Source organism: Haliotis rufescens, unplaced genomic scaffold (assembly GCF_023055435.1).
Source record: "Haliotis rufescens isolate VD_foot unplaced genomic scaffold, xgHalRufe1.0.p SCAF_21, whole genome shotgun sequence".
NCBI lineage: Eukaryota > Metazoa > Mollusca > Gastropoda > Lepetellida > Haliotidae > Haliotis > Haliotis rufescens.
Window position 1 is genome coordinate 14,234,712 of NW_025963902.1, and position 103,797 is coordinate 14,338,508.

Consider the following 103,797-nt stretch of genomic DNA (forward strand, 5'->3'; position numbering starts at 1 on the left):
TAAATTGTAAAATAGCTGAAATATTTAGGAGTTTTGCAAATTGATATTTGAAAAGTTGAGTCATTTTACACAATGAGTGTGACATGCGCACGTTGCTCCACAATGAATGAGTGAATAAGTTGTGTTTAACGCCGCTTTTAACAGTATACCAGTTATATCACGGCTGTCAGCTTAATGTTGGAAGAAAGCACAGATTTCTGGCACACACAGGCGACAGCGAATCGTGGTGCCTAAGAAAACAGGGCCATCAATGACCCCTGCAATATGAAGATATTAATACTTTGATATAAACATATACACGTTACCACAAAATAGTGTATTTTGTACATAAGAATAAGACACAATTTACAAGGGACGCAACTCTGCACAGCGAATCGCGGCACCTTAGACGACTGGGCCATCCGTGCCCCCCCCCCCCCCCATGAAGAAAAAGTTATCCCCGTGTACAACATGAAGGGCCAAATGTGTTATGCATTCATTGCCATTCAAGTATCTATATCAAATGCTATTAATATAAGTTAATCATACATGACTACTTACCACGCAGTATGTTTCACAGTCCCTGAACTCCATTATTCCCAACTCTTACTTCAATGAAAAAGCTCTAAATGAAGCAAGTCTAGATTTCCCATATAGGTTCAGTGTATGAATCTCCGATCTCGTTGGGGCTCCTTTTCAGCTTATATGGAGTTATATAAAAAATACAAGTATATATATTTTTTTAAAGAGACAAAGTGTTGCCTCATTTACCACGCATTGTTGTAATTTTTTGTTGTTGATAAACCCATTACGTGTACGTACGAGCAACACCTCTGTTCTATATTCATAGATGTGGCTTTAATTTAGTGCCCGAATAAAGGTTGATACAACCACACATATCATCGCTTTTTCGAAGCAGATAAAGACTCACACTACGAAACGTAATTAATTAATTATGCTAGTACATAGATCGAGGTTGGAGACAAAGGTGGCCCCAAACAAATATTTGTTTGTAAACCACACCCCTTCTAATGCAGGGCATCTTATGAAACGGTCGGACCAACACAAGGAAACTTCTGTATAACGATAACCAAAGTTCTACTTGTCGAACAAACCTATTCTACACACACCGCCGCCCCTATCAAATTATTCTCTGGCGTCTGGAAGAATGATCATCTTTAAGACCTGTGAGTACATTTAATCAAAATCTGCAGCTTAAAACAGCACTCACTCTTCTTTGTAATTCGGCTGTTCTCACTCACTCACTCACTCACTCACTCACTCACTCGACTGTGCTCCATCAGGTACTATTGGTTGGTTGGTTGGTTTGTTGTTTAACGCCGCACCCGAACCCGTTAGTGGCCTTTTACGACAAGCATAGTAGCCTTTTACGGCAAGCATGGGTTGCTGAAGACCTATTCTACCCCGAAATCTTCACGGGTCGTCATGCTAAGGAAAAGTATTACAGTGGGTGAATCGCGATAAGCTGCACCCACTGACCTACGTTGGGTTCAAAACCCGGGTTTTCATCATAAAGATCGTTCTGCAACCACCCATCATGTACTAGAAGTTATTTAAACATAGCAAGTTTAGTGTAAAATTATATTTGTATTGAAGCTATTTGGGCCCAGAGTGACTACCTGATATTGATTCTGTGTTTATTACATTTCCTCATATGTCTAGAACACGTGACACGAGCACGGTATACGCAATGCTAGACACAAAGACAATGCTAGTGCAACAATGTCATGTGAACGCTTTGACACGTCCGTTGCATAACTGAAAATAATTTCCATTAACAATCAATACTTCCGGATAGAAAGCCAGTTGACAATTGCTAAAGAACTATATGCATTCGGAGGAAGTCCGTTATTAGGCTTTTGAAAGGAACGGTGTCATTGTGACGACCCATAACGGTCCTGTCCACACTACCATTAAGGCCTTTAATGTCGTAAGAGGCGACTAACGGGATCAGGTGGTCAGTGAGTGAGTGAGTGAGTCTGATTTTACGCCGCTTTTAGCAATATTCCAACAACATCACGGCGGGGGACACCAGATATGGGCTTCACACATTGTACCCATGTCGGGAATCGAAGCCGGGTCTTCGGCGTGACGAGCGAACGCTTTAACCACTAGGCTACCCGACCGCCCGATCAGGTGGTCAGGCTCGCTGACTTGGTTGATGCATGTCATCGTATCCCATTGTAGTGAGGACATGTAAGGGTTAGATAAAAATTTTAAAGATTTTGACCGAAAATATTAGGTTGCATTTTTCAATAGTAGGTTGAACTGTTGCACGTCCATAAGCATGCTTAGCAGACAAACGTTTACAAACAACTAGGCCCTTGAAGATCCGGGGTAGAATAGGTCTTCAGCAACCCATGCTTGCCGTAAAAGGCGACTATGCTTGTCATAAAAGGCGACTAACGGGATCGGGTGGTCAGGCTCGCTGACTTGGTTGATGCATGTCATCGTATCCCGTTGGCGTGGATCGATGCTCATGATGTCAATCACTGGATTGTCTGGTCCAGACTCGATTATGTACAGACCGCCGTCATATAGCTGGAATATTGATGAGTGCGGTGTTAAACAACAACCAAACAAATATAAATTACTATTTACATAATTAATTGGTTTATGGTATTTTTACAGGACCATAGGTCCGATAGTAGAAAATACAATAAATATTGAGATACACACGATTCTTTCAAGTGATACCTTAAATGTAGACAAACCAAAGGGTTTCTGAACAACGCTGTTTTTCCATTAATAAAGCTTGTTGAGGCACAAAGAAAAAAATAGGCTGTTATAAAAGATAATTTTTATGTACATTTATAAAATGTTTGTCCAACGGGTGTGTACTCCAATTAATTAGAGCTGAACCACATTACCTTTCCATTCAGTAAAAGCTGTTCTAAGTGTGGTGAATCAGATGCACTGCATTCATACCGTATTGTAATGCCCTATTATGGAAACGCCGGAGGGATTCCGAGCTTATTCGACGAACCGGCAGTAAAATCCATGTCTGGTCTAAGGGACATAACTCTTGATAGCATGTACGTCAGGTATATTCGGGCCAATAACTTCTCCACTAATATGAACATTAAAAATATAGTTGAGCCTGTTTGTGAGCAACTTTAAGTTTTGGGCTGGTAGAAAAGCTATTTTCATACAAATATCCATTCCTCTGACATGACTGACAAATACATCGTTATATTTTTATTTGATGATGACTTTTGCATATTTTGTAATAAAAAATCATAATGCGCCAAATCAACACCCTAGAATATGCCCAAGGGCTACATTATTACCCCGGTCAATGGTTCCTTGGGAGTATGGAACCCAAGCTGGGTGTGAGGCGCTAGAAGGTTAACAGTCCCGTTACCATCTTATTCCACCGGGTACCCATTCACTGCTGGGTAAACAGGAGCACAATAAGAACAGAAAGGGGGCACGGGTGGCCCAGTCGTCTAAGGCGCCGCGATTCGCTGTGCAGAGTTGCCTCCCTTGGGCATGCCAGAAACCTATGGTTTGGGGTTCGAATCCCGGTTCGCCCCGATTATGTTTCTAGTTTGGCAGCACCATACCCGTGCTCGTGGGTTTCACCGAAGTGGCAAACATCCGAGATCTGCAGGTGGGTTTCACTCACTCACTCACTCACTCGCTCACTCGAACAGAGACGCCCCAGAAACACCCAAGTCAAGTCGTCAAACACAGTCACCCATCCAACTACTCGCCATGACCAACGTTGCTTATCTTGGGCCTGTGCTCTGTGCGCTGTGCACATTGACATTGTTAGAACTCTTTCTAAGGATGTGTCTTAGAGACGGAACATTTACAATTCTTGGATGGGGTGGGAGCGGTATACTTTATTGGCCACATCATACATTTTTCTTCTCTGAAAAGGAGAGCCGGACACCTATCACAAAACATTTTTCGGGACATTTATATTTTTGCTACCAATTTTGCCAGAGCAATTTTGAAGCAAATCCCAAAGTATATCAGGTTGTAGGTTTAAAAAATACAGGGTATAGTGTGTATTCGAACCGTTCACAAAAAGCGATTTATAAAAGGCATTTATATAAAAAAAATTAAACACCTTGAATAGATAACAAACTGCAGATGGCAAGGTTAAACAACGCTGTTGGTATACACCAAGGTGTGACGTAGGTGACGTTGACGTTGACGTTGACGTTGACGAGGTGTCATGTTTATGTAGGAGAAGGGCTCCAATATAGTTTCCCACTCTGGTGAAACCCCATCTTCCCGAAGCAAGAGGTGAGGTGAAATTGGGTTTAACGTCGCGTCCAAGATTATTACACTTATATAGCGACGTGCATGCACGTGTGTGTATGTGTGTGTGTGGCTGCTTGTACTAGATCGGACTGATGCCGATTTTATAGTGCTAGCTCACTGAGATACCATGCCGCAGTTTAACATGAATACCCCACTCAGACACAGTATACTGACTCCGAGCCGACCAGTCCTTGTTTTAGCCCCTTAATGCCGAGCGCCAGACAGGGTAACAACAAGTACCATCTTTTATCGTCTTTTGGTATGACGCGGCCGGGGATCGAACCCCGCACCTTCCGCACCTTCCGCAAGGTCGTCCACGGGCCTTTTTATCAAAAGTCAATAGAAACTAGGCTATGATATAGGCTGGTGGCATGGTTGCCTCGGGAAGATGGTGAAACCCACGATCACGGTATAGGGTGTTGACCATCCAATGGCACTAATCAGGAAGAGGCTTGAATTCGATCCCATTAAAAACGGCGTGGTATGTTATTCATGATATCAATCACCGGCTTGTCAGGTGGGGAATCGATTATTGACAGGTCGATGTTAAATATACCTGGAATATTACTCAAACAATAAACAAACAATGCCGCCAGAAGTGACATTTCGTAATTTCTGTACAGCCCCATACAGATTGTAACAGTTTACTACCTTATCACTGAAAGGGGCGGTCAGGTAGCCTGGTGGTTAAAGCGTTCGCTCGTCACGCCGAAGACCAGGGTTCGATTCCCGACATGGGTACAATTTCTTGTGTCCCCCGCCGTGATATTGCTGGAATATTGCTAAAAGCGGCGTAAAACCATACTCACTCACTCACTCACTCACTCACTTATCACTGAAATATGTTGTCACTACAGTAGCATACCAGGACTTTTGGAAGTATATAAATAGTTGTTATAGCCACGCCCAAGACTCTCTCTCTGTCTCTCTGTCTCTCTCTCTCTCTCTGAGCTAACAGCTGACCCAAAGAAATCACCAACTGTGAGAAATAAACCACACCATTCTACATATACTAGTATATAAAGTATTCCAAAATAGTCCATTCACAGTGACTACATATACAAACCAACCGTGTAGCGTTCAACTGAATAACTCACACGCATTTGTAAAAGTAATATATACACCATGTTGTTACATCAGAACATCCGGCGCAGCAGATGCAGTCATATCCTGATAAGCACCTGCACATGCATGTTGTAAATACGTGTTAACACGTTTATCCTTCTTAAATACACAAAGAAGATAAAGCCGCACATTGTTTTATTTGACAGTTAACGGATCTTTGGTAAACCAATATGCATAGGTACAGGTCGCAATAAAAAAAATCCGTGCAGCTGAATTCTTTTTTATTTTGCGTAGTGGCTGTAGGTTTAATGGTAATAAAATACATGCTAATTTTGTTTCAAGTGCAAAATCGTTTACATTAATGTCAGCGAGTGAGTTCATTTTTAACGTCATTTTTAACGTCGCGTCGGCAATATTTCTGCCGGAAGGGTAAGAACTATATAGTCATATGCTTTCCTCAAAAACATAACGGGAAAACGGCAAGGTAACTTCACCGAGTCAGTATAAAACAGTTAACATTAAAAAACAGGAAACATTAAAAGACAATATTTAAACTTTGATATACATGATAAAAGCGTGTTATTTCAAAATATATGCACTGTTTGCAACGACAAAAACAGAGACGATACATAAAATGTATATAAACATTCATATTTAACTAGTTAACAGCTGCTATCTTCGTTTGATTTTTGTTTACCTGTATCTTTATATTTGAGTAAACTATCGATTTATTTGATGGAGCCGTACAGCAAATATAGTACTATAATTAAGCTTGTGTAATTAGTTTCTGAGTAATTGGACTCCATCGAATAGCTAAAACCGTAAAAAAAACATCGTCTAAACGGTTGGTTGGTTGGTTGGTTTGTTGTTTAACGCCGCACTCAGCAATATTCCAGCTATATGACGGCGGTCTGTAAATAATCGAGCCTGGACCAGACAATCCAGTGATTAATATCATGAGCATCGATCCACGCAATTGGGATCGATGACATGCATCAACCAAGTCAGCGAGCCTGACCACCCGATCCCGTTAGTCGCCTTTTTACGACAAGCATAGTCACCTTTTACGGCAAGCATGGGTTGCTGAAGACCTATTCTACCCCGGAATCTTCACGGGTCTCGTCTAAACGGATGTGGGGCTACCAACCCCTTTTGGTAAGCGGATTCGGGGTGTATTTAGAGGGTATTCGGAACTCATCAGTCAGAGTGTGGTACGCGGCACGCAAATAAAATCATATCTGGTATTCAGATTCAACATTTTATACAAATATATTGGTGTACGTGAAAGTGTTCATTATATATTATATATTTTCGATATTTTTCAGTAATTTAACTTCAAATTCAGAGGTAAGCAATGAGACTCGATGTGAAATGTGAGATGGTATACGGGATACAGGGAATGGGGAGATTGGCACCCTCGGATCATCAATTCCCTACCCCTCCTACCCACCTCTTGTTCAAGACCATGCACGTCGTCGGCTGACTGCTGTATACGGTGGAGCGCGAGTCATATTGGACGGGTGGCCACCTGGGAAGCCAGTCAGTTTGGACCTGACGGTAACGGGTAGATATGTCAGCTGTGTCCCAGTCACCATACGGTATCAACCCGAATTTCGTGGTGGAGGGTGGGGTGGGGTGGGTTTTGGGTGGTTAACGATTGTTTGGATTGACGAGATTTCTCAACATGTTAAAGAACTCGTTAAAACCTTCATTGTAAGGAATACACCTCCAATAATATGTTTGTTGTTTAACGCCGCGCTCGGCAATATTCCAGCTATATGACGGCGGTCTGTGATAATCGAATGTGGGACAGAAAATCCAGTGATCGATTTTGTTGGCAACAATCCAAGCCGTCGGGGTGCGATGACACGCTGTCAACCAAGTCACCGAGCCATTCGTGACCAACTCGTGTTATTCCGGGACAAGCCGAATGCAGGTTACGGAAAGGGGCGAGTGGTGACGAGTGTCACCGAGCCTGACCACCCGATCCGTCAAGTCCAGCATATAGGTTCCTGGGGACATTCTTACCCAGAAACCCGTGTGCGGATAATCGAGGGCGTTTTAAACAGCATTCATATTTGTGCCATGTTGTTTTCAGGACGAACTATTAGTTTCCTGATGTCTTAGGACTCAAGCATCCATTCATCACGTTCCTCCTATACACTGTTCATCGTGTTTTCTGCAAGACTTACACATATACGTACTTGACTGAACTTTGATGTTTATGCATGAGCATCCTTGTCATCACGTGATGAGTGATTGACGTGAGGCTTACCTCCACTCTGTAACACCATTGCCTGTCATCGCCTGAACGTGGCGGGAGCTGAACCTTGGCGTCGTGTTGAATTTATTAATAAGTGAGTCAGTAAGCTGGCTTAACGCCGCTTTTAACCATATTCCAGTTATATCACTACGTGTCAGCTTGATGTGGAGGAAAGCCCGAAGTGATGCAGGTCTCAGATGTTAACCACTTTGGTGAAACCCAGGTATGGTGCTGACAAACCTAGAAACGTAATCAGGGCGAACCGGGATTCAAACCCACAATCATAGGTCCCTGGCATACCTAAGGGACGCAACTCTGCACAGCGAATTGCGAGCCACCTGTGTTCCCAAATGTATTAATAAAGCTATGGAGACTATATTTCGGAAGGAAAATGTTCACCTGTCATGCTATGTTGGTTGGTTTGTTGTTTAACGCCGCACTCTGCAATATTCCAGCTACATGACGGCGGTCTTTAAATAATCGAGTCAGGACAAGACAATCCAGTGATTAATATCATGAGCATCAATCCACGCAATTTGGATTGAGGACATGCATCAACCAAGTCAGCGAGCCTGACCACCCGATCCCGTTAGTCGCCTTTTACGACAAGCATAGTCACCTTTTACGGCAAGCATGGGTTGCTGAAGACCTATTCTACCCCGAAATCTTCACGGGTCAAGGACAAGTATTACAGTGGGTGAATCGCGATAAGCTGCACCCACTGACCTATGTTGGGTTCAAAACCCGGGTTTTCATCATAAAGATCGTTCTGCAACCACTGGCCCACATGAAAACTATTACACACCATATACTGTAAACCTTTACCGTATTTCTTACGGTAAATTATCGTCATCTGTGCTGCCAGCTTTTTACAGTACTAATCACGGTTTGCAGTTAAACTAACATTATTACGTAACTACATAAACCGTTTATATCATAACGATTACCGCAAAAAGTCAAGCTGTTTTTTACCCAAAGTAGAAGATGGTTTGTCAAATACGCTTTGCACCTTAGAATATTTTAATTCATGTAGCCAAGTGTCTGACTCAAATATCATTTTTTATTCAGAAATGAATGTGATCATGTACGGCATCTATACTTGAATCGGAGTATGAATGGTAAAAAATATATGAAGTATTATTTTTAACGTACACCCCTCTCAATCCCACACGGGGCGGCCGGGTTGCCTAGTGGTTAAAGCGTTCGCTCGTCACGCCGAAGACCCGGGTTCGATTCCCGACATGGGTACAATATGTGAAGCCCATTTCTGGTGTTCCCCGCCGTGATATTGCTGGAATATTGCTAAATGCGGCGTAAAACCATACTCAATCACTCACTCAATCCCACACCAAACACACACGCGCGTATGTGGTGCCCTTGAACCTACAATGGGCACAACACGCGTACGCATGCACGGCGCGAATGCTCAGATAAGTCGTCGAGACCCATTTTCTCATCGACAAACAAAAAAGAAATAAGATTTTAATAGAAAAAAGAATATGTCTCAAACAGTGGTTCCTCACACATCAAACCCGCGTTAAACCAAACTCACTCACTCAAATAATGGCGGCAATCCACTACCGCAATGCATGCTTCTATTTCCGGTGAAAACCCTAATATTGCAGACCACGAAAGAACACAATTACAATTTACCGTTAGTCTGATAGTACGCTACAGTATAGATACAACCGAAGCGCTGTAAGTGTTAACAGTAAACTACAGCATGTCTTACGGTAAAGATTTACAGTGCATGTACACAAACTGTTGTTTACAAGAGGAAAGTAACATGCAGTTCGTTGGTTTCTTTAACGTCGCACACCCCACTCGAAATATTCGGCCTGTAAATAGTCGAGTCTTGACCAAACAATCCAATGATTGACACCGAGAGCCGATGATCGATCCACGGAATTAGGATACGATGATCTGTAATCAACCAAGTCATGCACCGTGTCTGACCATTTAGTTGCCACTTAAGACAAACATGGGTTCCCGGGGACCTATAAACTTACCCGGAATCCCACGGGTGACCGGCAGAGTGTATGAAGTGCAAAATGTGATATTTACACGTCTTTTTAGTAAGAAAGTGTAAATATCCCTTGTTTCGCTATATATCTAATGATGGGGAAAATATTCTGGAACATGTAACAACTCAGAGGGTTGAAAGGGTTTGGGTGAGGAGACATGACATATTTAATTACCATCAAACATTAAGGGGTGACAGCTGTAGGGTGATAACGCCCCACCCACCACACGTCTAGCCTCACATTAAATTTTGAGGAAGTGAAATAAAAAATAATTAAAGAAAAGTCTCCAATGAAAAAGCTCGCATGGTATACTAAATAAAAGGGTATGCAAAGGTCCAAGTATTGTTTGAATGGAAAAGCAATTAACACGGCCATCGGGTGCCCCCAAGGATACTGGATACCCGCTGGTCTAGTAGAATATCACAATATCACCACAACGAGCCACTGTTTGCACGCCGTCCTTTGAAACCGATCTCATTCCCCGCTCGAGCGCACGAGACCAATAATTAGATCACATGACCTCGCTTGAATATATTAGCAGCCGACATCAACTTCGGGCCAAGAAAATAGTCCCTGCAATTGGGTCGAAGACGTTGAAAGTTTCAATCACTCGGTATTAATATATTATGTTTTGATGAATATTGATCACACGGAACGTAGTTTGTTGCTTATGATAGAGAATCTTCGGACGTGACATATAGGTCTTCGCGGATGTGATTATATGACAGGGCGGATTAATACATCGACGGATCCGAGCGATTCAGCATGGAAGAACTGACCGCAAGCGAGGGTGAACTATGAATGTCAACCCTTCAACGGAATATCGGGTGTTTTTACGGGTGATATTGTGTCGGAGTGGCATTGCCTACCTCACTAAACTGATGTAGAAACACGCTGGATTTATACTTTGCCAAGACGATGGCGAAGACAGCCGACTTGTGGACATATTTCTGTGTTGTCACTGTGTTTGGTAAGACACTTTTCTTGTCTATTTCAGTCTTTATTTGACACTAGCTTCATCACATCGTGTCGTTTTCACGTAACCGGCACGAAATGCGCGTGCTTCACACCTCTTGTCTAACTTGATTCCTTAATCCTGTCAATCATTTGCGCAGAGCCCGTGCTACGGACGGTGCATTACCGTTGTTATTGCCTTGTGTATTGCAACTCAGTATCGCGATGTATTACAATGTATGTATATTGGAAGCCGCTACTTTCTCAATGGATGCTGCGATTCCTGAGTACCAAGTAACATTGACATACATTGTAGAACCCTATCGCAACGTTTTATGCTTATTCTATAAAATACATCATCATATCACACATCTATTTCACGCAAGTTCAATGAATGGGTATATTGTTTCGGGAACGGGCGTTAGTTAGGTACCATTTATGTTGAAAACATCTGTTTTTCACGTTACCATTTTGAAATTCCTGTAGCACGTTCGCTTAAGTTTCGGAACTCGATCGTTCATTCTCTGTGTGTGTCTTATGTCCCTGAAGCCAGAAAACTGTAACTTTTGGAGATCTGTTTGTTTGCAATATATCTCGACTTGTTTGTGGGTCAGGGCTCGTGTTGCCCGTCCAGCTAGGGGTGATGTTGGGGTCATCTAGCCAGTTTGGTGTGTAGGTATGTGTAGAGGTGGCTGTGCCAGGAAGTCGTGTTCATGAAGTGTTGTTCTGATTTAGGATACAATCAGCTGACTCACATACACTCATCATGTATATACACTCACCGAAGATGCCCAATGTCGTGCCAAGTGTAAGGTTCTAGAACTTAGGAAAGTGACACTGATGTGATGTTTTCGCATCTTCCTGCTATTCATAGTTTTGTTAATCATGTTGACTGAATGAGTCACAATGCCGAATGTTATTTTGTGTGATCAAATTTAGAAAAAAAGACAGTTTTACATACTGATACGTACCAAATATAAATATAACAATGATATCTCACCATATTGTTATTGTCTGTTCATGTTTATCATTTCGAAATAAGATTTTTGTTCTTTTTACGTTGACATATGAATTGATATTTACCATACTGTTGGCTATACATAGAAAAAAGGGAAATAGTAGAAAAACGAAAAAAAAATTTTAAAAAATATTTAAAACCAGATTAACCATTCTTGTTTCCTTTTCATTCCTGGTATTGTAGTGTAGTGAATGTATTTTTCACAAGAAAAGAAGATCTGATGCGTAATTTCCCTTCTCAGTAAGCCTGGTCATGAGACATGCCCTTGTTCTTGTCTGCTGTCAATACATGGATTTGTAAGTAGTTGGGTCTGTCACCACCCTCACAACCACAACTCTGGCGGAGACAAACATATTGAATAATTGATCAGTGTGGGGGGAAATACGACTTCATGCTCTGTTTATTCAGCAAGCGAGTCAATATTTTTTTTACCTCATCAGCAGCATTCAAGCTCTATCAGTGTGTGCTGTACTTTCTGTGGTGAGTTTAATGCTATCTTCCCCCGTTTCAAGTATATGATAGCTAACAGGTGTTGGTGCTAAGACCCAGACGGGAGCTTTGAGACAAGATTCCGTTCCAGAAAACGCTGGGTTCGGTTTCATCAAGCTTTAATTACTTTCATTCAGTTGTCTTCATTAAAGTTACAGGATGAAACCACATGTCAGAACCTGCCACTTGAGTTGTGAAGTCGTTATTGATTCGCATGTTCTGGTGAAATGAGAGTTCAGCTGCATCGATTTGGATACCACAGGAACTGTTGTGACTGTTGAAAATGTGGTATATTGTGTGTGTTAAAACTGTTGGCCTCAGTAAAGCTTCTCAAAAGCTTTTATGGTAGACATATGGAGGACATTTCCAAATTTGACGCATCAGTGACAAAAATTATGTCCGATGCAGTTCCCTATTCTGACTTGTACCATTTGGTCCCATTTTCTTTTTCAGGCGAAAAATTGACTTGGCTTTGCATGTGTTGGTGACGTGTCACCAATGGGGCAGGATAAGCTCACCTTTTCGCAAACACCTGGTGTCATCACTATTTGTTAGTGATTCATAAACACATGCTTATGATATAGTCGGAATCATACAATCGACTCTTGCTTTATGCAGATATTTCTACTGGATATGGAAAGGTTTTTGTCGCTTTATTATTAAAACTGTTGAAATGATTGTGTTTGTTAGTATTGTTGAAACTACTGTGTATGTTAATACTGTTGAACTGAGGAGGGTGTTAATACTGTTGAACTGAGACATGAAGACTTGAAATGTTTGTGGATAACAACTTCTTTATTGTTTTTATGAACATTTCAGGGCTACTTCTTGGTGAATGCTTCATCAGGGGAATGGTGTGTAGGCATAGACCCGTGAAGATCCGGGTTAGAATAGGTCTTCAGCAGCCCTGCTTGCTGTAAGAGGCGACTATGCTTGTCGTAAGAGGTGACAAACGGGATCGGGTGGTCAGGCTCACAGACTTGGTTGATACATGTCATCATATCCCAATTGTGTAGATCAATGCTCATGATGTCAATCACTGGATTGTCTGGTCCAGACTTGATAGTTTACAGACCGCCGTCATATAGCTAGAATATTGCTGAGTGCGGTGATTAACAAACAAGCTTGGTGAGCATAATGAGTAAATATATACTACTCAAAAGAAGTTAAGGATCACCTGATTCATTCATATTAAAATAGTTAACCTTTCATGCCATGACAGATTAACATTACCAATATGAAAGAATCGGGTGATCCTTAACTTCTTTTGAGTAGTATATATACATGCTGATATGTTTACACAATATAGGATTAATGTAAAAAGATAACAATTTAACAAGGAAAGTTTAATATTTTGAAAGCTCCATTTCACGATTAATCCCTTTTTGTTTAATTTGGATGCTGAACTTATATCATTTATTTGGTGATAAGTAGTTTCCACATGTTGGACCATGTGCTGTGTTGGTGAACACCTGGTGCATGCTGGGAGGGGAAGTTGGCCCAGCTGTTACTGCGGGTAATTAGATTAATCAGCAGTAATCATGAGTAATCCAATTATAGACTCCCACAGTAATAACTTGACCAAGCCTCTTACACTAATAACTCTATATTGCCAACACAGAGCACCAGATTACGCTTTGAGCCGTTGCGTTTTTCTCGTTATCATACATATTGGGCATTGATAGTTTTTCAGTGTTCAATATATTTTTACTCCCTTGAGTCTATTGGGTATTTTGATATTGCAATAAGTAGACATTTTTTAAAATATTAGTTCTGCTCAAACTGTTATTTCAGGCGATTTCTTATTAGTATCTGTTCGTGTGCTGACCCAAGTGTGTGCATGTCACGAAGACTCACAACAGTGATATACGTGTCTAACTAAAAATAGGCAAGATGTAGTGTTCTTATGCAATATCACTGCAGTAGAGTTCGTGTATCGGTGATTTCTGTTTTCAATCATTAAAATACAAGTAACCAAGTTGAAAAGGATGCTTTGGGTAATTACTCAGAGTGTTGTTATGCTATTGAATTTAAAAAAAAAATTCATGCATATTTGAATGCAAACAACATTAAAATTAATTGGGTAATGGCGATTTCTTTTTGCTTATTTGGAGCTCTGCCTACACAATAGCTATTGTTTGTTTGTTGTTCAACACTGCATCCAGCAATGTCCCATCTAAATCATGTATATGACGACAGACTGTAAATAATCAAGTCTGTACCAGACAATCCAGTGATTGACATCATGAGCATCTATCTTTCAGTTGGGATACAATGACATGAATCAACCAAGTCAGCAGGTCTGAAGAACAGATCCTCATTTGATGCCCTTTATGACATGCTTGGGTTGCTGAAAATCAATTCTAACCCAGATCTTCATGGGATATGTACGAGTACCTGTCTAAGTCAGGGATAAGAACATACATAATAGGGTAGCCACATGTTAAGTTGTTCTGTATTCATTTAAGGACCCGTGAAGATCCAGGGTAGAATAGGTCTTCAGCAACCCATGCTTGCCGTAAAAGGCGACTATGCTTGTCGTAAAAGGCGACTAATGGGATTGGGTGGTCAGGTTCGCTGACTTGGTTGATGCATGTCATTGGTCCCAATTGCGTGGATCGGTGCTTATGATGTCAATAACTGGATTGTCTGGTCCAGACTCGATTATTTACAGACCGCCGTCATATAGCTGGAATATTGCTGAGTGCGGAGTTTAACAACAAACCAACCAACCAATCATTTAAGTATTCCTTGAAAGTGTTTACTGAAGTAATGGTAGATATAACAAGTCACATGAAGTATATTGTCTTTGGTAGACACATGCTAGACATTGTATTCCACTTTTACCAATAGTTTAAAATATCACATTGAAAATGAATTAATGAAGTAACTGTGGACATGAGGGGTCAAAATAGACACTGGTTGATTTTTTGTGGACCAACATTTAATCTGTGATATGAATATATTTGGTTAAAATCTATTTAATATATACTACTCAAAAGAAGTTAAGGATCACCTGATTCTTTCATGATGGTAAAGTAAATCTGTCATGACATGAGAGATTAACTATAGTAATATGAAAGAATCAGGTGATCCTTAACTTCTTTTGAGTAGTATATAATAAAAAGACGCTTGAGATTCTAGACTTGCCAAAGTTATGTAAACTTGCTTGGGAGTTCTCAGATATACTACTCAAAAGATGTTTAGGATCACTGTATTCTTTCAAATTACAATAGTTAGTGGGTCGTGCTGTGAGAGATTAACTGTAGTAATATGAAAGAATTGGGTGGTCCTTAGCCTCTTTTGAGTAGATTTGTTTAGGGTCTGGAGTGAGTGAGTATGGTTTAACGCCGCTTTTAGCAATATTCCAGCAATATCACGGCGGGGGACACCAGAAATGGGCTTCACACATTGTTCCCATGTCGGGAATCGAACCAGGTCTGCGGCGTGAGGAGCGAACGCTTTAACCACTAGGCTACCCCACCACCCCTTTTAGGGTCTGGATGTGGGACCAGTTGATAACACATGTATTGGCGTAGACGTGTTATTGTTTTCACATTTAGACGTTATAAATGGTTATGAATGCAGGACATTGCATTAACTGAGGCCTTGTAATTCCTCTTGATATGAGACGAGAGGAAGAATAAGGGGTTTAATATGCTTCTCTGGGCACTCTGATTAATTCTGTGAGTTATGAGGACTGAATCTTTATGAGATATTACTATCATCAGTTAAGACTATTTCGGTAATCTTAAATCTGATTTTACAAGGTTTAAAATGAACTTTGCTGTCATTAATATTCCTACGAGAATGATTAATGGGAAGTTGGATCGTTTCATGTTCTTAGAGGAATCGCTGTTATAGAAATGTTTGATTAAGGTTCATTTCTGTGGGGTAGTTTAACGATCAGCATCATTACAAGTTTCAAATCAAACGTTTTCCCATGCGGCATACACATGTTACATGGATATTGCTGTCTTAAAAATCCTTTGAAGTTTTTTTTGTAATCAAAATTTGAACAATAAAATTGGTTTTGATCACATGGATTTGAAAATCAAAAGTCACTTGGTTGCAATCTGTGACTCAAAAGTGCCATACATCACTAGACTGAAGCTCAAGTCAAATAATAATCTGTATGGTCTATGTTAAAGTTAGATGCTTCAGTCCCTATTAATGATATGAAAGTGATAAAACCTCCCTGTTTGTGATATATAAGGGGCAAATTCTCGATATACATGATGGGACGTTTAGGTAGCCTAGTGGTTAAAGCATTCGCTTGTCATGCCGAAGACCTGGGTTGATTCCCAACATGGGTACAATGTATGAAGCCCATTTCTGGTCTCCCCACCCTGATATTGTGGGAATATTGCTAAAAGCGGCGTAAAACCATACTCACTCACTCACTGATATGTAAGTGGCAATATCTGCCGGAAGGCAGGTTCGATTTTGTTAATTGTGCATAGTCACTTATTGCTGTTTTGTGTTTATGGTATGTAAAATACAGAGAAAAGTTGTACTTATCATTCTTACCATAAAAACGGTTTCCTTAAATTTCCTATCACTTAATCTTTATTTATGTATCTGTAAATTAAATTATCACACAGCAGCATCCCATAACCATTGACCAATGGCAAACTCAACCAATGACTAGCTCTATATACCTTCGACCAATGGCAGCAGTGAGATCATTATCACATGCACATGCAGTGAGTGGTATATTTTGAAAGTAAATAGTTGAGCATGTGGCTATATCATCTGCCTGCCACTTTCATCTCTGGGCAAGGCGGATATCGGTATTCAAGACAAGTAGAGAACCAGCCTGTTGAGATAGGGGATGGGTTGGTTTCGGCAACGGGAGATGTGTATAGGGAACCTGCATTCTGAATAATAACTGATGAGAGAAAAGGTCATCCCCAGGGACTGGTCATGTGTTACAGGCTGGGAGGAAATGACATTTTCATTTTTAAGGAATATGAATTTGAACATTATTTAGGAACTGGTTGATTATTATAGGGTGGGGGGTCATGAAAAATGTTGAATATAATTGGGCCCAACTACCAAAAATTTCAGTCCCGCCCCTAACCTATAATAAATGACAGTCCCTCAGATTTTGGAACTTTGGGGTTGTATATATTTTGCCCCCGTTTTGTTTGGTCTTTGATTCATCAAGAGAATGTTAATTGTTGAAACTTCAGTGAACAGTTCAATGAATGATAATAAGAGCTTTTATGTTTTTATTTATTTTTTTGCTCTAAAAGTTCTGAATGAATGATCTGCTCACAGTGATATCAGTCTGTTTGATGCAATATGTGATAGTCTTCATATGCTATGTATGCATGATTCATGCGCACATGATGCAGTGTTTTACAGGTTTATTGCAATAAATGTGCATATATTAAGCTATAAACTGGTATTGAATGACATGAAGTCATTATTCTGCCTGAACATTGCTCTAGTACTCCTTCTTTAAGTCAATATTAGAGTGGCTGAAAATTGTATTTTCAGATATCTATACTGATCCAAAACAATTAGGGATCATGAATTTATATATATTTTGTAGTGAAGACTGAGCACTCAACATGCTCAATGTCATAAAATATCCCAAAATATATTCATGATGCTTAATTTTTGTTCAGAATTTAAGTACTGTAACATAAGGCTAAAAATATAATAGTCTTGGTTCTCAGGCACTGCCCACATCATCATAAATTTCATTGCACGTTTCGTTTTTGTTTCCATTTTCAATTTTTTTTGCGCATTGTGTTTAAGTATTATGAATTTTATATTTTGTTAAAACCGGAAATAAAAAGAAAACATGCGGCTGACTTTATGATGATGCAGGTGGTGCCTGAGAACCAAGACTATTATTTTTTTTAGCCTATGTGTCTAAAGGAAGATGTTGCTGGATAGATGGGGGTCCAGATTACCTAGGTTTCACTGTACCACATCCACACCAACAGACTTAGTTAAACATGCACACAGGCTTCCATAATGTTCCTGGTTTTTAAGAGCCCACCTAACATTTTTTGAATCCCACATCCAGAATAGGATACCACTGATAGAGCATTGGCCACCACACAGATGCATGTTCAAGGTGCATGGCATATTACCCTCTAGTCAAGAGACCAGTATACATTCATATTGCATGCTTCCCTCCCCGGGGGATATAGAGCCAGCGCTGGCTGTTATCATGGTCATAGACTGGGTGTGTATTCTCATTACCATCTCATCATGGGACTCGGCTTGTTGGAGCTATTTGAAGACCCATGGATCATGGGCTCATGATTGTTTTAAAGCAGCTAGAATTTTTATTTTTAATTCAGTGGATTTGACCTATGACATCTTCCAAGGGGGGGGAGAGTTAACTGACTTTAAAAGTCCTGTTTCCACCCTTGCCGAACTAGGCTGGAATTCCTGGGCTCGATCGTAGCGCCACCAGTGGTTATTAAGGGTTATATCCCTTCTAAGCTTGCATTTGTTTCAAACAAAATGGTGGCACCCAGTCAAGACGATCTGATAGATCATCAAGATCTATATTGTGATAAAATGGGTCTTACATCGCGAAGTACATCAAATCACGCGAGCACCTTGATTAAAAACATGAAAAGGTTTGGAAAATATCAGTTGACGGTGTACATGCTTTGCAAATCCTGCAATCGGCCGAAATCTGCACAACAGTTTACGAACCGGAATTCAATTTCGTTGCATGATTTTGATTTAACTATGCATAGACTCGTTAGTCCAGCCAAAATGTAACTCCATAATACCAGCCTAGTTTGGCAAGGGCGGAAACTGGACTTTGATAGTCGGTTAACTCCCTTGCCTTGGGAAGATGGGCCCATGAGAGCCAAAGGCCGCAATCAGAATGAAATTAAATAAGTATCAGGGCTTGATTTAGCTTTGTTAAACAGTGCAAACTATTATTTATGTCTACATGCACCAAGTGCTTGTCAAAATCTTGCAAATTTGTGGCAAACCCTTACATGTCCACACAACACCTTGATTTTTTTTAACACATTCAATACCTCAAAGCTTATTTACTAAATAATATCTACAATCCCTGTGTTGTGTGTAATTTGTCATGCTTTTTGGCATTTGTCATCAAACTGTGGCATCTTCAAGATTAAGAGCACATGTTTCAACTGTGATAAATTTATGGGACCCAAGTGCAACCTGGTTGTGTCGTGGACAGCTTGGTTTCCAGCCTGCACCTGGCGGAAGTTATATCCAATTCCTTACCATAGCCCTGAGTATGCTTATGTTTCCTGATGACCACTCTACCTTCGATCGATTAGATCTATTAAAAGATAAAACACGTAAAAAAAGTCACTGTTTTAATAACTGAAAATAAAAGATAAAATAAACAATGAACAAGAAGGAAATGGTAAGGCCTCAGGCAAGTGTAAACACTTAAATATCAATTAATTACCATAACTATAAATCCAGCCAAAAACGTAGTATTTATCACTTGAGTAATGTGAACTAAATGGTTTGATATCTGAGTAGATAGTGGTTTCTATTCATTACTTTACTGTATGATCTACTGTTAATGTATCCAGTAGAATGTAGCTTCCACAAGCGCTTTGGCACGGATGTTTCAAGTGGACACCAGCGCCATATTAATGTCTTGTTATTATTACATGGTTATCGTGTTCAGTACACATGAAGGGGCGGTCGGGTAGCCTAGTGGTTAAAGTGTTCGCTCGTCACGTCAAAGACCTGGGTTTGATTCCCAACATGGGTACAATGTGTGAAGCCCATTTCTGGTGTCCCCCGTCGTGATATTGCAGGAATATTGCTAAAAGTGGCTTAAAACTATACTCACAAAACACACAGTACACATGCAACATTTGTATCGATACATTAGCTTGGAGACCGTACTGGTATCCTTGCATAACATGTTGCAATGCACTGTTGCAAAAGGGTATTTTATACTAGAATCAGGCTTCACATGGTTGAACATGGAAAGTTGCTGTTTATGTGACGAATAAATACATTTTCTACCATGAACCAGTAATGAATTCCTTTTGTACGTTTTTGGACAATGCAGTGTATGTGATCACCATGTACAGAACTAAACCTGGAGGAACGAGTGTTGTCTAATACACATCATTTGCTGAGCAGAGTTGTGTCCCTTTGGGGTGCCAGAAACCTATGATTGTGGGTTCAAATACCGATCGACCTGATGGTTTGTAGGCATCATACCCGCGTTCGTGGGACTCGCCAAAGTGGTAAATGTCTAAGATTGGCATTTGTTCCACATCAAGCTGACGCTGTGATATAACTGAAATACTGCTCAAAGTGGCATTAAAGCTCGCTCACTCACTCACTCACTCACTCACTCACTGAAAATAGACCTTGACATGATATCTACACTGCAATGTCATCAATGGAGAGTGTGGTAGTAAAAGAATTCAGTATATACTCCTCAATATCTGTCACTGAGGAGAATATGATTTTTGTGTAATTAGAAGAGTCAAGCCGTGAGCTTCACGTTCTACCAAGTGATCACTTGACCTGATACAACTGACAGCAATGTGACCTGAAGACATTAGATACAGTCAATTATATGTGATTTCCTTGTCGTCACTGTCTCCTTCAACATGACTTGCGTTATTGTGGTTGTAAAGAAACGGTTGACATTGCCAGCTGCAATACCTGTGTTGTCAGCTCCACCTACATTCATACACTGCCCGATCTCACGTCCCCCAATCTCTGCTTGGCCTTTTATAGCGGGGCGTGCGATGTTTTTCTCAGATCACACGCGATAGTTTACGAGGCAATAAAAAGAAAATTACAAATTGATAGGAGTTTTTGTGATAGGTAGAGACTTCAGTGTATTGACTTATAAAATCTCAACAACTTTGTTCAGAATGTTGGGTGCTTTTGATGTCAATAATCTGAAGATTTTAATTATGTTGGTGGTTTCTATGGAAACAGGGTAGAAGAACAGTGGGGGTTTATTATCTGTGGAAATCCAGTGTGGTATGAATGTCTGATGTAGTACTTTTGATAGAAGTTGGATTAAAGATCTGTATCAGAGATAACTTAAGTAGAGAAAGGTTTTCAAATGTAGTCGATTTAAAAATATTTTTATTAAATGCTCGGCTGCAAACGTGTTTCAGGTACAAAAAATAGACATCACACAATTCTGTAGAACAGCATGAATGGCGTTTTTTGTTAATGCTGTAAATTGGGTACTTTGATGTTAATAGTTTTGTTCTTACTGAAAGGCTCTTAAGACTTTTAAGTGGGAAGCATATTAAATTGTCGAGAATCAAAGGATTTTTTTAGATCCAATGTAGGCATGGTGAGGGGCCCGGTTTTTGTTTGATAATCAAATAGTTTTTAGGGCTACTTTTCTGAAGGTGAGAGATTCTGTTCATTTTTAAAAACATGTAACATTTAAAGGCCTATTTTTCTGCAAACAAGAATACACCTGTAGGTGGCTAATATGTGAGTCTTCATGGAGACTATCCTCTACCACGTCTACAGGATGATGCCCTTTTCTTATAATTTTTAGACTTGTAATTTGTGTCATGTGTGAAATTGAGACTTTGTCTCCATGTATTATGTAAAGGATATGCATGTGGTAGGGGACGGTCAGGTAGCCTGGTGGTTAAAGCGTTCGCTCGTCACACCGAAGACCCGGGTTCGATTCCCGACATGGGTACAATGTGTGAAGCCCATTTCTGGTGTCCCCCGCCGTGATATTGCTGGAATATTGCTAAAAGCGGCGTAAAACCATACTCACTCACTCACTCACTCACTCACTCACTCACTCACTCACTCGCATGTGGTAGTTTTGTCTCACAGTGATTCCTTGAACCATATTATTTCCCCTTCTGCACAGCCCTTATGTAATGCTATGGCCTCAAAGAAGCAAGTCTAGATTTTCCACAGATTCAGGTTCTGAATCTGTCTCACTGGGGCTCCTGTCAATTTAAAATGGAGCTGTTCGTTTCTATCAAAACTATGTATTTTCAGAGACTGGGCGTTAGTCTAGGCATGTGGGAACACCAGGAATAGATTTTGTCATTCATGCCTTGCTGGTGGATGTATTTGAGTTGAATGTCCATTTTAATTCCATGGAGCAGTTGAACACCATGCTTGACTTGAGTTCATTTGTGTAATGAGTTTGTATATGTGGGATGCATTGTCTATGTGTGCGACCATTTTTGTCAATACAGAAGACTTTAGAAATCTTTTCGGATTTGAAGTCGAGCAAGTGTCCTGAGTGTATTCCTGTTGCAACTATAAGTGCTCTGAGGTTTTCAGGGATTTTCACCCCTTAATGATGGTGTCCATGTTTCTACTTTTGTGGCACCGAATCGTGGAGTTTTGTTTTTGTTTGTTTGTTGTTTAACGTCGCACTCAGCAATATTCCAACTATATGATGGCTGTCTGTAAATAATCGAGTCTGGACCAGACAATCCAGTGATTGACATCATGAGCATCCATCCACACAATTGTGATACGATGACATGCATCAACCAAGTCAGTGAGCCTGACCACCCGATCCCGTTAGTCGCCTTTTACGGCAAGCATGGGTTGCTGAAGACCTATTCTACCCCGGATCTTCACGGGTCACTTATTGGAGTGGGCTTGATTTGGACCACTGTTGATGTGCTGTCAATACTTGTGAACGAGGTAGATGGCGTAACTGAAGCCGATATCTTTGAAACTTTGCAGGCTTTGTGTCTACTTTGTCATCCGTCAACTTCTAAGTAATGCCTGTCAAACAATTTGCAGACTGATGGCAGAAATTTAAGGTTAAAATGGTGCTAAGTGTCATGAATAATTCCCTTCAGCCTTACAAAAGTTAGGGGGAGTTATTCCCGAAGCTTAGCCTCATTCTAACTTTAAATGTCTTGTGTATTAAGGTGAACCATGACAGTTTGGTTGATGTCCCCCATGAAACATCTCAATCTTGCCAATGTACTGATTATCAAATACAGGTTGACTTCCAGGTAGAAGAATGATGTCTTTGTTTGTTGTTTAACCCCCACTCAGCAGTATTCCGGCTATATGACATCATTCTGTAAATAATCCAGGCTGGACCAGGCAATTCAGTGATTGAAATCATGAGCATTGATCTATGCATTTGGGATTCGATGATATGCATCAACCAAGTCAGCGAGCCTGACCACTACCCCAGATCTTCATGTTCATGGGTCCAATTATTTACAGACCGCCGTCGTATAGTTGGAACATTGCTGAGTGCGGCGTTAAACAACAAACAAACAAACAAACATAAGGAAACAAGGAGTTGTGTTGAGAGGGGCATTGGGCAGTTGAAACAGCGGTTTCATGTATTACACGGGGAAATCAGATCCCCTTAGTCACCTTTTATGACAAGTATGGTTTGCTGAAGACCAAATCTACCTGGATGTTCACGTGTGAATAGGTTATATTATGTATTCCTGAAGACTTAAATGAATCAAACTTCTATGTGAGTGTTCAGTGATAAAACGTTCGAAGCACAACAAACTTGCTGTAAAAATGTAAATGCAGTCTGTATACAGGGATTAATTTGGACGGTTCTGTTCCCAGCAAAATGGTACTGACAATATATTTCTGTTTTTCATGCTCTCGGTGACTTAAATCAACTGAGCTGGGACTGCCAGTGAGCCCCGGCCTGGTCCCCCTTTAACAGGCCGTGAAATCAGCGAGTGGAATCAGTGTTGACATAAGCAATCACAGTGTTCCCGGCCACCTGGAAACCTTGAGGCTGTGTAGCCTTCATGATAAGAGATGGTTGTACGGGGACATGGTAGGAGACTGAGTGCTTAGAGTTAAACACAGCTTCAGTCACTTGCCATGTTGGGGGAGGAGGCGGGGGGGGGGGGGGCAACAAATACAGGTATTAGTTTTACCGTAGTTGTTGTACACTTCAAGGGGTAGCCTTGTGGTTAAAGTGTTCACTCATAACAGTGAAGGCTGGGTTTGATTCCCATATGGGTACAATTAGTCTAACACTTAGTATACAGTACATGAAAACATTTCTTTAAAACAGTTGTAATCGTTTTTCTTCAAAAGAGCCTTTGTGGAATCAAGGAAACTAGACTTGCCTAGGCTCTTAGTTAAAAAAAAAAATCTCTCTGTCTCTCTCCCTGTCTCTGTCTGTCTGTCAAATCACCCAGTCAGGGCACAGGACTAGGGTACAATGTGAAGCTCCATTCTTGTGATCCCCACTGATATTGCTGGAATACTGCTTAGCATGAGATACATTGTAAGACAAAACAACTGATTGTAGAACAATGTTCAGAAGAAACAGACCATAAAAAAAGAATATAGCAACCATAAAGGTTATCAAGTCTATCCAAGACCAAGAGTTTGTATATTTGAGAAGTATTTGATGTTGAGAGTATAAGGGCAATTAATCCCCTCAAGTAGGAGTGTGCTAATACTATAGCACTGCTGACTCTCAAGTCGGGCTGAAGGAGAAACTGAAGGAGGTCACAAGCGGGTGTCCCAGTATTTGTTTTTGAAAGCTCAGTCTCGGCTGCTGTCAGACCGCTAGGTCTACAGCCCCAACATTTCATGTGAATAAGAATGACTGAACAACTACCTTTGTATTAAAGTTACGTAAGAGAGTGTCGAATTGCCCCCCATTTCCTAGGTTAAGATGAATAATTGTATTAGTCTCATAACATGTTTAGTTTTCTTCTGTTTGCTCTGTTTTTTGTCAATTTTCATCAGGATTAAATTACATTGGTTTGAGTTATTGCCCTGTCCACAGTTTGGTAATATTTTTGAAGATGAATTAATATTTAGCACTTGTATTTTATTATGAAGTTCCCTGGTGGTTACTTCATGTTAAAGTCTTGTTACCATGGTTACCCTGCCTGGCATTCGGCATTAAGGGAATAAAGGGTCAGTTTGGAGTTGGTAACTGTGCCTGAGTTGGGTATTCAGTGGGCTGGCACTATAAGATCGGCATTAGTCTGGACTAGTACACACAGCGGCATGCACGCAATATTCGTAATACTCTCACCTCATGTTAAAGCTCTTGTTGACAACAGTTCAATTGGATACAGACCCCAGTTCTGATTCATCTTATGCTCAAGAAATAACGTACAATGTTTGACAAGGGAATTTGGCCCATTTCATGAATATGCAAAATGATAAAATGTGGCCAATTTACTGGTATGTAAAACATGAGAATTATACAGTCTGTGGTAATTTGTTATGTAAATGATCTTTTTTTTCTTATACATTTTTACCGTGGTTACTGGTTTTGTTAATCATTGAGAAATTGCTGTCTGTTGTTTTTCATTCCAACCTTGGTTAGGCCTGAATATGTGAAACATCCACTTTGGTGAAAACCAAAACATTTGTGCTGAATATTTCAAACATCCTCTTTAGTACTACCAAAGAAAACCATCCCATTTTCCTTTATTTTCCCCTGTTTGTAACAGGTTAATATCAACAAAATTTGTGAACTTGAGCCAAGAAAAGTAAATTGCAATATATTGACTACGTGTTTACATGTTGGGGCTGTGGACAGACCGTGTTGAATCAGATTGTAACAGATACCAAACCTGGGGCCTGGTGAAGGTCTGTGTGTGTCGAGACTGCAGATCGGCTCTAAGTCGGAGCCACTGGAGTCTCACGTCGGAGCCATGGTCCCTCTGTGTAATCACTTCCCAGTGTCGCATGCTGCTGTGCCTATTCACAGCTCTTTGATGGATAAGCCCGGTTTAATATTGATACATGCAAGGAGGTTTATTTATTAGCATAGACTTGTGAAAGTTTGATATTGCGATTGAAGGCTTGGTCATATTACTCGCCAGCAGTTGAGGGGCTTGTGTTGAGAGGGATATATTCTTATTTGAAAAGAAGGTTGTAAAAAGATTTATTTTTTTGACTGAGTGTAGGGTGCACAGGTCACGCTCATTGAATGACTGGTAGATTTCGTTTTGTGGGCTACAACAAAAGCTTCAGACTGTTGAACTGTGTAAATGGGAAAATTAATCAAGTTAGTTTATGTTCGTTCTCAAGAGTGCTTGTGGTGTGACTGTTTTGTTTCGGTGTCAACAAGTTGCGAAAAGGATGAAAAAATGAGGACGTAAAAGTGTGTAATATTTTTTCTCATCTTTTGGAAAAGCTGTTTCATGTTGTTTATGGCTCAAGCTGCAGATGTTAATTTATTAAAACTCTCACAGGTTGGTTAAGAGTTTCAAAACACAAAGTGAACAGCTATTTTTTTCATTTATAAAAGAGCAGACAGATTTTGTTAAACATTTTGCTTTAGATGTGGCCTGCTCAGCAAGCACCTGTTTAAACTTTGAATGGGTGTCTCCATGTAGGCTCACGTTGAGTGTGCTGGGGTGTAAGTTATTGCTCGGAACATAATAAATGTCCCGACTCCTTGGTCGGGTGTTATCTGTAATTTTGTAAATGGTCTCGGTTATTTTGTTATTGCTGTGTCTTCATTCAGTTTGTTTAAAAACACTGAAAGGATAAGTGATGGGGGAGAAGGTATTTATTTGTGTATTTTCTGCCTATCATGGTGATCATGGGGAACTGTGTGCTTGGAGGTGAGACCAAAGTTATAGTGTCCCAGTATGCTGTCGGGAAAACTTCTAAAGGTGTAGTAATAAAAATAACAATGATAGTTATGACAATGTTATAGAAGAAAATATAGTAGTAAGGGTGAAGATATGATAAGGGTGTGTACGGGTCATGAAATCATGGAAATATCATGGTATTTGTGTTTTACTTTCCCAGGCCTGGAATAGTTTTGGAAAATAGAAAATTGTTATATCATCATCATCATCATCATCATCATCATCACTTTTTTATTAGGAAATAACCCGAACTGATACAGATAGAACAGTGAACGTTGCAGACAATAGTTACTCAGTCTGAGTTTGAATCCAAACATGGGGCACAGGGAAGCCTTTTTGTAGTGTCCCTGTCTGCTTAAGTAATTGTTGCCTCCTTAGTATCTCCTACATAACGGGGCTCCCATGTGTGTTCCAGATTTCAATATAAACCTATGCTTATCTTGCAGGGTGGCTAATGAATCAGGATCAGGGACTTGGTTGATGGGATGGTGCTCATAATATCAATCACTGGTTTTGTCTGTCCCACACTCAATTATTTACAGGCCAACATCATATTACAGGAATATTGTACAGCATTAAAAAAACACAGTTTGGCAAAGGGTCATTGAAAGTATGATTTGACTATCTCCAGAGTTGAATTGAGCGGGTGTGTCTGTGGAGGTGGGTGTGTCTGTGAATTATTCCACCTGCTAACATGTATCAGTCTTCCTGACGGACTCCCTGTGTCAACTCAGTCATCCTTTCGTAGTTCGGCTGTTGTATCATGGGTTAATCAGCCTCTCTTTTATCTGCCATGGTTGCCAAGGAGGTTGCTAGGCCTGTGGAGAAGGGAGATAGTTAATCTGGCTGCAATACCTCTCTTTCCAAGGATATAACATATTTTCAAACATTAAATGACTCTTGTGTGTTGAAGGTAGAAAAAGTGATGGGTTGATGAGATAGTTGTCGTTATCAACAAGTTCATTAGATAAAGTTGCAGAAGATGATTCCAATTCCACTGCTGCCGAAGCGACTGGTGAGTGCAGTGTTTGACATAGCAAGCACCTGCCAGGGGCGGGGGCCTTCTCTCACAGCCCCTGAACTATGTTTTCTCCTCCACCCAACTCTTACTGTAATAGCCCAAAATGAAGCAAGTCTACATTTTCCACTGGTTCTGAAGCTCCCATCTCACTTGGGGCTCCTTTTCAATTTAAATGGAACTGGGTTTTTTTAATCAAAATTATATAGTTTCTGAGACTAAGTGTTAGTTAAGGGGGAACCTGTACCCTGACTGTAGAGGCATGTATGTGGAATGACTGTGGAATATATGAATTTATTTTGAACGAAACTAATACAGACAAAAATTAGGGAAGTATGAAATCCGTTTGAGAAAATTAGTTTTGAAGATGATGCTGTGTACTAAAGAATTTCATTGACTATGTTTTAGTGTAATAGGGGACCTGACTTTGCTTCCAATGGGGTAGGGGGAGGGGTGTGGGTGTGGCTTATGAGAATTGGGTTCAGTTACTGGAACCATGGTAGGTTATGTAAAAAAGTTGGTTGGTTGGTTGGTTTGTTGTTTAACGTCGCACTCAGGAATATTCCAGCTATATGACGGCGGTCTGTAAATAATCGAGTCTGGACCAGACAATCCAGTGATTAATATCATGAGCATCAATCCGCGCTATTGGGATTGATGACATGCATCAACCAAGTCAGCGAGCCTGACCACCCAATCCTGTTAGTCGCCTTTTATGACAAGCATTGGTTGCTGAAGACTTATTCTACCCCGGAACATTTTTGAGAGAATCATGATTTAATATAATATTATAAAATTTGTGTAATTTTCATGCTGAATAACCACTCTGATGTAAAGTTAATTGGTTTGATTATTGGCTAACAACATCTGGATAAAAAAGATAATTATTAAATAAATATATATTAAATATTTGACTAATTGAATATTTACATATATTATGCTGGATTATTGGGTTTAATGCACTTACATTTAACATGTTTAAGAGCATGTGTACATGTGCAGCATCGCTTATGTTAACGTGAATGGGATGTAAGTCATCTGTCATTAAGTCATCAAGTCATCAAGCTTCAGGTCACATGATTCAATCCAATTAAGCCAGTGCCATTAAATAACTGATTATTTCAAGTGTGTATTACAGCAGATTGTATCATGGCCCTGTGGAATTACTGGGAGTTATGGCCCCTGGGTGTATTAACCAGGTATTGTGTAATCAGCCAGGTAGACACAGGTGCGACCCAATCAGGACAGGTATTGTGCAGGTGAAATATAGTGTAATACATCAACACCTACTGTGAAAGCCGACATCAAAGACTGGCCAGTTTGAACAATATGCTTGGAATGATCTGTCTCATGTTGCCATTACTACCTTTGTGTGATGTAATAGAGGCCCAGTCTGGCTTGTAGAAAAGGAAATCTTTACTGTTTAATCCTTTATTATGCAAACTTTATGCTGAAATGTTTTTCGTTTTGTTCTAGTTTACGTTCATTCAGACTTGAAAGATCTTGATTTCTAGGCATCTCATGTCTTTGAATGACATTTAGAAGTGATACACATAAGGAATAGAGTTTATGGATGTCAACTTCTTTATTATGACGAAACACAACGTTTCGGAGTATATGCTTCCCCATCACCTGATGAAGGAGGAAGCATATACTCTGAAAAGTTGTGTTTCATCATAATAAAGAAGTTGACATCCATAAATTCTTTTACTTAGGCATCTCATGCTCTAAACTTTAGAAGTTACTTTGAAAATACCCTCTGCAGGGATTCTGGGACAGACTTTGACCCCAGCATCCACCCTGGTCCTAAGAAAGATTATATTCTGAATGGTTGTGATTGCACAGCAAGTGAGTTGGCTTGTAATCTGCCTTTAGCAATATTCCAGCCATCCATGGACGGTGCATCAATAGTGGGCTTCACACACCGTACCCACGTGGAGAATCAAACCAGGGTCTGTGGTGTGACAAGTTAACACTTTCACCTCGTGGCTATTGCCCCATTGACATTGATCATTGATACCGGGGAGCATGAGGATTTGAAGCTATTTAAGTATTAAATTCAAGAAGTTTTCTTATTGCAAAGAGATGTGAAAGATGAGATATTTTTCGTTTATCTTTCCAATTTTCACGTTTATTTCATATTAAGGTGTGTAAATAATCATTCTCAGAATTTTTAATTTTACCCCTGACCTAAAAGGGCAGGGGTATATAGTTATACCAAGGAATTCCGTCTGCCCTTTCGAGGACATTTTTGTACAACCTATAACTTTAAAAAAACTACTGCATAGATCTTTTCCAACTGTTCAAACACTTTCTTTACCAATAGAAGAGGTGCAGTGCAAAGTTTGATTTCAATATTTGTTTTTTCTGAAGAAGTACAGCTATTTTTCTTTTTTTGACTTAGAATGTTTTTTACTGCAACATTTGTTCGATCTCTAACTTGAGCAAATGTTGAGAACCACTCAACAATGATTCTTTTCAAATTTAAGGAACACTTAAAAACTTATACGAGAGGTGCAGTTCCTAGTTTGATTTTAATATTTGTATTTTCTGATGTGATATGATTTTTTCCCTGTTTTGTACTTCAATGTTTTTTTACTTCAACATTTGTGTGACCTATTGCTTGAAAACTTCTTTATGGATTCTCTTCCTATACCAATAGGAGAGGTGCAGTGCAGAGTTTGATTTTGACAAGTGTTTTTTGTGAGAAAATATTGCTGTTTTCATGTTTTTAACTTAGAAATATGTTCGAGTCGTGGTTGGGGATATTAGCATGTGATTAGTGAGCCCTGCTCAATTTTTTCCTTGTTCAGATTCATTGACATTGCATGTTTGAATTAACATCAGGATAAAGGGTTTCAGAGCTCATTCATTAGTACCTATGTAAATTTAAGTCTAACTTTCTCAAGTTTTTAGTGCTGTTGGAAAATAGTCTTCCAATTTTTGAGTACTATGGAACTTATAATACTATCAGGGATGTATGGAAATTACTAGAGAGCCAAGAATTCACATTTTTATACATAATATTAATCATCAGCTAATACAGGGGAAGGGGCGTCGGGTAGCCTAGTGGTTAAAGCTTGTCATGCCAAGACCCGGGTTGATATTCTCTAGCTCTTTTTTTTAAAAGTGGTCATTGAAATATTTTGTGAGCAGTTTGTATTGTTTTCCCTTTCTTACTGTGATATGTTGATTGGATGGGCAAGAAAACACCATTGTATGTTTTTGGTTGGCACTAGTGTGTAAAGCAGGGATATGACCACTTTAGAATGATGAAAGCGCCTCAAACCCCTTACCTCAGTTTAAACAGGACAAGGCTCACAAGCTTGTGTAACCTTTGGTTTGACACAGCTAAACCTGCACTGAAAAACCTTTGATCTCTACCGACCATCCTCATTATAGTGCATTGTCCCTGTATGTCCTTATAATGAAATTATATGTTCATCAGTAGCTGTATTAATTATGATATAAAAGGTTTTATCCAATTTTTTTTATGATAGGTGTTTTTGTTTGAAATTTTGTAGATATAATGTGTTTTTACAATGAGGGAATACTGTACTTGGGAACACCTCGTACCCTCTGCCAGGCAGTATTGATGCCATTGTGAGCTCTCTGGCCTCATTCAGTCCCCTTTGTCTAAATAAAACTTCTATTCTAACAAAGTTCTCAATAGGTTTGTTTAGACGCTCGTACCTCACAGAAGGTGTCGAGACGCCCATTTTGGAGGGGACATTCCTATGATAGAATCTCAGACATGTTAGAGTAACTATTGTTTTTAGGCGATATAAACATGAGTAAATTCATTTTCTAAAAGTGCAAGTGCACTAATGAAAAATTAGGTGAATTGAAGCTATTTCTTGGCAAGTAAGGTAGAAATTATGTTTTGAAATTGCGCTAATATATACTGCACAAGAGAATTTGCACAAAAGAATATATTACAAAAGATAATCTGTCATGGCATGAGTGTCAAAACATGACAGATTAACTATAGTAATATGAAAGAAATGGGGTGGTCCTTAACTTCTTTTGAGTAGTATAATACCAGTTACATGGTGAAAACTACAGTAGTAACAATAGTCAAATTGACATGGTAAAAATCTTGACTTGATATGAATTGGAACAAATATGTTAATAATTTTTTTTATCTCAGTACAATTTTTTTTTTTTAAATGCGTCCCCCTAAAGTGCTTCCAGTGGGTTAAAGGACATGGGGGACCCAGTTATCTAAATTGTTGCAATTTGCTGTGTAGAGGTGCATACCCCGAAACTATGATTGTGTGTTGGATTCCCAGATTTGAGGTGATTATGTTTCTTGGTTTGTCAGCACCATTGTAGGTTTCATCGAAGCGTCTAAGACCTGCATCATATCAGACGTTTCTCCCACTTAGATGACACACTGGTATTCAGCCATATTCAAGACCAGACCAGATCAGACAATCCAGTGACTGACATCATGATCATTGATCCATGCAATTAGGATACAATGATATGCATGAACCAAGTCACCAAGTCTGACCACCTGATCCATCTCGTCACCTCATACGACATGCCTAGGTTGCTGGGGACCTATATTTTTGCCTGTAATCCTCACAGGTCAATTCAATGGAGACCCATGAAGATCTGGGTTAGAATAGGTCTTCAGCAACCCATGCTTGCCGTAAAAGACACTATGCTTGTCGTAAAAGGCGACTAACAGGATCGGGTGGTCAGGCTCGCTGACTTGGTTGATGCATGTCATCGATCCAAATTGTGTGGATAGATACTCATGATGTCAACCACTGTGGTGATTCACTTGTGGTTATATAGAATGATTAGATTTTAGGATAAAACAACTAGTCCGCCTAGATTTTTACTAGTCTCACTATCCAACGCTGGATGGTCTGGTTCAGACTCGATTATTTACACGACATCATCCTATGACTCAAATATTGCGGAGTGTGGCATTAAACAACAAACAAGCGAACTTGTATGCATGTTTACAAAACAGCATTAACCGTAACCCTTGATTCGTTAATCTGGAAATTTTCAATCCATGTGATTTTAATGGGAAAGAATGAAATTGCTTTGATGATAAAGGTTCCATCAGACACCTGCATGCTTCATGACGACATGGAACAATATCTGATTGTGTAGCAGACACAAGGCCAGCTCGAGGGCCATCAAGTCAACACCATTAGATGTAGTTGTTGCAATACCCTGAATATCCACACATCAACTGCCCTCTCAGTATTGGCAAATCATTTCTGGATCAATGAACTCCGTGGCTCATGAGTCACTTAATTACAAAGCCATCTTGTTAATCCATATACAGTGTTCGTAAGTGTTGGTGTGTGGCATTACTGTCAGTTAATCTGTCCGTTGCATTCATCGTATCAGCATCCGATCACAGTGGTACGGTCACTGGACCCCCATCAATCAGTCTTCATCAGATGCTCCGAGCCAGACCGCCACTATTGGCCATAATGTAGTGATGGAACTGGCATGGGATACGGATCGATATTCACCAGCCACTATTCCAACAGTAACAAATTCCTCTGTTCAATATGGCCGCTGCTGCTATGGAGGCCATGTTGATTGTGTTGTGAGGTAGAAAGATGAATCATGGGACGGTTCCATCAGCACTGGGCTTAGTAACACTCTGTTGACTATCTGGCTGATCTGGCGGAGGCCACTTGTAGAATGTTCGATCACATGTAGGAAAACATAAAGGTCCCAGCTGACACCAGCATCCCTTTATTATTCGATCTTTGCAGAAGTGAATAGAGGGGTGATAACAGCGTGTAAAATGATATAGACTTCCCATTTATTCCATTGTCTAATTACATCCTGATGTACAGTTTTGTCATTTTTCCGCATTTGATATGAAAATGTTTATTGAGCTGTCAGATGGGGGTATTTTACTTTGAAATATCTCCTAGTTTATTTGTTGAAAGTAATGACACGTTTGATTAATTTTGCTTGTAATTAAGGGGCACGGGTGGCACAGTCATCTAAGACACTGCAATTCGCTGCACAGAGTGGTGTGCCTTGGGCATGCCAGAAATCTGTGATTGTGGGTTTGAATCCTTGTTTGCCTCAAATATGTTTCTAGGTTTGTCAGCACCATACTTGTGATAATTGGTTTTACCAAATTGGTAAACGTCTTAGACCTGCATTACTTCTGGCTTTCCTCCCACACACCATGACACAACTGGAGTGAGTGAGTATGGTTTTACGCCGTTTTTAACAATATTCCAGCAATATCACGGCGGGGGACACCAGAAATGGGCTTCACACATTGTACCCATGTCGGGAATCGCACCCGTGACGAGCGAACGCTTTAACCACACCGTGACACAACTGGAATACTGTTAAAAGCAGCATTCAACCAAACGCACTCACCCTGCTTGTAATTATGTTGATTGTCCATTAGTGATGTTAAACCACAATGAATAACTATAAATAAAGAAATTTTATTGTTTGGAAGAAAAATGTGAAATCTGTACATGATTTTATAACATGTACAATCAAAGCCAATGCAGATGCTAAAAACTACAATATTGACCATGGTATAATTTTTCAACACTGTATGTGCGTAATACATATTAATTAGTTTAAAAACCAAACACGTACAATATACCCCAATAAAAATAGTGGCCCAGAAAGTAGCATCTGGTGTCTCATTGTTTACACATCCCAGCACTCCCAAAACCTTTTCAATGCTGGCATTGTTTTGCAGAATAAAGGAGATGCTTCCTCCGAAAACCAGACCATTTCTGCCCAGGATTAAGGCCTGTTTTTAACAATGAAAGCGACTGAGCCATTATGAGTATTACTCAGGCTATGAGTTATGTCCCTTTATGATAGACGATTTTCAAACCATTTCCTGACCATCTGCCCTAAGGCTGTCTGAAACGTGCATTGTTCTTTGTCTATGGGTATTTCCTGTGTCAGTTGGATCAATAAGTATAGAGTTATGAGACCATGGATTAACATTTGTAGCCTGAAACATTATGATCCACATGGTCATGATCAATAATAGATGTTCCTCGCACCGGCAGACACGAGATAAGATGGTCATCTGAGCAGGAATTGAAGAGTGTGAGTGTAGGGATTTGTTTTTGCTGGGTGTCAGTGACCAAGTGAGTCATGGTGTAGGCTATGTTTATAAATTTCGCAACGCTTCAGTCATATCGGAAATCAAACCTAGAATTTCTGCATGATAAGCAAGCACACTAACCACTAGGCTACCCAACCATGGCTTTAGATAAGGAAATGAAAATGTGATATCCATACTTTCTATACAGATAATTTCTGTTTAACAAATTTGTGAAGGCATGGTATGGTATGGTATATGGTATGACATTGTGTATGGTATTTATAGTGTTTGGTACTTGTGGTATGATGAAGTATGTGCGTTAAGAAGATGTTTCCATTGTGTACCAATTAATGACAAAACTAACAATCAGTCAAGTGTTACCACAGAGTGACTTTATTCTTATCGCGATATGCTGCACATGATTTCCAAACTTTACCCGCTAATCCCGCACGAGACAAATAGTGCATCTCGAGTCATGGATCTATGACATCACATTCATGAGCCCCGGGTTCACTAAACATACCAGTATGTTCGTTTGTGCATAGAACCAATAATAACTCTTGAATATGAGTAAGTCTTCATATATTAACCAACATGTATGGTATTTGCGTTTCTTTTGGTGGTGAGTATATATTGTTAATGGTATGGTATGATATGATATATATTGTGTATGGTATGATATATATTGTGTATGATATGGTGTGGTATGTGTTTTATACGGAAGGTATTTGGAAGTAAGTTCCTCTCTGCGTGTACTTCACACATACACATTCTATGAATAAGACACATTATCACATGAGGTGTAGCCCTAATGTTCCTCCATTAAGCTATTATTTATCTAGATCAGGGAGGACTATATGGGTCATGACATTTTGGCAAGGTTCGTTACCATGGAATACCCAGAAACAGATAATATTGTATGTTAATTCAAGTGTTTGCCGGGGGCAGGCGGCAGGCTCGGCAATCTCTACATCAGCGTTGGTGGTGTTCATGAGCCCAGGGATTATTGGGGATTACGGTTAATATCTTACACATTATAGATGGTGATTATCTACAGGTATTTGCCAGCAACTCCATGGGCGGGCGGTGAACATTGACCAGCTGAACAGGAGGTTCATATTGTTTACCGATAATGTGGATGTGAATGAGGTGATGTGTTGTCATTCCAGTTGAACATCCCGGGTGCTCACAATCCCCTGCAACTTTTGCCCTGTGTTGTGGGGAGAAGTGCTGTCATGAAGGTGTTTAGGTAGAGCATTACATAGTTCTGCACAACATTTGATGATTTTATCTTTAGTAGTAACAAGATGGAAGAATTATTACATGAGGGTTCTGAGGGCAGGCGTTAGTATTTCTTGGTTGTTGAACATCAATATTTAGTGTGCACCTTTGATAATGTCTTTTGAGTCGTGTTAGGCCTGTCAGCAAAATCCATCAGGAGCTTTTTATATGTATGAGTTGAGTTGTTGGATGGTGTGTTTGTGCTCTATGGATGTGGGTGGTGTATTGTGTGGATGGTGTGTGAGGTGTGGATGTGTGTTTGTGTTGTATGGATGTGTGTGGTGGGTTGCGCATCCTCATGTGTTGTGATTGTTGTGTTGTGTGTGGTGTATTGTGTGGATGGTGTGTGAGGTGTGGATGTGCGTTTGTGTTGTATGGATGTGTGTTTGTGTTGTATGGATGTGTGTGGTGGGTTGCGCATCCTCATGTGTTGTGTGATTGTTGTGTTGTGTGTGGTGTATTGTGTGGATGGTGTGTGAGGTGTGGATGTGTGTTTGTGTTGTATGGATGTGTGTGGTGGGTTGCGCATCCTCATGTGTTGTGTGATTGTTGTGTTGTGTGTGGTGTATTGTGTGGATGGTGTGTGAGGTGTGGATGTGTGTTTGTGTTGTATGGATGTGTGTGGTGGGTTGCGCATCCTCATGTGTTGTGTGATTGTTGTGTTGTGTGTGGTGTATTGTGTGGATGGTGTGTGAGGTGTGGATGTGCGTTTGTGTTGTATGGATGTGTGTGGTGGGTTGTGCATCCTCATGTGTTGTGTGATTGTTGTGTTGTGTGTGGTGTATTGTGTGGATGGTGTGTGATGTGCGGATGTGCGTTTGGATGATGTGTGTGTGGTTTGGTGTGTTTGTGTGTTATGTAGTGTTTTTGTGTGGTGTGTTTGGATGTGTGTTGTGTGTTCCATTGTGTGTTGTGTGTTCCATTGTGTGGTGAAGGTGTGGATTTGTGTTGTGATATTGGTTGTGTGTGTGAATGTGTTAGGTAATTGGATGAGTCTTAGTGTGGTATGCAGCTAACAAGTTGAGCAGTTTGACAGCAAGGTAGAATAGCTTGTGTCTCCCCATGGTAAGATTATACCTGCCTTTGCATCTCTAAGTAGGCAATAGGCAACTCAACACAATGAATATTGCTCTGGAATAGTGAAAGCACAGTCGGTTTATTTTGAATTGAATTTACAATGAGATATCAGTGGTACATTTTTCAGAAACATCAAAGTTTACAGATCAAGAATTTTCACAGGGCAATCAACATTATGACAAATGATTTTGTGTGCGCACAAAACGTTAGATGAGGCACAGCTTGTCAATAGCCAATCAAGACTGTCACTGATGCAGCAATGTGGAACTGGGGCTATTAATCTGTGCTGGTCTGTAATTTAGACTGACAGCATGTCATCAACAGGGTTCGAGAATGTGAGGCATGTCTTGTGGGGGATAAGTGTCCCGTGTCCCAGTTACCTGCTACTTTGGGGGGGAGGGGGAGGGGGGGGGGGGGGGGGGGGGGGGAATTGAAGAGATAAAATCAGGAGGAATACCATGGAATAACCAAATGAGACAAAATCATGAAATGTCGATGGGGCAGATGGTAGCTGCAAGGGGGGTATGGAGAGATTGAGGGGTATGGAGGGATTTAGGGGCTCAAATGGTTGACAAGACAAAACAGTTTAAATTGACAAAGCAACATATGGAGTCTGTTAGAAAACTTGGATATTACAGAAGCAGATGTGATTCTGAACGAATCTGGTCCTACCAGTTCAGTCAGCTCATGAACTCAGTTCAGCGACTCGGTAACAGGAGGGCGACTTGGTATCAGTTCAGTGGCTCGGTTACAGGAGGGCGACTTGGTATCAGTTCAGCGACTCGGTAACAGGAGGGTGACTTGGTATCAGTTCAGTGACTTGGTTACAAGAGGGCGACTTGGTATCAGTTCAGCGACTAGGTTACATGAGGGCGACTTGGTATCAGTTCAGTGGCTCGGTTACAGGTCTCCGACTTGGTATCAGTTCAGTGACTTGGTATCAGCTCAATGACTGTATCAGTTCAGTGGCTCGGTTACAGGATGGTGACTTGGTATCAGTTCAGTGGCTGGGTAACAGGACGGCGACTTGGTATCAGTTCTGTGACTCGGTTACAGGAGGGCGACTTGTTATCAGTTCAGCGACTAGGTTACATGAGGGTGACTTGGTATCAGTTCAGTGACTCAGTAACAGGACGGCGACTTGGTACCAGTTCAGTGACTTGGTATCAGCTCAATGACTGTATCAGTTCAGTGGCTTGGTTACAGGAGGGCGACTTGGTATCAGTTCAGTGACTCGGTTACAGGAGGGTGACTTGGTATCAGTTCAGTGGCTCGGTAACAGGGCGGCGATTTGGTATCAGTTCAGCGACTCGGTAACAGGGCGGCGACTTGGTATCAGTTCAGTGGCTCGGTTACAGGAGGGCGACTTGGTATCAGTTCAGTGGCTCGGTAACAGGGCGGCGACTTGGTATCAGTTCAGCGACTCGGTAACAGGGCGGCGACTTGGTATCAGTTCAGTGACTCGGTTACAGGAGGGCGACTTGGTATCAGTTCAGTGACTCTGTTACAGGAGGGCGACTTGGTATCAGTTCAGTGGCTCGGTTACAGGAGGGCGACTTGGTATCAGTTCTGTGGCTCGGTTACAGGAGGGGGACTTGGTATCAGTTCAGTGGCTCGGTTACAGGAGGGCGACTTGGTATCAGTTCAGTGGCTCGGTAACAGGGCGGCGATTTGGTATCAGTTCAGCGACTCGGTAACAGGGCGGCGACTTGGTATCAGTTCAGTGGCTCGGTTACAGGAGGGCGACTTGGTATCAGTTCAGTGGCTCGGTAACAGGGCGGCGACTTGGTATCAGTTCAGCGACTCGGTAACAGGGCGGCGACTTGGTATCAGTTCAGTGACTCGGTTACAGGAGGGCGACTTGGTATCAGTTCAGTGACTCTGTTACAGGAGGGCGACTTGGTATCAGTTCAGTGGCTCGGTTACAGGAGGGCGACTTGGTATCAGTTCTGTGGCTCGGTTACAGGAGGGGGACTTGGTATCAGTTCAGTGGCTCGGTTACAGGAGGGCGACTTGGTATCAGTTCAGTGGCTCGGTTACAGGAGGGGGACTTGGTAAACATGTTGACTTCCGATGCCCTGGATACTAAACTACATGTCATCTCATCTGGTGTAGCCTCTAACATACATACTGCATTCCTCACAACTGGTTAGCTTAATTATATACTGACTGATGACAACTGCTGATAGTGCAGATGCAACTTTGATATTTGAAGATAAGGCTTGGTTGTAGCTTAAAGATGGCAAATTTAAGGGATTGGGCTTCTATTTGGGAACTTGTAAATACTTGTGAAATTCTTTATGTCCATGGGAAATGCCAAGTAAATAATGAAGAAATACTTGTGCCTTTTCTTATCAAAAGTGTTGATAAAATAATTACAGTATCTCGCTCACCACTGTATATCAGCAGGTATTTAAAGCTTCCTGAAGTTTGCCGTGTCTGATTTCAAATTGGCAGACATGTTAGTGCAGGTTGAGGAAATGTGGCATTCTTTCAAGGACTTTTGGCACTAGAGTTAATGATCTGTTTTGGAAGTTTGAAATAGCTGGTGTTTATTTATGTTATAGCGATACAACATCTGGTAAAAAACCCACAGAATTATCCTATAGTGTAGTGCAACTCCAGTATAGTATGGAGCAGAGTACAGCGCATTTGAAAATATTGTTCTGTTGTTAGTGTATGAGATATGGTCATGTTTTGACTCTATGGCTGTAGAAAAATACTTGTGAGAATACCTGAAGTTGCAAGGCAGCTTTGGTCGTTATCCCAAAGAAGAGCCAATCTTCTTGTAGTGTAGGGATTCCAAACTAGGCCCCCAATAAGCCATGCTTGTCTCCATGTAGGGATTAATTCTCAGAATAGGCCCCCAGTACCTCCTGTTGGGTTTCCAAGAAAGTACAGTTCCCAGTATCCCATGCTTGTCCCCATGTTGAGATTCAGGGCAGAATAGGCCCCGAATACCCCATGCTTGTCTCCATGTGGGGATTCCAGGGCAGAATAGGTCCCCAGTACCTTATGCTTGTCTCTATGTGGGGATTCCAGGGCAGAATAGGCCCCCAGTACCCCATGCTTGTCTCCATGATGCCATTCCAGGGCAGAATAGGCCCCCAGTGCCCCATGCTTGTCTCCATGTTGCCATTCCAGGGCAGAATAGGCCCCAAGTACCTCCTGTTGGGATTCCAAGACAGTACAGGTCACTTGTATCCAATGCTTCTCTTCAGAGTAATATCAGCAGTGTTAACTGCAATTATGTATTGTTTGTATCTGTGGAAGATAGTGAAGTCTTGAAGTTCTTGGGACCTCTAGGGACCAGTATATAACTGTATTGCTGATATGAAGGGCTCTAAAGGGTCATGTGGGCGATAGGGTAGCCCAGTGGGTAAAGTGTTCACTCATCATGCCAAATGTCTGTGTTTGGTTCCCCACTAGGGTACAATGAGTGAAGAGAAATTCTGGTGTTCTCCTCTGTGACATTGCTGGAATATTGCCCAAACTGTCATAGGACCATACTCCTTTACTTTCTAACTGAAGGGTATAACTGAAGGGTGTAACTGAAGGGTATAATGACTGAAGGGTATAACTGAAGGGTGTAACTGAAGGGTATAACTGAAGGGTGTAACTGAAGGGTATAACTGAAGGGTGTAACTGAAGGGTATAACTGAAGGGTGTAACTGAAGGGTATAACTGAAGGGTGTAACTGAAGGGTGTAACTGAAGGGTGTAACTGAAGGGTATAACTGAAGGGTATAACTGAAGGGTATAAAGTAACATCTTAGGATGATGCTGGTCTGGATTTATCTTTTTCAGAGTATTTAACTCTTCTTAAGATAGGTATTTGAAGATTTTACTTATTTTTCCTATTCAAATTTCAGGTATAGTCCGGGGCGTGGACATATCTTTCAATGACCCGAAAGATGGCTTCTTCCTCAAGTCAACGTATCAGAAGCTCCGGACGAAGGATCCGCGGGTGACGGAAAAGGAGGCGTTTATCGTGACTCATCCTTCAGAGCTATACAAGCTCCGGGTCCACCATGGACCATTCGAGGTGTACCAGTCTGTACCGGACGCACTGCTGGAAGAAGCCCGGAGCGAGGGCGAGAACCTCAACCTCATGCACAGACAGATCTTGTACAACACTGACATGAGTGCACATATTGTCACAGACAGACTCACACCCAAATGGTCACTTTTACAGGTACTGGTGCATGCACAGCCTTTTGGTAGTCGGAAAGCTGACGGAATGTACAATGTTTATGGGTATGATCAGCAATGGTGTGGTCAGATGTTTGTGGAGCATCAGCACCAACAGCTGTCAGCAGTGTGCGTTCTCAGTGAGAGGGACAGTGTGTGTGTGATGGGCATTGAGCTTCCGTCGGATTGGTGGCACCATAATGACACTGATGTGTCTGTGTATTACCACGTCTCCCGAGTCGGCGCCAACCATGAATGTGCCAGTGCATCCAACTCCATCGTACCAGGACGCTCCATGTCGGGCAATACCGATCAGAAAAAGACCTTCATTGCAACGATTCGTTTGGCAGAAAAGGAATACAACTACGAAATACGAAAGGATCAGAATCTTATATTTCACGTACCAACACAGGATTTCTTTCCAGCGGCCAAGTTTGATGTTCCCGTGTACCTGGATACCGGCTCAAAACTTCAAGTGATTGTCATCAAGTAAGTAAAACAAGGGTTCCCCTTCACAAGGCTGGCTATCAACGCCCTGAAGATCTGGGCTATGATTGGTCTGTAGCAACCAATGCTTGTCTTTTAAGAGGCGACTATGGGATCACAAGGCTATCAACGCCCTGAAGATCTGGGCTATGATTGGTCTGTAGCAACCAATGCTTGTCTTTTAAGAGGCGACTATGGGATCACAAGGCTATCAACGCCCTGAAGATCTGGGCTATGATTGGTCTGTAGCAACCAATGCTTGTCTTTTAAGAGGCGACTATGGGATCACAAGGCTATCAACGCCCTGAAGATCTGGGCTATGACTGGTCTGTAGCAACCAATGCTTGTCTTTTATGAGGCGACTATGGGATCAGTCAATCAGGCTCGCTGACTTGGTCGATGCATGTCATTGTGACCCAATTGCGGAGATCGATGCTCATGATGTCAATCACTGGATTGTCTGGTCCAGATTAAGTTATTTACAGACTGACGTCGTATAGCTGGAATATTGCTGCCATTATTTCCATATGACTATTTTAATGACTTTAGAACATATGACATATCTGCATAGATTAGAAAAAAATCTCTAAGAAGACTTATCAATGAATAAGTTTATTAAGGAAATTTGCTAATTTCAGTGGAATAGTTGCAGCAAAAGTGAAGCAATCGCCATGAAAATCAAATATGCTACTCAACATACTATGTTTTGCTCTGGTTTGGGTCTTTGCCTATGCTTTCAGTGTTAGATAGTGTTTTCTCATTCACACTTTTGTAAGTGATTGTAAGTAAGTGTGAGAGTCAAGGGGTAATCTTTAAAGGTAAGAATTTTGAGGATCTCTACATTCAAATACTATAGGAGCACACCTCAAAGATCCCACCTTAAGTTGGAACACTGCTTGTGAAGGAATTCATTGTTATGGCATGTGTGTGTCTTGGCATTACGGGGTAGACATCATTGGTCATATCCAACTAGTGGTTACCGTATTCGACGTAATAAGCGCCCAGGGCGCTCTCAAAATTAGCAATAGGGGGCTCTTATTAGAATATTATTTTGGTGGAAAAAACAGAGTTGAAAGATAAATTTTGTGGTTTAAGCTGACAACCTGAAATGTTTATGTACGACAGATATATTTTTCCAGAATTATATTGCCCATAATTAAGGGTGCATATAACACACGAGTGTGTATCATACGCGAATAAATAAGTCTTGTGTACATTGATCAGTTGGAAGGGGTGCTAATTGGGATTGTTCACTTGCCAATATATTAGCAAATATTGCCCTGGGAGCTTATTACGTTGAATACGGTATGTCAAATATCTAGAGTTCAGGATGAAACAACTAGTCTTGAACAAATGGGCTAGTGGCTGTGTCTATCTCTGTATCATTGCATCATTGTATCACGATGTCACTCTCGACCAAAGATGTGGCGAAAGAAGGTACATGATACTGACCGTTAATTCAAACATAATTCAAAGCCTTTAAGAAAGTCCCTGTGTCAGGAAATAAGAACCTTCTTAAAAAGTTAATTTGTATGTTATCGCGTGATGAAAACATGCTTTTGAAATTACATTTAAATGTCTATTTTCAGTGCAGTCATTAACTCCATGATGAGATCTTATCTTACAGAAGTGGCTCAATGTAATTGAAAAGTCAGCAGTTTGTGCTCAGTATTCAATAGCAGTGTTGTGAAAGTGGGCTTGTCAAGATGGTTGACATGAAAATTGAAGCAGTTATCTTTGATGGTTATGCTGTAAGATAAATGAGGGGCAAATTGACCATGTTCGTGTGGGATAATAATGATTGGTTGTAATTGAGCCAATTTCAGTATGTCTGCAGTGTATTGGCGGAGACCTTTTTGTTAGGCCATTCTTCTAGAAAGTGATCCAGTGTTGGAGATAAGCCTGGGAAAGGTTATGCAAACCAAGTTGTTCTGTGAATATGGAGGCATGTGTTTATCAAACGATTTCCCATCTCACTTCAAACACGGCCAGTGCTATCAACAACCGTCTCCCCGCAATACTGTCAAAAAAACAAACCAATTTACAAACCGTATAAAAAAATACCCAGTCTCGCAAACCTTAGAAATATAACTCCTAGTTGGACAATACCGGCTGTACCTGAGACTTGAGGTATATGAGGTCTTATACCCCGGGCTTTGAAGACAAACTACAATTACTGACGGCAAGCTTTTGGGCAAATCCTGTAGGTTTAGAGCACTGGGAAGAGTGGGGCCTACAATGGCTGGGGTTAGCTGTTGTTTACTGTATGTGATCTCCGTCTGATAGGTAAGACAAGCGAACCCTCGAAGCAGACGACTGGAGTTAGTTAATGGCTGTTCCATGCTGAAGTTCAGTTGGGTAGGATAAACCACGAGCGGAGTGTAAACAGCTATCTTTTGATTGGGACAGTTTCTTGTATGGTTCCATTTGAGCCAGTTATTCATGTTTGTCAGATGCTGGTGTTGAATAACACCGCAGTAGGACATACCGAAATATTGCTATCAATCAATAATTCATAACCATGTGTCACGGCACTGTGTGACATTCTTGTGGGTTTTCAAGCAGACAGATTTTATCTCTGTGGTGAAAAAACTCATTTATTATTGTGAGTGAGTGAGTGAGTGAGTATGATTCTACACACCCTTGACTACCTGAAACATCAACAGGGAAAATAAGTACATCTTGAAATGCCGATCTTTGAAAAACATAAATACAGTAAGCTACAGTCATATCAAACTCAAAGGGAACCGAGCCAAGTCTTATGTTAATGTGTGGGAGTTACAGTAATCTTGGCGCTATGATCGCTTTGTTGAATGGGGCCCAGGCCATCTCCATCTTCACTTTATTTTGGTAACTTTGTTAGCTAGTTTATTACTTAATATTATTCGTTATTAGCTAGTTTATTACTTAATATTATTCGTTATTAGCTAGTTTATTACTTAATATTATTCATTATTAGCTATGTTTATTACAGTGAATTAGATGCCGCTTTTCATCATCTACTGATGTGCATGTTGAGCAGAGTCTTAACATGACAATGTCATAGAGGTGAAATGAGATATCGGTGCAATGGAAGTTTTCATGCGATGATACGATACATGATAGGTTTTTTTCGGTATCAATACAAGACAAGACACTTGCTAAAATACATTACTACTCATTTAATGACCCCTAAGCGTTTTTGAACCTGTCCTGAAATATTTATGGTCAAGAAATATCCACGCGATTTGCATAACATGATACGTATCGTATCATGACCTATCTAAGTGATACGTATCGTATCATGACCTTGCTGTATCGTTTCACCCCCTAAAATGTATGGGTAGAGTGTGTGTGGTAGGCATACATCAGTAGGGTTACAATGAGCCACCAGTAGTTCAGTGTGTGGTATGGGGTACTGTCATATCCCCCAGTTTGACTAAATGCCATGTGACATTTTGGAGAGGGATATGAAACAGATATGTGTAAACCCCTCAACCCTCCTGTCACTACACCTCACAATCGAGTAGTACATTCAAAAAACAATTACCGCTTTATTGACTCATGTGAAAAAAGAAAGAAACCAAGAATGTTTGGTGAGGAAAAAAATTGAAAATGATGATATAATATTTCCTGCTTTAGTGCCAGTGGATTGCATGTATAGACAGGTATATGCGTCGGGGACGGTGTGAGGGTAGCATATCACTGGTGTAGTACCAGCTCTGCGGGACTACTTGATAGTGTTGAAGTAGCACCCGGACTGTCCTGGTAGTGAGGGCTTTGTTGACTCGTGAGTATAGGATGACAGTTTCGGAAAGTGCTGGGCAGGGCATGGTGTGAAGTGGAGTAGGAGGATTTGTGAGAGCTCTGGCGGGAGGGATCCAAGCTTATTGTGATGGTTCTTAAACCTTTCAGAATCTTAAAAAGAACATAGCTGTTCTGGGGTTTGTTTGTAGGACTGGGAGTTTGGGAACTTGTTATAATGGTTCTTAAATCTTTCAGAATCTTAAAAAGAATATGGTTGTTCTGGGGTATGTTTGTAGGACTCGAAGCTGTGGGAGCATGTTCTAATGGTTCCTTAAACCTTTCTGAATCCTAAAAAGAATATGGTCATTCTGGGGTATGTTTGTAGGACTCGGAGCTGTGGGAGCTTGTTATAATAGTTCCCTAAATCTTTCAGAATCTTAGAAAGATTATGGTCATTCTGGGGTATGTTTGTAGGACTCGGAGCTGTAGGAGCTTGTTATAATAGTTCCCTAAATCTTTCAGAACCTTAAAAAGAATATGGTTGGCCTGGGGTATGTTTGTAGGACTTGGAGTTGTGGGAGCATGTTCTAATGGTTCCTTAAACCTTTCAGAATCCTAAAAAGAATATGGTTGATCTGGAGTATGTTTGTAGGACTCAAAGCTATGGGAGCTTGTTGTAATAGTTCCTTAAATCTTTCAGAATCCTAAAAAGAATATGGTTGTTCTGGGGTATGTTTGTAGGACTGGGAGCTATGGGAGCTTGTTGTAATAGTTCCTTAAATCTTTCAGAATCCGAAAAAGAACATGGTTGTTCTGGGGTATGTTTCTGGGACTCAATGGGAAGCTTTTTGTTATGGTTCCTGCAGCCTTTCAGAATCTTAATAAGGCTTTTTGGCTTGTCAGCACCATACCTGTACCCATAGACCCTGCATCAACCACTGGTTCATAGCATGAGCAACAATTTGTCACAACATTAGACCAAGTCTCTCATTGTAACTGCCCTTTTCACGTTTTGGTTGGTTTTATCCTGAACTTTGGATTTGAGGGATATTCTTGAAGTACCTGAGAATAATAACAGAGTTTGTATGTGAGAATCATAAAGGAGTCTATTACCATATTCCCTTATACCACCCCGACTCTCCAAACTTGCCAGATCAGATCAGTCTTTAAGTAATCTTAATAAGCTCCCATGTATAAAACCAAACAATTAACTTGATAATACAACATTTTAAGCAGATATTACACTTATTTTCACACAAATCAGCAATGCAAAAGGGATGTATAATAGCCTTGTAACTGTTATTGACAAGGTTATAATCACCTGGACAGAGCCATAACATTAGTTATTACTACATGACATGAATGGGGAATTTGTAATTCCAATTGGGGAGGGGCGGTTGGGTAGCCTAGTGGTTTAAGCGTTTGCTCGTCACGCTGAAGACCCGGGTTCGATTCCCTACATGGGTACAATGTGTGAAGCCCATTTCTGGTGTCCCCCGCTGTAATATTGCAGGAATATTGCTAAAAGCGGCGTAAAACCATACTCACTCACTCACTCACTCCAATTTACTGACACTTGCTGCAGACTTGGTGCCGAAATATCCCGCCTTGGAGCCGTTTTAGATAACCCCTGAGGGTGGATGGCAAAGTTTTTATATATTATTACATACATTTTAGTTGGAAAAGACAGTTGAAGCTGTGCTTGTCATGTAAGTTATATTAATGACAATAAAATGTCAGGGTCACAACAAAGATAGAGTGTTGGTCAAACAAGTTTCCTTGTATGGGAGTATTAGCATGACAGGGGTTGTAATTTACACCGCACCCATGACCTGAGTGAAAGATACAGTAGTGTTTCGCCATTATTCAGGTTGCTAGAGGTAACCTCATCCACTCTTGAAGGATTGTCTGTCAAGGGAGCACGAAAAAATATGACAGGGTTAATGCAGCTACGTGTAACAATATAGCTGAACACCATCTTTTTTGAATCTAGGTCACCATACTCTTGAATTCACACTGAATCAACGTGAATTTAACGCTCAACATCTCCCATGAGGCAATCAAATTCTGAAACTTTAGAAAATTCTGTCATTTCATTTTGTACTTTATCAACACAAGTGCAAATTTGTAGTCTGTAGAGATACGTTTGGTGCGAACAACAGCCTATGTGCCACCTCACTGACCACTGTGTTCATCCATCTGTGAAAGCAAGACCGCTGGCAAAGTAGTTCCACAGCATGATTTATTCCAAACTCGTGGGTATTTTGTCCCGGAGGCAAATGGGAAGATTTTATCGCTGGCAAAAATTGTGGGCATAAAGAATGTTGTCCTATCACATGTTGTTTAGTGTTGGAAGTCTGGAGTGGTGAAATTGGAATGATAATATGTTCGACTTGACTTCCATTAGAGCTATACACCATCTGATGGTTATTAAACAGAGAAATCCTCTTAAGGACTCAAACTTAAACTGTTGCCATGGAAACTTCATATTTACACTTTCACAAATGACTTAATCAAATCATCCTCATGTTGCTTGATCCCTGGGCAGGCTGGAAAGTTGAGATGGTAACATTTGGGATGTTTGTAAACACTAAAGGGACTAGGCTGGGAGTATGCCGTCCAATTTCCATCTAGGTCCTCACATTACCTTGTGTGACAGGAGACATTGTCCTATTTCCATCTAGATCCTGACATTACCTTGTGTGACAGGAGACATCGTCCAATTTCCATCTAGGTCCTGACATTACCTTGTGTGACAGGAGACATCGTCCTATTTCCATCTAGATCCTGACATTACCTTGTGTGATAGGAGACATCGTCCTATTTCCATCTAGATCCTGACATTACCTTGTGTGATAGGAGACATCGTCCTTTTTCCATCTAGGTCCTCACATTACCTTGTGTGACAGGAGACATCGTCCTATTTCCATCTAGGTCCTGACATTACCTTGTGTGACAGGAGACATCGTCCAATTTCCATCTAGGTCCTGACATTACCTTGTGTGATAGGAGACATCGTCCTATTTCCATCTAGGTCCTGACATTACCTTGTGTGACAGTAGACATCGTCCAATTTCCATCTAGGTCCTGACATTACCTTGTGTGACAGGAGACATCGTCCTATTTCCATCTAGGTCCTGACATTACCTTGTGTGACAGGAGACATCGTCCAATTTCCATCTAGGTCCTGACATTACCTTGTGTGACAGGAGACATCGTCCGATTTCCATCTAGGTCCTGACATTACCTTGTGTGACAGGAGAGATCCTCCTATTTCCATCTAGGTCCTGACATTACCTTGTGTGACAGGAGACATCGTCCAATTTCCATCTAGATCCTGACATTACCTTGTGTGACAGGAGACATCGTCCAATTTCCATCTAGGTCTTGACATTACCTTGTGTGACTGGAGACATCATTTTTGTGTAATTTGGGTAAACAATTCTGTTGATTAGCATACAAATACTGTGGGACCCGTGAAGATCTGGGTTAGAATAGGTCCTCAGCAAGCCATGCTTGCCGTAAGAGGCATCTATGCTTGTCTTAAGAGGTGACTAACGGGATCTGGTGGTCAGGCTTGCTGACTTGGTTAATGCATGTCATCGTATTCCATTTGCATGGATCGATGCTCATTATGTCGATCACTGGATTGTCAGGTCAAAACTCAATTATTTACGGACCGCCATCATGGGCGTTAATCAACAGGCAAACAAATAAACAAAAAACAAATACAGTGGTGTTTGAACCACATGAATCAAACTTGCTGGGAGTTAAGCCACCCTTAGCAATAGTCCTTGATGAATGTTTAACCTTGGAGAACAACTATAGAGTGAGTGAGTGGGCTTATGTCACGGCGTGTCAGTTTGTTTTGGGAGGAAAGCCTGAAGTGATGCAGGTCTTAGATGTTTACCACTTTGGTGAAACCAACGGGCCTGGGTATAGTGCTGAGAAGCCTAGAAACATAATCAGGGTGAATAGTACATGACCCCCCCACAAGCTTCACCTCTATGTCTCTGGTGCCCGTTTCAGTCAAGGTCAAGTTGTAAGTGAGTGAGTGAGTGAGTTGGGGTTAATGCCGCTTTTAACATTATTCCAGTTATATCACGGTGTGTCAGCTTAATGTGGGAGGAAAGCTCGAAGTAATGCACGTCTCAGACGTTTACCACTTCGGTGAAACCCACGAACAGGGGTATGGTGCTGACAAACCTAGAAACATAATCAGGGCGAACCGGGATTCGAACCCACAATCATAGGTTTCTGGCGTGCCCAAGGGACGCAACTCTGCACAGCGAATTGCGGCGCCTTAGACGACTGGGCCACCCGTACCCTCGGTCAAGTTGTAATTTGTGCCATCTGTTACATGAGACTTGGTCAAGGCCAAACCAAACCTCCATGACTTCATTTCTTGTGTTGTTCCTGTTTCTCGAAGTAAGTGTTAACCTATTGTTTTCAGGGTGAAGGTGCGTAATGGGCTTCTGATTCGAGATGCAGTGGTGAGTGAGAACAGCCCATGGAGTATATATGTCGAGATCAGTGACAGACAGCGATCTGCCACAGTTACAGCCTTCGTCAAGGACACTGAAAAGCTCAGCCAGAGGTCAAGGTAAGACAAATATATTCATGCCACTTTGGTCACCTCTCTTCCAGTCCACGTTGCTGAAAGTTCAATGTTTCCTGCAGAGACATTGAGTAGTCTTGTGGTCCATGCAAAGGCTAGCCATGTAGAAGGGGTGGAGTAGCCTTGTGGTCCAAGCAAAGGCTAGCCATGTAGAAGGGGTGGAGTAGCCTTGTGGTCCGAGCAATGACTAGCCATGTAGAAAGGGTGGAGTAGCCTTGTGGTCCAAGCAATGACTAGCCATGTAGAAGGGGTGGAGTAGCCTTGTGGCCAAACAACAGCTAGCCATGTAGAAGGGGTGGAGTAGCCTTGTGGTCCGAGCAATGGCTAGCCATGTAGAAGGGGTGGAGTAGCCTTGTGGTCCGAGCAATGACTAGCCATGTAGAAGGGGTGGAGTAGCCTTGTGGTCCGAGCAATGACTAGCCATGTAGAAGGGGTGGAGTAGCCTTGTGGTCCGAGCAATGACTAGCCATGTAGAAGGGGTGGAGTAGCCTTGTGGTCCGAGCAATGACTAGCCATGTAGAAGGGGTGGAGTAGCCTTGTGGCCAAGCAATGGCTAGCCATGTGGAAGGGGTGGAGTAGCCTTGTGGCCAAGCAATGACTAGCCATGTAGAAGGGGTGGAGTAGCCTTGTGGCCAAGCAATGGCTAGCCATGTAGAAGGGATGGAGTAGCCTTGTGGCCAAGCAACGGCTAGCCATGTGGAAGGGGTGGAGTAGCCTTGTGGCCAAGCAACGGCTAGCCATGTGGAAGGGGTGGAGTAGCCTTGTGGCCAAGCAATGACTAGCCATGTGGAAGGGGTGGAGTAGCCTTGTGGCCAAGCAACGGCTAGCCATGTGGAAGGGGTGGAGTAGCCTTGTGGCCAAGCAACGGCTAGCCATGTAGAAGGGGTGGAGTAGCCTTGTGGCCAAGCAACGGCTAGCCATGTGGAAGGGGTGGAGTAGCCTTGTGGCCAAGCAACGGCTAGCCATGTGGAAGGGGTGGAGTAGCCTTGTGGTCCGAGCAACGGCTAGCCATGTAGAAGGGGTGGAGTAGCCTTGTGGTCCGAGCAATGACTAGCCATGTAGAAGGGGTGGAGTAGCCTTGTGGTCCGAGCAATGACTAGCCATGTAGAAGGGGTGGAGTAGCCTTGTGGCCAAGCAATGACTAGCCATGTAGAAGGGGTGGAGTAGCCTTGTGGTCCAAGCAACGGCTAGCCATGTAGAAGGTGGAGTAGCCTTGTGGCCAAGCAATGACTAGCCATGTAGAAGGGGTGGAGTAGCCTTGTGGTCCGAGCAATGGCTAGCCATGTAGAAGGGGTGGAGTAGCCTTGTGGTCCGAGCAATGACTAGCCATGTAGAAGGGGTGGAGTAGCCTTGTGGTCCAAGCAATGACTAGCCATGTAGAAGGGGTGGAGTAGCCTTGTGGTCCAAGCAACGGCTAGCCATGTAGAAGGTGGAGTAGCCTTGTGGCCAAGCAATGGCTAGTCATGTAGAAGGTGGAGTAGCCTTGTGGTCCAAGCAATGACTTGCCATGTAGAAGGGGTGGAGTAGCCTTGTGGTCCGAGCAATGACTAGCCATGTAGAAGGGGTGGAGTAGCTTTGTGGTCCGAGCAATGACTAGCCATGTAGAAGGGGTGGAGTAGCCTTGTGGCCAAGCAACGGCTAGCCATGTAGAAGGTGGAGTAGCCTTGTGGCCAAGCAATGGCTAGCCATGTAGAAGGGTTGGAATAGCCTTGTGGCCAAGCAACGGCTAGCCATGTAGAAGGTGGAGTAGCCTTGTGGCCAAGCAATGACTTGCCATGTAGAAGGGGTGGAGCAGCCTTGTGGTCCGAGCAACGGCTAGCCATGTAGAAGGGGTGGAGTAGCCTTGTGGTCCGAGCAACGGCTAGCCATGTAGAAGGTGGAGTAGCCTTGTGGCCAAGCAATGACTTGCCATGTAGAAGGGGTGGAGCAGCCTTGTGGCCAAGCAATGGCTAGCCATGTAGAAGGGGTGGAGTAGCCTTGTGGCCAAGCAATGACTTGCCATGTAGAAGGGGTGGAGTAGCCTTGTGGCCAAGCAATGGCTAGCCATGTAGAAGGTGTGGAGTAGCTTTGTGGCCAAGCAATGGCTAGCCATGTAGAAGGGGTGGAGTAGCCTTGTGGCCAAGCAATGGCTAGCCATGTAGAAGGGGTGGAGTAGCCTTGTGGCCAAGCAATGGCTAGCCATGTAGAAGGGGTGGAGTAGCCTTGTGGCCAAGCAATGACTAGCCATGTAGAAGGGGTGGAGTAGCCTTGTGGCCAAGCAATGGCTGTGCTAGGTTTGATACCCCAAATATAATGTATAAAGCCCATTCTTGGTGTTGCCGCTGTTACATGAAGGGAACAGCATCAGTGGATGTGGAAAATGCACTCATTTGTTTCTTGCAGACCAGACTGCATCCTGTTCATTGTTGCATTGTACGAGGCTGCGAAACAGGGAGTTGCATGGAAGCATAACACCCAACTCTCTCACTCATGAAAGTCTGTGACTAGAATAGGTTATGATACTGAGCCAGATGTTAGATTCTCCAGATGAGAAGCTCAAGAACAACACCGCATGTACAGCCTTTCAAGGAAGCAAAAACATGGATAATGACCAACACTCATTCTATACATGTAGAATTCCTTTATCAAATCTTAGCAAAATACAACTGATGCTTAACACATGGACAGACAATTCCTTCATTTCTGACCAAAACCTGTCTTGGATCTGCAAGGAAATGTAAACATGGCAGAATTTTCGTTTTCTGATGCTTTACTAATGTACACATTCCATCAGAACACTGGCAACCAGCTGTTTTACTGGCGGACATATTGGCTGCCATCTTTCTTACCATCTTCCTTACCATCTCAAAGACATGTTTTCAATCACAACCCGGGGGAACTCTCTGTGTGAAGGATAATATGATATCAGGTTAAACTTGATTATGTAGTAAACATGAAACCAATATTTGTCTGGGGCAGGCCTGTTTTGCTTAATGCCACTTTACAGTACAACCTCCATGTGCTGGAAACTGACAGGCCTCACTTTGAAACTTAGCACTTCCTGGTGTAATTTTATCGCCATGGCACACCCATAGTGTCATGCATTTGGTTTGATGAATAGGCCAACTGTTGTTACAATGTCTTATTTTTTGCCAGTATATATTCTTGTTGATTGTGGATGATCCTAATTTATACAATGGAAAATTTTCCATTTGGTTTGATGAATAGACCAACTGTTGTTACAATGTCTTTATTTTTGCCATTATATATTCTTGTTGATTGTGGATGATCCTAAATTATACAATGGAAAATGTGAGTAAAAAGTAAAAAAGTAAAATGGTGTAAATATTATAATTTGCTTGAACATCATTTTGTTTCGATTTATGATAATCCTCTTTTATCAAATACTCTCCTGTACAATTTGATCCTAGAAAGTCATGAATCTTTGAAAGTCACACATCTCATTAAGTATTGTCAAATATTCATTTTTGACGCAGATATGCATTCTTCTAATATATGAAATACTATCTATGCTCTTCAAATCATGATCCGTTGAGGCAATTCATGACACCCATAACAAAAAAATTACCAAACACTATCAAATATACTACTCAAAAGAAGTTAAGGACCACCCGATTCATTCATACTACTATAGTTAATCGGTCATGGCAAAATATTCTTACTCATCAGTGTTTTGTCCAAGTGGCTTCAAACTGGCTCAGTGTTACCTACAGTAATGTGAAAGTTTCGGGTTGTCCTTAACTTGTTTTGAGTAGCATATGTAACCTGTGATGCTGAACTTGCTGACAAGGTAAAATTCAATGTAGATGTCTGGCGATAACTGAGAACACTGACTGGCGCAGTGCAATCGACTGTATCATGTATCGATATAATGCTGCTGCCTTCGCATTCAGTCTTTGATTGATAACATGTTGATTGAATACCTGTGTTTGATTGAAATGCACTGGAGAACAAAGGGGTCCACCTGTACCGTAACGAGTTTTCAGGTGCAACAACAATGGGTTCCAGCAGGCAAGGATTCTTTTCTAGTCGTCCATGTTTCATTGGGGCCATTCAATATGGCCGAAAACGAGATCCATTGTTGCTGCCTAACTTGGGACATGTTGTGATCAGTCAGCGGAATTAGAGACGAAAAAATTAGTAACAGTGTGTGCATTGAGTGAAAATCATTTTTGTATCTTTTCTTTGCCTTTACGAAAAGAATTGTTATTGTCAACATGTATTATTTTCATCATTCAGTTATGAATCCAACAGATTAGTAGTTAAAAGGCAGTGGACCAATTAGCATGAATTACGTCATTATGCAGTGGGTTAACTCTGGTCTGTTTTGTTCGGAAGATGAAGGACCCATAACAGCGTAATATTTGAATCATCTTTGGAGTGAGTGAGTGAGTGAGTTGGATTTAACGCTTTTAACAGTATTACAGTTATATCGCGGCGTGTCAGCTTCATGTGGGAGGAAAGCCCGAAGTGATGCAGATCTCGGACATTTACCACTTCGGTGAAACCCACGAGAACGTGTATCGTGCTGACAAACCTAGAAACATAATCGGGGCGAACCGGGATTCGAACCCACAATGATAGGTTTCAGGCATGCCCAAGGGACGCAATTCTGCACAGCAAATCGCGGCGCCTTAGACGACTGGGCCACCCGTGCCCCCAATCATCTTTGGAGTTTCCTGATGTTGATAAATGAGTGTGTTTTCACACATTGATATTAACTAGTTTTAAAATTGCTTTTTCTTTCTAATAAGACATTTTAAAAATATTTTTGTTGGTGTGCCCGTCGCCTTTGATACTGAAGATATATCTGTTTGTGGTGAAATTACATGAGAACACAAAGTTTTTCTGATTTTGTGATCCGCTACTGTGTATTGCAATTAATCATGAGTTTCATTTAAATCCAAAATGAGAATTCGGGGAAGAAATATTTTATATTAAAAAATATGTAAAAAATTTGCGAGGAATGTACCAGACAATTTTCTGCCTTCCTCGGGCAGGTGATGGAATTTGTGAAGTGATTGTCCCTGATACCGCAAGCATTGCTGGGGCAAGCATAGCAAATATTCTGGCGTATTACTGTGCTGGGAAGCATAGCAAATATTCTGGTGTATTATTGTGCTGGGAAGCATACCCTCCGGACCACTGGCTTCACCAGTACCCCAGCCAGATGCTGTGGACAATGCACACTGCACATTCTTGAAAACAGTCAAGAATTTCTTTCATGTAAAGCATTTTTGTAAAATCTTATTGTCTATGTTGTTTTGTGTTTTAAATGCAAATTGTCAGTTTTCCAACTGAGGGTGGACTTTTGGCAGTTTGATAATGTTCTCCAAATAGAAATGTAGGCTTTTGGGTGAAAATAGATTAACACTTAGTGTCTGAAAATGTATAGTTTTTTAAAGAAACAAGCAGGTACATTTAAATTGAAAAGGAGACCCACTGAGATTTGGGTTGTTGAATCTGTGGAAAAGTCTTGCTTCATTACGAGCTATGGCATAACAGTAAGGTCTGTGCGGAAGGGAAAATAACATGGTTCAGGAACTAAGACAGACTAAGGTGAGAAGAACATGTAAAATTTGTGGTTGATAGAAATGTATATCCCAATGTGTCATCACCATTTTAGAATCTGTGTTATTGCATTAGGATTATGTTCTGATTAAAATTAATTACTCTATTGTTGGTCATGATTTTCTGGTCATGGGCAGATCCAGGATTTTGAAAGGGGTGCATGGGTGCACATAATACCCAAATGACAAAGTGACTTGGCCAAGGGCGCAATTAACATGTTAAGGTGTCTGAACAAAAGGTAGGGGGAGAGCACCCCCTGCAACCAACACCCCCCTCCCCCTTCTCCTCTGGTTCCACCAGTGCCTTGTGTCTTGTGGTAGAGCGTCCGCCCGGAGAGTGGAAGGTCCAGGGTTCGATCCCGGGCCGCGTCATACAAAAAGACGTTAAAAGATTGTACTTGTTGTTACCCTGTCTGGCGCTCGGCATTAAGGGGCTAAAACAAGGACTGGTCGGCTCGGAGTCAGTATACTGTGTCTGAGTGGGGTATTCATGTTAAACTGCGGCATGGTATCTCAGTGAGCTAGCACTATAAATCGGCATCAGTCCGGACTAGTACAAGCAGCCACACACACACATACACGTGCATGCACGTCGCTATATAAGTGCAATAATCTTGGACGCGACGTTAAACCCAATTTCACCTCACCTCACCAGTGCCTTGTACTTACTCAGCAATCCACCAATTCAGGTACAGTTTGTGTTTTTGCTTCTTTACTGTAACTATTTTAGAAAATTAATGTCGATGTAGGTTATCATTTGAGGTGTAAAATAATGGCAAGTTTTGATGAATTCTCTTGTCCATAGCTATTTCCTCATTACAAAGAGGATTATTCATGCGAGTGCACATGTGATTTGAAGCAGTTCATTTGTCTCAAGTATTGATATAGACTCATCAATTTTGCTGTTGCCATGGACACCAGCCTCGCAATCATGTCTCTGTAACCACGGCTACCGTTGCAGTTAAAGAACTATCAAATGTATTGATTGTCTCCGCTTGTGTCGGCCATGAATCGGAATGCAGGCCGGGATGGGGACCCAGGAATTCAAAACAAACCATTTCTCTTTTCAGTGAGAACCAGCAGTTGTGTATTGATATTTCTGGGTCCAGAGTGGAAAGTATGCATGCTTGTTGACTATATGCTGATAACTGTTCAATGGCGCTTGGTTTTGATGCCAGTGCATTTGTCCCACTGCATTCAGTGTCTCGTTTGATGATGCTTTTAACTATGGACAGATCAACGCTAAGTGTGCATGGGTCAGAGATGTGTTGGTTTTACCGAGTCCTTATTGTTACTGGGGTGCAGACTTGGAGATGCATGTTAGAGTTTTAGGAAATAATAACATTTAATTTGTCTGGAGAGGAAGTGGGTTTCGTGCAACTGGTGGTAAAGGCAGATAGATATCTTCACTGACATGATGAATTGATTTGAAGATAGAAACTGTGATGTAGAGGTCCTTTTCAATAATAATCTTGGAATTTTGATGCATAAATTAGAATAATTTGTTTTTCTCATATGTTTTTAGATGCAAGTGGCTTCAAAATGTCTCAGTGTTAACGAGGCAATGTTGAATCTTTAGTAAAAGTAAAACTGTTTTGTTTGTGTACTGAAAGTCTTCTTTCTTAACTGAGTGGTGTGCATGGTACAATATGTATTGGCAACATTTACATCAAGTTGTCTTGCTCAGGTCTGAAATAGGGTATGGTATGTGGGTAGACTAACGCTTAGTCGCTAAAAATGTATGATTTTGATAAAAACAGCTACATTTAAGTTGAAAAGGGGACCCACGGAGGTGGTAGATCCTGAGCCTATGGAAAATCTAGACTTGCTTCATTTAGAGGTATGGCATTACAGTAAGGGCTGGATGGATTGGAAAATTATATGGTTCAGGGAAATGTGAGATTAGTTTTTGAGTTGCATTAGGACTTCAGATAACCTGGTCATAAGGAACATGCAAGATGTTACAAAAGTTGTATTAGTGCTTTAACTGTCACATATGTCAAACTTATATGGTGATATTGCTGGAATATTGCTAAAAGCGGCGTAAAACCATACTCACTCACTCACTAACTAACTTAAAAATGGGAGTTCTGATTGTGTTAGCACCAGGATTCAGTTAGAGGTTGTGTCCCATTTAACATTGCCTTCCTCGTTGAGGAAGATGTCATGTTAGAGAGCTTGGACCCATAAACATGATAAACTCTAGTGGATATAAAGTACCCCTAAACTGCATCCCACATCACCCAGAGCCTAGTCACCCTCATGTCTACAGCCCACCCCACCCCAGTGCTAGACGCATGGTACCCCTTCCCCACCCCTACGTTAACAGCCCACAGGAATGGTGGTTTAGCCTTCAGGCGAAGGCATATGCTTGTCTTGCCAAAGGCCCGAGTTTGAGTCCCCATTTGGGTGGAATGTATAATACACCTTTCTGGTGTCTCCTGCCGTGATGTGGGAATATTGCTAAAAGCAGCATGACACCCAACTCCTTTCCTTGCTCACTCCAAAGCCATCTCAGTCTGTATCCCTAGACACAATGTTCCCCTCCCTGCTTCCATGTTCCATCAGGGGGGCCCAGTCGTCTAAGGCGCCGCAATTCACTGTGCAGAGTTGCGTCCCTTGGGCACGCCAGAAACCTATGATTGTGGGTTCGAATCCCGGTTCGCCCCGATTATGTTTCTAGGTTTGTCAGCACCAAACCCATGCTCGTGGGTTTCACGGAAGTGGTAAACGTCAGAGACCTGCATGACTTCGGGCTTCCCTCCCACATTAAGCTGACACGCTGTGATATAACTGGAATAATGTTAAAAGCGGCGTTAACCCCAACTCACTCACTCACTTACAACTTGACCTTGACTGAAACGGGCACCAGAGACATAGAGGTGAAGCTCACTCACTCACTCACTCACTCACTCACTCACTCACTCACTCCATCAGGACCCACAGCTCCAGACACGAGATGCCCCTCCCACAGCCCTCATCACTGGATCCCTCCCTCCTCTCCCCCCTCTCCCCACCTCCCCCCACCTCCCCCACCTCCCCCAGGTGACTTTCAGCAGAGTTGGCTGTGAGGTACAAGTATTTTCAGGGTTGTTTATTTACAGAGACTCTCATCACTGGCCATAGCCAGCAAAAGCAAGCCTGTCGAGGTAATTGCTGACACTTGCAAGGAAAGATACTGGCTTCTTGTGGGGTCACTGAAAATACGGGTTCCATATGGAATGTGGCTGTAGGTTACATGCAATAACTCTCGATAAAAGAAATCTGTAACATTGAGTTATCTCCCATGATTGGGCTGACCTTGAGGAAGTCCAGGTTCAGCCATCTTGTTGATCATGTGAAGTGCGGAGATTAATGGGATATTGTCGGGTCCAAGAGTCTGCTGATGCATGCTTAGATTTCTGACCACCTCCATGGCCTAGTGAATAGTGCATGTTCCTGGAGAGCGGAAGGTTGGTGGTTCAAACCCCTGGCCAAGTCATACCAAGGGATGTTAAAAGATGGCACATGTTGTTACCCTGCCTGAAACTCAGCATTAATGGGATAAAATAAGGACTGGTGGGCTCGGAGCCAGTATACAAGGTGTGGTATCACTGTTGGCTAACACATAAGACCCAGCACTAGTCCAGACAAGTACATACACATCACAATAATTTCAGTAATGTTGAACATAACGTTAAGCTTCCTTTCACCTGACCTCATCTTAGATTTCTACTTTAGTCACTGATAATAACTACAGCCAGATACGTACTCACAGCTTTAAGACAATTCCTTTTCTACTGTCTGTTACTCATGTCCAGTTTGGGATTAGACTCGCTGTGTCAGTGCAATAATCTTGAACAGGACGTTAAGCCCTATTTCACCTCAGCCAATCTGTGTCCAGAATGTTTCAGATCTCACCCATGCTTTGTTGAAGTGTAGAGTAACAAGACAGTTGCAGGAATTGAAGATGGACACTGAAAAACACATATATTAGTTACTCTTTGATTAATTGACGAAGGCAAGTTATCATTTAAGGTGATTTACATGAGACGCACCTGTGTGTTGGTTTAATTAAAATGATGTGGAACATGATATTTCTAGTTAACCTAGCAACAGTAATATCATATTGTAACCAAAGAAAAAATAAAATTCTGTTTTTCTCACAAAAATGGGATATTTTGTTACTTTGTTTAGCCTGGGGAATGAGCTCATTACAGTGGCCAAGTGAAGTTGATTCAGTGAGTGGTACAAGTAGATTCATGTTAGCGCCCAGAGGACAATTCCTTCATTCGCTGGTTTACATTTCTGCTGACCTTGAAATGTAAGAAAAAAATAAAAAATATATTTTCCAGAAACATCATAATTTTTTGTCACTGAACACAAATTTACTATTTGGAGTGAAAATGAAATAGTTTTGATTACATAGTTTTTTTTACACAGAACTCTTTCTAAAACATTGTTCCGTGTAAGCCCCCTGAATGTGAAATAATTAATCTCTTCAGTGAGTTGTGCATGAACTCGGTTAATTATCACTCAATGATCAAACAAAGATAGTGGCTAAATTTCCTTTGAGAAAGTAATCTGCATGAGTCTTTTCTCATCAAAATATGACTTGATATTATTGTCTTTTAAATGTATTTTTAGTTTTTATTATTTAATTAAGCAGACTTGAATAGTTGCTTAATATTTGTATTTTGGTTTGAAAAGTTTTAATAATTGTTTATTTATTCACAAGATCATCTTCATTAATTTTGTTATTTTTTTACGGTCTCCTCTTTGACTGTAAAAACATCTAATAGAGGCATGTTTTGTTTGAAGCCCATCTCATAATGTTTTGTCAACTTATCTTTAGATTTGGCCCTGAACTTCTTACAGAGGCCCTGAGGCCCTAAACTCTTACAGAGACCTCGTTTAGTTTTTCCCATTTCTTTTTTTTCAAATATCAACAAAGTTAAAGAGAGGTTAATTAGTGGCTTGTTCTTTGTCTCATGTTTTTCAATGGAAATTCCATTAAGTTGTTTGTACAAGTTTCAGTATAGATTGGTCAGTGTTTCGTCTTTTGTTCCGTGGGTGTAGTTAAATGGCTATATTTTCTCTAGAATAAATGTCAGCTAAAGATAGGGGGCGCTTTGATCTATGGTGATGCACTGGAAGCGAGGTGAGCAGGATGGTGTCAAGATTGCTCGGCTACCACGCATTCCCGGAGAGAGAGACGATCCTAGCAGCAATTAGTGTACCTCGACGTCTCACAAGACTCCTTGCCAAACATAGAGGAGTCAATGATAGCTTTTGGATTAGGAAAGTATCTTTGTGATAATGTCTTACCTTGGCACATGCTTTGGGTGGTGTGGCAGCATTGAAGTGAGAAGAGTTGTGTCCCTTAGTCTTGCCAGGAGCCAGTTATAGTGGGTTAGAATTCTATATTTACCCTGATTTTGATCCTTGGCATGTCAACAGCATAATTGTGTTGGTTGGATTTACCCTGTTCCACAATGTGAGCTTAGCGCTACGATGATCGTAAGCCTATGTTAAAGTATGGGAGTTACGATAACCTTAGCGCTAAGATCGCGACGTGGAAACTGGGTGGTAAGTGTCTAGGGTGTGGTCACTTTGGACTTTTCTCACACAATAACTCGATTCAGGCTGCATGCTGTGAGAGAATTAAAATGCTGTTTCAAGTAACATTAAGCCGAACAATCTCACCCATTTACTAGGGTGGTGGGGTAGCCTCACTCACTCACTCACTCACTCACTCACTCACTCACTCACTCACTCACTCACTCACTCACTCACAACATCTTTGAAGACTCTTTGCAAACGAAGAACCAATGACAGCAATTTGATCGTGAGGGTGTATTTGTGATTATATCATACCTTGTCAGTTCATAATGATAGGATAACATAGTATTGTACTGCCATGTTAAATTGTTATTTCACATTGTGCTCTAGATGTCTGCACTGAAATAATGGATACATATCGATCATAATAAGATCATTGCGGAAGGGTAGGTTTTCAAATTAGTTATTCAATCCATGTTTGATTTCTCATTTACCTCTTGATGTCCGTGTACCAAGATAGTTGCAACATGTCTTTGATAATAAGATAAGTGTGGACTGGTAGACACGGCTGAGGCCTGTTTTCATGAACATCTAAGGATACATCTAAGGACACAGAATACAAGCTGGTGGTGGTGATGTGATGAAGAGACTTGGCTGTTTCTCCCAGGTACACACGTGGGCTGGCTGTTCGCAGTCAGGTGCCTCCATCTGGTGGTCATTTCTTGTAAAGGTCAGAGTTCACGTCCACATCATCAAGTCACGGAATATGGGATTGAGGGAGGATGCAGCTGATGCCTGTGCTGAAATAAACTTGATCACAACATATAGGATAGTTTGTCTGTATCAGTGGAAGTAGCGTCATGGGTTTTCTCATTAGATTAGATCATTTATGTGTAGGGGGAATCAGATTGATGGGTGATATACATGTATCAGATGTACTGCAAGCTTTTCTCTGGAGAGGATGAGAGATGGGGTATTGTGTTTTTCTGTGTGGAACAGCTGGGTACATTTGTACTCATTCAGCCTTTTATTTTTTATTAATTGTTCACAAAATAGACTAAAATTCAATGTGGGTGGTCAAAATTATTTTTTTAATGATTTTGACTTCCAGATCTGTACTGCTACTGATGAATGAAGACCCATGAAGATCCGGGGTAGAATAGGTCTTCAGCAACCCATGCTTGTCGTAAGAAGCGACTAATGGGATTGGGTGATCTTGCTCACTGACTTGGTTGATGCATGTCATCGATCCCAATTGCGTGGACCGATGCTCATGATGGCAATCACTGGATTGTCTGGTCCAGACTCGATTATTAACAGACCGCTGTCATATAGCTGGAATATTGCTGAGTGTGCCGTTAAACAACAACAAACAAACTAATGAATGAAAACTTTTTGTATGTATTAGTCACCATTTCTCACGAATGGTGGTGATAAGATCTCATTGGTATTTTATTACACCCATTTGTATAACAGTTGGCCCAATTTGTTTTTTGTCAGTCATTTATTTTCTAATTTAAGTATTTTGTCAATTGGTCTTTAATATGTTGCACTAAGTCTGCAGTGGCCTTAAGGATATCTTTCTTGAACAAGTCCCAGAATTGATGAGTTCCCTGTATATATGGAATACAGTTTCCAATGTGTTGTTTCATGTTGATTAAAGGATCACCAGTTAGTGACTACCCTCATCCTGCTTGATTTTGTCTCAGAATGTTCAAGAGTCTTGGGAACTCTTTTCATGATTAATTCAAAACAATTCACATTTCCTGTGAATCATGTACATGAATTGAGGAGAACATGGTCATGTTTCATCTTGAAAATATCAAATTACGGGATCAAAGGTGTCCCAGATAAACAAGAAACCTTTATGGCTGCGTAAAGCTCCCCACTGCTTGAGGTACTTGTCATGTAAGGAGCTTTGCCTCCCAGCCTTAGCGGCCATCTTGTATGCTTATTTACCAGCTTCCTCCCAACTGGGTGCCACCTGATGTGTGGGACTGATGCAGAATACAGCTTAATTGCGCGTAATTACCCACATTGATTACTCAGGTGCTAGGCATAACACAGACCATCTGCACACTGACACAGGGGGATAGGAATGTCCACTAGTGGAAGTTCCTCTGGTTACTGGGTTATTCCATGTGCACACTGACGCAAGGGGGTAAGATCCGTAAAGATCCGGGTTAGAATAGGTCTTCAGCAACCCATGCTTGCCGTAACAGGCGGCTCTGCACGTCATAAAAGGTAAATCGGATGGTCAGACTCACTGACTTGTTTGATGCATGTCATCGTATCCCATTTGCGTAGATAGATGCTCTCAAAGTGTCTAAACTTTAAAATCTTTTTGGGATCTAGCTTTGCTTGACCAATGCTCCAGTGACATGTGACCGAAATGGTGTCTGATGCTCTTCCCCTTTAGACACATACCTGTTCCTGTGTTTTTTTATGTGAACAATTGACTTGCTGTTGCATGTGTTTCTGATGGTGCCACCAGTGATACCAGTTACACTCACCTATTTACGAACACCTGGTATCATCACTATTTGATAGTGATTCATAAACACATGCTTCTTGAATGGTCGAAATTGTACAATGGAATTTCGTTTTAGCAGATATTTAGTACAATAATGGAAAGGGTTCTGTGGGTTTTATTTCATTTCTTGATAAGGTATTAGGTGGTTGTGGTGTAGCTGCTGTTTGTGCGAGCTTTGCTGACACCTTCCTGGTTGTTTCGGTATTTAGGCGTCATGGTAATTCTTGTGCAGAATAGGCTCCCAGTGTGAGGAGTTGTGTAAGTGAATTGTGGTGGGATCGGAAGCCCCCAGTGGCTGCTGATTGTGGGGAAGAGTCACCATGGGGAATACAATAGTACATCGGAGAGTTTCTCATCTCATTGTGCCCAGTTGTGGATCAATGCTAACACCATCAGCCACTATTTGCCTCAGCCATGCCCGATGACACACACAGCCCCGCTCACCACCTCACCAATTAACTACCATTTATAAAACAAGTGGAAGCAACACATTTACTCTCCTCCAGACCTACTGACATAGTCTGCACGCCCACACACCCATCTCACTACACCCCAACCCCCATGAATATCCGGGTTAGAATTGGTCTTCATCAACCAATGCTTGTCCCCCATGAATATCCGGGTTAGAATTGGTCTTCAGAAAACCATGCTTATGCGCCATGAAGATCCGGGTTAGAATTGGTCTTCAGTAACCCATGCTTGTCCCCATGAAGATCCGGGTTAGAATTGGTCTTCAGCAAACCTTTTGTGTCCTCCATGAAGATCCAGGGTTAGAATTGGTCTTCAGTAACCCATACTTGTCCCCCATGAAGATCCGGGTTAGAATTGGTCTTCAGCAAACCATGCTTTTTGTAAGAGGTGACTGACAGGATCAGGCTTGCTGGCATAGTGGATGCATGTCATTGTATCTCAATTGTATAGATGAGTGCTTGTGAAGTCATATGTCTTGTCTTTTAAAATTGCATCTGTCCCGTACTGGAACGTTTCTGCAATAAATATGATCTTATCTTATCTTATCTAGACCAATGTCATATAGCTGGAATATTGCTGAATATGTCATTTAACAAACTCACACACACACACACACACACACACACACACACACACACACACACCACACCAAACCACACCACACCACACCACACCACACCACACACACAGAGCATGATGAAGTATTTCAGGCATGTATCTGTCTCCTCTGTTGTTAGCATCTCCAGGCCTGGAGGTCAGACCTTATGAAGGGACAGGGCAGGACAGGGCACGATGCCACTATTAGGCTGCGGCGGGGAAGATCCTCCTGAAGAATGTCATCAATACATGGGGGGATCTCAAGCCATTACATGTGTCTGGGTCACACTACACTGTCACGCCACACCTTGTGCTTGTTACATTCTTTTGTCCATATCTTTCTTGAAACTTATCTTGTCTATACTGAGGACTTTTATAAGGCCTTTTTTCATCACTTGGTTTACTGATTTTTTCTCTCAAAATTTGAAGTTGGTGGTCAAAAAAGAAAGGAAAAAAAAAGTACTTTCAATTTATTTTTGTCTTTTGTGTAAACATGGTCGGTAGGTATGAAAACATAATTATTATAATTCAGTGTAATTGTGGCCAAGATCCTGAACAATATTTAAAAATGGTTTTGTGGTGAGTTTAGCATGTTTAGTACCTTGTGTCGGGACATACATGAAACAATTTGTGATAAATTTTGTTGCAAAATGAGTTTTTCAGACTTGGCAGTAACAAAAAATCACCTAATGGAGTATTATGTTGTGTGTGTCCAGGGATGTATAAGGTAGGGTGCATGTTCAGGAGCGTGGTGGATGGGTTGTGTGTCCAGGGATGTATAAGGTAGGGTGCATGTTCAGGAGCGTGGTGGATGGGGTGTGTGTTCAGGGATGTATAAGGTAGGGTGCATGTTCAGGAGCATGGTGGATGGGGTGTGTGTTCAGGGATGTATAAGGTAGGGTGCATGTTCAGGAGCATGGTGGATGGGGTCTGTAGAATGGGGTATGTGTTCAAGGTGGGGTGGGTGTGTGCAAATATGTGTGCGGGTTGTGTGGTGTGGATACGTATGCAGGGGGGTGTGGAATGGGTTGTGTGTGTGGATCTACTTTATAGCTGTGTCAAACTTGATGGATAGAGTCCTCCAAGTCAGTCAATAAGCTAACTTTGATTGAGTTGAGTTCCATGTAACCTTGTTGCATCCTCTGTTATGTTATGCTTTTATGGCCCATGACAGAGAGTATTGGTTGCAGTTCAGGACAGTGCTGCACCTGATGCAGGCTACAAGCATACGCATGTGAACAGCACATCCTTGATAGCCCGTGGTGTCGGAATCCCCGACAATTAGCTGTCTGCATCTCCGACAAAGCCAGCTTGGAGGTAGGCTGGTCCGGTGTGCAGGATATTTCGGATAGCTTACTGTCAAGTATATGAACAAAGTCTGTCTAAAGATAGACCTGGCTGGAGAACACTCCTTCATGAGCATCATCAGCCTGAGGCCTACCAAAGAAAACAACAATGTGTTAAAAAACATTTTGCACACTAAAATATCAACTTGTCAAAATATGAGTCGATTTTGCACACTAAACCTAGTATGAGTTGACTTAGCTTTTGGAATATGGCGAGTAAGCAGCCTTTTCATTACATGTTGTCATGAATCGATTAAGGACTTGTACTCAAGATGGTGCTCAAATCCGCTCATATTTCTGCTAGTTGATATTTTAGTGTGCAAAGTTGACAAATGGCATTCACATTTCTATGTTTTTGAAAAGTGGTTAGTTTTTTTCGTGGGTAGACGTGGTCCAAGGGCAGCCTCCGTATCTAGGAGGATGGGCCGCTTGGAACACCTTGGACCAGACAATGGGATGGGTCATACCCAGTGTCAACAGCAGCAGCAATCAGAAACAATAAACTTAACATTTGTAAGAGCAAGTCCATGACCCCAGATGAAATTTGGACTGTACGTTCCCATTCTCAGTGTCTGGGGTCAAAGTGTCTCGGGTCAAAGACATTCTCATGTTCAAATATTTAAATTCTTCCTGAAAACCAATAAAATCAGCATTTTAGACACATTTCAGCCTTGTTTATGAATTTAATGTTATTGTTAAAAAATTATGTCTAAAACATGCATATATTGAAATGGTCAAAGTGTAGCATTATTTATATGAGTGTGATCGTTTACATTAGCATTTCTGTAAGTTATGCCCATATCTTAAATAATGCAGAACCTGAAGGCCCAAATGGCCCCTTGTCCTACTCTGTCCTTTACTGACAGGTGTTTGTGTTATGTTCAAGGAGATGAGAGTAGGGTTAGTATTAAGTGTGAGTGAGTGTGTGCGTGCATGTGTGTGTGTATGTGTGCGAGATGTGTGGAGGATGGGTGAAGGATGGGGGATGCCCCCCACCGCAATGTATCATCCTGGGAACTGTGATTAAAAGAACAATATGACCACAATTAAAATGTAATGAATTTTGTATTCAGCCATCACACATTTATTAGCATTTGTTAAAGTGGAAATAATAGATAGCTGACATGATTTACATAAAATCATTGTTAAAATTTTGTGTTTTATTGACTCAGATTCTGTTGAGGTGAAAAATCAAATTAGTCTAAATTGCCAGATAGCAATGATAATGAAATAAAGAAACAATAAAATATGTAGAGAGATTACGGTGTCCTTGTTGATAACCTTTCTTCAAGCCGTTTGTTGGCAATGAAGATGAAAATAAGGAAGCGAAAAAATATTATTGAGTTGGTGGATTGTCCTGGCTGGTGTGAGGAGCAAGTCGGTAGACAATCCCTGAGTAGCCCTGCCATGTATTGATTCTGCCTATGAAATATTCATAGACCTGAACACAGTCTTTGTAAGCAATAGAGAGCAGAGATGGAGATGTGTTGCTACTCTCTGAAAACCTCAGTGTGGGGGCAGTGTTCTGGGAGACTCCTGGAGGTAGAGGCCGACCTCTGTTGCATGTTTGTGTAATGGATTACAGCCTTGCGTCAGAGTCAGACGAGTAGCTTTTCACTGGCATGGGGATTTATTCGGAAAATCTACTTTTTGCGCATTGATTATATTCATGAAGAAGTTCTTCTCATGGCTGACTTTGGATGTGGTTGTAACACTAGTGTTAGGACTTGGTGAATTAATTATCAGATTTTCATCGAATTGTAATTTGTAAGTTTTACATAAAATTGACCTTATTTCCAGAGCAAACTATTTTGCGTGTTATCTGAAGAGGCATGTGGGAAGCAAGGATAATCATAGCAAATAAGATTGTGTGGTGGTGGGGTTTCCAGTTCGGCAGTTTGGGTTCAAAATCTTGAAAAAATCTATCCAGGTCTAATGTGTTTTAGGGACATTACTCTCCTCAATACAGACCAGTGTGCAGGACGTGGAATTAGGACCAGGGTCGTTATTTGGCAGGTTTATATGTCCACACGGCTTCACTAGTGGGAAGCTAGTCGGAAACTATTTCACTCTTGGGAATGGTCATCTATTTCCAAATTTATGAAGCTTCTGAGAACTAGGCTTAGGTGAAATTTTGAGTGGCTTTCTGACGTTGCCTTGAATGTTATCATTTTATTTTTCATTGGTGTTTTTAATGGATCAATGATTGTGATATGTTGGTGTTTTTTGTTTTCTTTGATAATCTTTCATGTGTTTCTGTTTTGGGGCTTGATTAGATAAGATGTTATTCCTTGCTGAATATATGGTGTTTTTTTCCAATAAAAATGTATGGTTATGGCTAGTGTTGTTAGGTAAGTATTTTCTACCTTGCCATGTGTAACTAGTTGGCAGGATAGTATTATCACCTTGAAGCAGATGGCCACTTTGAGCTTGTGGAAACTGAAGTAGAACACACAAGGTCCTTTGCCTGCAGAAGCCCTCAAAGAGATGAGGAAATTGGCAGAGATAGTTTTTGCAGAGTTCCTGATTTGATTTTGTTGAAGAGTTTTAGCAGACAAGGTGATAACTCAGTCTTTATTACTCTTACAGATCTTTGAAGACTCTCAATACACCCAATCAGAAAATGACTCATCAAATACAGAACTTTTTTCACCGTATTTTATTTATGGCCGCTGTTGAGTTTGTACCTAATTTACAACCCGGCTTTGTGTTCAGGGAAAAGGAAGTGGGGAAAAGCATAAAGAAAGATTTCTGTATCAAATGTTTCTGGTCGTGAATGTTTCATGCCTACACTTGGTGTCAAAGAAGCTAAGAGTTAGAGTGCAAAGGATGAAAAAATAAATTGCTTTCATGATTTTTGTGAACACACTTTGTTCGTTTGAAGAATTGAGATCTATAGCGTAGTGTGTTGATGTCCATGTGTTTAAATTAGGGGTTAACTCTTCATGGTTTGAAACAAACGTGACAATTTGTTATTGGCCATAAAGAAATGTTTCAGCGATCCATTTTCCATGTCAACAGGTTATCAGATCAAATTTTTGAACATTTTATATCCTTTGTCATCTGAAACATCAATGGAATTATCACAACCAATTCTAGGAAAAAATGGAGCTATGACTTTCTTGTAATGTGTCAGATGAAAGGTTAGAACTTGTTATATTTAAGATAAAGGGTTAGAACAACCGTAAATGATTTTGCTGTCTGTTTCTTTGATAAAGTGGATGAATCATGATTATGATCAATTCTTTGATTTGACACGAGGACGTATGTTAGAAGGCTTATGATATTATCCAGCGGTATTCTGGGAACTCACAACATCAGAGAATTTTGATCAGGAAATTACACCTAAAGTTATGCTTCCAACAATGTCTGGCTTCAAATCCGTCAAGATAGAACCCTAGTACTTTGTGAAATCACTTTGATTTGTCAGAAAGATGGAGGACGGGGAGTCTGGCAGACATCAAATTACATTTTGTGGCATTCCAAGAACGTCCCCCACATTGTGTGAAGGGTGTAGCTCTGAGCAGGGGGAATCATTACTTTGCCCTTACAACCAGATGGACAGCTCGCGGCTCCGATATACCATTTCTGTTTTGAGCCATTGAGTATTTACTCACAAGTTGTCATTCACAATTCACATTGGGTATTGACAGTTTTCTTTGGGTGTTTGGTTTGAAGCCCATTTCTGGTGTCCCCCGTCGTGATATTGCTTGAATATTGCTAAAAGCGGCGTAAAACCATACTCACTCACTCACTCACTCACTCACTCACTTTGGGTATTTGCTATAAATTTACTCCCTTGGATCTAGTCTATTGGATAATAAGTGGACATTAAGACATAATAATTCTGGGTTTCAGATAGTTTTTTGGCCTTTGAGTATTTACTCACACGTTATCATACACATTGGGTATTGACAGTATTTGGGTATTTGATATATATTTACTCCAGTATATTGTTTTTTTTCACACCAATGAGTAGACATTTAAAAAACAAAAACTCTGTTTAAAGTGTTTCAGGTGATTTCTAATTTGTACCTGTTTGTGCACTGCCACGACGTGTGTAACATGTTGCAACAGCAATGTGAACTATTTTTATAACCAGGCAGTGTAATTACATGATTAGTTAGCGTACTTCATTAAGGATTTGTTGACATGGTATTTCCGGTGCTCACAGTTATGTCTGTGTAAGGGGGAAAAACATCAAAACTCTTCAACCCTGTGTATAAGACCCCCCTTGAAAAACCCCTAATTTGAAGTACGAAAGACTTGCCTTTTTGCAGCGATATTCGGTGACAATAGGGCCTTTTGTTTGGTAGAGTTCCTGTGTGGATGATGCCTATATAGATCTGTAAAGAAATACAGTTATGCCAGTTGAATAGGGTACATTGGGTAGTCGCTCTGAGAGTAGTTCCACTATAAGGCATTTGAAGTAGTTCATGCTTATTTGGGGGCGGTCGGGTAGCCTTGTGGTTAAAGCATTCGCTCGTCACGCCGAAGACCCGGGTTTGAATCCCGACATGGGTACAATGTGTGAAGCCCATTTCTGGTGTCCCCCGCCGTGATATTGCTGGAATATTGCTAAAAGCGGCGTAAAACCAAACTCACTCACTCACTCATGCTTATTTGTACACAAACAAGTCAACATTAATTGGGTAATGGTTATGTATTTTGCATATTTTATGCAAATACACAGCTTATCTGGAACTCTGGTCATCTTAGTTTTCAGTGATGGTATTTTGAAACCACTTACTGTGTAATACATGGAATAAAAACACCATGGATTGTCTGGGTTGAGGGATTGGGCAGATGATCACTATTGATTGTGATAAATACAATTCTATGATGGTACCATGGTGTGGTTGCCAATGGTGATGAATTTGACCTGGAAGTAGTGTCCTATGTGGGAGTACCCCGGTCAATGGATCAGTGTGCACTCGATTTTTCGTTCTCAGCTCCCTGGGGAGTATACAACCCAAAGTTGCCTGTGAGGCACAAAAAGGTTAAGTCACATTACCATCTCATCCCACTGGGTACCCATTCACTGCTGGGTGAACAGAGGCATATTTCGAACAAAGTCACTTGCCCACATGGGCGACAGACCCGTGAAGATTCCGGGGTAGAATAGGTCTTCACTAACCCATGCTTGCCTTAAAAGGCAACTATGCTTGTCGTAAAAGGCGACTAACGGGATCGGGTGGTCAGGCTCGCTAATTTGGTTGATACATGTCATCGATCCCCAAATGCGTTGATTGATGCTCATGATATCAATCACTGGATTGTCTGGTCCAGACTCGATTATTTACAGACCGCCGCCATGTAGCTGGAATATTGCTGAGTGCGGCGTTAAACAACAAACAAACCAATATGTGCGACAGGTGCTTTGAAGTGGGGAAGGACTGAAGCTCTAAAAAACACTCAGTAGCCATGCTGCCGGGACAGTCACCCATCTAAGGACTCTCTGCGACCAACATTGCTTAACTTAGCCCGCTATGTAACCTGACCGCGTACCATCGTGGACACATGTTGATAAAAGATCAAACATTTCCTGGTCTCATAAACACCACCAGTCAGTACTGTGGCAAACCATAATCATGAAGATAAAAACCTATTTGTTGATTTGATATTTTATACTATGGAGACCTGTGGGCTAGGTATAGGGGCACTGCTAGGCAATGTTTATCGATTTTGTCCAGGACCAGATATGTACTGAACCCAAAGTGCATCTCTTTCATATTGTGTGCCTCCTTCGATCTTTTATCCTGACAATGCCAGTAGATGAAGAAGGAAAAAAATGAAGTAAAAAAGGAAACTTTTGCCAGACAACAAATCGCTAAACCTGATTGATGACTGTTGATTTGGTGACTTGTTTCTCTCCTTGGGCTGTAATTAATATTTACTCACCGCCAAAAGAAACGCGAACCATAGAAACATATGGAGTAGTATGTGCGTTAAGACGAAATGTTTCCAACGTGTACCAATTAATGACAAAACTAACAATCAGTCAAGTGTTACCACAGAGTGTCTTTACTCTTATAACGATATGCTGCACGTGATTTCCAAACTTTACACGCTAATCCTGCTCAAGGCAAATGGTGCGTCTCGAGTCATGGATGTATGACGTCACATGTGTTCCGTTCATGAGCATCGATTCACCCAACATACCAGAATGTGCATTTGTGCATCAAACCAATCTAATATCTCTTGAATGTGAGTAAGTCTTCATATATTAACCAACATTGGTATTTGTGTTCTTTTTGGCTGTGAGTATAGGTTAAGATTTCATTCCCCCCACCACATGACCAGACACCTCGCCTCACATCGTGTTAATGTCCGCCAGAACCTGCAGACGAAGAACATGGCAAAGTGCATTTCCTGCTGTCTCTACTTGATGAAACACTCCCCACACAAAGTCACACCGAACTATCATGCCCACAAGTAGTGTGCATAGATGCTAAGAAGAAGAAGAAGAATATTTATTGTACATAAACACCCACTATGTAGCTTAATGGCAAGGTCCCACTTAAGAATCCTTCGATCAAGGTAAAAAAAACAGCACTGTGAATATATTGGTCTTCAGCAACGAATGCTTGTCATAAGAGGTGGCTAACAGGGTCTAAGGGTCAGGCTCGCTGACTTGGTTGATGCATGTCATCGTATCCCAATTGCATAGATTGATGATCATGATGTTACTCATTAGATTGTCTGGTCCAGACTTGATTATTTACAGACCTGCGTCATCTAGCTAGAGTAATGCTGAGTGCGGCGTTACACATCAAACAAACATATAAAACTTATGTTGGCCTGAATAGGCTTAAGCCTTGCCACAAGCCAGCCATCCCCTATATATGTAGTGTAAGTATACAGCTTCTCAAGGGCATGGCTGCCCATGGAAAAATATTCCATGGCGACTTTATTACTTTCTGGGCCGAGGAAAGAACACGCATCAAAGGTGTTAAGTTGGGTGGCAAAGGGACAGCTTTATGTGTACATCTTATGAAGAACAAAAAAGGTATTAAAACAAGATTGTATGGGAAATTGATAGCCTAGAGGTTTCTACATATACCCATCACAGTCATGGCCCAGTGGCTTCTAGGGGCTGGAGGCTATTCTCGGTGTTAGGTTGTATACAATGCCATGAATTTGACTTGAACAAGGTGGTTGAATGTGGCTATGAGAGCTGTGAGGACAGAGCCATCACAGGAATAACCCTGGTACGAGCTGAGCTGAGGGTTGGTTGGATCTGTAAATTTCCACCGAAATGATTTGCAATTAAATTCCTCAACTCCCTTGATTCAGTGGCTGAATGGATGTGACAATGCATATGAAAGGGGGGTTAGGAGATTTATGAATGTTTTGACCAGAGTGTTTGGTGACACGAAACATTCATCAGATTGTTGGCTAATTTAAGGGCTTGACTAGAAATTAGTATTTGTCTCATCAGAATGGTTGTGACCGAGTGCCGCCATATTGAAATGCTTGTGAAAGTTAGGAGGCCGTGTTGCGATGGGCACTTAATGGCATTACTTCCCGAATTCTATGTCTCCTCATGCCCGCTAATTAAACATGTCTCCTGACGATGATTGAGACTGATGGACCAACATGGCGGGGAATGTTTTGAATAAGAATTCCAACATCAGCCATGCATAATTTCACCTCTTATGTCACACACTGATGGACGACATGTGAAAAACCTGAATATCATTCTTGCCACTTTTTCCATCCAGATTTTGAAAACAATATTCGAAAAATATTCCTCTTTCGCATGCTTAAATTATTTGCATATTTTTGTATCATGGAAGTGATTGTACATGGGAAAAATAATATGTTAGGATAGTTGCGTATTCAGGAGATAAACGTACTGTGTTTTTTCAGTGTAAAGCTAGGTTATTTGTAGATTTTATTAATTGAATTTGGAACTGAAAACACATCATGAGGTTTCGAATGTTAAGTTTAGGCGTGCTTTATCTACAGGTAACCTATCTCTACATTAAACCAGAGTACGTTTATCTTCATTCTACCATAACAGAATTACATGAGAACTCTTTGGTGTTAGCAAAGATATTGAGGAAGTGGTTGGTTGAGTCTTGCTCTGACTTCAGGAAACACAAAGTATGGTGCTGTATATGATCAAACATTAGGTTTTTACATCGTATACTTTACTCAACTTTGGGGGTTGGTTTTGATGCAGGCGTACACACCTCTCATTCCACACCTTCCATAACAACCTATTTTTGTTTGTTTACGTAACCAAGGTGTTGTGTGAACCCACCTTTCTAAAAATCCTGGCTATGCCTCTGTTTTTTAGAAATTTGTCAATATCATTGTGAGACGAGATCGTGCAGCATCTTTGCACAGGCAAATGGTTATGTCGTTAACTTGTTTACTATACATGAACTTGTAAGAGCCTGTTTAAGAGGATGACTGCCCAGGTCCTCCAGTGAGATATGCTCTGTAGTCATGTGAAAAAACAAAAGCTTGTCTTGAAGGATGTGTGAGAGACAGGTCAGCCATGTAGCTGGTAAGCTGAGGTATGCCAGGCCGGATCAGAACTTGCTAATGCTTGTGTAATGACACAAAGGCGATACAACAGTTGAGATAAATGGACTGCTTGCTTGACAAGGGCAAGTAAAGCAGACGATACGATTGATGTCTAACCAAGCCGACAAAACACTAATGCTAAGAGGGGACAGGCACCGGATTACTACAAAATTAATTTGTCCTTTGACAAAAACAACTGTCGTTCAGCTGTAGTGGGATTACCAAATGTCTATCGGTCCCAGCAGCGTGAACTCTGAGACTGATATGCTTGAGAACATGTTGGAAAATGTTGCCGTCTGCTTCAATGAAGGGAGGATCTTTTCTTGACATCCGCAGCATCCAGACACTTGGCAACCAAAATAGCTGTTTATAGCTTCTTCCATCTTACCTCTGTAGGCTCATAACAGTAGCCATTTTGGAACTGGCAGGGAGCCGTCTGCTTGTTGGAGAGTGAGTAGCAGACGTATGGAGAACACTTTAAAACTGGGAGGATTTTTCTTTGGAATGTTGTTGAATGAATTCTCATTGTTGTGATGGAATGTTGTCTATTTTGGGATGATGTATTGAAATAAACAAATCTGCTTGTTCTCCTGAAACAAGCTGGTCTGGTGTGGGGGTGGGGTTTAAGAAAGACAGAGGTAAACTGGCAGCAGACAAGACGGGTATTAATTTCAATGTAAACAATACCTTAAGATACACACAAAACATGTTCAGCTTAACATCTTCGCTGAAATATTTGAGAAAGAGAATGGGTGATTTTCCTTATGCTTTTCGGTGCAACGGACACTTTAGAATGTCCTCTCTGAATTAATATTTCAGAAGAACTAGTGGTGGGGTCTATTTTTATTCTATGGAGTCTGCTTGTTGTTTATATATCACATTGGGTTTTGGAGTTACTCAGACTTGGATGTAACTCCCCAGGATTCAATATGTCAGGCCTGTTCTAGGTGTCCCTCATCATAATTGTTGGTTGGTTGGTTGGTTTGTTGTTTAACGCCGCACTCAGCAATATTCCACCTATATGATGGCGGTCTGTAAATAATCGAGTCTGGACCAGACAATCCAATGATTAAGATCATGAGCATGGATCCACACAATTGGGATCGATGACATGTATCAACCAAGTTAGCAAGCCTGACCACCCGATCCCGTTAGTCGCCTTTTACAACAAGCATAGTCACCTTTTACGGCAAGTTATAGTTACCTTTTTCACCCCGGAGTCTCACGGGCCTCATCATAATGGTAAAGACACTCATTAAGCAGCCAGATAAAATGAGATTCGGTTTGACAAGGTTACCTTGACAACATCAGGTGCTGCTCGATGCAGTCGGGTAGCCTAGTGGTTAAAGCATTCGCTCGTCACGCCAAAAACCCGGGTTCAATTCCTGACATGGGTACAATGTGTGAAGCCCATTTCTGGTGTCCCAGATATAACTGGAATATTGCTAAAAGCGGCGTAAAACCATACTCACTCACTCAGGTGCTGCTCATGCGAACAACTACAAGTTTGGCTGGCCCATTGCTGAATTTCGCAGTCTTTAGAATTAAATAATCTTCACTCACTCACTAACCCGTTCGTACAGAGAACACTGGTGAACAATCTGTATGCACTAAATATGTTATCCACTCCTCTGAAGGTCACTTAACTCAAGGTATGGTTTATATCTCCATGGGTCATAACACCACAGTGTTTCAGCCTTGAATGTTACAAAATCATTGAATATTAATGCAGACTAATATACCCTGGACAAACCTGATTTACCGTGCGTCCATTACCCAGGGAGGAATTCCCCCATGGGAGGAACCCTTATTTACCTGGCTTCTTGTTTACGAGACCCAGGTTGTACCCTCTGAAAGCTCTCTACGGGGCTTTGTTTGTTGTCTGACACTCGGCTCTGATCTACAGGTAGGCAGCTTAAGGGGGAGATGAGCTCACTTCCATCCAAGCCAACTTTAAACGAAATGGGCTTTCTTAGTACCTATAATGCTGTCAAACTGTCCTGATTTATGGCTGCGGACTGCGATGACGGAATTTAGTTTTGGGAAAGCAAACACATTGTTCATTTAGTGTTCCTCTGTTGTGAAAGGTTAATTTAAGAGATGTGTGGCAGTTGTGATAATGGTGGCCGTCCATTGCTCAGTTGTTTTGCATGCAGACGGCCAATAAGCAGGTGTTGCGTAAAACAGTCTTGGTGATTCTGTGGTCTTTCTACAGTTGTGGTTTATGAGATCATTATATTAACTTGAGATAAGCTTTTGTTGGGGTCTACAAGAGTGGGTCTCCAATATGGCCGAAGTCTATGTGGGTCTTCAGGGAGGGTACTGGGGTCATATTAACTTGAAATGTGTTCAGGGTCCACAGGAGTGGGTCTCAAATACGACCAAATTATACAAGGCTCTAGATGGAGGGTACTTCATGTTGGATGAGGTTACAATATCAGTTTGGGACGAGCTTATGTTTAGGGTCCGAGGCTCTCCACAGCTTTCTTGTGTGATACTCCTCGGAATAGGTCTTATGAGTATGCTTGCCTTTCAGAAGAGCCAACTTATGAGCTTGTTGGCATGTCATTGTACCCTGACTGCGGTGGGAGGGGAGGGGTTTGTTGTGGGATGGGTTCATGATATCAACCTCAGGTTTACATCATTGTTTAAAGGCTGCCATGATATAGCTTGAATATTGCAGGCTGAGGCAACAAACAAAAAAGAAAGCAATGTGAAACATACTTCTCAAATCTTGGCCTGTTTTTAGATGTAATACAGATCACATTTGAAAATAATTTCTTCAAATTCTTCAAACATTATGGGGGGCGGTCGGGTAGCCTAGTGGTTAAAGCGTTTGCTCATCACGCCGAAGACCCGGGTTCGGCTCCCGACATGGGTACAATGTGTGAAGTCCATTTCTGGTGTCCCCCGCCGTGATATTGCTGGAATATTGCTAAATGCGGTGTAAAACCATACTCACTCTCTCACTCGCTCAAGCATTATGGGGGGCACGGGTGTCCCAGTTATCTAAGGCCCTGCAACCAGAAACCTATGGTTGTGGGTTTGAATCCCGGTACGCCCTGATTATGTTTCAAGGTTTGTCAGCACCATACCCGTGCTCGTTGGTTTCACCGACGTGGTAAACATCTGAGACCTCCATCACTTTGGGCTTTCCTCCCACATTAAGCTGACAGGGCGTGATATAACTGGAATAGTGTTAAGAAGGGTGTTAAACCAAACTCACTCACTCACTCATTGAATCATAATGAAGGAGAGTCCTTTCATTTCATACATTCAGTCATACCCTGCAAGCACAACCTGGTAGTGGAAAGAGGTAATATATTTTGTCATCATCATTACCTACAGGGGAGGGGCGGTCAGGTAGCCTATTGGTTAAAGCGTTCGTTCGTCATGCCGAAGACCCGGGTTCGATTCCCGACATAGGTACAATGTGTGAAGCCCATTTCTGGTGTCCCCTGCCATGATATTACTGGAATATTGCTAAAAGCGGCATAAAACCATACTCCCTGCCTCACTCACTCACTCACTCACTCACTCACTCACTCACTCACTCACTCACCTACAGGGGAACATCTTTAATCTTGATGGTTGGGGTTCCAAGGAAAATTGTCAGGATGAATGAAATTTCTGGATTAAGGAAACATGGGCCCAGACTTTTACATGGTGTAAGGACCACATTGTTGATTTCATCTCAGTGGTTTTGTCCTTGGCAAGGCAAATGATGCCAGTGAATCATGTTTGCAGTGATGCAGCTAGCAGGTCTTGTGTCAATATGATCGGAGTAAGGCTGTGATCAATTGTACGGGGGGATGAAACACTAACAAGTGATAGCTCCGAGGACAGACAGTTGTCTTAGCTTAGTTTGTCACAGCTTTTATGCCCTCAAATCCTAATGTTTTACATACAGGGATCACGATTGGTGACTCCGTTGGGAGCCTGGGTTAGAATTGGTCTCCAGCAACCTGTTTTGGCTGTAAGAGGCGCCTGGATCCAGTGGTCGAGCTTGGTCACCTGGATCCAGTGGTCAAGCTTGGTCACCTGGTTGATTGGGTGTCATCTTACCCAGACAGTGTGGATCATTGGCCATAATATCAATCACTGGATTGTCTTGTCCAGACTTGATTATTTACTGACCACCATTGCACAGCTGAAATATTTACAACAGACAACTTGTTAGCTTGTGATAAAAAAGCATCCTTATTTTAAGAACAGCTTTGCCTGTGCTTGCTTTATATGACAACGCAGTATTAATGTATTCTCACTGAGAAAGAGAAATCTTTTTTTATAGTTCATGTTCTTTGCAAATATTCCAAGATGTAGGAGACAAAATAAATAAAAATATTTGTATGGGATAAGTCAAAGTAAATACAAAAAATTAAAATAATCTTATAATTAAGAATGTTATCTGTGAAATATCTGTTCTGAGTAAGGATATTTGTGTTAGTTATTTGAAAAATCATTTTGAAATAAAAGTTAAAAGTGAAAATTTAAAGTTGTTCAAAGTAAGCATGTTATCAACCATAGCATTTTACAATCCTTATGTTATTTAGACAATTTAGGACACATTCAATAATATACAGCCAATTTGACAGGTGTAGAAATTAACATGCGTTTATTGTTGCAGCTCTCTGGAAATCTTCCACTGGCAGTTTGAGGTTGAGGACAGCATCATGAGTCCAGAGAATGGCCGCATCATCTGGACCATCGACTACGAGAAGAACGCTCCGGCCCTCAACTCCTACTACCCGCCTCGCAACTCCCGCGTCACGGCACGCATCAAGATCGCAGGACGCTACCACGAGAGAATTGTCCCTGTTTTCAAGGTCAGTATTTTCTTGACATGACAAGGTGGCAGTGCAGAATTGCATTCCTTTGCCGGAGAAGAAACCTATGATCATGGGTTGGAAAACCTGATTCACACTGATTGCTTCTTAGCTTATCAGCACCATACCCTTGTTACGGTTGATGTGTAATTTCTGTATAATTCTGCACGTTCAGAAAGGCCAGTGACCTCCTGATTCAGAATCAACTGAAATGGTGTGACGTCATCTTAATGGTTGAAATGCTGGAAAACTAATGCTGGTATTCCTAAGGTTTGGACGTTTAAGGCATCGTTAAAAGAAACAAGTAAAATTTGCAGTTTATGTTTAATGAGGGTGTGCCATGCGCTGGCTCCCATCAGTGACAACCTTAGGAGAATGTTACGATGTACTGTACGGAGCTGCCTGCTAAGTGTCTTCACAGCCCAGCTGAACGCCTTCTTCTGGAGCATATGGATCCGTTAATGAGTTCACAGTCTTCAATCCCCTGGCCACATGGTGTAGAGGTCTCGCAAGATATTTATCTGGGGATATTCTGAAGACACAAGTCAAGTTGTGAGAATCTGAGTAAGATCACTGGAAGGGAAGCCACAATCACCAGATCCTGGCAGTACACATAAGGAGTTGTGTCCCCTGAGGCCAATATGGCCGCTGCTGTGTTCCACATATTTTCCAATGGAACACAATGAAGTATACAGCGTTCACCTTCTCTTTGGTGCCCAGACACTTTTGGCACTCATTATTTTGTCACACAGCTCACAAGAGCCAGGACTAAGACAGCAATAACCCCTTGGGGATTCTGGGGTAGAATAGGTCCCCAGCTCACTGTGCGCAACGTTAGAGGCGACCAAATGGATCTGGTGGTCAGGCTTAGTGACTTGGTTTATTGCGTGTCATCGTACCCTGATGGCGTGGGTTGTTGCTCACAATATTTAATGACTTGATTGTCTGGACTTGATTATGTAGATGAGATTTTCCGAATAACTCTCCATTCCTTAAAAGTAATGGAACCAAAGCCCTGAGATACCCTTACAGTTTAAGAACATTCTAGAGATCCATGTACCATGCATTATAGATCATCTGTAACAGCAGAAGATAACACAGTCAAGCCGAATTTTAAGGACCAGAAAAAAGATTCTGTAGAAGTGGGTCGGCTTATGTATGGGTTACACTTTCATCAAACTATTTTTCTGTTGGTAAAATAACTACATCGTATCACTTCAGGTGAATGAACAACGCTTTGTCAATAGAAATGTGAAAATTGCGATTAAACATGACTAGATTGTATTTCTCGTTATACTAGGCATTGTTTTATATGCAGGGATAAAAATTACCATATGTATTGTCTCGTAAACTAAGCCGGAAATAGCAATCAGCTGTACTCACGTGGTCTCCCAAGCTACTGGTGATTACGTTAAAACATACCCAATGATATAACGGATAAGAATTTTCATGCAGTGATTGGAAAAAGTAGTATCTTAAATTACTAGTTTACTACAAATAATATATTCTGATATCGAGTTATTTTAGTTGCTTGTCTTACTATATATCTTCAAAGTTAGGATAACTATAACCAGGGTTATGCGGTGGCACTTTTGTGTATTGTCGGATACTTTTTTCAAATGTAACACTTTGACAATTCACCATTTAAGTTTCATGTGATCTCGCTAATTCCATTGCCACTTCCATATGCTTGTTAAAACAATTTGCTGATATTAGTTTGACACCTGTGTATTGTGTGTACATTCTGCTCCTGGAGGGTATGTAACTGTGTATCAGAACTGTGTGCCCTTCCTGAGAACGCTACAATGGCCCAGTTCTCTAAGGCGCAACGATTCGCTGTGCAGAGTTGCGTCCCTTGGGGACGCCAGAAACCTATGATTGTGGGTTCGAATCCCGGTTCGCCCCGATTATGTTTCTAGGTTTGTCAGCACCATACCCGTGCTCGTGTGTTTCACCGAAGTGGTAAACGTCTGAGACCTGCATCACTTCGGGTTTTCCTCCCTCATTAAGCTGACACGCCGTGATATAACTGGAATAATGTTAAAAGCGGCGTTAAAACCCAACTCACTCACTCACTACAATGGTGCCTTCTGCATGGCCTATTACACAGACTGAATCTTGGTAGTCCTTGCATTGCATCACATTTATGATGTCACAGTCTACTCTTCAATGTATATTTTGCCAACAGCAGTATAGAATTTATTGCCCTTATCACACAGAACTTGGAAGCACAAATTCTGGAAACTTCAGTAAGTTTCTGCTAGACTATAGAGTGAAACTAATTTGAGGTAATTTAAGTTTCTTGAATTATTTGGAAATTGACAGTAATGTTTCTGTGTGTTTTTAAAGTATGTTTTATTTATCGTCTCTTGAATACAAACTGATAGATTATTGAGCTTGGAGACCATGATGGACACTTTGGAAAGTCTCCAAGTTCTGAATATCTACTTTTCGTAATGGTGCATAGTTATGCTGCACAACAATGACATGTTCTGGCTACAAACCAGGCATGATTTCACGCAAATATTCGTTCACAGTCTGTCCTGTTGGTGCCTATCGATGATGAAGGAGTATATTTTCTGTACGGCAAGATGGAAATCTTTATTTTCTCAAAGCAAAATCCAATAATAACCTTTTCAGAAATTCAAAGTGTCAGACTTATTGTTTAAATTTGAATAAGCAGTCAATATAAATTCATGTGAAGAGGATGCTATTCGTCTCAGCCATGACCTTCTAAGACGTGGCTGTGCCGAGATGCTACAGTGACCTTCACTTGAATGTTTGTTATGGCTGGACTTGGCATCCTGGGATTGATTTTCCAGAAGGTTGAAGTGCCAGTATTATTGATGTCACAGGTCACCGTGCCTACTGATTCCGTGCCAGGATCCAAGATTGGTTTTCTGGACTGGCCGAGGTTTTTATCGGGAGAAATTATCCCTCAATTTGACATTGTCTTGATGAGTCTTGTACAACAATGAAACTGATGAGGCGTACTCTGTGATGGTTTAATGGCAAATTGACGTTCCTAAACGCCTGCCCAAAGACGGATATTGGATGAAAGTTGTTGCCGTATAAGAGGTGATGGTGATGTTGATGACGTCCATTGACATCCCTGATTGTCACCACCAACACATATACTGCTATGTCTAGAGGAGATCATTATGGCGGAAGCCCAAACTAGTCATTAACAATGGCTTCACGGGGCTAATAAAGAACTCTCGTCTTTGATGCCTTGATGATGGATGTGTCAGACGTACATTTCAGGACTACATTTCTGATTACTGTCTGACCCTAAATCGATCATGTTTCCTTCTTGGTTTACTCCAACATTGTGCAAGGAATTGGAGTGTGAGCTGCATTCTGATTGGTTGAGAAATGTTACACGGCATTGGATCCTGGAAATCTTTCAGACATTTCACTGTTGTGAACACCTTTGAGAATATTGTTTTGGGTTTTTTTTTTCAGTTAAAAATTGGAAAATAAATGTGTGATATTTTTTTAAAATGGATACCACTATAATTAAATATTAATATGGATCAATATTCATTTGATATCATGGATGTATTGGATGTCATCCATTGTAACATGGTGTCATTGCGTTCCAGAGTGACGTCATGTCTGTCTCACAACTGTCATAATTCAAGTACAGAGATAGTGTAATCTTGGAATGTACAGTGTCGACAAACATGTGTTTTTGAGATGTATGGGTGTTATGGAGTATTCAAAGCCCAGTAATGTTTATCTCCTTTTTGAATCGGGGACACTGGTGGCCCAGTCGTCTAAGGCGCCACGATTCGCTTTGCAGAGTTGTGTCCCTTGGGCACACCAGAAACCTATGATTGTGGGTTCGAATCCCGGTTCGCCCCGATTATGTTTCTAGGTTTGTCAGCACCATACCCGTGCTCGTGGGTTTCACTGAAGTGGTAAATGTCTGCGACCCACATCACTTCAGGCTTTCCTCCCACATTAAGCTGACACACTGTGATATAACTGGAGTACTGTTAAAAGCGGCGTTAAACCCAACTCACTCACTCACTCACTCACTCACTCACTCACTCACTCCCTCACTCACTCCATGTTCCATCAGGACCCACAGCTCCAGACATGAGTTGCACCTTATTGAATCAGGGTACACCAGTGGCTTGTCTGTTTGCTTGTCATGGATGAGGAAGTCTAAAATTAGTTCCAAACATGGGAACCCTGTTGTAGGTGTCCCCACAGTTGTTTATGAGGCAGTCTCCTGTAGGGGTTCCGGGTCAGAACTGGCCTCCAGTACCTCATGCTTGTTGTAGTGAGTTGGGTTTAACGTCTTTTTTAACAGTATTCCAGTTACATCACAGCGTGTCAGCTTAATGTGGGAGGAAAGCCTCAAATGATGCAAGCCTTAAACGTTTACCACTTCGGTGAAACCCAGGAGCACCGGTATGGTGCTGACAAACCTAGAAACATATTTTTGGGCGAACCGGGATTCGAACCCGCAATCATAGGTTTCTGATGTGTTCAAGGGACGCAACTTTGCACATCGCATTGCAGCGCCTTAGATGACTGGGCCACCCGTGCCCCCTGCTTGTTGTTAGCTGAGCCTGTATGATATTAGGTGAGGTGAGGTGAAATGGGGTTTAACGTCGCGTCCAAGATTATTGCACTTATATAGCGACATGGATGTATGTGTGTGTGTGTTTTTTTGGGGCTGCTTGTACTAGTCCGGACTGATGCCGATTTATAGTGCTAGCTCACTGAGATACCATGCCGCAGTTTAACATGAATACCCCACTCAGACACAGTAGACTGACTCCAAACCGACCAGTCCTTGTTTTAGCCCCTTAATGCCGAGCGCCAGACAGCGCAACAACAAGTACCATCTTTTATCGTCTTTTGGTATGACGCGGCCGGGGATCGAACTTCGGACCTTCCGCTCTCCGGGTGGACGCTCTACCACTAGACCACGGAGGCGGTCGTATGATATTAGGATTGAGCAGAAACAATGTAAGACCTGGTTGATTGTATGTAATCGTGTTCCGATGACATGGAGTGTTGGATGTCAACTGCTGGTTTGCCAAACACAGACTGAAATAAAGCTTTATTATAAGCCATATTGTAGCTGGAATATTATTGACTTGAGCATTAAACAATATTCATTTTCTCACTTGTTTGAGGATTTATGGACTTGATTGTTCTTTGGTTAGTATAAAGAAGTAAAAAAGACGACATGAATAAACATACCAGTCAGGTAAATACATATTTTAAAAAGAGGGGTCTGAATAATTAATTTTGAAGCAGATAATTGTTGAAGCAACATTAATTACAAGCAAAGAGTAACCAATATTTATTTTATCATTTTTAAAAAATTCTTTCTCATCTTTATTCACTTCAGTGGTCTTACTGACAGACATATGCCAACATCTTTCTTGTTAATATTTTTGAAAAAGTAACATACTATGAATGTAGATAAAACTTTGCCCACAGTTGACGTCATCTCAAGGTGTGTTTCTACAGTTACCTGAATAAGTTGTGTCCCATATAGCATCCTGGCTGTCCCTAGCCAGACAGAGGGCATACGGCAGACTGTTTGATGTGTGGTTGATCATGAGATGTCCCCTTTGGCAGGTGCTTGCATGCTGCCTCAGAGAATAAGTGACAAAGTCACAAGTGTAGGTGGCGCTAGTGAAATGATGTTATTGGCCACCATCTTGTCAAGATGATGGATGCAGGCCTTTGCAGACAGGAACAGGATTTACTGGTTATAAATTCAAGCACTCTGTCATTTTCAGTCTTGTTATTTGTGGAATGGTTAAGAAGCTGGGGTAATCAATTTATGTGCGTGGGCAGATTTGTCAAATTTAGTCAAAGCCTTGAAAATATCAATAATAAAATCCAGACCTAGTTAAAATCAGAATGCTACTTATTTCATTACAAAGTACTCCTTGTATAAGTAGAAAAGAGTTAATTTAGAAAACTGCAATTTTGTCTGGGAGTAAAAGGGAATGTTTTCCAATTTGCTGAAACGAATGTCAAGGTGGAACGGTATAGGAATGTAATGTACAGGAGTGGTTGAGGATGTAATGCCTGTAGTCAAAGGGGGAGGCAACATGGATGCTTCAATATGTTTCCACATAATAATGGTTATTTTGTTCAGTCTTGGAAAATGCAGATTTTTATTTTTTGTGTAGGTGTGTAATATAATTAAGAATTTACAATTTCATTTTGATTAGGTCCTGATTTAAGTTTAAAAAGACAGAAACTTGTGCATCTTATTCTCACTTCCACAAGGACTGTTGTGATAAATAAAATATATATAAAAAACATCTTCACAACCACCTGATTATATAAATACATATATATTTCCATGCTTATCTCAGTTTTGTGATAAAAGTACATAGGCTATCTTGAATCTTGGACTTTTAGTTTACTGTAGAATTTTGTACCTATTTCTTTAAGTTGACATTTGCCACATTAACAGTTTTGAGAAGCACATACGGTATTCGACGTAAAAAGCGCCCAGGGCGCTCTCAAAATTAGAAATAGGGGGCTCTTATTAGAATGTTATTTTGGTTAAAAAAAACAGAGTTGAAAGATAAATTTCGTGGTTTATGCTGACAGCATGAAATGTTGAGGTACGACAGATATATTTTTCCAGAATTAAATGCCCATAATTAAGGGTGCATATAACACACGAGTGCGTATAATACGCGAATAAATAAGTCTTGTGTACATTGATCAAACGGAAGGGGTGCTAATTGGGATTGTTCACTAGCCAATATCTTAGCAAATGTCGCCGTGGGCGCTTATTACGTGGAATACGGTATATATCTAGTACCTTTCCCCATACATCATAGCTGTAAGAGTACGGTGCCGTTGAAACCTATCTATGATGCTGTTACTTACCTGTCTGGAAGTTCATGCCTTGTTATTTCTGATGTCCAAGATAATGGGTTCCACTGTATTTGATAAAAAACGAACAGTGATGCGCCTTGAGAATCATCCTTTGTGAAGTGGGAGCAAGTTTCTACCACAGACATGAGCAGACAGATGCATTCTTAGACTTGCACAAGTGTCTAAGGGAATAATTATTAGTTTAAATCATCATCCCAAGATGTGATAAATTATATGAACAAGTTGTCCGTATAAAAGACTACAGTCGCTTATCTAGACTTGCTTATTATGAGGATAGAATTACTATACATCCATGACTTATCATTCAGTACAGACTTGGAGCAAGGCTAATGTATGGTGGATGCGGTGTTTCTTGTAGGGATATATATACTGACCAGACAGCCGTACTGACAAGGCCGCAGCCAAATCTGTGGGGTGGCAGTAAAAACTTGGGAATGAAGGGATCATATTGATGAAACTCCTCTATATAGCTTATAGTATTACTGTAGGTTATCTTTTTTGTCCTTGATGGTCGTCTTACAACAGAAATATAAATAATGGTTGGGTATAGTTATGTTTGTTGTCTGTATCAATGCTCTCACATACGCATGCATGCACACACATGCACAAACACGTACATGAGCATGCTCACGCAAATATTGGATGCACCCACACTGGTTGCCTGTATCTGTGTAAATGCACAAACACACACACACATGTACACACTCGCTAATATTGGATGCACGTACACTGCTTGCGTATATCGATGCACAAACTGGTTGCCTGTATATATGCACATGCATGCGCTCACACAAATCTTGGAAAGTGTATGTGCATGTACGCAGGTTGCTTGCATCTAAACACACTGGTTGCACAATTTCAAATCTTTTCTCAACCATGTATTCGTGAAGCAGAATGCTCAAAATGATTATCTTGTTTTTCAGGAGACTGAGATTCTGAACACAGCCATCTTAACAGGAGAGAGACTGTCGTTCCCGCTGAAAGTCTATGCTGTGTCGGACGTTGGGATATTCCGCGATGTGTCGGTTCTCACTGCCTGCCACTCAACAGACAAGGACGTCCTCAAGGTAACTGTTGTCTTGAACATTTCATACATGTTTTGCCTTGTGGGAATTCCAGGTTAGAATTGGTCCCCAACAACCTATGATGGTCGTAGGCGGTGACTTAATGTTGCGGGTGGTCAGGCTCAGTGACTTGGTTAATTGTGTTTCCTTGTACCCAATGACGTGGATTGTTGCTCACAGGATTGTTACTTGATTGTCTGGTCCAGATTTGATTATTTACATGATGGCGTCATATAGCTGGAATATTGCTGATTGGGGCATTAACCAACAAACAAATTATTCATAGGAATTCTAGGGGAGACTGAATTTGAAATTGGTTATAGTGTGTGACCTGGCTGATTGTGTCTTGTGCCCTGATGATGTGCTTTGCCTTGACCAACTTCATTCTTGCCATGATATGGCTGGAATATTGCTGAGTGTTGTAAAATAAGAATCACTCATTCATTTTGTTATTAACGATGTAGTATGAATACCAGTGATGTGTAGAAAGTAACTTCAGTGTGACCAGCAAAAGCTTTAATGACTATAGTGTTTTAGCATTTAAAAAATGGAAGTGTTTCAGTTCTATTTTCAATACTTGTTTCTTGTTCTTGCATTTTGTAATTCATTGCTTATTTTCTTTGTAGGTTGCACCAGATTGCTCAGAAATCTACTTTGAAGGTAATGAAACACGTGGCTCGCACAACGTCACTGTGATCGCCAAGACTGGCCTGTACACGGACAACATGTACATCCGCGTGTGGGTTCCCGAGAGTAGGCTGGACATCCAACTGTCGGACAACAAGCTCGGACAGATTCGGGGCTGGAAGGTGCAGACCAAGGCCCAACGAAGGTCAGCAAACATTTCTTATGTACTAATTGTAGTTCTGTGAGAGCACTTACATGTGTGCCCAGAGTTAAACATATGATATCATTACTTCCATTTCGACTCAACTGTGCTGAATTTATATAACCTTATATTTGAGAAATATTTGGTACTTACTTTTTTTATGACCTTTTTCAAGATATTTGACCTTCATGCCATCATGCAAAAACATTTCTACATTTCCCTGGAAAGCAGTAGTTTCAGTGAACTTGATTTTGTGGCACATTTCCCTGTCCTATTGAGCTGAGTTTTGTGGCAGTGATCCAAGCATAAGTTGTATGAAACAAACATTTCTTTGTGCTTAAGATATAAGTAAACTATACAGCCTGATTATAACCCAAACCTAATCTGTCTCCCAGACCTTAGAGAATAATGTAAAAAAGTGAATCCAATTAAAATCTTGAATGATTTGGCAAGTCTGGATTAGTCTGAAATTGAGCATTGTTCAGGGCTGCATTTGGATTTTATTTCGTAGATATATATTTAAAAGTAAAATTACTTTGTTTCCTGGACTAAATGTTAGTCTTATCCCAGACTGCACTACCAAAATGGCTGACAAAATACATTATTGAAGAAATCACGATCATGGTCCGCTACGCGTTCCCAAAATAGTACGACATGTTTGATATTGAAAACTAAATGAGAAACTGGCAAGTACACAAGCTGATACACGATCGCAAAAGATGAGATTTCTTTCTCCCAGGGGACCACGTTTTACATGGTGGATGGCTTCTGCCTGTTTTACCATCTTGTTTGATTGTATCCTCAAATTAGTCGTTACTTTGAATTCTTTCACAGCGGCTATACCTACCATTACTGTTAACCTATAAATCACAAGGTAATTTGTTAACCAGTGGAAGCTTCCAGTTAACATCCTTTGATTACCTGAACAGGAAAATAAGAGCTTTTCTCCATCAGTACCGCATTAGCCCTGCTCGTTACTGAACTGTAGCTGCAGCTCCGCAGTCGGGCTCGCTAATTATAGAGCATCCATAAACGTGATGCCTTTCACGTTGAAGGACCAGGAACCAGTGCTTAGGAAAATACTTTTAAGTCATCAAGCTTGATTATGGTTAGATTAATAGCATTGCCACTCATCTCTGTTTATGCCTTGTTTGTTAGGTACCACTTGGTAAACAACTAGTTCTCATCATGTTTGGTCGTGAGAATGTAGGGTAAGGATAATGTTGGTGCTATGAAAGGGAAGAGAAAGTCTAAGTTTGACACTGATGTGGAATTGGACGAATGTTGATGTTCTCCTGGTGGCAGGATGGTTACAAAACCACTGTTATGCTAAAAATTAAAACTCTTTATCCTCAGATGATGACTGTGAAAGTTATGGTGTAAAGAAGAGTGCAATTTCACTGTCAAAGTCTTCACCTGATATATTGCCCAATTTGACATTGTCCATGTATTTGAAGTCTTTGATTGGCATTTAGAAATTGTTGAATATCCATAAAATGTATTGTCTCCATCATTGTCTACTATTTAAGAGAAGTTAAAGGAAACCTATTTTTTCATGTGACTATAGCTTATTTGTCGTGGCTGATGGGTATTGCATGACACAGCCTTCCAACTGTAGGTGTTCTTTAACTTGTTAAGAACTGTATATATGAATGTTACATGTTCAAAATGACCCACGGTACAAAGAAGTAGGGTTATAATTTTAAAAAATCGCAAAATTGCCGGGCATGACGACAAACAGGAATACTGTGTATGTAATGAGCAGAATTGTGTCTATCACATTTTTTCTGTGAATACTGACGATAAACCTCCAATTTTCCACAAGTCCATGCTTCTTAGGGAAAGGTCACTGAAGGTGGTCAATGATGGTAATTTTTTATCCAGGGCAGCTTTTCCTTTTGATTGAATTTTGGCCGATTTCCATCTTTGGCCCAGGTCCCATTAACATTATTAAGTCGTACTATCATCCCATAATGATGTGAGTGAGTGAGTATGGTTTTACATCGCCTTTAGCAATATTCCAGTAATATCATGGCGGGGGATACCAGAAATGGGCTTCACACATTGTACCCATGTCAGAAATCGAACCCGGGTCTTTGGCGTGACATGGGTGGTCAGGTAGCCAAGTGGTTAAAGTGTTCGCTCGTCACGCCGAAGACCGGGGTTCGAATCCCCAAATGGGTACAATGTGTGAAGCCCATTTCTAGTGTCCCCTGCCGTGATATTGCTGGTATATTGCTAAAAGCAGCGTAAAACCTCATTCACTCACTCACTCACTCACTCACTCACTCACTCACTCACTCAGAATGGCAGGTTAAAATTCACACATTCACCATTCGTGCCTACAGTGACTGTGGGTAACGCGTCCAGGGGGACCCCATTATTTTAGAGTCCAAACTCACTCACTTTGGCGTGACGAGCGAACACCTTAACCACTAGGCTACCCAACCGCCCCCATAATGATGTGAACCTTGGAGTATGCATATTTGTTCTCAGTGTAGATACATGATGGATACAAATTAAACATCTTGATATGATTATTAATCCTTCCCAAGAGGCAAGGTCATTGCAAAGGACCTTTATTTAAAAATAAAATGTAATTATATCTATAGCTAAATTAGGGTAAAATCTATCTGATGAAGAAATCACAGCTGCAAAACCAAAAGGAAATTGAGTATAGAGACTGAAAATAGCAAGCAAATACATAATTTGTTGTGGCCGAATTGTAACAATATGCTCTGTAACATTGGACCATTTCCATTTTGGCACGGGCATGAATGTATAATATAAATGTTCATGGGACAGGAATTAAACTGTACTGACAAATATCCATTTCCGCACGCTGCTGCTACATTTTGAGGTCACAAGAGGTTAGTTGTCAGGCAAGCAGGATATCCATGGAAGTTTGTTCAGGGAGATAAAAAACCAACACTTGCACTTCACTTCAATATGTTACTAGAAGATAAGAGAGTTATATAGGATGTTTTTGTTCAGGGGCATTCACATGTGCATTTGAAAAAATCAGTCTGGGAGCAAGTTCAGTGCATGTGTTTATGATTCTATGTTCAGGTGGTGTTTGTAGACCATGTTGTAACTCAGAGGACTGGTCAGACGTTTTGGATGCACTAATGTACTGAAAATATTGACCCTCTCCTAATTCTTGTCATATTTTTGGATGACCCTCCTCATGTCCTTGTACATTTTTTCATGGCCCTCCCTGAAAAAGAAAAAATGCAAGAAGCACTTCATTATTATTTTTATTAAATGTCCATTTTTTCATGACCCTCCCCAAATATGTGTTATATTTTTTATAACCCTCCCTGAGAGACCGTCATATTGCATGGTGATCCACCCCAGATTTCCCCTGACTGGCCCCCAAGACAGTGGGCATTATTAATTGGATGTGGTGTACTATTGTTATTGATGCCCATAACAAGTTTCTATGGCAATGAGGACCGCCTCCGTGGTCTAGTGGTAGAGCGTCTGCCCAGAGAGCGGAAGGTCCGGGGTTTGATCCCCGGCCGCGTCATACCAAAAGAAGTTTAAAGATGGTACTTGTTGTTACCCTATCTGGCGCTCGGCATTAAGGTGCTAAAACAAGGACTGGTCGGCTCGGAGTCAGTATACTGTGTCTGAGTGGGGTATTCATGTTAAACTGCTTCATGGTATCCCAGTGGGCTAGCACTATAAATCGGCATCAGTCTGGACTAGTACAAGCAGCCACACACACACGTACATGCACGTCGCTATATAAGTGCAATAATCTTGGACGCGACGTTAAACCCCATTTCACCTCACCTATGGCAATGAGTAGCATTAGAAGACTACCAGCCTAAGAATTGTCTTTTTTAAGACAAGTCCTGGGTCCCGTTCCACAAAGCGATCTTAGTGTTAAGGAATGCGGGTTTAAATCGTTTTAGTGCTTAGATCACATTAAGGAACAGCTCTCAGAGGACAAGTGTAAACTAGTTTCACTCGTCCTTGGAATTTGTAGCGAGTCCTGCTTGAATGAGACAAAAATATTTACTGTGTTTAAAATTTTCTGTCAGGTTTACTTGTTTATAAAGGTGGCACAGGTGGCCTAGTGGTCTAAGGCGCCACGATTCGCTGTGCAGAGTTGCGTCCCTTGGGCATGCCAGAAACTTATGATTGTGGGTTCAAATCCCGGTTCGCCCCGATTATGTTTCTAGGTTTGTCAGCACCATACCCGTGCTCATGGGTTTCACCGAAGTGGTAAACCTTTCAGACATGTATCACATTAAGCTGACACGCCGCGATATAACTGGAATACTGTTAAAAGCAGCGTTAAACCCAACTCACTCATTTGTATTTATAGAATTATGAACCTCAAATGCTTCTAGTCATTGAGGACCACCATCGTTGAAGTTTTACTTTTTCTCTGCACAATTTAGTAGTCTTGGGCAAGAGGACTATTTTGAAGGTCCTCCCACATCAAGCTGACACGCCTTGATATAACTGAAATACTAAACTGTATGACAAAGTTCAGTCCCATCTGTTAAAAGAAATAGATTTCTGTAATAAATGTGCCCCTGTTTCTGTTCCAGCAAACGGAGTGTTGATTTTGGACTGCTGACCCACTCAGGGTTCTATGTTAGTGATCGTAACCAGAAACTGGACCGTCATGGCTGCCAGTTGCGTCTGCAGCAAGCTGAGGTCGAGGTCTTCACCCGCTTCCACATAGAATCTCGGTCTCGTATTGACTACTACCACAACCGAAAGGCCTATCTCAAGGTCACTGACATTGTCTTGAAGAGGATGAGAATGTCGGATCCAAGGATTGCTTCCCTTGAAGGGAACATCATCCAAGGTCTAGGCCAAGGAAGGACTGAAGTCCAGGTACACTTTTAGAAATTAAAATGTCCTTAAGTAATTGTAGGTTTTCATAAAAGACCTGTAGAGCTGATGTCATTTGAGTACTTATTGTACTTATTGTATTCCTATGCAACCCATGCTTGTCGTAAGAGGTGACTTATGGGATCTCCCTGACTTGATCCTTTTATCGTATCCCAATTGCGTGCAGCAATGCTCATGATGTCAATCACTGGATTGTGTGGTCCAGACTGGATTATTTACAGACCGCTGCATATAGCTGGAATAATGCTGAGTGTGGCGTTAAATAATAAACAAACAAAAATCTATGTGCAAGTGAGTGAGAGAGTTTGGTTTAACGCCGCTTTTAACGGTTTTCCAGTTATATCACGGCGTGTCAGCTTAATGTGGGAGGTAAGCCCGAAGTGATGCAGGTCTCAGACGTTTACCTCTTTCGTGAAACCCACGAGCACGGGTATAGTGCTGACAAACCTAGAAACATAATCGTGGCGAACCGGGATTCGAACCTCACAATCATAGGTTTCTGGCATGCCCAAGGGGAGCAACTCTGCACAGCGAATCGCGGCGCCTTAGACGACTGGGCCACCCGTGCCCCCCTATGTGCAAGAGATACCAGGGTGAAAGTACTAACATGTGCCTGTATAATGCAGGTGCTGTCACCGACCGGGCGTGTCATGGCTGCCAGGGAGGTCCGTGTGGGCAAGGAGAAGGTTGTCATAGAGCGTCTGCTCATCCGAGTCATCAGCGGCGTCCGGCTTGATATCGTCAAGGGTTCGCTTCCTGGCACCCTCACCGCCATTGCTCACCTTGAGCACAAGCTGATGTCCAAACACAAGGTATGCTACAGTTAGGAGTTAAGCATTATGTCAGAGGGGTAGACAAAGTACGGACCCGAGAAGATCCGGGGTAGAATAGGTCTTCAGCAACCCACGCTTGCCGTTAAGGTTGACTTTGCTTGTCGTAAGAGGCGACTAACAGGATCGGGTGGTCAGGCTCGCTGACTTGGTTGATCCATGTCATCGATTCCAATTAGGTGGATCGATACTCATGATATTAATCACTGGATTGTCTGGTCCAGACTTGATTATTTACAGACCGCCGTCATATAGCTGGAATATTGCTGAGTGCGGCGTTAAACAACAAACCAACCAACCAACACAAAGTACGTGATCTAGACTACCAGTTGTCAGACTATAATTTTTGCGGGAGCCTCAGTGGCTGAGTGGGTTACTTTGCTGACTTTGTGTGTTGGTGATTAGGTGCCTCACTCTGGCAGTGTAGAGTGTAGGTTCGAGTCCCGGATGGGAGTCAACCCCTCAAAAGTACTAGAATCTGTACTTTACTAAGAAAGTGTTATCCCAAATATAACATTTGTTACATTATGTCGTTTCAGGTTTGTGGGTGTTAAAGTAGACACAATTTATGGATAGCAACTTCTTTATTTTACTGTAATGGCGTTGTTTTGGTATACCATTGTCAAGCAAGGCTAAATAATGAACATGGTACAGAATATATATAGTAGGTGGAGGATTGACAGTAACAACAATCGCATGCATGAGGAAGATTAACAAGACCCCATGCTGGTCGTAAGAGCAACTTGTCCATGCATGGGTTTCCGGGTTTAATATGACAGGACTAGTGAAAATAGAACGCCTGCTGACTTCCACTTTTGACAAAGGACGAGATAGGATAAGGGCCCTTTTTGATCCACAAGCTCTGTTTTATTCAAGTATTGAACACAAGTCTTAGAAATTCGTATGAAAGTTATCAGATGTGTTCAAATGAATGAGAACTAGGTTAAATTGTGTCACCAAGGATTATTTTAGAGGTTTTCAAGGAGCAATATCTAATATTTGAACAGGAGCAAGTTTTTTGCCCAAGCTGATTTTCTTAGGCCTAACAACAGTAGAAACATCTGGAAACAACTCATGTTGGGTAACCGACTTGCGCTTAGTGTTTTTTTTTTTTAAATTTGAATAATCTCAGCCTTTTTCACTCATTTTAGTGATATTTTTGTATATGATCATGTCAGAAGTCCAAAACGTGCACGTTTAAAGAAGAGAAAAGGTTACATGTCAGTCATTTGTACATGTCTGATAATTTTCACGTTTTCCCTATATTTATAATTTGACATTCTTACTGAGCCACAAAGGGCACCTGTCCTACCTTGTCCTTTGGATGAAAGCTGATAATTAATTTGTGGTCTAACAGCTTAGAACAATGTCTCACTCATTCAAGGCTGATAGCTGTTGATGCAGCAAGTCTTCAGACCTGAATCAATTGCTTATTTCCAATTTTCCACGTTGAATGTAGACCTTGTTTGTTGTTGTGTAGGCAGTTCTAGATCCAAACCTGCAGTAACTGGTTTGTCTTGAGTACGTCCCATGGCCGTACGTTTTCATGTAAAAAAATGACTTCATCTCTCTCAACAACTTGATTCACTTTGCTGCAAGGCAGGATGACTTCATAGACCTAATAATGTTCATTAAGAGACATAGCCTTTAGCATCTGACATTTAAATCAAAGAATTTGTTTGAACATTTTGTGTTGCAAGTGGCCAGGTTGAGGTACGATATAGAGATGTTAGCCTGAAGAAATAGTCCGTTTCTTTGGATACGATTGAGCATACATTCTACTGCAGGCAGTAGTCTGTTTGTTTTTATGAAAAAAGACAGAGAAAAAAGTTTGAGAACTGTGCAACTGATTTTAAGCACTGGCAATGTTTTCATGTGATGTACAAGGATTTGTTTGGTTAATTTTATTCAAAGAAATTCGTCATTTCAGGTCACTAAGTTTCTGTTCCTGTAATGATGTCCTTATGACTTTGATGTCAGTATTTTTCTCTTGATACTTTCCCTCGAGCATCTAACCAGTCTACATCAAGTGTTGAGTTTGTGCGTGTTATCTTGTGTGATGTATGGCTTTGAATTGCGTAGAAACATGGCCTTGTAATGTTTTCCTGCTCAGAATCCCCCATGATCACAAGTCCAACCATTTGATATTCTGAGTCTTTGCTAGTTTGATCCAGCAAATCCTTGAATTTTGTGTTTTTTGTCTCAGTTTTTTAGAAAAACATTGTTCACTGAATGTCCTAAAAATATGTTTTTGGTTTCCCCAAAATTGTTTTATGCAAAGAAATAGAGGTCACATAAAATATATTCTGTCTCAAACACAAAATCTCCAGCACTTCTTTGTCTCTTTGTTGTTGCACTGCCTGGTGCTCGGTGTTAAGGAGATAAAACAATGACTGGTTGGCTTAAAGTCAGTATACTCTGTCTGAGTGGGGTATTCATGTTAAACTGCAGCATGCATCTACGCTTTAAAACTGGCATAAGTCGGGACTAGCATTAACACCCCACACCCCCAATTTCACCTCACCCCACCCTTTCTGTTTCTGTGTGTAAGAGGTTTCAAGGCACAGTTTTAGTAATTGATTCAGAGTTATTATTATGTTTTTGCTGGGTTAGCCAAGTGGTTGAGGTGTTTGCTTAACCATGTCAAATACCAAGTTTGATTCCCCTCATGGCTACAATGTGTGAAGCCCATTCTTGGTGTTGTAACCAATGATGTGGTTGTAAGATTGCTAAAACAATATTCACCTCAATCAAGCATGTATCTACCACTATCTACCACTGGTTTGTCATTCATGTGTAGATGGAGGAAATATGAAACAAAAGGTGTATGTTTCCTGTTCCTTTAGGCTATATTACAGCATTAACACAATAGTGGAAACTTTGTACCCATGTGGGGAAACAAAACCTGACTTATTTTAGATAATGAACGAAATCTCTCACTACTTGGCTACACAGGGGTAGGTGGAGTACTGATGAAAGTGCACATGGGTAGAATATGTGAAGCTCAATTTTGTGCCTTTGCTGTGATGCGGTCAGAATAATGGCTAGAATATGGCTAGAAAAATTGTTAGAATATGGTTAGTAGAACGTGGCCGGAATGTGGTTACAATAATTGCTAGAATATGGATTAGAGAGGTGCAAGACCAAACACACTCAAACTAGGCTCCGAAACACCTCTTTGAAGCAGTAGTGAATCAGCCTCTTCATAAATGTCATTGTCTGTAAGATGTCTTTGAAAGCAAAAATGTTTTTTCCATGATTTCAGGAGGCAAGTCTGGATGTGTCCGTGCAGTATTCTGATGGCACAAGCTTCCCTCTAAAGTACATCAATTCTAAGGACTATGACATAAAGATTTCCTCCCTCAACCACCATGTGATCGACATTCTTGACACGGACAACTACGAGATCCGTGCAGTTGGTGAAGGAAGTGATGAATTCGTCAAAGTTGTTTTCAGGCATGGAGACCAATGCCCACGAAAACGTTCCCGCCCACTCTCTACAACCTATGTATATGTGACTGCCGACTTCTCCAAGGAAGGTAGCTACCATGACAGTCTTCAGAGTGACGGCAACTACAACAACCGCGCCAGCGGACGGTGGGAGGATGAAGATGATCACAACCAGAACATCCAGAAAATACATATTGACAATAAAGACAAATACTTTCAACACCAGTCTAAGTCAAAGTTCGATAAGATTTTGAAGAAGGACAAGTCTGATCCTCAAGTGATTCCTGTCGATTTGGCCTTTGGTAATCTCCCCATGTCCAAACCCAAATCTGAAGCTCACCAGCAGCCAATCCGAGAAAACAACCGCCTGTCTCCATTGGAGATTGGCATGTATGTCCTGCTGGCTGTATTCTGCGTGGCCATATTGGTCTTTACTGTTAACTGTGTTGTATTCATGCTCAGATACCGCCGAAAGCGTATTCCAAAAGGTCCTAAGGATACAGTATCTCAGGCACATGACTGGGTATGGATCGGACGCTCAACGCTCGAGCGTAATGGTGCTCATCACACACGCTGCTCACAGACGCTCATGCCAGAGGAGGACTTCAATGGGAACCAGATGATTGTTCGTCCTCAGAGCAGCAGTCACAGCTCTAACAGTTCACAGAACGGTGGAAGCAACCGCAACAGCACCGTGTCGACATACAAAGGCTCGGAATGCAGCATTCGGATCACTGCCAACCCACTCTTGGATGGGGCAGAAGTCCCCAACCCAGAGGATGCCGAATGGGATTATGAAGCAATGGGGATGACATACGATCAACTAATGGAATACTTTGATAATTTGAAAGAGTCAACTGCATAACGCCTTAAGTTTTAATCTTCTTCTGAACTATTTTCAATTTTCTGCTGTATACGAGAGAGCATGAACACTATGAGGAATATGGCACTTTGCTTGCATTTTCGTCCTGTTTCATGTCCAGTGTTGAGGGAACAGTTGGATGCAGTGCGTCTTGCCTTTTGCCAGAATGAACAGGAAAACACAAGTGGAAATCTCTCCCTTACGAAATGGTTGTGCAGAAGACTGGATTAGGGCACGGTGTGGTACTGAGCTGTGGACATGAGTGTTGTTCAGGTATTTAATGGGCCAGGTCCTCGTTGTGATGTGAACCAAGTATTTCTTGAGGACCCACACTCATCTAGCAGTACTAGAGACTTATACCATCATACTGGCACCCTTGTATTGTCTATACTACATGTGTAGGATATACGTGATTATATGCCACACTGATAGTTTGTGATCCTATATTGGAAGTATTCACTGTAAATAATTGTATGCTGCCTGAAGGTCCTATTGAGATGTTCCATGGCAGGAAAAAGGCAGGTGGGACCTGAAATGCATAATGACTAAATTTGAGAGTTTATGTATCAAAATGGCGGCCTCTTAGCACATGCCTGAGCAGTGAGATGGCATTATAGTGCTGGTGTATATAATACTCATATTGTCTTATATATTTGCATGTGACAGGCAAAGGAGACAATCATGGCATATGAGAATGTGGTCCTGAGTCAAAGGAGTTGGTAAAGGGAAGTAACTCTAACAAGGGAGAGAACTGGTGATGATAGGACCAGGCACATGCACAGTGAAGAACACTGTGTGGTGGTCATGTAGAATAACATCAACTACTTCTACAGACATGGCAGATTATGTTGAGTCCTTTCCCGGACAATGTAGGCGAAAGTAACCAAATTTCCTTGAAGAAAATGTTTTGGTCAGATGAATTTAAAATCTTTTAGCTTGATCTTGGACATTTTTTACTGTCTGTAACCGGCTGACATGAAGACTGCAAGATGAGATAACATCAAATGCTTTTTAAAATGCACTGTAAACCAGAGTGTATTTTTGTGTCGAAAAAAATATTGTGGAAAATAATGATCTGTAAGAAGTGGATCTGTATTGCTCGCTGCAACTGTTCTCTTTGTCGAGAATTGTTCTTTGTTTTTGATGGTTAACAAAAAGTAGTTGAGTATCAAATATCCTGGTCAGTGTGATTGTTGTGAAGTTACTGCAGGCCACCCCTATATGTGCGTTAACCAACCCTCCGCTGTACACCCAACAAAAGGTTGCCATTTGGTTCTGGGAGAGTCCATTTAACAACAGGGATGGTACGATCTCTCTCAATATACCCCTTGAACAATTATAATATATTTCCTTAGATTATTTTCCATTCTGTTTGTGTGTATTCTCCCTGCTTTGTTCAGTGGAATGCCCCGGGGCTGTAATGCCCATCAACAGAATGGAAGAGTCCTGTCTTTAGTAGGGGTGTCAAGTGCAGCCCTGTCTGTTTTTTAACTGAGCTGTTTTCTCAGCCCTGTGTTATAGTGTTGTTTATTATGCATATGCGAAATGCAATATATTGAATATATGCTGGAACCCCCTCACAGTGTCTTGCTTTGGGAAATTACTTTGATCAGCAGTGATAAATATAAAATTGAGAAATGCATCAAGACCAGTTTGCATTTGCTTGATGGAAAATTAGTGAGGTGGTAGAATCATCAAAGGGGCAGCAGTTTGCTGTGGTGAAGGTCTGAGACCTGCATCACTTTGGGTTTTCCTCCATCAAGCTGACTTGCTATTAAATAACTAAATACGGAAAAAAGCAGTAAACTCAATGCACTCACTATGAAAAATTGCGTGTAAAGAATATTGGCAATTTTGTCATGTGAAAAGTGATTTGAAATGATTTCAATCGATATTTCCTTCTTGAAAAAAATGGCTGTCTTAACTGCACAGATTAGAGGAAAATTTGACCTAAATTTGAGAAGTCAAGCCAACAATTGCCAGAAAATTTGGAGTAGTTTTACTTCCATCTGCGTGTGTTATTTTAGACAGGTGGAGTAAGTCCTGACCAAGACACTGTGACTAGGGAGCCAGCAGTTACTATGACTATGATGTAACTCTGTGTAGATTGTGTTAGCGTGGACACGTCGCTTCAGTGGTGCTCCTGTGCAAGTCATGTGACTTGTCATTTCACAGCAAATAGATCTGACTTTCCCCCACTCCTCACGTCTTTTTCATTAGTCATTCAAAAGATTGTGATTAGTTGCCAAGGTAATGTTGTCGAAATCTATATCAGGATTACAGATCTTGTAATAATGAAATCTCAATTCAAACTTTTGAAAGGTGATTAATTTCGTTCAAGAAATTTGATATTAGTATTACTGATTTGGAAATTACTGAAGCAAATATAAATGCAACGTAGTGCTAAGGAATTGAATGGCATGACAAAATCAGTATAAAGCAATAGGCGTTTGCTTCATGGGAAGTATGTTTATTTTGGAATTTCCTCTTGGAGATTGTAATTAGCTCCTTTTTAGAAAACAAGTGAAGTTGTTGTTAGTGACCTAAATATTGCAAACCACATGTAAAATATGACACTTTTACTGAAAGTATTTGTGTGTGTTGATGTTTGTTGCAACCTAATCCTTATTGTCTTTAGGACGCTAGGATAGATATTAAAATGTTATTTTTTTTAATAAAAAAAAATAAATTCAGTGTCTAAGGCTATAGTGAATTAATTATAACATTTTCAGACAAAATTACCCAAACAAACATATACCACTCCACTTTTGATAGGAATAATCAGATATGTCATTATATTTAAATTGCACTTGACATACCGTATTCCACGTAATAAGCGCCCTGCTCTAATAAGCGCCCACGGCGATATTTGTTAATATATTGGCTAGTGAACAATCTCAATTAACACCCTTCCGATTGATTAATGTACACAAGACTTATTTATTTGCGTATAATACACACTCATATGCTATATGCACCCTTAATTATGGGCAATTAAATCCTAGAAAAATATATCTGTTGTATATAAACATTTCAGGCTGTCAGCATAAACCACGAAATTTACGATCTTTCAACTCAAAAAAATATTCTAATAAGAGCCCCCTATTTCTAATTTTGAGAGCGCCCTGGGCGCTTATTACATCGAATACGGTATTATGAGTGTCTGTTTTGTGTATCATGAAAAGATAAAAAAAAGATATCCCTATCAAAAGATGGAGTAGTGTATATTAAACAACTAGTCACTGTTTCAGGTTTGGATTCAGAACAATTGAATATTTTTCCCAACAAACCCAACTCCAAACCAGTTCTTGGAACTGTTTTGATGGGAATGGGATCTGTGAAAAATGACAAAAAAATGATTCATTTTGGCAGATTTTAATTTGTTGTGTTTAAAATAATCAATTCATTATGGTCTTGTTTTTTAACTAGTGAAGACCCTGTTAAGTTTTGCACATTTCTTGATTGTGACAACACCTGATGTTAATTAGTTTCCTGTAACCATGGTAACAGATTGTTCATGTCATTGTCTTGTTAAAGTTCCCCAGATGCTTGGTTGCCCCTACTGTTGTCTAATCAGCAAGCCTTTGTGATACTATCAGATTTAGCATTTTCCTCAAGAATCCACAAGTAAATATCACTTAACTTCTCTATAACTACTTTACAAGTCATTTTTAGATCTGTATTTTTTCTTCTATTCTATAACTTTCCATGATTTGCTATGTGTTAATAAGTATTTGGACTTTTTATTTACATATTTTTGTTTTTTTATTTTGATGGCCATTTTAATGATGGAATTTACTGCATCCTATATTTTTCTCATGATCATTGAATAATGGGACATTTCTCATCTTTTGTTGCATATTAATTCTAGCAGTTGAGAAATTATGAGTAGGACTTAATAAACTTTGAATTATATTAGTTATTTCAAAATGTTACTGATTTAGGCTATTTGGCTAAAAAATACCAACCAAGTAGGGTGGCTTACACATTTGTTAGAAATTTTTATACCCTACCTGAATTCAACAGTCTTGATGGCATTTAAGAAAAAGGAGAATTGAAGTCTATAAATTTGAATAATTAAATCCTGGCAGTCTTAATCAAATCAGTTTCTGAACATTTGGCATTATTATCCTAAGGTTCACAAACAGTAATCAAAATACATATTTCATATCAAGAAAACAAAGTTGATTAGAATTACTCCAGGTTGGCCCTGTAGTGTTGACTTGTGTAGTTAGCTATTGTATAAAAATCTGGTGCTTACCGAAATACGGCAAAATTAGGGCGCCAGACAATGACCTGGAACTGTAAATGTTGAGCCTCCTCCTCACCTTGTGTCCTGTTCCACAGAGCAGACTTAGCTCTACAATCGTTGTTAACCTGCTTCATGGACCAGAGCCCTGGTGAGGTGAGCTAAATCAATATTCTTGTTGTGATAAAGTGATATAAGAGGCTGGGTAAATTGCTTAGGTAGGCGGTCGGTCATGAGAAATGAAAGAATTATTTTAACAAGCCTTGGATAGCCATGCATTGTGAAAGACAACCGTATGTGTTCAGCACGTCTGCCTGTCTGCCTATGGTCACAATGCTGCAGCAACACTACAGTTTTTTGGGTATTTCCTGTTAAGTTATATCCCTCACTGTCTTCAAGTCTGTGTGGATGTGTGTCTGTCTGTCTGTCTGTCCTGTGTTGTCATGTGACTGTCATGTGACCTGTCACATGACATAGCAGTGACAGTGTGTCTGTTGTTTGTGACAGATCAGTTCTACTGTCAATAAATCATTTCATTATAATACATTGTTTGTTGTGTTCATGCTGTTCAATGGGAAAACACATCAGGGCTTCAGAAGGAAGAAATATCAGTCCTTGGAGGTTGAGATCAAGGATGAGGTTAGGAATCCTAAGACTTACCTCTTTGCTTGGAGCTGGTCATCTGGTGGATTTGAGGAGCATGTAATTCGACAGTTTAATATACCACTCTGGTGGTTGTACGAGCATAGTGTTTGACAGTTATAAATACCCACTGGTGGATGTACGAGCATAGAATTTGACAGTTATAAATACCACACTGGTTCATATACGAGCATGGTATTTGACAGTTTTAAATACCCACTGGTGGATGTGCGAGCATAGTATTTGACAGTTATAAATACCCACTGGTGAATGTACGAGCATGGTATTTCACAGTTATAAATACCCACTGGTGGATGTACAAGCATAGTATTTGAAAGTTATAAATACCCACAGGTAGATGTACGAGCATAGTATTTGACAGTTATAAATACCCCACTGGTGGATGTACAAGCATAGTATTTGACAGTTATAAATACCCACTGGTGGATGTACGAGCATAGTATTTGACAGTTATAAATACCACACTGGTTCATATACGAGCATGGTATTTGACAGTTATAAATACCCACTGGTGGATGTGCGAG

At 41.1% G+C, this 103,797-nt stretch overlaps 1 protein-coding gene across 1 annotated transcript; it reads left to right on the forward strand.

The window, feature by feature from the left end:
- Nucleotides 1–10,247: 10,247 nt before the first annotated feature.
- On the forward strand, nt 10,248–103,152 carry LOC124121320 (transmembrane protein 132E-like). The gene is made up of 9 exons (XM_046484317.2): nt 10,248–10,597; nt 40,987–41,794; nt 49,971–50,120; nt 79,359–79,557; nt 87,375–87,518; nt 88,142–88,347; nt 92,910–93,201; nt 93,846–94,031; nt 97,315–103,152. The coding sequence occupies exons 1-9, from the start codon at nt 10,546–10,548 to the stop codon at nt 98,362–98,364; spliced, it is 3,087 nt and encodes a 1,028-aa protein (XP_046340273.1). The 5' UTR covers nt 10,248–10,545; the 3' UTR covers nt 98,365–103,152.
- The last annotated feature ends 645 nt before the right edge of the window (nt 103,153–103,797 follow it).

Excerpts from the sequence above, each read along its gene's own strand:
- LOC124121320 (XM_046484317.2), top strand. The coding sequence starts at position 10,546 with ATGGCGAAGACAGCCGACTTGTGGACATATTTCTGTGTTGTCACTGTG. Across the intron at positions 79,558-87,374 it reads GAATTGTCCCTGTTTTCAAG|GAGACTGAGATTCTGAACAC; the intron begins GTCAGTATTTTC and ends CTTGTTTTTCAG. Across the intron at positions 94,032-97,314 it reads AGCTGATGTCCAAACACAAG|GAGGCAAGTCTGGATGTGTC; the intron begins GTATGCTACAGT and ends CCATGATTTCAG.